At 38.8% G+C, this 144,179-nt stretch overlaps 1 protein-coding gene and 1 non-coding gene across 4 annotated transcripts; both read left to right on the top strand.

Moving 5' to 3' along the window:
- The first annotated feature begins 26,325 nt into the window (after nt 1-26,325).
- Nucleotides 26,326-140,928, top strand: SLC36A4 (solute carrier family 36 member 4). Of its 3 annotated transcripts, XR_011091916.1 has the most exons (12): nt 26,326-26,791; nt 39,607-39,730; nt 40,467-40,557; nt 41,738-41,826; nt 42,760-42,855; nt 45,216-45,300; nt 52,499-52,726; nt 53,890-53,988; nt 65,616-65,785; nt 71,255-71,424; nt 104,237-107,673; nt 140,456-140,928. XR_011091916.1 is itself a non-coding variant. In XM_068669155.1 (11 exons), exons 1-11 carry the CDS (start codon nt 26,698-26,700, stop codon nt 104,536-104,538), a joined length of 1,548 nt encoding a protein of 515 aa, XP_068525256.1. In that variant the 5' UTR covers nt 26,326-26,697; the 3' UTR covers nt 104,539-108,781. The 3 variants fall into 3 exon arrangements, 2 of the variants coding, with proteins under 2 accessions (XP_068525256.1, XP_068525270.1); XM_068669155.1 differs by lacking the exon at nt 140,456-140,928 and having other exon boundaries at nt 104,237-108,781; XM_068669169.1 differs by lacking the exons at nt 26,326-26,791; nt 39,607-39,730; nt 140,456-140,928 and having other exon boundaries at nt 40,492-40,557; nt 41,738-41,797; nt 104,237-108,781.
- Nucleotides 66,894-66,983, top strand: TRNAY-GUA (transfer RNA tyrosine (anticodon GUA)). Its single transcript is given in 2 exon segments — nt 66,894-66,930; nt 66,948-66,983. It is a non-coding gene; the product is annotated as a tRNA-Tyr (tRNA).
- Nucleotides 140,929-144,179: the final 3,251 nt, after the last annotated feature.

The following is a 144,179-nucleotide window of genomic DNA, read 5'->3' as shown; positions in this document are numbered from 1 at the left end:
ATGATTTTTTAATGCTGCTGGCTCTACTGAAGTGTTCCTCTCACATGAATATCTCTTGCTAATTGGTGAATACCATCCTATTGTTATAAGTTTAATTATGCGTTAAGGCATTTAAGAGTTTTTCCTGGGAATAATCTGACTGTTATTTAAATCAAAAGAATGATATATTAAAGCTTCCCTTTGTTATTTAGAACAGGGTGCTTTAAACATAATTATTTCTCCTTATATATTATTGCAGTCATTAATTTAATTAGACCCTTCTGTATCTTCATTCAGGCATTTATGTGATCTTTGGTATTATTTATAGAGTGGCAGCAGTCAGTAGCATGACTAGATTTTAGTTACTGTTACTCACAAAGATTTGAAATTCTGGCATGAATTGGAAATGCCAAGGCATTCAGGTTAGATGCTGCTCTTCTAATGACTAAAGAAAATCTTATATATATATTTTAAATAAACTCAAGACATCCACAACTTTTTTTCCACATTAAACACTCAGGTCTCTTAAACCTTGTATGGTGTTTTACGGTTTTCATATTTGCAAAAATATATCAAGAGGTTTTTTTTATTTGTTTGTTTTTCCCTAAATTCAGTAGAGGAATTTAAATTCAGCTCGGGAACTGGGAGAGGCTGCCCTGGATCTCTGGGTCCAAGTTCTCACAGCACAGGAAGCCATCAAGCATCATCCTGGTTGTACCTGGCAAAACAAAAGACTCATTTTCCTTTCCTTCCATTATTAATCCTAACTGTGGGTTTTTACAGCCTCCGATATTCTTTCAATCTGAAGACTAAAACTTATTCACAACCAGTTGCAGCTACACATCCTTTCTTTACCTTAAATATTTCTTCTGCTCTGCAGTTTAACTTCTAAGCCAGCCCTGTCTTATCTCATTGTGTTAATTAAGCAAGCTGAGGGCAAAACAAGTTCTCTTTCCCTCTGAGTGAACTGAACAGAAATAAGGAGTCTTGAGGAGTTGGAAGAAGAATATAGTGTATGAAAATGTGGCAATTTCAAACTATCAGTCAGACAATTCAGCTTTACTGCTAGAGCAACTCAAGAATAAAAGGGGAAGAGGCTCTCTACCTCCTCAGTTGCTCGATAGGACCTGTAAATGGGTGATAAATAGAGCAATACAAACACCACTGCCTAATGCAGACTGAAATCCAGACTGTATATCCCTGCTGTCTCAGGGAACAAGCAATGAAATGGGACAAGGCAAGATGAGAGTAGCTCTGCGTAATGGCAATAGTTCTTATCCAGGGCTTTGACAGGCTGTTTTCTCATAGATGGGCAAGATCTGGACCTCACTGTCTCACAAAATTATATACTTCATGGCTTTCAAAACATTACATATGACATTCAGCTTTTCAGAACCATTCAGCAAGGCAAGCCCTGTATTTTTTAAGTCTTTCTTTGCCAAGTAAGCAATTTTCTTGTCAGATGGGAGTCTTCTTCATACACACACACTTAGAAATCTCCTGCAGTGGAGTTACTTTCTGGAAAGAATTCTTGTTTTGTTTTCAGGAATAGCCTAAGTAGTCTAAACGCTTACTTTATGACTTACTTACTGTTATGTGGGAAGTATTGACCATCTACCAATTTCAGCATATAGGGCTGAAAAGATTTTGAGGTGGCTTTACAATGAATGACTGAGATATGAGAAACACCTAAGTTACGGCTAGGAAGTTTTTGAAACTAAATTTCTTTTATTTGACTGCTATAGGGTTTTTATGCTCAAAGCCAGTATTTAATAACTTCTTGGTAGATTAAATGTTGAAGCTACAATTAAACACAATATAAACTATTTTCTGCTGATGAAAAGTCCTTTGCAAAGTGACTCATCTTTATATTATTCTAACCAGAGAAACAGAAAGACTGCAAAGAATCCCTATATCAGCCTAATTTCTTATGGAAATTCTCAGCTGGATTCCTTCAGCTCAGGGTGCTCTATCTCTCCTCAGGCACACTTCTATTGATATTTTAAATGAAGCAGACAAACACTTATTTGTCCAACTTTTAAAAACAGACCATGTTAGTAGTTATAATAGCTTGGATACTATTTTCTTTCTGTCTTTCCCCTCTTTTGGCATTATATCCAATAGAATGAAACTTTACAAGTTTTCAGTTTTCTCTTTTGCACTTTTTATCTTCAAAGAAAATAGAAGGAAAACAAAACAAAACACCAAAGCTTGGCAAGAGGGAAAGAAAGTACTGTGTGCTCTTCCAAGTACAGAGATTATAAAGTTATATAAATGAAAAAGAGAAAAAGGAGAAAGAAAAACATTAAGAAATCCTGGGCAGCTTTATTTCACTGGATCTTTTGGCCAGAAAACCAAAAATCTTGTCTTTCCCCACCTTCCCATGAGTTAAAATGCTGGAAAAGAGACTAAGGAAAAAAAAAAGGCAGATAAATTTAAAAAATACTTGTTCAGAAACCAGATATCATAAATAAATATTATCTCTCCGTGAATAGCTAGATCTCACTTATGTCATTGGAAATCAGAAGGTGCTTAACTGAAGTCCTGTACACTGCCACAAATTTTTTGTAGCACAGTTAATCTTGAGATCAGAGATCATTCAGAGATATTTGTCCCATCGTCAGTGTCTGGATTTTCTGTTAGGACCTAGGCTTTGTCTGCTAGAAGTAAAAGCTGAAATTCTCAGCGTGCATCTCAGTCTTTTTTCTACCTGTTGTAACTTCCAGATTTTTGTTTCATACATAAAGGGTCTCCAATCAACACACAAGAAACAGGACTCAGAAGGAATCTCTGTCCTACTTTTAGTGAGAAAACAGGAACCCAGGGCTTGCAATGGTCTCAAACGTTCAAAACTGGGATATCCTTCTGACCTCCAGCTGCACTCATGAAGAGCAGGAGAGCCAGAGGATAAGATCCTTTGCCACTAGGTTAAAAAAGCTACACATGTCAAGAGATGCCCTGAGAAAATTATTCTCAGGCAATTCTAATTACCTACATTTTTAGATCATTATTAGCTTTTAAATCTTAATTGGTGCCTGATGTGTCCATCATGTTGCCTGTAATATCATCATGATGACAATTTAAAAGTAACATAATGGGGCATAAAAGCCTAAGATTAGAGAATACTTAATGGTACTTACTGTATTGATCTAAAAATAAGAAATCACAAGGAGGAAATAGTACTAGATGGGCTAGTTCATAAAAGACCTGTAGTATCCACCATGGATATGTCTAGCAAATTGCTGTACTTCTACAAATGGATGAAAGCAGCAGCTGGTGTACATTAGGACAGGTCCAATTACTGCAGTGCATTGAATGGAGCTTTCCAATGGTACAGAATCTGACCCTGGAAACTTCACCGAAAACAAAATGAGAGGTGATTGCTACTTAGCTTTATTCATAAATGATACATTAAATCAGTGAAAGAAAAGGGTGCTACTCTCAATGTTTTATTTAGTTTATGTAATGCTACTTTTGATCTTAGAGCCCTCTCTCCAAACATAACCAAAACAATCCTCTTTGCTCTAGAGAGCTCTACCACCTGAACAAGGAATAGGTTTGAAAATAAAAGCAGTTAAACAGTGCAGAACTCCAAAACTGAAGCTGCAACCTTAACTTGGCAGTTTTATCATGCTTTATGATTCAATTGTTGTAGATCTTGCTCCTGCATTTTTTTTTTCCAAGTACTAACTGGAGAGTACACATCAAAGATGTCCTCAGGCTGTGAATAAAGCTGAAGTCTCCAGACCTAAATCTTGATGCCATCCAGACTGAGTGGTGATGTCACATCTACGTGATTAGATGAGAGTGGGCCTTGACCTTGGGCCAAGTCCGCACAGCTTGAGGCAAATTCTCCATCTGCATCCACATTCCCATGCACTTGGGCATGGTCTCCTCTGAATGCTATTTGGTGCCCCTCCAGCCCTCCCTAGAGGTTGATTTTCTGCTTATACAGACACTTTGTGTCTGTAATGTAAGAGTTGTTTCTGAGCCCACTGGTGTGTGTTTTTTTACTCTTGGGAAGACACTTGGGAGGTGTTTGGTCATTCTGCAATAGTGCTGGGCAAAGGCAGAACTGGTGTAGTCTCACCCATGCTGTGTTTTGGGAGCTGCCCTGTGGGTGAGCTCTTCCCCAGAACAGACTCGAGTCTTGCATTGGAGAGAGCTAGCTGAGATTTTTCTGAATGTTTTTGGCAGCCCAGAATTAGCTCCATAATCAGAGAAATAACACTTACAGCTTTGAGCTGCTTTCCTGACATGAAAATAAACAGAAAGTTTCAAAAAACCTCTGCACTTGAGATGCACCCAAAAATACCTGAATATGTATTTTGAGCTTAAAGGGAAATTAAGTTATTTTGAAAGTCTGGTCTTGTGTGCTAGATAATGTGTAAGTTTTGTGTGCTGGTCTTGTGTACTAGATACTACACAAAACAAAAACCGTTGGGTATTCACACTTAGAGTGACCACTATGACGTTAAAATATATGTTTTTTGGAAACTCCAAACCTCTCATACTCAAACCGTCTTCTTATCTATTTACTTGCTCTGCCTTTTGTTATTCCAGGCACTGGTGACTGAAAACCAGAAAATTGTTATTGATCCTGGGAGAGTTAGGTCCCATCATATTCTAATGGGAACTGATTTTAAAATTGCCATTAATTGTATTTACTAATTGGGTGACTTCAGTTAAAAGTGAAATTGATATTTCTAATTGTATTGGTTCCAGTCTTAAAATGAAGTTTCTTAAACAGTTTTGTTAGGATAATAAATGAGCAGAAGAGAACTGCAATAATTAAAAAGACACTCACTATGTAGCAGATGAGTCTCATTATCACTCTTAGTATGAACTTGACCACATATTTGCATCTGGAAATATTGCAGCTATCTTCATTGCATTTCTCTTCTGATAATCAGCAAGATAACCCTTTTCCAGAACTAATATTGGAAGAGTTTTAACCAAAAAAGAAATATTAAAACCAGGTTATTTGTCAAGGTAATTAGGTGCTAGTGGCTGTCCACTCTGGGATGATGCTCTGTGGAAACAGCAGCAGTAGACCCATCTAGCCAAACCCAGGTGAAAAAATAAACTATAACAAATTTGCCTTTGATATTTGTGCTATGCAGTTTCACTGTTGCATAGCCTACAGTAATTCCAGGTTCAAATGGGCTTAACATGCCAGAAACCTAAATCTCGAAGCACATTTTCAGGTTCCTGAAAACAGAAGCAAATAACTATCGGGATCTTCAGCTGCTCTCAAATGCCTTATGCCTCTTTATTGACATGATAGCTGCAAATAGCTAGATGATATGTAGATGTATCTGTACCATATGGAATATTTAGTGTAGTGCAAAGTATACATTATATAGTATATATAATGTAGATATACTATACAGTATATAATGCATATACAGTATGTATTATACACATGCAAATACATGCTACGTATGTATATATAAAAATATAGAATCATAGAGTGGTTTGGGTTGGAAGGGACCTTAAAGATCATCTAATTCCACCCTCCTGCCATAGGCAGGGACACCTTCCACTAGATCAGGTGGAAATATATACGTATATAATCTAAACTGTTATATGATCTATATATGTATATATACACAAATCTCTCTATATTATAAAAGTAAGAGAATGGTTGCTAAGACAAGTAGAAATTCACTTGCATTTGAGCATGGAAAATTGACGCTGAAGTTAAAAAGAAGTATTTTGCTGGTGAGGAGGGTGAAGCACTGGGTGGGCTGGCAAATTGCCTTTACTCAAAGCCTGTAAGAACGAGACAGGTGAGCCCCAGGACCATCTTCCAACTGCATGATTCTGTGTTACTATAAATGGATGCTTTTGAGTTTGATTTTATGATACTAAATTACATACAAATCATTTTTGATCGATTTACTCTAAAATATACTGCTAAAGTACAAATGTATTGAAATAGAAATTTTGCCAAAAATGTTCACATAAGAGAAACCAATCTTTAAAATAACCCAACAGTTTCTGACTCAAAGTTAAATTTGCTGTGCTGTGAGAATTTTTGAATCCATTTTTTATTGTTTATTACTGAGGGAATATGTTATTTATGCCCTTCATTTTTGTGGATGGGTTTTCAACATCATATGGTGAATAATAACATAACTATTAATTGCAATAGGAATATTATATATATTTTTGTTTCTTTTTGGCACGTGTATAGCATGGTTAACCATAGGCAAGGTTGGATTATTCTTAGATTTATTAAGATAAGTACAATTTTTGTCTTTTTAACAAGTCTAAATCTGACCAGGATAGTCATATTGGTGCTTTTCCTCAATGTAATTCTTTCTTTGCTAAAGATGATCTCTTGCATCTCTTTCTATGTTATTGCATACATTTTTTAGTATTATTTATTGACTTACAGAAGTGTTTGTAAGCAAACAAACATGCTGTGCTGAAGAGGGTGGGACTGTGAGACAGAAGTGAATAAAAGGCGCTCTGGAAAGAAGTACAGCTGCGAGTGGGGAGGGTAAGCAGCTCCTGCTGCCTACAGACACGAAATCTCACCCAGCTGACATTTTTATAGCTGTGCTAGGCAGGCTAACATAGTTTCTGGCAATCGTTTATTGTGTAGGAGGCCACGTGCTAAAAAGGGCTGTGACGTTTAGAGGATCTGAACAAAACAACTGACATCGATGTTCAGGCGAGGCAAGGGACTTCTGCTGATGGATGTTGGTTCTGCCATGAGAAACTGAGCTCGCTTAATGGATGGGCTGGGAACTGATTACAGTTATGGCTCTGCAAGCCATCAGGAACCACTGCCTGCAGCTGACACAAAGAGCAGAAGGCATCACGCTGACTGTGGAGTGCCCGTTGGTACAGGCTGTACCTGTGTCACAGCGCCTGGGAAATGCCAGGTATCTCAGAGGGCTTTCCAGGCCCTCCCTTGCGGGCAGTCTTCCACAAAATGCCTGCTAGCTTTTTGTTTGTGCAGTGATTTGCGGTAAGAACAATTTGCAGCCTCTCGCAGTGCTCTGGGGTGCTGCAGGCAGCCCCAGGTCATCTGGGGTGAAATGCACAGGACCCCGCGAAGTTGGGGCTCAGCCTTCCCACTCTTGACTCTGACACCAAGAGCCTTTATTGTCGGCCAATTTCTGCCATTCATCCGCACTGGCCAGGTATTGGCTTTGGTCAATCAGACTATTTTTGTACAGCTTTTTATTACAGAATAGATATTGGAATTCTTTACGGCCTGTTAGGCTATTATGAGATATACTTAGAAACACAATTAGTGATCCTAATTCTCCATTCCTCTATCCCCAGGGAAACGCCATTGAAATTGTTTCAGGTTTAAGCCTGTGCAGCAAAATAATATGTCTTATCATAAGAGAAAAACATTTTGTGAAAATAAACAGAAATTTAAATATTTTCAGTTAAAATTGCATTCTTCTTGGGTACAGAGAGATATAATTATGTGGCAGGTGTTGTAATAAATACATTGTTCTTCATAAATAAGGCAAGAACAGAACAGAGTTAAGCTACATGAGTACTTGTTTCCCATTCCACATAACTGAAAAATTATATTTTAAAAATAATTTCTGTCCAAATGGTCTTTCACCTAATTTCTAAGGAGTGTTTTGACTACTTCTAACATATCAGTAGTTTTCAAACGTAATGCTGAGTGCTGAGTAGCACAGCACACCACTTCAGTCCTCTGTTATCACTAATCTCTCACTTGTCCCCTCTGCCCTCTTTAACTCCAAACTGAGTCACAGTACAGAGGCAAAAGCCTAGGTTATCATGACCTGTCTACTGCAGATCTGTTGGTGAACAACAAATTCTGCCATAAACCCAAGATTTATTTGTCCCATTTAATTTGGAATGACTGTTCCTGCTATTGAGAGTAGATTGGGGGAGTAGATTTCATTTTCTGTCTCTACAAAGTGTGTGAAAGACCCACCAGGGAAACATTTTTTCCAAAAGAATTTTTCTGTGTCAGATTTACCACAATTACAGTTCCTGGAAAGTTCTTTTGGAAACACAGAAGAGGTGGGATGAGCTCCATGAAGAAAGGCAGCACAGGAGCAACCTCTTCCCTCACGGCAGAGATGTTGGAGACATTTGTGATGCCTTAGGCTGGAGAGCTCAAGATGGAACTAGGGACCTCCACCTGTAAAAGTTCAGGAGCACTTGGGAACTGGAAGATTATAAGTGGTGGCATTTTTTCACAATTTTTTCATATTTTGAATGGTGTTGCATTGCTGCAAGGTTGCCAGGTAAGAGTAATATAAAACATTATCTCTGGAAAGCCAGCTGGGATTTGTCACCTATTACGAAGTCCCTTACACAGCAGTGGCATGTGAAAGCCAAGTATGTAAAAAGTCTAAAATTAGTTGATTAAAGTATCCAGCTAATATCCCAGTCATAAAGCTATGACTTGAACTGGTCATATGGGCTAGTGTATGTGTTATGCAAATTGCAAATTAATTGAATGTTTGAAGGATAGACAGTTCCTGTGGATCATTCCTCAACAATATTTAACTTACCTCTTGTGTTTGAAATTCAGCCGTGTAATAGCTGTTTCTTGATTACAAGAGCTAGCTGATCCTTACAGGACAGACTTTAAGCATCTCCACACGCAAACATACACACATCTTACATACACAAAATCTCTCACAGGACATACTGCCTGCAAACACAAATGTTAAAGTTGATAATTGATGAAAAGAACTGTTTTTAAACAACAGGGTTCTGTTTTTATTTTGTTTTGTTTTGTTTTTAATGACTACTTAAATCCACCCCTCAGCTGCTTTTCCCAGTCATCTGAGGACAACTATTTATAGTGAAGCTGACTCTGGATGTGAGGACATGAAAACTGTAGATTAATTGAAATCACATAAATGACTGAAACTAATTATTAAATGACTTAACATCCTCTCCTAGTGTGAGGATGTGCATGCCAGGAAAGCATTCGATGGAAAACTATCTTTGCCACAGAGAGTGCTGTGCCTGTCCAGGGTGGGCTAGGCTGGCCAGAGCACTGGGCAGGAACATATGTCAAACCACAACTAATATAAGTAAGAGTGAAGCAAACTGAGGAGGGCCCATAAGTTTTGAGATGTTATATGTTTGAGAAATTGAGGCTTTCTATTGAAAATTACTAATTAGCCATGTTTCTATTTAATGATCTGTTCCAGCAGGAAGGCAAGGATAAACAAAACTTCTGCTTAAAGGTTAGAAGGGAGAAAGGTGCTACATGAATGCAGAGGGATGAGATGAATTTGTATTTCTTGCTAGCTAAAAATACTAGATTAATGGTCCTGGCATTCCAAACATGAGCCACTCAGAAGTACTTTGCAGGCAGTAGTATACTTTGCAGTCTGAAGACAGGGAATAGTCTGTATAAATCCTTGCACTCTGCACCTGTGCATGTGGAAGGCACCCATGGAGATCCTGACATTACTGTGAGTATGTAAGATAAAAATGTGCAAAGTTAATGGAATTCTGAGTCAGGAAGAGTTCTTTCTAGTCTGCATGCTAAATATACCATCTTCACATTTATGGAGGAGATATTTTGATTTAAAAGTAGATTCTTCTACATTTTCATTAAAAACATGCACAAATGCTTTTCCTTAATGAAATAATATATATATATATATATATATACATATATATATATATATATATATATATATTCAGTACACTAAGTATGAAGCTGAAAAGATGTTATCTTACCGTGGGTAATCACAGAATCACAGAATCACAGAATTTCTAGGTTGGAAGAGACCTCAAGATCATCGAGTCCAATCTCTAACCTAACACTAACAGTCCCCACTAAACCATATCCCTAAGCTCTACATCTAAACGTCTTTTGAAGACTTCCAGGGATGGTGACTCCACCACCTCCCTGGGCAGCCTGTTCCAGTGCCTAACAACCCTTTCAGTAAAGAAATTCTTCCTAACATCTAACCTAAAACTCCCCTGGCGCAACTTTAGCCCATTCCCCCTCGTCCTGTCACCAGGCACGTGGGAGAACAGACCAACCCCCACCTCACTACAGCCTCCTTTAAGGTATCTGTAGAGAGCAATAAGGTCACCCCTGAGCCTCCTCTTCTCCAGGCTGAACAAGCCCAGCTCCTTCAGCCGCTCCTCGTAGGACTTGTTCTTCAGACCCCTCACCAGCTTCTTCGCCCTTCTTTCTCTATTTCTGCTGATTTCACTGATGTAAGAGATCAGTTCCTTTCATTGATTTAGTTGATTTTAGGGATCAGATCCTTGGAAAATTGAGGATCCTTTTAGACACTTTTAAGTAAAAATTCTGAAGTTGTGCAATGCTTCTATGCTCTCACACATGCAGTAAAATTTCCTTCATCACTGAAGTTTGGTAGAGCCTAGTGAAGCAATCCTCCCCTGTGACTAGGGATGAGAAGAAATCTAACCAGTTTATGACTGAAAATGATGATATTGGGAATGGCATTAAATGATAAGTTTGTCCCACGATTGCAGGCAGCCCAAATGTTCTGCTGGGTCCCCTGGTCTATTAATAAATAAATAAATAAATAAATAAATAAATAAATAAATAAATAATCTAGGATCAGGAAAAAAAATGCATCTTCTATTGACTGGGGTAAGTTTCATTATGTTTTGCCACCTGCATCCCGTTAGCACTTCAGAATAAACTTGCGTGTACACTGATGATACCACTGCAATTACGTTGGCTGGCTGACAAGGGAATGGGGCCCTCAGTAACTCAGTTTAGTGCTGTCACCAAATGTTATCGCAGAGCAATGCTGTTAGCAGCTGTTTTCCTCCACATGAGATGTTTGCCATTGTGCTCTAATTTGTACAGTTTAACTCCTGCAATGGGAGCAATTACAGTATTACATTAGTAGTACTCCTTAACAATCAACTCCTCCAGGAGCAGAAGATTACCAAGCAGCCATAGCTAAGATCATAAAGTCCTACCTACTGTTTGGCTGTATCTTCTTTGTACAGAGAATAAACCCATCAGGGTATCACTGGAGAAACTGGCCTAGCCATGAGTGAATCATCATAGAATCATAGAATATCCTGAGTTGGAAGGGACCCTTAAGGATCATCAAGTCCAACTCTTGACACCGCACAGGTCTACCCAAAAGTTCAGACCATGTGACTAAGTGCACAGTCCAATCTCTTCTTAAATTCAGACAGGCTCGGTGCAGTGACCACTTCCCTGGGGAGCCTGTTCCAGTGTGCAACCACTCTCTCTGTGAAGAACCCCCTCCTGATGTCAAGCCTAAATTTCCCCTGCCTCAGCTTAACCCCGTTCCCGCGGGTCCTGTCACTGGTGTTAATGGAGAAAAGGTCTCCTGCCTCTCGACACCCCCTTACGAGGAAGTTGTAGACTGCGATGAGTGAACATTAATACAAACCATGAGGAACTACAGAATAAATCTTTACCTTTGAATAAATGCAAACTTGTTTTTATTTAAGCAAATACCATCAGAACCTCTAATTAATTTTCTTCCAAAAAAGTATCCAAACACAGGCTTTGGAATCGCTGTTGGCTTATATTAAAATGTGTGCTGTTACTATCCTGCCCCATTATATCTCAGCAGTATTTGGGCTCTACCTAGGAGTACTTAAGCTTTTTTTTTTTTCTCTCTGTTTAGAAATGACCTCCATATTCTGTGCCCAGCAATTCTCTGCGATAGATAAAGACATAATGGGATTTTTATTGTTTATTAAATGGTAAGCCAACCATGTCTCACAAGCCCGAGAGTGTCTGTAACATCTCTGTGAGGTGTGAGCTGGCATAATTACTTCTAATACTGAGAACTAGCTGCTCAATGGAAACTAATTCCAAGAGTAGGTAAGGCCTGATTTTTTTGCTTATTCAAGGTGGAAGCTTATTATACGCTTGCTTATTCAAGGTGGAGCCTAAACCCATGAAAGCCTACGAGCATCTCAATATTTATGCCAGAGAAACACGGTAGTCTCCTGTGCCAACAATGCCAGTGACTCCCAGGAATGCAATGTGAATTAATTGACAAAAGGAATCAAAAAGTCTTTTGAACTAATTGCTTAGAGGTTGCTAGAAAGGATAGCAGTATAACATAGTGATATATTTCCTCTTTCTCAGTGGGAATAGCATTGCTTATCTATATTTACACTGCAGTGCACATCAGCACAAAACCATTATCGTCACTGGAAAATCAAGGACCATTCAGACAGGCATCAACACATAACAGATTGTGTGAGTTGGAGAGAAACTCAGTGGGCTTGATGTAAAATAAGCCTGATAGGTGCATGCTAGCCTTGTGTAGACATCACGGTAAAGACACTATTTTGCTGAAAACTGCAAGGATTTTGTATTTTCAATTCATTCTGAACACAAAACCACTGCCAGGGACAATGGGACAGCTGGGGCTTAGCAGCCAATAATGCTTCAAACTGTATCTTGTCACAGCATTGATCACACCATGGCCACCACTGTAGCACGTTGTCTAGAAGAACTCATTTTCTAGGAGAACAGGTGGTTTCAGTGCAGAAAGGAAAGTTTACCACAGCCATTTGTAACAGGCTGTTGAAATTTCTTCCAAGCACCATCTTTTCCTCACACCTAGATCTGGCTTTGGATTACTACACAGATTACCGACTTATTTTTATTCGTGGAAACCTGATTCAAGAGTCTCTGGGCTCTAAGGACATTTTATTTAGGGGACTCTTCATGGAGTATCATTTATTAAACAAATCTGGTTGGCATGTATTATAGCGGTATGCTGTTTCCCCAAACTTGCCTGATTACACGTCTGTCTTGGATCAGCGATGATGATATTTATTCCAACAGGATCTCATTAGTTGCAATGCAGGAAATTATTGCTAAATTAAATGGCTCAAAATATTACTTCAGTACATATTTACTCCTAGAGCTATTTTAAAAAATTGGTGGGCTCAATAAGTATAAAATTCTTCCTGAATTAAGTGATGCACCCATATTAGTAGCTCAGTCTTTTGGGTCTTCCACTATTTAGGGCCCAACACTCAATTTATTAAAGGTGTAGGAAAGTTCCCGTTATCTTAGATGAGCTTTGGATCAGACTGCTGATGATCCTTTAGATAATGTTATACGTAAAAGAGAATATGGGCTGTAAGAGATTAAGGGTTAGCTTTATCCATTTACAAAGCTGCCATTGAGCACTGAAAGCAGAAATAGATCATGCAAGATTTGCAGAATGAAAAAAATGGCTGATTTTGGAATAAAATTTAACTAGGTAACTTCTTACAGAGTTTTAGAAATTTCAAAACAGCATTTTCAGCACTTTTGGTTCTTTTCTAGCCAACTCTACTTCAGATGGTATTTTTAAAAGGATACTTGGTGCATTGAAGTGCAAATAAATAGACGACTTTGAAAATTTCCAACTCTTCTTATGTTCATTTATAATTGTCCGTTATTACTTATTTATACATCTATGACACAACATTCACTGCTGCAATTCTCTGGGCAATAAGCCTGTTATTTTTACTGTGTATGGTCTTTATTAGGTATATAGCCTTTGTTATTTGAATTATTTTCTGCAGAAGGACTGGTTAAATATGTTGGACACATTCTCAGAGTTATTATTTAAACATCTTTGGAATTAAATTAACTGAATTGAACTGAACTGTTGGCCTTATAAAAGAAATACATCCCCATATCCAGAACAGGGCTCCTTACTGCAGAGTACTCGCTGCCAAGGGATTTCTTGTCTTTTTTGTAAAGAATATCAATACAAATAAGAAATTAAATCTAAATTTAAATTTAACTATTTCCTTACATTCTCAGGAAAGAGGAGGACATTTACATGCAACAGCTCCAAATGTTGGTACCAATTTTGGACTCTGTGGGCAGCTTGTTTCAGCAAAAAATTCAAATTTTTGCAATCCATGATGAGAAGAAGCTCTCCAAACTCTGCATTCATGTATGTAAAATGATATTATTTAATTTTTCAGTCTGCGTCTTTTATGTCCCAGCAGTATGGATGTAGCCAAGGGCAATGTCTGCAGTACCACTTTAAATGCATCCTCCTGCACTGGGGCCAACTTCCAAACTCTTTTTCCCTCCCAAATCGAGTGACTGTTTAATTGAGAATGGTGCATGGCCTGTGCCAAGTCCTAAATTATGTCTGGGAGTTGTTTAGGAAACTTTGAGCATAAAAATACCCCAGGCACTACCCTAACAATTAAGTAGGATGAACTATAATTTGTTAGTGCCCTGGCATTGTTTAATTTACTGTTCTTGCTCATAGTGGGACATACTGGTGATACAAAGTACTTCAGATGATATCAATTCTGAGCCATGCTTAGATGCTGAATATAATTCAGCAGTGGATTAGGTCCTACATTGGAATAAACCCCAAAGGAGTTATTTCCTATTTAAGAATGAGAAACAGTTATTTATTAGCTATCATATTCTCACATGGGATAATTCCCTGCTTTGCATTCTGCATGCTACACTCCTCAAGAGGGCGAATGCTTACTCTTTATAGATGTCTGATGAAAGTTGCATTCATTTGGGTCGTTATCCCAAACAGATGAGCGCCCAGATGAAGTCTGGCAGCCAGGTCCCTGTATGCATGCAGCTACTTTCCAGGAGCATCCTTCCTGTGACATCCTCATCCTGAGTCTGTGGATATGGACTCAGGTCGGGCCTCAGCCATGGCACTTACGTGTTCAGATGCTGTAGCTGCATCTCTCTCCTTGGGACAGAGCTTGTGACTGCCAGTGTTGGAGGGAAGGATGCAAAGTTGAGAATTTTTGTGCACTTAAGCTTTAACTGTACGTGTTTTAATCCCTTAGGTATTTCTTACACCCTTCTGGAGTGAATTTTCTTGACAAGATTTCAACTTTGCATCTTAAGATTAAAAGCAAGCTATCTTTTTCAATGGTATCAATGCAGAGTTTGTGAACACAGCTTGCTTAGAAGGCTCAAAATCCTGGAAGCAACAGAAGAAATCTACATTTATAATATATGTATGTATATATATTTAAATCTCCTCACTTTCCCTCTCCTGCAAAGATGTATGGAAGAAACAACAGTATCTGAATAATTGGGTTTATTGACACATAGCAAAGTTCTTTATAAAATTCTGAGAAATGAGGCTATTACACTGCCCACTGAAGTTATCCTATTTCATTTAGATATTCATTGCATGCTCATTTAGTTATAGAAAAACAATCTAATTGTCACTTCTGCTTAAAATCACTTGGCCTACAGACAAAGTACTTGTTCAGCAAATTAATTAAAAAAAAAAAATCATCAGAGTGAAATATTTAGTGCGTGAATGTAGCCACTAGATGGGAGGCAAGAGCTGGTTAGGAACTGGGAGCATCAGCTTGGATGCGCTTCGGGAGCTCTCATCAGCTGCCACCGCCAGCTGCAACACGCCACACTAATACATCTGGGACCACTTCTGTAAGTGTACACAAGTTGCTTATTCACTGAACTGGAAAGCTTATTTATTTATTTATTTATTATTATTATTATTATTATTTAAATGAATTGGCAGTGGTGGTGATGCATTGTTGAGACAGTAAGGTATTTCAGAAATAACTGTGATAATTCTTTGCCTCCAAATGCCTTTGCCGTAGGAAATTCTCCACTTTCCATCAGCCATGCTGATGGAAAGGAACATCCTTCACATTATCTCATCTGCATGATGACTATTAAAGATACATCTGCCAAAAGCTTTTACGGAGCAAGAGTGGCATTAGTCTATGTGTTAAGAAAGGAGTTCAAGTCCCTACAGCATCACAGATTTCAGTGTAGCATCAGGCAAGCTGCTTTTTTCATTTTCTTCCTCTGTATTTCAGTTCTTCCTATGCTTCTCTTTCTATTATTTTTCCACTATCTTTTTAAGTGGCATATAAATGAATTTTCTTTCTTCCCCAGTGGAGATAAATACTTTAGAGATTGCACTTTCATAATGCTGTAAAACACAGAAATGTCTTTGAGTAATTCATGGATGTATTCTTAATAAGAAAACATCTGATTATTTATATATTTATTTGGTGTTGTGTGGCACCTTATGCCACACACTAACTTTAACCAGGATAAAATAAATTTGGCCCAGGCTGTTGCAGCAGATTAAAAGGCAGATTTAGTCCAAACCCGTTGCTGAAGTTTTAAATATACAGAGACAGACAGAAAGCAGTGTAATCTCTGACAAATGACTTCTGTAGAGTCCTGATAGGACCTTGAAACACATTGAGTGTGCATTCACAGTCCCAATTTTGGGAATAACAGTAGTATCACGGAGACAGAAAGAGGGAATAGAAGGATCCCTCAAACCCCCCTTTGCCAAATTTGGCAGTGTCTTGACATTGGACTGGAAAGATTGAAATTTCACAGATCTTGGATTCCTGCTGTTGGAGTTATTTAAATACGATACATGGGCGAGAAGGGTTGTACCTTGGAGAAGCAGGAGCGTGTTTCTGGAAGACCAGAAACAAACCTGGGCTTCTAAAATTCAGTCCCCCATGATGACACAGTCTTTGGACAAGCAGTTTCCCATTTGCTTTGGCTCTAGCCTCTGTAACAGACAATGAAACATAATGCTGTAGGTTTGTTGCAGAGATTGACTACAAGCTGGTTTTTAGCATGATGTTCTAGTTGTGTAATGTGTTAGCTGTACTGCAACCACCAGGTAGGTCAACCAAATCTGAACCGGAAGGTTGGCAACCTCAAAGACATGAACTTTATTCCAAAAGAGGAGGCATTGATAACATTGTCTGTGTTTTCAAAGCTTATCTTCTGCATCATACCGAGAGTTAGAGGCTTGCCAGCTCTGGTGTAGCAGACGGACACAGAAACAGAGGTCAGAGTTTCCTGCATCCAGTTCTCCCTGCCCAGTAACAGTGGCTGTAATGCCTCCTTTTTTTTTTTGGTAATAGCTTGTTCCACGGCACCTGACTTGGCAGTAGCCAGACCAATGGCAGTCACTGGTGAAAATAGGTCACGGTTATTTTTATGTTGGCCTGTTCAGACAAATTAAGGTGGTATGGGAACAAAAATATTGGCAGCAGACACTTATCAGCTGCTGGTTCTGGTAGCACAGCAGTGGGAGGCTCTGAGGAAAGCACGGATGTGATTCCTGCCGATTTCATCCAATCTGGGTCAATCTCTCCACCCCTACAGAGTTATAATTACCAGCCGTTCAATAGCATTTCACAAATGAAAGTGTTTAGCAATTTTCTCCCCTATTCAGCACAGAACTTTTGCTCTTAAGGGACAATCCCAGCCACAAAACGACCTGAGGCTTCATGAAGAAAGACTGTCACTCCTTGGGGAACAGAGGGGGGAGAACCAAAGAAGCAAGGTCTCATTTGTATATCTGTATTCTAGGTATGCAGTAGTTTGTGGCATTTTGGCCTGAAGCCAATAAAAGGCTGATAACATGGGACAGGGAGGGCAGAATCAGAGGAGACAAAATATGGCTAAGAGATGGTGTTGGACAGATCATTCCTATAGGGTGTAATGAGGCTGGTTTACAAACCAGAAGGAGAAACAAAAGGGTATCTTCCTTCCTAGTAGCAGTATATGAGGGGTTTACATGGTATTTAGTCCTCCATGAACACTTTGAATGAATCTCTGTACTGATAAGAGCGCACGAAAGGGTTTTCAGTGTGGGTAAGGCTTCTGTGTTAGCAGCACAGTGGTCACATAACAGAAGTGACTACCTCCTCTCTGGATTTCACAGGCTCTGCAGGGGACATCAGCTCCTTTGGGACATTTCTGTATCCCATTGACCCAGCTACATGGGAGAGGAGGTGGTCACCGCATTGATAAAGGCAATGCCATGCAATGTCAGTATTCCAGAAAACAACAATTGCTGTTAGTGCATTCTTCTGCTCCTCTGAAGGCTTTGCTTATGGGGTTTGGGACACACAGTTTTATGCAACTGATATCCAGAAGCAAGCATTACACCGAGAATTAGAGCTTTAGGGTCAAAAACATCTGTGACAGGACGTAGGAAGATTTATTTCTAATTGCAGTGCAGCACTACTTTGTGAATAGAAGACACCACTTCATTGTGTTTACACCAAAAGCTGAGATGATGGCAGCTCACCTGTAACACTGGCATTTCGTGAATCAAATGGGATCGCTATAACATGAAAAGTGTGTGAATTTTCTACTGCTCTCCTTCTCCCTGTCTCTTGTGCACTTCCATTCATCCTGCTCTGGCTACCAGTATTTCTTACATACCTTGGATGTCTTTTGATTAATATTTTTTATAATGTTTGCTTCAGTGCAGCTTTATTGATTCCGTGAGGTTTACCTTCATCTCATGAAGGTAATGAGTGAATGTAGGTGGACACATCAAACTGGTCAGCATGCCAGTGAGAGAGGCTTCTACAAGCAGCTTCAATTTCTGAAAACATGATCAATACATGAGTAAAATCTTGGATTAAGTTCAGAATAAGGGAAAGGGATTGACTTGGTTGGCAGTTGCAGGAACTAAGTTAGAAGAGTAAAAGACATTAACAAATTTCCATAGCCTATTCTCCCTTCCTACCTCCACAGAACCACAGAATGGTTGAGGTTGGGAGGGACCTCTGGGTCCATTTGGTCCAACCCCTGCTCAAGCAGGGACACCCAGCAGGTTGTCCAGGACCATGTCCAGGCATCTTTTGAAGGTTTCCAAGGAGAGAAGACTCCACAACCTCTCTGGACAACCTGTGCCAGCGCCCTGTCAGAGCACTTCTTCAGGCATTCTCGTTTGAGTGGTGCATAATGTGAAAATTTCTGAGCACACCAGGTGTGTGGACTCAGCTACATGATGTGAAGCAGAACAGCCCAAAACCTGACCTCCAGAGGTTCCTTCCAACAGGAATGAAAAAGGAACGGAACCTGAATCAGTGCTTATGCACTGACAAACAGGAGTGTGCATGCAAGGAGAAGTGGTGGCTATTCTTGATTATATTGCAGTGGTACAGATGGCCTATTGCTTGCTCGCAGATTTAATGCATTATGCAGGCAGAAACAGGTCATCAATCATTTTCTGAATTACTCACACTGGGTCTGGCTATAAAGACAATGTGTGTGATTGATTTTTACCCTGTTTAATAGAAAAGAAATTTAATAGAAATTCTGTGGATAGAAGTACAGCTTCTAAATGCTTCCTGATGTGTTGCTGAAGCTGAATTTCTAAAATAAATGCCAAACGGTAGATTTCTTAGTTTTCAATGAACATTAAATAAATCTAAGAGCAGATAAAAAAAGAGTTGGATCACCATGTTCACTGAACAAACCAGTGCTACTGCAAGTCTTGTACATACAGACCAATTTCAGACCAGGGAATGCTGATCCTGGAAAAATTCTATAGATGTGCTCAGTGCAGTGCTCAGTGTCTGATTGCAGATTTCCTAGGATTTTCCTGGCTCTTTCCAGGATGCACTAAATAGTTGTTTGATTGTTTTGTTGTTTGATTGGATTAATTTCTTCCTCTGAATTAAATGGAAATGATTTACGTAGCCTTTTTTTTTTTGAATTTCTATTATTTACATTTCCTGCAGCTTTAAAAATATTTCCAGTAACATCTTTTAATCACTAACAGGCTATGATTTTATGGTGTCCTCCAACTATTTTTTCTCCAGGAAGCTCAATAAGGCAGATAATCCCCTCTCCCTTCACACTCCACTTTGAACACTACTTCAGAGGAATACAAGGGCCATGAAAGCTGAAGGGAGAATTCCCACAAGATGCATGAAAGGAGTCCCCGCAGTGCACGTGGCGGTGTGGATTTTCAGTTGCTTTGAGCTGTGGTTCTCTGGAGGTTTTCTAAAATTAGAGCAGACTCTGAGAGTAATGCTCCGTGCCATAGGCTATGCTAGTTCTCAAAGCAGACGCGAATCATAGGAGCACGAGGGTGGCTGACAGCCACCCTGGGGCTCTGCTGCTGGACCACGTCTTCTTGTGATATCACAGCTGGCGCCTACAAAAGAGTTCTGGGCTTATGTATTGTCTGGCTCTGAAAACTAGGAATAGTGGAATTCCCTTTTAAAAAGGGAGAGATTTGTCATACAACACCGTGATTCCTCTTCTTCCTTCTGCCATCTATTTTCCATTTTTGTATATGTATTAAATGCTCAGGGAACTTTGCATGAAGATGTGTTTTAAGGTACAAAGGCTGCTGGAGTAGTGTTGGGGGACTGTGGAAATGGGGATTATTGCCCACAGTGCTTTTTGGGAGCAGGCTAGGAGAGAACTGTGCCTTGAAGAGTGCCTGGACATAGTCTTGCAGAAATCTGGTTAGAGGTCCAGAACAGGGCCACAAAATAAGACCTTCCTGACCACTTTTATTAAGGAGCATTGATGCTCCCAAGGTTAGAGTAGCACAAGACACAACCTACCGTAAGTTGGAGACCGGTGTCAAGGCCTAAAGTGTCTCTGGCTATATGCAAGATTTTAGACGCTTATGTAATTTCTCAAGCGTTAAGGTAGGTCCATACAGATGTTCAGACTAAACGGTGTTATACTTCCAGGACATCTGCAGAGTTCAAGCACTGCTCTTCAGATCATAACAAAGGTAAAGTTAGCAGGATAGTGTGGAAAAGCATTACAAATCTGAGAAACTACCCCAAATTATCATATGATGTCCTTTAATGTGACTTAGTAAGTTTGTCATGCACTATATCTGGTTATCTTTATTTAAAGTATTTAAGATGAATGATATAAGAACTTACAAAGATTCACAAGCATCTAAACGTCTGTGGTATTTTCCCAAGTGATCTACTTTCTCCTCAGAAAGAGCAGTCAGGCGTTGGGATGGGTTGCACAGGGAGGTGGTGGAGTTACCGTCCCTGGGGGTGTTCAAGGAAAGGTTGGACCTGGTGCTTGGGGTTTAGTGGGTGACACTGGTGGTAGGGGGATGGTTGGACCTGATGATCTTGGAGGTCTTTTCCAACCCTAATGATTCTGTGATTCTATGATATTTATTGAAGTGATGCTGCACTTTGAGCAGTACGGAAAGGAAATTGACAGTAGCAGCCCATTAAGTTAAACAAGAAAAGAGAACCTTGATGCTGGCAATGCTTGACTGATAAGTCCCAGTATATACAGATCCATATGCAAATATAGATTTTTTATTTTCATTAAGTGACAGAAAAATATGTTACTTAGGCCACATGATGATGATTCACATTGGGATAAATCCTGGTGGCTTTCTCATATGTTCCTGATATTTGAACTGTGCTGAGAATTTCTATTTGAAGCGTGAACCACCAACAGCACTTTTGACAGCTGCAGCATCTTCTGTAATCATATTTATTCTTCATCAAAGCTCAAAGAGAATCAACACACACCAGGCTTTTAACATTTTGTTAATCAACAGCTGTATTTTACAGATTCCAGTGGGCTTCATCTAAAATGTTGTGTTCATCTCAGCTGTAGCAATCAAATATGAACAGCAGTTTGGGAGTTTTAAGCATAGCTGTTGACCACAGTGGTCCTTTTAAGATTTGTGTTCTTAATTGGTGACATTGACATGACTGCAATCTGCAGCTACAAAGTACTTCTCGTACTGCTCCTCAGTACAAGAGAGACTTGGATATGATGGAGAGAATCCGTCAGAGGGCAACCAAGATGATGCCTGGAGCACCTCTGCTGTGAGGAGAGGCTGAGGGAGCTGGGGCTGTTCAGCCTGGAGAAGAGGAGGCTTGGGGGGATCTCATCGGTGTCTGTAAAAACCTGCAGGAGGGTGGAAAGAGGATGGAGCCAAGCTCTTGTCAGTGGTGGTCTTTGCCAGGACAAGAGGTAGTGGGCACCAACTGAAGCACAAGAGGTTCTGTCTGAACATCAGGACACTTTTTTACTGTGAGGGTGACCAAGCACTGGCACAGGCCCAGAGAGGTTGTGGAGTCTCCCTCCTAGGACATACTCAAACACAGTCTAGATGCAGTCCTGGGCAATTGGCTCCAAGTGGCCCTGCTTGTGCAGGGTGGTTGGACCAGATGACCCCAGAGGTCCCTTCCCACCTCAACCACCTTGTGATTCCATGAATCTATTAAATGCAATGGAAAATCAACCTCCAGACTTTCTTTCAAAAACGTTTTCACGTTGAAGAAAGGCAAGCTGCTCCATGCACAGCATGAAACTTCATAGCAAGAAGGTGTAACAAAGCAGTCCTTGAGGCAATACACATCAAATTAACTCTCCCTAAAATCTTTAGTCTGCTATCTATTACTTTTTTTTGAGTAATACTGACCTTTAAGATGCTGACATTTTCAGACAGTTTAGGATTTTCAGTGCTTGATATTTGTACTGAGAAAAAGCCAAAGTAGGAATCCTTGGAAATGGGCCTTTACAGACCAGAACACAGAAAGTAAGGAATTTATATGAAAGGAAGCTCATGTTTGTGAGCAGGGAATTTGGAGGAGGTATGTATATATATATAATATATATATGTATATATAATAAATATATATAAAGGAGGTATGTATATATATAAAATATATATATATATATATATATTTTTTTTTTTTTCAGGTCAGTGATAAAATGACCAGAGATACTGATTTTTGATACATGGGTAAGCAATAGGCTATTTGGGATCTGATGAAATGGGGATACAGTATTCGTATTCAAGGTGATTTCACAGTGTGCTCTTAAATATGAAACAGTGATATGAACCTTGGAGCAATGCCAACCATTTGCCAGTCAGACAGGATTATAGTCGACTGGCAAACAGATGGCAACATAATAGAAGGCCACCAATGGCTCATTAAAACATCATGCAAAGTAATCACCTTGTAAGCTAGCACCTGAGCAAAAGTTAAAATGTGAACCGTCATAAAAAGAAGTAAGAAACAGTCAGGTGCAGGTGGAAAGCTTTTCAGTCTGTTTGTATGTCTGCACTTTTGACGTTCCCAAATGAAAATGAACACAGAAGATCTAGAAAAGACAGAAGAAAGGGACAAGAATAATCAAAACCACTGAATGGCTTTGTGAGAGATTAAGTACACTAGGAGTCTGTCTGAAAAAGAGATAGGAGAAAGTACATGATAGTGATCTGTAAAACCAAGAATGACTTGAAGATAAACAAATAATTATTTTTTATATTACAAAACTACAGGTGGGCAGTTAAATATCAGGTAGCAGGTTACCTGATATTTATGGGAGAAAAGTCCAAGACTAAAGAAGTCCCTAACCTAAAGCTAGTTGACATCTGTGTGATGGGATTGCATACAAAAATAATACATTTCTGTCTATTTGTTCTGTTCTTATATTTTTTCCCCTAAAAAATTTGGAAGTTCAGCCAAAAATTAAATGTGGGTTTAGATAGACCTAGCAGAGCAACTATCCTAATAAAGAGCATTTTGTAGCCAAAATTTTTCCTGAAAAGAGACTTTGAGGATTTCAGGGTTAACTTTGAATAAAAATAAATAAAAATAAATTAAACGCCAAGAAGCTGCATATCCTACTCCACCCAGCCTTGTTCTGAACCAACAAAAATGACATGAATGGAATCCGTGATTTCTAATAGGCAAGTTTTATAAGCTAGGGTAAATAAGCATTTGGTGGCTGCAATATTCACATCATGAAGTAAATTTGCACTGATGGATGAATTACTAGAAATAAACCAGATGTTTGCATTAAAGCAAATCTTCCTATCCTTTCTAAAGTGGAACAAGACAAATATTATAAATTCACGAATATCCATCACAGCATAGACTCGTGAATTTTCTGAATGTTTATTGATCACCACTGGCTACTCAGGTACTTGATGCATTTATTGGAGCATACTACAGAAATCTCCCTAAACAGATTACAAACCTTTTCCCTGAGGAGTGATCTCTGATGCAAATAGTGGCAAGTAGTAGAAACAAATGGTTTTCCACTGGATAGGATGTGAAATAATGATGTATTGTGTCCTTAAATCTTTTCAACGCATATGAAGGATTTATTGTGTTCCAAGTCCTGAAATGCAATGACAAAGTAGAAGGAATGAAAACTCTTAGCTGAATACACATTTTTAATATAGATTAATGATTGGATACACTTTTCTGCAGGCAACAAACTTTGGTGGTGTTAGAAACAGCAGAGAATATAGAATATCCATGAATATAAACAAAAAATATATACTAAGTAAGTGATTGACTCAAATATTGTAATTAGCAAGCCAGTTCCTTAAATCAATAACGTGCAGTCACAGACTGCCTACGGAGACCCCTTTTCCAAAATAAATTTGAGGAAGCCAATAGCTCACATGCACAGCCCATTTTTGTAATGAAACTTTGGAGAAGCATGATACTATGAAATAAACGTAAAACTGAAAAAAAGGAAAGTCAATATTTTCCCTACTGGAAGGTATACTTTGTAGATAATTGAATTAATGATGCTTTTATGAAGATATTTGAAGCTTCCAAGAAGCTTCAGAAGATTCTTGCATTTCTCCTAGGTAGGAAAGAAAAAAGACTAATTATTTCGTTCTACACTCCCATTGCAAAAATAGTGCTTTGTTTTAGGAAACCAACAGCTGGAAACTATTACTTAAATCATATCAGGCATAGATACAGGCAGAACTTTAGAAGTTGTGATGAAAAAAATACCGATGGGTTATTCTGGGAGCAACTGGCATGAAGATGCTAGTTAAAGTATGGGAGCCAGGTTAGTGGGAGATCAGTCTCCAAGTGTTGAAAAGTAGCAATAGAGTAAGCTTGGCTGGAGAAAGTTTTATCAAAGGCTGTTCCTTTTAGTCTAGACAGTATAATTTCAGCTGAAAATTGTTTGGAGTTTTATATATATATATATATTTTTTTTAAGATAAAACACCATACCTTCCTTTCCCTTCTTCTCTTACCTCTATATCCTCAAACAGCATTATATTAAGGCCTGCAAACCATGGAAATAAAAATTAATTTCAGAGTAAAGGATCAGGGAGCAAGGATTATGAATAGTACTTCAGAGTGACCTGGAGTTCTGATTATATCTTTGATTACAGACTGGTTGAAATCTGTTTTAAAACCTTGAAAAACTTGTTTTCCAAAGATTAGGAAAAAATAAAAAAAAAGAAAAAGAAAAAAAAAGCTATTTTGTTTGGACAATAATGAATATTACAGAAAATACTGTTTTCTTCTAATATGGTTAGAAACATTTAATGTTTTCCTAAAGTACGCTGCTTCAAATTGTTTCACGCTCTACGTTTTCCTGCAGTTTACTTTACTTATTGGTAAAGCTGTTAGGAAATCATACTCTTATCTACAAGAGTGCACAGAGAACATGTACTATTCATGTATTCAAGAAACAATTGCTTTTAAATAACACATCATATCAGAAACTCTTTCCTTGTTCCAACTGTTGATGCATAATTAACAATGATTATTCCAAATGTCCTTCTTTGGAATAATTTCTTGTTTTCATATAGGGAAAACTATTTGAAATTGTTGGAGCGGGTGTGCTTTCAGGAAGCCAGATCACAAATTACCGACAGATCTGTTAAGCATTACTGAGTTCTTGACTCCCACCTTGTGTTCAGTCTTTGCTTATTAATTTCATCTGGGTCATGACAGTGCCTTGTCTGAAACTGGGCTCCCCCGCCTCACAGAGAGTGGCAGATGTCACCATCCCTGGGGAAGTTCAAGGAAAGGCTGGATGTGGTGCTTAGGGACACGGTTCAGTGGGTGACACTGGTGGTGGGGGAATGGTTGGACCTGATGATCTTGCAGGTCTTTTCCAACCCTAATGATTTTATGTTTCTGTGCCAGCAGGATGCCACCAGACCTGGGACTGGGGCAGACACAAGAACCATCAGGCAGCCTGTGCTGGCCTAAGAACAGCTAACTCCTTAAAGACTATGAAGGAGATTAAAATGGATGCAAGCTAATTTTGAAGCATTGGAAGGGAAAGCAGTGCTTTTTAAGTGTACAAGACATTGTGTACACAAGGGGCGAGCTTTGCCTCAGGCCGTGCCGCCCTGAGGGCTGATTACAAGGTGGAGACTGGAGTGTGGGGACTGAGAGGCCAGGGAGGCTGAGGGAAAGGCTGGGCCAGCTCTGAGGGCCATGCGGGGAGGACTACAGCAGCAGTGACCCCTGCTGCAGCTCACCTGAAGCCCAGCCCACACAGGGACAAGCCCCGCTTGTGCAGATTGAAGAAACTCGGGTATTTTAAAGGGCAGGAGTTTAGCAGGGCACTCAGGGCAGGACTGGTGTGCTGGGGAGGGAACAGAGACAAGCACAGGGCGGGTGCTTAGCAGGGCACGCGGTGGTAGGACCTCATCAATGTGTATAAATATCTGGGGGAAGGGTGTTGAGAGGATGGGGTCAGTCTCTTTTCAGCTGTATCCAGTGACAGGATGAGAAGCAACAAGCACAACCTGAAACCCAGGAGGTTCCGGCTGAATATGAGGGGGCACTTCTGTACTGTAAAGTGACAGATCACTGGGACAGGCTGCCCAGAGAGGCTGTGGGGTCTCCTTCTCTGGAGATATCCCAAACCCGCCTGGCTGCCATCCTGCACAACGTGCTCTAGGTGATCCTGCTCGGCAGGGGTTGGACTGGGTGATCTCCAGAGGTCCCTTCCAACCCCGGCCATGCTGTGACTGTGTGACTGATGTCGTGTTGGGGCACAGTGACAAGTGCAGGTGCTTAGCCGGGCACTCTGTGGCAGCCGTAGCGCTGTGTTTAGCCACAGCCACAAGCTTGACGGCTGAGGAGGCGCCATCCCCGCTCTCCCCCCCTCAGCTCTCGCCCTTCCGCGGCTCGCCCCCGCCACCCAGGCGCATGCGTAGCGGCTGTGGGCGCCGGCCGGCTCCACCGTGGCGGAAGGAGAGGAGAACCGGCACCGAGATGGACGCCGCCGGCAAGGAGGAGCTGGGTGAGCCGTGCCGCGCCGCCCGCCGCTGGGACTGGCCTCGGGGCAGCGGGGCGGCAGCGGGCGGCGGGACGGAGCGGGGAGGGCTTCGAGGAGCCGCCGGCCGCTTTCCACCGCGTACCCCCCGGAGGCGAAATGGTTCGGCCCGCGGGGGGCTGCGCTCGGCGCGGCGGGGCGGGCGGGTCGAACCATCCCACCCGCGGCGGGGGGGGGGGGCGGGGGCGGGAAGGGGCTGAGGGGAGCGGAGCGGGGCTGGGGGGGCTGGGGGGTGTTTGGGGACTCGGGGGGCTTTGGGGGCTCGGTTCCCGCAGCCAGCAGCCGGGCTGAGCCGGTGGGAAGGAGCCTGTGGGGGTGTTAGGGGAGCAGGCGAAGGGGTTGGGAGCCACTGAAGGGGTGGGAAGACCCCAGAGCCTCCTATCCCCTAAAAAAACCTTCCCCAAAGCCTTCCCCCTCCCCAAAGTCTGCCCTCCAAAGCCGGCTTCCCCCTCAAAGCCCGACTCCCCCCAAGCCTCCCCCAGCTGGTTTTGTAGTTCTTTGAGAGGTTATGATCTCGGCTAAAAGTTTAGGGGAACCCTTTCCGTTCACTGCTTTAATTTTTTCATGAAAAATTGTTGTGTCTCGCGTGTCCGTGTGTGGGTATTTTAGCTGTGTGCCTTGCAGGTTGCTCCCCAGACCCACTCTCAGTGTGTGTGGGTACCTGTACCTTCACCTTTTTACTTCTGTATTCATAGATGGAGCTGGTTTAGTGCCTGGTATTGCTGAATTTCGGCTGGAGTGGGCATGCTGGGGGTCTCACCTCAAGTGTTTCACTGTAATCCGGAGAGTGCCTGGAGGCTGACCACATTTTATGTGCCCTCAGGCTGATCCGTCTTGCAGCGAGGGATTGCTGCCTAGGGACTGAAGCGAAAGGAGGAAATTTTAGCTTCCCTGCCAGCTGCTCAGGTTCACAGACCCACCGGAGGTCGTGGAATACCTAGAAGTAGATTATTTTTATTTTACAGGAGTACCTGTTTAAAAAATGGAGATAAACACTGATAAGAGTTCAGAAGCTTTTTATATGGTTCCGTCTTATTGATGGCTTAATAGAATTTAAGTTCCTGCTGATAAACTATCAGTGAACACACTCCCATCAGACTGCCAGTTATCAGTTGGCAGTGTGTTAATCATGTAGAAACGTGTAGTTTGGTCTGGGCAGGACAGTGGATTATTTAAGACTAGGCTTTTTCCAAATAAATGATCCACTGTAGATGTGTTTCTCTAAGAGAGGAGAGAGCATAATAAGCTATGAAGGCCTTTGGCTTTATAATTCAAGTGTCTTTTTCTAGTCTTCTGGATTTTGGGGGTTATGATGCAAAAGCAGACAGTTCTTCCTGCCTACTGAGTGACATTATTGACTTCTCAACATTTATTGATGTTGATAACTTTTAGTCACAAACAAATGCTATCATAAAGTTGGATAAATTGACTTTATTACATTGCAGTCTGCCATAATAAAACATTGCAATAGCTTTAGAGTTTATGGCAAACAAAGCTAAGGAAAGGTAATGTGAAACGTTATTCTGGAAAATGTGTGAAACGTTATTCTGGAAAATGTATCTAGTGGTACTTTTATTGCAATTAAAAAAAATGTTTATTTTAACACAGATGAGATTTCCTTTTTAATTTTCATTCTGGAAAATGCCTTTTTTTAAAAAAAAAAAAAAAAAAGGAAAAAAAATAAGAGGGAGATGATTTGTGTGGTTGAATGGGATTATCTGTTAGCTGCCCCTTGAGCTAGAAATAGACCCAAAATACTTCCGATCCAGGCAGTCATGCCCCTGGCACTGCCGTTCACCGTCACTTCATGTTGATCAGGAGTTTCTGTGTCTGTTGTGGGAGCACATGACTGAGTAACTGGGTACATCCCATGGGAGTCCAGTGTTTGGGGAGTACTTCACAGCTTGGCTTCTGCAAGAAGTGTTGTGAAGGTCCTTCATAGGTTGAAGTTTGGGGAGTGGAGGAAAGTATTTGTGGTTAAAGGATTAACTGAGGGTTGTATTGTGAGTTGCTTACTGAACCAACTGCAGTTTCTGGAAATAATGGATGTTTGTAACTAAATCTTGAGAGCCTTGGTTCAGACTGCTGAAAATTGAAGAGCTCTTCCACAGCTTTAAGACAATGAATTTACCATCTATAAACTGAATGGAGTTGCTGAGCAAGCCAAGTGCCTAATCTTTTCACAATGGTGGCTGTTCCCTGATGTTGATCTGTTTTCTGTGTTACAGACCAGGGGAGCTCACTGCAGGGCATCAGCTGCTCAGAGACTTGGTCATGAATCTTACCCTGTAGGAGAAGCCTGCAGGTTTGGTTAGGTGACAGCACCTCTAGGCATGCATGTAAGTTATGAGTATGGCACTCTATGCTACGAGAAAATACCAGCATAAAGCCCTATTGGAGCTAGTATAGGGCTTAAGTGGCTCTGATTTTCACTTCTGTGCAGCAGTCAAGGCAACAGCAAATTAAATTGGGTCTATATCCCTCTTAGAGAGGTAATAAGCCTTTAGTAGGACTGAATCTTCTGCCGTGTTTCTGGCCGTGTTAGCATGTTCTCGTGTAGAAGCTGTGACTAACTGAATTATCTACCAGCCCCCCTTTGATTAATGCTGTAGCGAAGCATTTTGCACATTCAAAGTGCTGCTCCAGCAAGATCTGTCTTCCTTCTCCCTTAAACGAAGCAAAACCAGCTGGTGTAAGTGATGATGAGCTGTATCCTGTCCCTCAAGCACTTTATACTTATATGTCAAATCCAGTTCTTTGTAAAATTGTACTGACTTCAAAAGCCCTCAAGGAAAAAAAAAAAAAAGAAAACAAATTGCTAAATTGGATTTGGAAACCAGGTTTTAGACAGGAATTTGCCTAGGAGGTGACCTTCTCAGAAGGAACAATGGCAGATTGTATTTGACTGGTTTTAGTATTTCCTTTGTCTTTAACTTGTGAGGCAGCGGTGGCAAACTGCTTCATCCTTTCATTTCAGCCCAAAATGACCGAACCTAGTTTTTTCCCTTGTGGTGATAATAGGTTCAGATAACTTTTGAAGTGCTAATTGCTTGAGCAGTACAGAAAAAACGAAGTTCTCAGTGAAAATTAATTTGCTTGCAGAGCTTTCCAACCAAAGGGTTACTTGAGTATGCTATAGCCAGCTTTAGAAGTAAGTACGTTTAGTTACAGTTCAACAATTTCTTTGTCACTATGTCCATAAAAAGGTTGGCAAGGTGCTGTCAAATTCTAGGGGGCAGGGAAGTATACTTGAAGATAGAAGACTGGAAATATTGGTCAGAACAACTTAAACATTATAGCTTAATCTCCAACTATATAACTAGTGATTGACTCATGACTGAACTTCCACAAGATGTCCTTGAGTGTTGTGTGGGTTGTAGTGTGACACGTATTTGTAATGGATCAGTGATTCCTCCAGCGTGTTTAGGTGTCAGTGTAACATTGCAGTGCTAATTCGTGGAGAAGTTGATACGCATTTTGTGTTGCCTCGCTGATAGTAGTGGTACTCGGAGGGGTTTTTTTTAGCATCCTTCTTAGGTGGGTGTTTGCAGAAGAAAGCAGAAACAATGACAGATAATCAAATAACTGGTAAGGACAATCTGGATGGATGATTTTGTCTGAAAAGAATCTTGTGGTAGCACAAGGAGAAAATAGATTTGCATGGGGTGAATGAAAGATGGGGTTGAAAATTGCTTCGTGCTTTGGCTAAGTAAAAACAAAAGTATGCATGCATGTGAATTGCCTCATTCTGAATTGTGGTGAATCATGAAAAATGATGCAGATCATGAAATCATAAAATGGCTTGGGTTGAAAGGGACATTAAAGATCATTTATTTCCACTGCCGTGGGCAGGGACACCTCCCACCAGACCAGGTTACCCAAAGCCTCATCCTGCCTAGCCTTGAACACTTCCAGGGGTGATCCACAGCTTTTCTGGGCAAAATTTTCAGTGAATACCGTAAGTGGACTGGATCTTTTAATAGTGCTATTTGTATACATTTGGGACAGCTTGGTGTGGAGCATAGACCTAAAGTAGGCTAAGGTGTGTGCTTTGTGAGACAACAGCCAGCTTCACCTCCGATTCAGGTATGGCATGCTTGTGCTGCTCTTGTGGCTGGAGTGTAATAACCTATTTATGCATACTGGACCTTTCTAGGAAGAAACCTAAGTGAATGTGTGTATTCCATGCTGATTTTCTGGCTGTGGACTTCTCGTAACAGAAAGTTTCAGGCTAGATCCAAGGATGCAAAGCACTTGCTCTTCTCCTTTGTGGGTACATACCTCCTTTATGGGGCAGAGAAGCCTTAAGCTTTCTTAGCTGGCATGCTCTGGACCACAAGGTTGAATTCATTAAATCTGGATGTTACACAACTCTGGATGTGAGTGGGAGTACAGATTGTGCAGCTGGGACACAGCTGCAGTATCCCAACAGTTGAAATCTAAGCAAATGAAACCCATGCTTAGAAGTTGCATGATTCCAAATTTATATAATGTCCCACCACTGTTAACTGGTTCACTTATTTAGGTCCAGGGTATACGCTAGTCATGGGATAAAGGACTAGTGATGGGGAGAAGAGGTAATTCAGGAATACTTACATTGTCTAGAACAGTGGCCAAATATTGTTGGAGTGCTTTATGTGACATAATATTTGAGAGAAACCTGTAATAGGTGTTGTCACCACAATGTGAGTTGGTATCTATTGCTGTTACCTGGGTTTTAAATCTCCTCTAGTGGAATTTATCCTCAGAGGGGTTATTATATTAGAATAGGACATGAACTGTCAGCCTGGGTGTACAGATCAGAAACAGATGTTGTGAGTTCTCAATTTAGCTATTTCTGAGAAGGTGGATGAATAATTGACTTGATCTTCTGCAGTTCCCTCAATATCTGCTGCCCAGTACTATGCTAAGGGATGTTTGAAGACACTTCAGTATACTGTTATCATGGTTATGAATGGGTCCCACAGGACAAAAAATGTACATAATTAAATGTACACAAAGATGTAGATTTGAAAGTGCTAATTCTTCTGTTGAGTTTTACAGATGGTGTTTTAGTTGGTGCTCTCTCTAAAATCTGATTCTTCTACTCTAGGTTATATTTTCAGAGGCTAACCTTTATGTTCTGGATTTTTACTGTTCTTTTCCTCTCCATGTAGATGTATGTGAGAGATTTCTGTAGCTGTACACAATTTCTCAAGACTTCCTATGAGCTATATCAGAGGTTGGACTCGATAATCTTGAGGTCTCTTCCAACCTAGAAATTCTGTGATTCTGTAACTCTAAAGCCTGTTGTATGGGAAAGGCCATTTAATGATAGTAACATTTTTCTTGGTTGTCTACATTGCCAATGTCAAATTTGTTGCATTTAACTTCTTTTTAAGAAAAGATTCTCTGTTTCCAGGATTGTGCTCAGGCTAATAAATGTCTGGATAATAACTGGGTTAAAATATCTTGCCTCTGGTAAAGGAAGGCCAGTCATAGAAGATAATTAGTTAAAGCCTCCTACTGTGCTCCAGTTGTGTGCAGTCTTCTTGTGACCAGACACCAGCTGATGGCAGTGGCTGTGGAACTTTGAAAAGCTTAGTTTTATTTTTGAGATGCATTAGATGAACTTCTTCTTTTTAGGATTACCAGTTTAATCAGCATTTAAGAAGCTTTGTTTAGTTTTCCACACTGTGGTACTAATATCCAAATTAGTTGCAGAATACAAATAGTATGAAGTGAATATCAGCAGATATTATCTGCAGGAAAGAAACATATACAGATGTTTGTTTGAATTTAATAAAGCTTTACATTTTTTTAGTGGGACATTAGGAGATTATCGTTGTCTTTCTGTGGTCAACTAAACTGATTTTCAATGTTCAAGGTGAAATCTCTTCCTTTCTCTAGAACAGCTGGTGTTATATTCTTCAGATAAAGAAAACCTCTATAAGAATACTGCTTTGACACTTATCAGCTTGGAACGTGAATGTTGGCCGGCTTCTGGTGTTGGGATGTGTTTGGAAGAAGCACATTTAACAAAATATTTATCATCCCATCATTCTATTAGCTTCTGTTGACATTCAAGCCTTCCTTCATATCATCTTCTAGGCTGGTGACGATGGACAGGTTAGCATGAGGAGCACTGGAGGCAGAATGTAGGCAATGTATTATGTAGCAGGATGTGCTACGTGTGCAGAAGAGGATTTTTTTTTTTTTTTTTGGTCATCTTGTGACTGTAGAAGAGCAACCACTCCTTGCAAACAAGGTTCTGTGCTATTGGGACTCAAGTTTTATGTGAAACTCGTTGCACTGTACTTCAAGACACTTTCCCAATAAAACTTTAATGTGTTTTTCAAGGTAAATATTTTTTTATGATGCATTTCTTTCCTGTTATCAGCAATAGTTCACAGCCTTCAGTTGAGAATGCGACGGACTATGAAATTGGGGTGTTCTGTTGCGTAAATGACATGAATAAAATAGCACAATAATGTGGGAGAACAGGTTCTAAAAAAAGCTGCTGTTTATACCTCTCTAGGATTTGGAAATAAATAGTGAAGTCACTGTGATAACCGTATTTACACATGTTTACACACCACGTTTTCCCTGAAAGGATGGTCACGTTCTTTCCCCAGGTAGTTAAAATCTGGGGGCTGTACAGTACAAATACAGTACAAATTCAGGGAAGGAATATTGTTCAGAAAAATAGCGCTTCTGAAGCTGAGGAGAAATACAGGGGCTTGGAGGCAAGTGTACAAAGGTGAAAACAGTCCAGGGACTGGCGTGGAGCTGGGACAGGGGAGGGTCAGGCTGGGGGTTAGGGAAAGGTTCTGCACCCAGAGGGTGGTCGGGCACTGGGACGGGCACTGGGACAGGCACTGAGCCTGACAGAGTTCATGAAGCATTTGGACAATGCTCTCAGCCATGGGGTCTGATTTTTTTTTTTTTTTTTTTTGGGTGGTGCTGTGTGGAGCCAGGAGTTGGACTCAATGATTCTTGTGGATCTCTTTCAAGTTGGGATATTGTATGATCCTGTGAATCAAACCTGAAGTATTTGTGTTATTTTGACTTGGAGATAACTTAATGGATACAGAAGAGAATGCAAGAGAAAAAGAACATGGTGTAAAAGTTGTCCATGCTTGAAGATTAATAATATGGAAAATCTTTTAATGAAAAGATTAAGAAATAGCACAATGAGAAAATAATCCATAGCAAGAATTCAGCCCCAGAAGCTCTCTGCTGTACCATCCTCAAGACAAAGGCTGTACAGCCACATCTCTCCTTTTTGGACAGCACGATGCCTCCACCTCGCCTGCCCTGCCTGTCCCTCCTGAACAGCACTCCAGTCGTGGATCTCATCCCACCAAGTCCCACTGATAGCAATGGTATCGTAGCTCTGGGAAAGGATCAAAGCTTCCCATTTGTTCCTCATACTATGTGTGTTGGTATATGAGCATTTTGGATGTGCTCCTGAACCTTCAGCCCTCCCTGGAGCATCATAAATGCTCCTGTTAGCCTTGCCACCCTCAGGCAGTGCTGCACCAGCCCTTGGCTTAACCTCAGTGTTCCTGGTGGTGTCCCCTTCCCCATCTATCCTAGTTTCAAGCTCTCTCAATCAGTCTTGCCAGGTTATGAGCCAAGATACCTTTCCCTATCAAGACAGGCCCCAGCAGACATCATGTCTTGAAGACTCATCCATGATTATGAAACCCCAAATTCTGGTGGAGACACGAGTCTTGGAGCCAGGCATTGACGACCTGGGCTCACCTGTTTATTTCCCCATTGCTGGAAGGGTTGAGGAAAACGCTCTTCTGGATCCTTTAGTCATCTTCCCAGGGCTCCAAAATCTCTTGATAGGCCTCAGGCTTCCTGAAGCTGCATCCTTGGTACCGACATGAAAAAGGAGGAGAAATGGGTAATACCCCAAAGGATGTTTTGTGCTCACATTTTTCCTGGTAACATCCTGATCCGAGCCCCAGGGAGGCAGCAAACTTCTCTGTAAAGAGGCCAAACCTGCACGTGGGAGCCTCCGTTCCCTCCAGGAGGGAGTCCCCTATGGCTACAACTGTGCATCCTGGAAAGCACAATGGTTTCCAACCTTCCAAATGGCAAAGGTTTTTTTTTTTTCCTCTAAGAACTACTGTATTGAGGGTGGTGGTGCATGAACAGACTTAAACATGGAAATAAGTGAGGGCAGTGTGAATGGTGTGAAGGATGGAGAGGCAGGAACAGGATCGCCAGCTGGGAGAGGCTGATGTTTTGGAGTGGGTCATCAGTGTGAACTTCAAAGTGTGGGCTTTCTCCCTGCCTCTTTTGGAATACTTACCTTCTCATTACTGCCATAGGACCAGTCCTGAATGGAGGTGAGGTAAGTCAGACAAAGAAAAGATGAATTAATCTGCAAAATGGAGGTGCTGTCTCTCCAGAATATCTGACATCCTGTTCTTCTGGGGCTTCCATGACAAATACAGTGAATTTAAATAAAAGGAGAAGATATATTTTGTATGACCTGCATGTATCTTCCTTCTATTCCATTAATTTTTACATCTAAAAAGCTTTGCTTTTTGTCAATATCAGTCAACTGTGGCGTGGGACAAATGGGTTTGTGAGCAAACCTGGGGCATAGGAAGGTGGCTGGGACACAGGAGCTTAGGGCTCAAGAGGTTGACCAGGGGAACAGAAGGGCTGGTGACTGCTACAAAGCACCAAGTGAGGAAGAAGAGGTGGATGAAGCTGTCTTTAAACAGCTGGAAGAAGCCTTCCGCTCGTAGGTCCTGGTCATCATGGGGGCCTTAACCACCTAATACCTCCTGGGGAGGCGATGTGGCAGGGCCCAAGGCACTGAGGATTTATCTGCTTGTTGATAGAGATTTTGATACTGAAATCTTACTCTGCAGTACTTTAAAAATGTTTTAAGATGTTTCTGGTATGAATTAGATTACCAGTTGTCGCAAATATGTGTATCTTGCCCTGGGCTTATTTTGTGTGATATTTCCTATGTTTTTGTGGAAAGTACTGAAATAATCATGACTTTTTTTTTTTTTTTACATAGATGATGAAATAAAGTGTAAAAAATACTCAAGGATTTTTTTTCTTTATTTTTGGAGCATCCTTCAGTAAGGATAACTGCATCACACACGCAGTTAATGATGGTTAAGAAAAAATCCTAGCTAGACTGGAATTAATTAGATTCTAAACTCTTTAAGGCAAAGGCTTTTTTCTTTGTGTTTCTTCCCAGCGGTTGCTGGCCCGCAGTTAGCAGTCAGTTAAGCAATTATCAGGGCTTTGATAGCGATAACATCGACTCTGAGATTGCTTTAGGCAGGGACAAATGAATTTTCAAGGGAAAAGCTTGTTTTAGAAACATTCTCATTTAAGAAATGAGGGGAACACTGGAGTATGTCTAAATCTGTTCTTAATAACCGTGTTTGCAACCAGGAAAAAAAAAAAAAGAAAAGAAAAAAAAAAAGAAAGTTGGGAGAAAAGTGAAATGGGATGTTTATAAAATTTGCAGTCATGTGGGAGGGATCAGGTCCTAGTGAAAGTTATGTGGTGAACTCTGTGCGTTCATCTCTGAAGTTTCAGTGTTGGACTGGAATGGAAGAAGAGAAATTCACTTTCTTCCCTTGACCGACCAGTTACTGACATTCACCTGCGCTGTCGGTCCTAAAAGTCGTGCTGGCATCTGGAAGGTAAAGAGGCAGAGCTGCTTACACCAAGGGCATGAAAGATGCTTGACTATCCCTGAGCATAAGAAATATATTGATATTTTCATTGGCATACAATACAGGCTGTGGCCAAAGGTTAAAAATACAACTATAATTCATGCAGATCGAAGTGTTCCTAGCTGCAAGGGGATATCCAAGAGCTTTGTGTTGTCTCAACACCAAGATTAAAACATTGCTTTGTGCTCTTCTGCCTTACTCATGGGGAATCCCTTTATCACCGTGTGGCAGGCACAGAGGATGGAAATGAGCTTTTGGATGCCAGAGGTGTTTCTTTCAGGATTACTGCGAAGGAGTGGGCTTCTGAAAGTACAAAAATACTGTTAATTAATTACAAGTCAGGTGAGCTTTCTATCAACTAGAAGTGTTTTCTCAAGAAGGGTGGTTGTGGCAGCATTGTTCCTGAGAAAATACGCATTAATGGAAGCCTCCAGTTCTGGAGGGCTCCCTGTTGAATACTCACCTATTTCCCACCAGTGGACCTTCGTCCTGGTCAGCCAGAGAGGGGAGCAGGGTGAGACTGGTGCTTTTTGTATTTCTGCCTGTGCAGTCAGCCATGTGCACGTGACTGTGTGTACAGTCTCCATTTTTCCACACCGCAGGTTGTGGAATCACATCCTCGGCATTGCCACGTCCTCCAGGAAACGTGAAACTTGCACCAAAGCTACCAAACTCCAGGTATCACTAGAAGTCAATAGCAGCAGCGTTCCCCATCAGTAGTTTTGGTGGATTTCCTCCAGGCACCTGCTTTAATTGCATTGTGTAGGAGCACGCCACATGCTGTTAGGCTACATCCTTGGAAGTGGTGTAGCAGGGCAGCACTGGGGGGCTGCTGTTTGCCTTCTCCCTTGCTGCAGTGCTTGGAGGAGCAGTCCCAAGGGAAGCTACCCCCAAAACGAGCAGGCAGTGGAGGGGGAGAGGCAAAAGAGACGTGGTGAGACGACAGCATTGCAGCAGAGGCTTCTTGATGAAAGCAGGTATTCAGCTGGGCCAAAGATGATCAAAAGCAAGAAATTCTTGGAGGAGACCCCAGGGGCGATGATAGAGTTTGATGCCATCTGGAGCTGCTAGAAAGAAAGTGAAAAAAAGGCTTTACAAACACTTTTACCATTTTTTGGTTTTATCCATCTGATTCTTAGTTATATCTCTTTTAAGAAGCAAGGTAGTGAAGCGTTCTCATGATCTGGCTTGTGAGTTTAAGAAGTCTTCCTTGTATTTCTGGGGTGATTGATTTAAAGAAAATTAAAGCAATTCTATCTCAGCACTGTTGTGTCCATCCTAGATAGAAACCTTACCTGTTGCACAAGCTGTCACTGTTGCTTAACTTTGCAAACACTGCTACGAAATGGAAAAGTAAAATTAATTAATGCTGATTTCTTCTATATGTTGTTGAACATCATGTGATCACAGACTTTGCACGCTTTTAGTTTGTTCTGTTCCACGTCAAAACATTTAATCTACCTCAATTTGTGTAATTGGAATATTGCTGAGAGGAAACTTGATTCATGCTGGACTTTCCAGCTGGGTCTCTGACCTCTGATGTTGTATTCCACTGGGCACCTCTTGCTTCTGTCAAGGGCTTTCAGCTTTATCGAAACGTAATTCAGATGACCTGTTCCTGTGTTTAGAATAGTCTTATCTGTCTTCTGGATAAGCCTTCTTCTGTTTAGGATATAGGATATATAACACTTGTTTTGAAGTTCCTATTGCTTATGCCCTGTTGCTCAGTGTCATGCTGTTGCTTAGACATTGTTAAGGTTTCATAAAGACCTTAAGGATTTGTTGAACACCCAATTTTCAGTGTGTCCTGTGTTTCTGATCAGGTTTCGTGCACATATCTTGTTTCCTCAATAAGTAGTAACTTTATTAGATTGAGCATAAAAAGTCCCCAAATAAGCATTGTGTCTGCTTCTTGTTTTTAAATGCTTCTGCAGTCTCATTGGTGTTACAAATTTCACACCTGGGAAGTGAGCATCCCTATTTTTCTTATGAAATGGATAGGCTTAGCATGACTAAGGTATTTAAAGTTCACTCAAACTGTTTTTTTTTTCTTTCTTAAGTGAAGCATGTTTTAATACAATTAATGCTTATTTAATGTTTTCAGAGTTCTGTAATAATTAATGTGATAAATCAGTAAGATGTGCTGTGCTGTTGTATTCTTAGAAATTCTCAGTAATTTTTAAAAATAGGTAGAAAAAGTTAGAAAGGCAGCATAAAATCATGTAAAAATAGGATTTTCTTGTGTGTGTGAAGACCACAGAGGTTGAGATTTATTCACTTGATTTTATGAATGGGTACTGCAGAAGGCAGGTAATCTTTTTGGTTTTGGCAGGATTTGTTTTCCTCAACTGTAGTCATTTAAAAATGCTTATAATTTAATCAACATTAAACTGCAAAAGCTGCTAGCTTTGCCTGAAAGCCAGTTTTGTTCACTGCTGGCTGTTGCTTAGCTCTCTTATTTAGCTGGATAGCAAGGCTGCATTTGTTGACAGTAGAGGCAGTTTATGCGACTTTAAAAAGTTCATGAAATTGCAGCTCAAGCATGTAGCATAAATCAGTTGTCTTGGTTTTCTCGCCAGTAATGGGAGACATCTTCTGTTGTAGCTCTCTGTAGTTTTAGGATGGGATGGCTCTGGGGGGTGCCCTTGCTCTCCACTGGTAATAGACTAAGTGCTCAGCATTGAAACAGCTAATGGCATCTAAGATGAATCTAATCCTTTCCTAACACTGGATGACTTTTCTGTTTGACATTGTATTAGCTTGCAAAATGGTCTAAACCATCAACATTTTGATGTTTTTTTCCTTAGTTGTTTTTTTCCTGAGTTGTTTTCCTTAATGAAAAGCTTTAGGGTTTGACCATAAACCAGTCTGGTTTGAATACTGTGAATGTGTGCCCCCAGAAAGCGAGGCAGAATTTCTTGTGCAGGCTTCTGCTGTAACTATCTGTGTGTTTAAATCAGCTTTCTATTTAGTAACACACATGAATCTCATGAAATGGCAAATTAATTCAAAATCACCTTTTACTTCTAAACTGTACGTTTGTTTCTAACACTAAGTTGTTTTAACTCTCTTGTTTAGATTTGGAAGTAATGAAGCCTTTGATTGATGAACAGAATTCAGAAGACGTCTTAGATGAGGAGCATGAAAATGACATCCTGCGAGTTGAGAAACATTACCAACTTGAAAATGAAGAAGGCATTACGTATGTATTACTCTTAAGTATCAGCTTGTTAAAATTCCTCACCTCCAATTTGTTTTTCATGAGTAGTTTACTGAACTCTTAGGGGGTTACATGCAACCACGGTATGGTTTTATAGGGCTTTGCGTAGTTCTAATTTAGGGCTTTGCATACTTCTACCAAAAACCAGCACATTTTGAGTAGGTTCTTTGGTTTTTGGAAGCTAACAATATCCTGGCTGTAAAATATTCCAAGGTGACCATTTATAAAGTGATCGTATCACTCAGAATCCAGGCATTGTTTACAAAGAGGTTTGATTATTTTGTATTTTTTAATAAAGGAACTTAAGAAGACTTTAGAAATAGATTATTTGTTACAGTTGTACTTGAAAGAGTTGTTTGTTTTTTTTTTTTTTTGGGGGGGGGGGGTTAAAGCTTTAGCTGCCAGCATTGTGTTTTGTAATTGGTAATTGTTTTGAATTTTATTGATTCTAAAATAGCATTGATGAAACTTTGACATTTTCTGAGGCCAAAAGACGATAACATTGCACAGCAAGTAGCCTTTCACAAGCGGGGAAAAGATGAAGATCAATCAGACCTGTATGTTCCATCTGATGGAAATCATATCTAGAGGTTAATAAGAATGTCCTGTAAATGTGCGGGACCACTTCAAAGTTGTTACTGCTCACAAATTGTTCCTGTGTGTTAGTGAATTATAGAGGGTATGCTTTTAATGGGACTTCTCCTGTTTTTATCGTCAGGTTTATACAAACACTTACCCACCTCCTCAAAGGAAACATTGGAACTGGGCTTCTTGGTCTTCCACTTGCAATAAAAAATGCTGGCATTGTGGTAAGAATGCCATTATTTTTCTTAGTTTAGACAAGTTACCTGGAAAGATATACAGATATGTGACTGAACCTGAAAAACTAAAATCTTGATACCTGCTGGTTTTACCTACCTACCTTGAATTGTGTTCTATTTTTTCTTTTCAGCCTGGTAAAGTTATTGCTGAAGGTTGAGACAAATTAAAAAAAAACACAACCAAATCTTTTTTTATTTTTAACTATGTCATTCTGAAGACTTTATAGCAAGTTTTGTATTTTTGCTTAGCCAGAACATTTTTCTGTGAAAAACATTTTTTTTTTTCTGAAAACAGAAAGATTTTGATTCTGTCAGACTCCTATGATGGCTCATGGGATTCTTTTGTGGGTTTATTTTATCTTTGTCCAGACTTCACTATAGCTGGATCATGTCATAGGATGCACTGTCATCTTCTTAAATCAGTCTTTTGTTTCTGGGGGAAAAGAGTATAGCAGTCTAGTTTATACCAGGTAATAAACAAAACGTTTCCTAAGGCAATGTAATTTTTATTAACCGAACTTTAAATTTAAAAACTAAATAAATTTAGTTCTTTATTACAGGATGTTTAATTTAAGGATGAAAGTGACAATGTAAAAAGCAAGTACTTTCTGTGAAAAACTTTTGGTTAAACTTCTGTTCTAAAACAAATGATTTAATTTGAAGGTTATCTGTTAACTTGTGAAAAATAGAGTAATGATTATTTTTTTATTTTTTAATTTTTTTTACTATACTGAACATCATCAAGTATTCTAATGTAATGGAAAGAAGCCTCTAAAATGACAGTGTTGATGACAACAAAGTGGTCCAAACCGTTGCTTAGAAATGTGTGGTCTTCTCTCAAGACCACATTTTTTGACAAATACCTTAACGAAAATGTTCGAGAGTGAAATTATTCATGCCCACTTGCTATTTATTGCTTGATCACCCTTGAGAAACCTTCAATCGAGCAATCAATTAGAAGTAAGGAATGCAGCAGAAATCTGCAGCAAATCTTCCTCCCAGGGGAAGAAAAAGTTTCATAAAATTTTAATTCCTATAATTTATGTATGCGCTAAAATATGAAATTTTTGTGTGTAAAGATTTTTCCCCAGCATGTTTTCATGAAAAAAAATGTTTACATGACTTCAGTTGCTTATCTCCTTTGTTCTCCCTTTTTTCTCCACACCAGATTGGACCAATCAGCCTTGTGTTCATAGGAATTATATCTGTCCATTGTATGCACATCTTGGTACGTTGCAGCCACTGTCTATGTCAGAGGTAAATGTGGAACTACTCATTTTGTTGCTGAGATTTTTTTTCTGAGTTTTGGCCTACAGAATGACACAGTGCTGTAGCAGTTGGTTCAGGTCAGAATCTCGTACTTCAAAGAAGGAATACATGTTCTTATGGTGCAGCTGGAAATGATAGCTGTGCTTTGAGTAACGGTATGTTAATACAATGAAAAAATATTTCTTCTCTGGTCCTACAGAAAAATAAGTTAGTTTAACTTGTGTTGTCCAATATACCATTCCCTGTTGTAACTGAGAAATAATCAGGTCTTTCTCGCTGCAGTTTTGGTTGTTTATCTTTGATCCTTAAGTACTTCTATATCTTCATAGCTTCTGAATCTTCATAGCTTTGAAAAGCATTCAGTTTATAAATTGCCAGTTTGTAAGTACTTTATAGGGCTACAGAAACAACCAAGAATTGTTGTTAATGTCTTTTGTGATTGTCTCTTTGGATTGTGACAACTTGATTCTTAAAAATTGCGGTGCTAAGGAATGTGGTAAGATGATAATAGTGAGCAGATTAATGCTAGATAGTGTTTCAAGTGAGATGTACAATAAAAGTGCAATAAAAGTTCTTTAAAAGTGCAGTAAAGTTTCTGAACTGAACAGTAACATGAAGCTGTTAGTGTCCCTGTAGCTGGAAAAAACTATTATTAAAAACAAAACCAAAATGAGACCTGATTTAGTACTGTTGAATTAGTGAGCAGCAATTGTGGTTTACATGCTTATAGAGTGCTGAATATCCCTTCCTCCAAGAAAGAAGCCCAAGAAGCCTAAACTGTACCTCTAAAATTTAGCAGCTGTGGAATGGTTTCACAGATGATTCCTTATAAGCCTGTGAAGCCAGCAGCATTTTCAGGATAGAGATGTAGGCTCTGATAGTTTCTAGTAACTCCATTCTTTCTTCACTCTTTGATTTCAGGTTGAAAAAATCCTCACTGGGTTATAGTGATACAGTTAGTTATGCCATGGAAGTGGGGCCTCTGACTGCTCTTCAAAAAAGATCTTCCTGGGGAAGGTAAGTCTGCAGTCTAGTTTCACAGTTCATTATTAAAAATTATGTCTACACTTGGAATGGTTAGGACATTTACTTTTTAGTAAGACATTACTAGTTTTCAGAGGATATTCTCTGTGCTTGACATAACAAGTAGCACCACATAAAAATATTTCCTGGGGTCAACTAGTGACGCTGGGGAGGACTGGGGACTGTGTGTCTCGGTCAGGAATATCAATTTTCAGGTCTACAGGAGCTGTGAAGAAAAGAATTCTCTTCTATAATATAGAAAGAGATGTTGTATAACCAGAAGTGCAGTCTGTATTGTGTAATATAAGTTTTTGTCAGCTTTTACCACAAACACATTTCACTGCATCAGAGTGTAATAAATGGCTCAGTCTTCAAAATAGGACTATAATCAAAGTTTACAATTTATTAAAGGAATAGAGGTAAGCAAACAGCGCTGGGTGCACCAGGAGTCTCTGCTCCACCAAGACGCACACCAGTTACATCAAGCAGCTGATTTTTATGCTCCTAGGCTGATACATATTCATTACTACTTCTAAAAAAAAAACAGGGTTATTATAATTAGTTTCTGGAATCCAAACCCTCCTACTGGAGCATGCGCATCAGTCTCCGGTGGTCCCTCTGGGGGTCTCTTGTGCTGAAGGCTCATAGTCTTCCTCCCTCTTGTCCTTCTCCTTTGTCCAACTTGGCTGTATGTCAAAGACTTGTGCTACATCCCCTGCAAGCTTTGTCTTTTAGTTGTTCTTCAGCTTTCCCCGTCTCCTTAATCTCCTGGCCAGATATTAGAGACTTGCATAGTGTCCCATGCAATAGTCATAATAGTTAGCAGTTATTCTGAAACCCCCCAAATATCGGAGACTTCAAGGAAAAACCTACAAATACATGTCCCTTGAAGCTCTCTATTGACATGAATTGCTGAAACATTCCTTTGCAAGATACGAGAATTATATACATTAACCACTGTTTTTCTTAGACTTGTGGTTATACAAGGGTATGTAAGACAGAAGGTCACATTCATCATACCATGCGGCCCTAGCATTGTTCCATACTGACACAAATCAGATGAACATATCTCACAAGAGTTCACTCTCTAAGCAGACTGATACTGCAAACATAAATGATTTTATTTTTTTTTTCTGAAAGGAAGCAAAGCATTTTTTGATTTGTTGAAATATCAAGTACAGATCATGGAGAAATACTTACTAGATTTTTGCAATAATGACCTGCAGATATTAATAGCTTGTTGTAGCTCTTAAGTGCTTTATCCATCTTTTAAAAAAGACTATTATGTATTTTTTGCCATATGTTGCTGTATAGCGTTTCTGGAGCTTACAGTATGACTGAATAGTGATGAAACTGAAAACCTGAGATGTTGTTCAATGTTAACTTTATTTTTTTTTTTTCCTCTCTTGAGGAAGAGAGTATTTTTGCCCTGTTATTTTCAAGGATACAGCATCTTGTGTCATTTGTTTGTGGCTATCATTTGGTTTCAGATAAGAAAAAGATGAGCTAGTATTTTAAGATATTTTCTGATGACTGTGTAGGAATGGACTGGTGCTGTATTAGAGCAAAATTTTTTTGTTTGTAGGAAAGTAGAATTAAAATACTGTAATGCACCAAAGAGTTATAAGCCATAAACAGCAATTCTATTTCCTGAGGCATTGTGCTGCAGCAAGATTGTTCTCTGGGGCAGTTCTCTGCTGAATGTTGGACTAGCGAGAGGGTTTCATTATGATGCATCTTCAGGTCACCATCATGTGTATTATTTATCAAAAACAATATGAACCATACTTCAGATCTTTTTTTTTTTTTTCAAGAGATACAGTGTCTGAATGTGTATTTGGATACATTCACATAGAGCCAGTTAGCTGTGAAAATGTTTTTTGTCTTGAATTGCTGGAACTTAACTTAAACTGTGTGAGACATTTCATCTCTGGTCTCAGTGGAAAATAGCTATGCTAAAGTGCTAAATTATTGCAGCAGAAGTTATTTGCACATTGAGTATATATGTCTGTTGTTTATAGTTGTTCCACATTGCTGTCTTTGAATTTCATTTTATGCGACTTTAAATGTGATATACCTTTTTTTTTGGAGAAACATTCATACCTATATACTGTTACCTTAAAACAACACCACTACCACCACCACTACCAAAAAAAAAACCACCCACCCACAAAAGACATAAAATTATTTTGACAGATGAGCAACTTTCATTCCAGTGTTCATGAGATTAATGTGATATTTGAATCTAACATTATGACTAGTATGAAAAGGAGTTTTGATTGTTTTTAGGTAGAAGTGGATTAATCGTTTGTATCCTAAGTATAATGTATGTTTGCTTATTTTTTCTTCCTCAGGTATATTGTGGACTTTTTCCTAGTGATAACACAGCTGGGATTTTGTAGCGTTTATGTTGTGTTCTTGGCAGAAAATGTCAAACAAGTGAGTATAGATACTGTATGGAAACAATTACAGTTTTAGATTTGTTTTTCCTTACTTTTTTGTTTCCTTGTAAAGTGCCAAAGAACTTGTAGAACATGAAGTTGAGAGATGCACAGCATAGGTTCTGCCATGGTTTACACAATAGAGCTCTTGGAAAAAGGAGCAATATGCAAGGTGATCTAAACTCACATCTTGAAGAAGTGCTTATAGCTTCATTGCCTTCTCATTTGTTCGTTGAACTTAAAAATTAATTGCAGAAATTATAGGAAACAAGGTTGAAACTGGTCTGGGATCCAGTTGTCAGTGAACATTGTTTTTTGCCAGGACTTGCTGCTGACTTTTTTATTCCCTGACCTTCTGAGAATATTTTACCCTTTTTGTGTCACAGGAAGTCTTTCTTTTGAATCTGTTCTTGTTTAGCCTCTTCCATTTTTCAGAATTGTCTCACAGTTACTCATCAGTGATGGGTCTCTGGGACCCCCAGAGTACTGTGTGCAGTTTTGGATGCCACAGAATAAAAAGGATGTAAAACCACTAGAGAGTGTCCAAAGGAGGGCTACGAAGATGATGAAGAGTCTGGAGGGGGAGATGCGTGAGGAGCAGCTGAGGTCCCCTGGTTGGCTCAGCCCAGAGCAGAGCAGGCTGAGGGGAGGCCTCATGGCGGCCTGCAGCTCCCTCACGAGGGGAGCGGAGGGGCAGGCGCTGAGCTCTGCTCTCTGGGGACAGCGACAGGACCCGAGGGAACGGCATGGAGCTGGGACAGGGGAGGGTCAGGCTGGGGGTTAGGGAAAGGTTCTGCACCCAGAGGGTGCTCAGGCACTGGGACAGGCTCCCCAGGGTCATAGCACTGTACCTGTCAGTGTTCAAGAAGGTTTTGGACAACTCACAAACATATGGTCTGATTTCTGTGTGGTCCTTTGGGGACCCAGGAGTTGGACTTGATGATCCTTGTGGGTCCCTTCTGACTAAAGATAATCTTTGCTGTTCCGTTTAGTTTTGATGATGAATGTGGACCTCTGTCTGAAAATGTGTTTCTGTAATTAGTGAGACAGGTGAGGAATAAGGTATGGCATGTTACCAAGCATTAATCATCCATGTGGACTTCTACCCAAAAGGTAGAATAAAGGTGTCTTTGAATAGCTTAATTTATGTTATTGAGGAAGAAATGTCCCCATGGACAGTCAATATGTAGTAGGCATTTTTTTTTCTCCCTGTGAGGTGAGTATTTGTATTATGTTTAAAAATATTCCGGGTTACAAAAATGTCAAAGTGAGAAGAAACTGTGTATAGAGAAGCTGGATACTCTGTAATTTGTATACTGGGAGGTTATGACAGTCCCACTGTCTATCTCAGTACCTGAAAATCCTATTTTATATACAATGTCCTTTTGCTGGCCTTCCGAAGCAGGAATTTTTATGGCATCCTTTGTAATAAAAGTTTGAATCAAAACCTTTCCAACTGAACAAATATATGACCAACTAGTTATTATATATATGTTTTTGACCTTAAGAAAAAGCAAAGACTTGTTTGCCTTGGCTTTTATAAATTTCAAAAAAAGTGAAACCTATTCAGAAAACCCACTGCTGCTTTCTTGAAGAATTGAAAGCTGGGAGCAGACTTATAGAGAAAACAACCTCTACAAAAGCAGTAGCTGCAGAGACCCATGGCATGTACTCTGTGAATGAATTGAAGTCATTAGCAATTCAGAAGAGAAGTCCTATTTGCAAGTGTATTTGATTTACATTGCCCTGTGCACTTCGCTCTGGGAGGGAGGTTGTTTCCATCTGGGCAACCTTATATTGCAGAAATCTGTCCCGTAGAGGGCACCAAAGAACACAAGTTGGTACAGCTTTAAATCTGTTTTGGGTAGTGGAAGGATGAGGCATATGAACAGAGGGAATGAGGGAATGGAGAACTAAGATAAAGGAAAGTCATGAAGTCATGGTAATAATATTAGTAAGCTTTTCCAAAGGAATACTTTCCTGGCTCACCAAAGAAACTCAGGTTTGTGTAGTTCTGGATATTGGGTCTTATTTTTATATATGTATATATATACACATATATACATATACATATATGTGTGTATATATATATATATACATATGTATAAAAGGGGTTTTACAGGTAAAAAAGACTAGAATTGGAGAAGAATGATGAAACTGCAACAAAGATCTGCAGTTTGGCTGCAACAAGTGGGACAGACAATCAAATCTGCCCAGAAGATGGTCCCCTTTCTTGTCATAATTACTTCACTTTTCTCGCCTGAGGAGTAGAAGATCTTAAGTCAGGAGTCCTGGCAGCTATCTATTTGTTCATGAATATTTGCTGAGTTCTCTGAAAATGTGTCCTTTTCTCTTTGTTTGCTGATAAAGCTAAAATATGAAAACATACTCTTGCTGTGTTGCACTTTATTAGATCTTTGACACTTTGAATGACCCATCAGCAGGATGAGCCATAGTGGATATAATGGAATTTTTATTTTTATATTTTTTGGAAAAAGAGAGGGGGAAACACCTCTAGAAAAAAACCCTAGCCCACCACTTACGCAGTTGTACTCAGACACTGAGTAATGTTGTATTGTAGTACTGAGTAATATTGAAATACCAGAAATAAACTAATGAAACATATTTTTGGCCTTTTCTTTATAAATTACAGGATTACAGTATAGTCACATACACACAGTTTTGGTGCTCGATTGGTCCCTGTGTATTGTATTGTATGTTGCTCTGAGTTGAATAAGGAAGGAATTACAGGAGCTGATCAGCTCAAGGACTGCTATTTTGATTCTACTAGATAAAAAGTTTGCAGACTGACAGAAAGAGTAGAGTTTGCGGTGTAGGCGAGTGGTCTTAGTTAAAGAGACTAAGGAAACTATTCCTTATTGCTTCTGATGCATTTCTTAAATGAAACACGTTCATCCATTAAACAATTTTCTGGGTGCCTGATACCAGGAATCTAATAACCAGATTTACACAAATGTGTGATCTTCATGGATACAGCTGAAGGTGGTGGATGCTGTGCTTGGGGTAAGTAAATGAGGCACTGAGTGAAGCTCTCCTGTAAAGGAAGCAGTTTCAGACATCACACCATCATGTGAATTAGTGCTTGAATAACGAAAATGACTTCTGCTGAAGTCACTCTGTGAATTCACTAGTCTTTGTAGTCAATATGCAAGTAGTAGTCACTACTTGCTTTCTAAAACTGTAGTGATTTTTCCTTGTGGTTTGGGGAAATATTTGTGGAACTCCCAGCTACAGTCATGGTAGGCTCAGAAAAAAATGCATATAGTGTATTTAGATTAGAAGCTCACACAGAAAGAACAAAATACTGTGTAGCAGCTCATGGAGTCCTGCACAGACTTTATTACATCTCGTCTTTTGTAGTCAGAGTGAGTACAGGCATAGTAAAATTTAATGACTGTTCTCTACAAATCAGAATTACTTTTATAGGAAGACATTCTCCGTTATGGGTAAGAGAGGAAGCCGTGATTCTTAAATGGCAAATGTACATTTCCATGTCTCAGATCTTTAGTGGGAGGATCTGAATTATGATTGTTTATAGAATGCGTTTTTCAAGCACAGATGTATTGATTGAGTAAGTGAAAACATTTGTCTAAGTTATCTGATATTCAGATAGTATTTCAGACTGCTTTGCTTTCTTTAGAGGAGAGAGAAACAGCATGAGAAACAGCTTTTTATTTTTTATTTTTAAAGACACTTCTGCTGCTTTACATTGTTACTTGTTAGAATGGTTTTCAACCTGTTTACTAGGTTTTTTAAACCTAGTAAAATACTTCAAAAGTGATAGCAATGTTAGCTTGCATCTGAACAAATGAGTGTAATTTCATCTTCATTAGATTTTTCCTTTGGTACTCTTTAACATCAATCCTCACACAGCCAATTGATCTATCACAGGCAGAATTGTAATTTTGGGGGGTTAATTTTTGTATTTTACTTTCAGACTTAGTTTTCTTCCACTCACCGGTCTCTCTTGCCTGTTATTTAGCTCTCCCATAAGATTACTGTATCTTGTTTGATGTGCCTCTTCTGAGCCAATGTACAGAATCACTCTCCTGTCATGCCACAAAATCCACTTGTGTGGTGTAGAAGTTCCCCGTGGCCTTGCTCAAACCCTTAAGTGGTGCTTGACACGGTGGTTAGATTGTTAACCAGTCTAATGTGGATGCTGCTTTCTTGAAAGAATTGATTTATAGGTGTATACATATCCAGAAAAGGGAATAAACTGTCTTTCTGTGTTTTTATATCTGTAAAACTGTATCCATTATATCAATTACATGGTGTGTATATGTACATGTATATGTAAAATTCACCCCCAAACACAGTGTTTGATAATGCAGAAACCTGTGCATAATGAACATAATAAAAATGGCTTGGCAGTCAACAGTTGAACTAAAATGTTCAAAAATTTTTTTTTTATTTTTTTTGTCTCCCCCCATAAAATCATAGAACAGCTTGGGTTGGAAGCGACCTTAAAGATCATCTAGTTCCAACCCCCAATTATATTTTTCTTAAATAACACAGCAGTTTCAGACCTGAGACAAAGCAAAACTTTAGGACAGTCGAGTATTGGAACAGGTTGCCCATAGAGGATATGCAGTCCCCATTCTTAGAGGTTTTCAGGAGAAACAGCCTCATTTGACCTCATATTGATGGAGCTTTGAGTAAGCTGTTGAGTAAGTCATGAGGTCGCTTCTAACCTGAATTATTCTATGGTTCAGTGAATCCAAACCTCCATTTTTGGATAATGTAATGGAGAATATATCAGGAATATAATGTTTCTCTTAGATAAGAGATGACAAGGTAAAGTGACTCAAATGAGAAATGGTGTGGAAGAGGAGCTTTTGAGTTAAAAATGTACCAGAAATAGGTGCTTTTTGTAACTGGGACTGAGACAGCTGTGACTGCAAATCTGTTTACTCAAAATATAAATCTGAGTGGAGCAGGTTCAGAATTGCTTTTTTTTTTTTTCTTTTTTTTTGTCCTTCCAGCTGGAGTCTTTTTGCCCTGGCTTCTGTGTTTCAACTGTATTTCACAAAACAGGATCTGATGAGACTCTTATGAGTAATAACATTTTAGAGGATCCATTTAGCCTCTGTTTCCTTCCCCTGGTGAATACTGGGGCAGGGAAGAGTGTGGCAAGAAAGGGTACCATATTCGCTGTGTTGTAAAGTGGCCTACAGTGTTGTAGTTTGTTACAGAAATACAATTCGTGTTTGAAGATGCAAGTGGGAATTGAGAACCCAGGGTAGGGGAGTCATATTTTGATAATTTTAGCTGACTGCTTTTTACAGATGTCTGTCACCTGATGCTGGTTGTGAAGAGTTTGTGAGCAGTCATAGTATGTTCATTCTCAGTGCCTTTCTTAGTATTTTTGTGAAAATAAAACAGAATTTTAAAGGCTGCGTATGACCACTCTTTACTTAATGCAACCCAGAGGTGTGATGTGGTCATCGTGGCAGGTGTAGAAATCACAGTAGATCTGAACTTGAACAGAATTGTGTCCACAGAATCTTTTTAATAACTCCCTCTACCTCCTGGAAGTCTCAGTCCAAGTGATCCCTTGATTGCCTACTGTATCTCCAACTTGTCCCCTTCTCTTGTTCCTCAAGCTGGAAAATTAATACCCTAAGTTATGGTGATATATCAAATGAAACAGATGTTGTAAGGTATTGTAATTGTGCTGTTTGCTCAGGACTCTTGTGTCTACATTTAAACTTGTATGTAATAGTAGTACTTGGCCTTTTTATTGAAGCAGCTTCATGTGTTTGACTTTTAAAAAGAGGATCTATGATCTTGTTATTTTCACTTGCACAGATAACTGGACATTCTAGAGAGCAAACCACATTGAAATAATTGCCTATAAATTAATCAGTGTCAGTATTAGGGTCTGAATATCATCTTAAGTTGTTTTGATATATATTGATTTCCCATTTTTATTTAACCTCTTTATACTGTAAGGAAGCATTGTTTATTTCCACTGTCTAGGTATCTTTTCTCATCAAGCCAAAGGCTTTCTGTAGTGTGAATGAATTAAACAGTCATACACTAAGATGACAAATACAATCAAAGAGGAAAAGAGAGTATACCTTCCTAGGGAAAAGGTGTAAGATTTATAACAAGTGGGTCTGAACTGTTCTCATTTTGTAGCAAGCAGTATAACTACTAACTCTTCATGTGTTGGTTGTGGTGTACGCACAGCACAGAATATATTTGCATAAAACAGATTTTGGCAGTTATCATAGAATCATAGAATATCCTGAGTTGCAAGGGGACCGACAAAGATCATCAAATTCAACTCCTGGGTCTCCAAAGGGCCACCCAAATAAACAGACCACATGTCTGAGGGCGTTGTCCAAACACTTCTTGAACTCCAGCAGGCTCAGTGCTGTGACCACTGTCCTGGGGACCCTGTACCAGTGCCCGACCAATTTTAACCACATGAACGTTTTTCCAAAAGATGTAGTGGGAGTTGTGAATAGTCCCAAGCTCAGTCTTCTGAATTGCACCATGGGCAATTATGATAATATTATATACAAGATATTTAATACTTTTATACATTGTATGCTACTATTTATCTACCAGTATGAATTTATATTTAATTAATGGATAGCTCTATGCAAACTCTCTTTAGAGCTTATGGTTTTAAAGTTGAGTTAAAGTTGATTAATGGAAAAGCGACGTTAAGAATAAAATCATTTGAATTAAAATAAAGACAGGTTCTTATTTTACCACCATTTCTGTGTTTATGTTGACATGACGTGGATTGCAAAGGTGTAAGGTTATTAGGCACTGAACCTTCAGAGAATAGTACTTGGTCATCTGAACCCATTCCTTACTTTTAGGAAAATTCACACTCCAGCGTTTAGGCCTACATGCATCTTGCCCACATTTGTTTGATTGAATGCTTGCTTTATAAAAGGCAGGCATCTAATCTAAACTGATCATGGGGATTTCCTCCTTGGTGGATTACAGACAATGTCTTTTAGGGCCCAATTTCATCATTTCACAAGGAACACTTGCCCTGTGCCTTGTCTTCCTCTCTGCGTTGAGACCATAGATAAACCAAAATGCCTGACATTCAGCAGGTCAAGTGAAGAGGTAAATTCCACCCTAGAGAAACAGCAGTGTGACCATATCCAGACACTCAGTGCTACCAGTATTTATTTATTTTTCTACAGGTCCATGAAGGATTCTTGGGAATCAAGTCTGCTTCTATAAATGTCAGTGCCGCCAGCAATTCTTCTGAGAAAAGGAGTATGGATTTACGAGTGTACATGCTGTGTTTCCTGCCGTTTATGATCCTCCTGGTCTTTATTCGTAACCTTAAGAGCCTGTCCGTGCTTTCACTGCTTGCCAATCTGTCCATGGCTATCAGCCTTGTGATCATTTACCAGTATATTGTTAGAGTGAGTATAGCAAGTTTATAATTTGTTTTAATCTGACATCTTAGTGGTTGCTTGGGGTAGTTTTGGGGTCTCTGAAACATACTGATTGACAATTGCTGAAAGTCAGAATTATCTTGTAATGTGAGGTAAGGAGATGTCTTAATACTTAAGACATGCTTTAAAGAGATCTCTATGGTATTTTTTGAAAAAAATGGCAATATTACTGCACTTAAGATACAGAGCATACAAATTTTGAAGTCTCTGAATCCTTGAGTGAGTAGAAGTTGCACCCAGAAGTTCAAAGGCTTCATCCGTGACCAGCCATTTCATTGCAACAGAAGAACAGTTTCAACAACGTTTGTTTATAGCATTTTTCCAGTACAATCAGGGAAAAAAAAAAAAAAAAGATTTATCTTACGTATTTAAGAATAGATCTTGCATACTTCTGTCTCCTGAGAAGTTGAATAGTTTTTACGTTTTCTGGGTTGCTGCTGTTTTTAACAGTTGGAGGCATTTCAGAACAGAACAAATTGAACTGAACGCTGGAAAAAAACCACACATACAGAAACTTTTACATTTTTTCATTCTTACAATTTTTGAAAAGAATAAATGGCAAACTCTGTTGTGTGCACAGTATCTAGATACATGGTCAGTACCGATGTTACTGATATTATTTAGAGGTATTGGCTATGGGAGGAGGAAGGTGTTACACAAAAGACATTGTGGGAGTTGAAGAGCAATTGTTCAGCAGGAATTCTGCTTGTGTTAAAAATACTTTGTTGTTGTTGTTTAACTATCCCTTATGGTTATGAAGAATACTTATAAAGTATGAAGAATAAGATGTTCTCAGGAGAGCCTAATTTTTAGAAGGCTACGCTTGAGTTTTCCCTTTCATTTTAATTGATGCTCACTTATATATGCCAGAGTAACACTTTAAATATGAAAATTTCTAATGTCAGTAACGAGAACCTAGAATAAATACATTCGCAAGTGTCTGAGTGAGTGGGAAGGAAGCTATAATTGTGTGTGAGGGACTATAAGCTTGTGGGGAAAACCATGAAGTGTAACTAGCAGTGTATACTCCGTTGTCAACACCTACAGATTTTTCTTTCCTAGACAGCAATTAAAACTGAAAGAACAGCTGACATTCTTTATATAGCACTGTTTTGCTTTGATTTCTTTAGGATATAGCAGATCCTCAAAAACTGCCTCGTGTGGTTGGCTGGAAGAAATATCCCCTGTTTTTTGGGACAGCAATATTTGCTTTTGAAGGAATCGGTGTGGTAAGTCTTTATCATTGACTCTTCAGAATACCTGGGTTTGTGACAGATGATGAAATGTAGGCAGTTTTAAGTTTGTTGGTATTTACTTTTTTCTTGGTGAAGCACTAATCTCCCAGTCATGAAATGTGTTACTTCGTCTAAGGCAAAAGTTGAGGACAGAACATCCTTGTCAAAGGGTATTCTAGTGAATACTGATTGCTACTTGAACACTTAGCACCTTCCCTATTACAAGGATGTCTGTAGTTCATCGAAACAGATTAAAAATAGTTTTAAAATAGATTAAAATCATAATTCACTATTCAGCTAATAATATGATGATTCTGTAATTATGATGATTCAGCAGCTCAGTTTGAAGTGATTAGTGAAGAAAAAAAGAAACGTATTCAGCATCTTTCTTTTCCTTTGGGATCACAGAGGACAGAAATGATTTATCAAAAAAGTATTGTTCTTCCTGCCTCAGACTTTTCTATAGAGATGGCTTCATAGCAATGGTGATAAGAAAAAGGCTTGAAATTCCAGAATATTGTTTTGATTCATAGATTTCAGATAATGAACTTCCTTTCCTCATTGTTTCCTGAAATAAGTCAGTTATTTATTGCTTGTAAAATGTTTTTTTTTTTTTAAGTGAATCTTTTTTTAATCTCTTATATTCATATCCTACTCCATCTAAGGGTTTTCTGATTGCATCTCATAGTAGCAAAGTTTGCAAGTTAGTTAACACTTTTGTTTCACATTACAATTTTAAAAACAGCCAAAGAAGGATCTGGGAATGGTAGGTCATAATGTCTTTAAACTGTTGGGAAATTACTATATACATTTTATTTTTTACTAATATAACCACATACTTCAGCAGGTGTTATGTGCTTAAAACTAAAGCAAAAGAAACACAACAAAAACAAATAAACCAAAACAAACCAACCCTTCCCCTGCCTACCAAAATGCAAGATCCCCAAACCAGTGTGCACTTCATCTAAAGTAATTATTGTCTTTCATTGACATAACATGTTTTGAGATTTCAAATATCTTTTCATTTCTGGAACTGTCAGCTCTGAATCAAGGCAGTGTATTTGGTCCAGCTGCTGTATTACCACTGACAGAAGTGCTGAAAAGCAAAAATCCTAACTCCTAGTATTTTACAAAACTGTTTTCACAGACAGGATGTGTGGGTCTAGTGTCAGTGAATCTCCATTTCTCAAATTGTTTTCAGTGGTTTCTCAGACTGTGAACTGAGTGATGATTAGTGTTTAAGTTACCATATATTTGGTAGTCATCTGGAAGTGTGTGTGTGTGTATATATATATATATATATATATATGTATGTATACGTATACATGGCAGCCTATTTGGTCATCATTTTCCTGTGAAATTCTTTCACAGGAAAATGGCATGGGCTGTTTGATGCCTGTAGTTCTTGGGCAAAAACAAAACAACCCGAACCATGCTCAGTGAATCTGACAGGTTGGGCTATGTTAAATTTGTTGCTCTTAAATTGTATGGTCTGTCTGTATACCCTGTTTCCCAGACTGCACATACTGTGTGTGGCTGAATGCAAGGCATATACAGTAGGTCTGATAAATTTATATCCTGGTTGTATTGAATCTGTTGTTGAAGATTTGTGTGGGATGTGGGTATTTAATTGTAGTCAGGAAATGTGTGAGTCCTTGCGAATCTCAGAAAAATGTGGAAGGCTTATTATTTGGTAGCTGTAGCTTACTGAATTACAGATAGCGAATTGATTTATGGTAATTATTTTTTTGCAAGTTAGATCCCACGTTTGTCAGCTCCTTAAATTGACATCAATAGTAATAACACTGATTACTAATGTAAACCTTTAAGGAATTTTAAGGAACGCCTGGAGCATTGCACTTGATTGAATCCCTGGTTGTTACCAATGACATTCTTAAGAACTGAAGACCTTTTTCCTTTGTTTATTCAAGAGCAGGATTCATTCTTACTGTGCTTCTAAAACATGAAAATATTGCTCAATATTATTAGATATTAGCATTGCATAGTTTTTGAGTATATTTCTGCATGACCTATCTCAATTAAATGATGATAATTTACTTTTCAAAGCAAACAGTGCATTTTAGTTCTTTCACTTTGCTACTGATATTTAGAAACTAATGTTTATGTTCATTATGGTTTGATATTCTGTGTGTGTACATCACACACAAGACCACTGAAAAAACATGCATGTGTTTACAAATTAGAATTAATGTCAAGGTCCCTCTGGATGGCAGCATGGCCTGCTGGTTCACCAAAGGGCCATGCTGCCTTCCAGAGGGACCTTGAGAGGCTGGAGAGGTGAGCTGAGAAGAATTTCTTGAAGTTCAGCAATGAGAAGTCCAAAGTCTGGCACCTGGGGAGGAACAACCCAGGCACCAGGGCATGCTGGAGAGCAGCTCTGCAGAAAAGAACCTAGAGGTCCTGGTGGATACCAAGTGGAAAACGAGTCAGCAATGTGCCCTTGCTGATAAGAAGACTACTTTTGTTTAAGAACCTGGATGTTTTAGGCCAAGTATCACCAGCAGGTCAAGAGAGGTTCCCCTCTGCTCAGCATCAGTGAAGCTGCACCTGGAGTCCTGTGTCTGGTTCTGAGCCACCCAATACAAGAGAGACCTGAACATACTGGAAAGAGTCCAATGGAAGGCTACCGAGATGACTGTGAGACTGGAGCACCCTCCTCTGAGGAAAGGCTGAGAGAGCTGGAACTGTTCAGCCCGGAGAAGAAAAGGCTCGGGGAGATCTCATCAATGTCTGTAAATACCTGAAGTGAGGCTGCAATGAAGACAGAGCTGGGCTTTTTTTCAGTGGTGCCCAGTGACAGGACAAGAGGCAGTTGGCGCAAACTGGAACACAAGAGGTTCTGTCTAAACACTTTACTGTGTGGGTGACAGAGCACTGGCACATGTTGTGGAGTCTTCTCCTTGGAGAACTTCAAAAACCACCTGGATGTGCTGATGGGTAACCTTCTCTGTCCCTGCCTGAGCAAGGGCTGGATCCAGATTACCTCTGGAGGTCCAATCCAACCTCACCCATTCTGTGGGTGTTTGGATGTAAATCTGAAAATCTAGAGGATAAGGTATTTATTTCTCATATGCAGAATGTTATTAATATGTCTGCGTTTCTCAGGGATATTTTGAATGTGCATAATGTGTACTGTACATTCCTATACTGTAGTTGCATGCACCATAGTGAAGATTTGAAAAAAAAAAAAAGATTTTATGTATGTGAACAGCTAGCACTTCATTTAGTGCTAGACAAGTTGTTTAAGCATAAAATATAAAAGATGAGGAAAGCAAATTGACCATTTCCACTTAACATAGTTAATATTTCATACAATTCTTGGTCATTGATTTAATTAGTAATTTGTTATTACAACTCAATAAGTCACCGTCAGAGATGAACTGTGATTTGTATGCATGTTTGTGACCTCTTGCATATGTGAAGTGAAAAATGTTAGTTTAAAATTCTTTCACTGAGATCTAAGCTAATGAATTTTGCTCCAGCTTGCAGTGGATTAAGAATATTCACATAGTCAGTTGCTGTAGTATAGTTGATGTGTGATAACCTGTTACTCTGTGTCTTAATTACTGGCCTTCTAATATTCATATCGTTGATTTTTTCTGTTAAGAAAAAAGCAAAAAACAGACCAAAACATTTATTAAATTGTCTCTTCTGATTGCAGGCAATCAAGATGCCTTAGTATTGGTTCTAATATGTCTCTTTATTTTAGAGACATATTAGATTTTATTCTGGAATGTCTTGCAAGTAATATTTACTTCTGTGAAATTACCTGAACATTGCATTATAAACAGAAGCCTTAATGTCCTAGTTTCATCAGATAAGTTTATTATGGTTGATTCCTGTTATGGAATAAATTAGCCTTAAACAGTTCTGAGGACATAACTGTTTTTTTCTTTTCCTTGGCTTGAAATATGCATAACGCTAATTTTCACTGTATTCATTGGAGAGCAGCCAGATTATTAATGTTATGAATATGGAAGCAAAATAAATTTATTTATTTATTTATTTATTTATTTGGCAAGTTCAGTCATCTTAAGTAGAACCTGACAGGAGAGGAAACATGCCCTCAGTGTGGTTTCTCTACCACTGTCGTTCTCTGTAGAATGGTCTTCCTTCTAGGAATACATAATGATAAACTTTAGAATAGAGGAATAAATAATCTATAAGGCTATAGCCAATAAAGTTAGGAGGATTTATTTTTAAAGACACTTAACTTATTCTGCTGTTAGTAGCAGGGAAGTGGCTAATGTAGAAAGAGAATAGTTGTAAATTCATAATGACAATACACAGTGTGGGAAGTTCTGTTTGTGTGGTTTCTTTGAAACAAGTAATAGACTGTAGGGGAAATATTCTAACACTGATTTGATTGAAATTGGGGTCACATCAACTGGGGACCAAGGAGTTGGACGCAGTGATCCTTGTGGGTCCCTTCCAGCTTGGGATATTCTATGGTTCTAACTCTCAGTGAACCTCTTTGCGGGCAGTGTCCTGCTGGGGATGGGAGAGCATGCTGATGCTGCCTTCCATCTGTGCTTTAGCTTCTCTCAGGCTGTGGTTCCCTGTGCTGGATGAAGCTACCCAACAAGTCACAGGGTTGGTGCGCAGACCACAGAAGAGAAGAGAGTACTAACCATACATACTAAATAATGGGCCTGCAGGTGATGCATACAATGCATGTGTTCAAAGAATGTGTAAAGCTGTTTTTAAAGAATCGTGTTTGAGAGCCTCTTTCATATTCCACTGGTGAATAGGTCTGTTTTTATAAAGAATGTGAGATTTTTGTGACTGAATTAAAAAGTAGCTTCAGACTGTGCTGCTGAGTGGGCCTATCATGCAGTTAAAACTTTAGGACAAACTTTTCAGAAGAGTATAAAACTGGAGGCTTCAGGCTTGGATATGTCTGTAGCATTACTGTGTATAGGTGATTACTTTGCATAATGTTTTATCTATTCAATCACAGTTATAATTAATAATTATTTTTCTATGAAATTCTATTTGACTTTCTTATTCGAGGTATAAAAATCAGATCCAAAAGTGGAAGTGATATTTTAATACAAGCTTTGGGGGAAGGAGGATAAATTAGATACATCAGGTTTTAAGAAGGTGTATAATTTGTCTTCTGTATTGCATATAAACTTGCTCAGTTAAGTAAAATCATAGGATTCAGTACATTCATTTTTCCTGTTGAGTGCTGCAGACTGATTAGGCTAGCAGAGAGAAAATGTTACTTAACATTAACTTAACATTAACATAACTTAACAATTACTTAACATTAATTTCAGGTTTGTAATGTAAGGCTTCTGATATTTTAGCCTTTTTCTTGAAGACATCTATTAAAACCACTTTTAAACTTGGATATCAGAGCTTTGCAGTAGGAGGTAGGGTTGTGTTTGTATACCAAAAGACAGGCTCTAGAATCCCATTAGGCAGCATCTAACCAATTCCAGGAGATTTGAAGTGAGAAAACTAAGTGGATTATCATTTTAAAAATGTCGCTATTTGGACTTTGAATGTGATGCAGAGGAGCTTGTTAGGCCTGTGGCTTTGAGATAAAAGCATCTCATTGTCAAAAATTCTTTTTCCAGATTATTATTCTTTTAAAAAGTTAATGAAATCTAATGATACTGTTCTGTGGTCATTAAGACCAGGATGCTTTTGACAGAAACAGACATTTAATGGGTAACATGACATCATCTAAATCTACTTGGGGCATCTCTAGATTGGGGTGCATAAATTTAATTGCTGTTCTTTTGAGACATTTGAGATGCAAAGGCTGTATCATCAGAGGATGTTTTTACATTTGGGCACCCAAATGTAGGCAACTGGATTTGTTGACTGTGAAAATGACCTACTTGTAAATTTACACGGTAATTCTGGTCTTTAAATGTCAGTGAGAGGTATGTATGCCTCCTGCTCCTGCGTGGGCTCCTCTCCACGGGCTGCAGCTCCGGCCCGGGGCCTGCTCCTGCGGGGGCTCTCCATGGGCTGCAGCCTCCTCCGGGCCACATCCACCTGCTCCACTGGGGGCTCCTCCATGGGCTGCAGGGTGGAGATCTGCTCTGTACATATAACAATAAATAAAAATGAAGTTAAAAACAACAGTTAAAAAAAAAAAAAGTATGTGATTTTACTATATGGCTCATAACATGCGGTTTTGTCAAAGTATTTCTAAATTCAGTGATCTTCTTGAATGTTCACTGAAGAATAGAGCCCTAATCATCCACTGTTGAACACTGTCATGCTTTGGCATTGGCTCTCTAATAAACTTTATGCCTTAAAAGTTACATACTGGGAGAGGAGATTTGTCAGGAGCAGTAGAAGAAAATTGTAAGGGAAATAGGGGATGTGGAAAAGAAAAGTGTCATAGGGCCGAAGGCATTTGAAAATTATACTAGAAAGTTGAGTGTTGTATATTCCTAAACTTGTATTTGAGCTGTTTCAATGCTTCACAGAAAAAAACAGCTAAGTAGTTTAGATGTCAAGGTGCTGTGCCATCATTTCAAGTGGAGGCGTATGATGCTCTCTGTTCTTCTGAGAAAAAAAAAAAAAAAAGGGTCGGTGTCTTCTCTTCCTTCTCCTATTTCAGGTGGATTGATTTTTCAGAATAGGATCATTACTCCTTTTGATGATTATCATGTTAAAATGTCAGGTGTGATTCACAAAAACGTTTATATTGCTAGGGCTTCTGTGCTGGGGTCCTGTCAGTTTTTAACTGTCTCAATCCTGGAGCCTGCACAGCTGTTTTTCATGCTCATTATCCCTTTTTACCTGAAATACTTATTCAAAAAATATAAAGGAGGAGGATTGCTTCATTCTTGTCATTTTAGTGGCAATTTGTGAATGAAGGGAAGATGAGCATATATATTTAAACATTGAGCACATCTGTTACTGAGTTATCCATTAAAAGATTAGTTTTCAGCTGCAGTGACAATTCAATCAATCTGCTTATCTGCAGGCTGAATTATCTTGTGCTTGTAATTTTGGGTCTGGCAATAAAAAATGTATAGTAGATATTTCTAATTAGAATTTAACAGTCCCCTGGAGTTTACGTCTAAAAAGCAGTCTAATTGTAACCAGGATATTCAAGGCAAGTAATGAGGAGACAGCGTTGTTACTGGGGGGTGGTCCCAGGTACTGCAAGCAGCTTGAAATGAAAGGGGTGGTACTTTAAATGATTTGTGATGGCAGAGAAGCCAGGTTATTTCAAAGATTAGACTATGCTGCTTTGCCAGTGAATTACGGGTAGTTTTGAGTGGATTAAGGGGAGATGGATTTCTTCTAAACTTACTTTCTGTTAAATTCAGAAACCAAAGGTTGATGGTAACTGAAGGAATCAAGTATTAAGGTCTAAGGAAGGTGATAGTAGCAGCATGTGCCCATGTCTCAGAAATGATAGGAATATCTCACTGAAACAGGTGACAGAAAAAGATGGAAAATTTATCAGCTGAGGAGAGAGAAAAATGATGGAAAAAAAAGAATTTTTGAAAATGATCAGGTTTTGGTTTAAAAACTAATTTCATAGGTGTTCAGAGCTATGACAGAGAACTAGTGTGGACTGGGGGAGAAAGAGCGTGAAGGAAGCAGACAGAGCGTGGAAATCATAAGCAGAGAAAAATCCGCTCAAAATAAATCCCCCAAACTCTGAAACTTAACTCTTCTTCTGGACCTCACAGTTCTGTGTTGTGCCTCTGGTGACCTTGCTTGGGAGAGAACATTATTCACCGCAGTGATCCCTCAACGTAATATTTCACATCACTAGGTTGTGCAGTGGTTATATATTTGGTGATTTTTTATAGGTCTGAAGAGTGGAAGGCATTGCACTAGGCTAATGATGCTGCCTGATAGAGCTGAGGTGGTTGTTTGAATGAGCAAAGAGCAGCATCGAAATCTTGGTGTGAGATACTGGATTAATGCAACATCTCTCTTGAGAGAATATGTTCCAATGCCAGTCTTGGACAGAATTTTGGAGGTGTGTTTGTGTTCTTTCAAAGACATTCAATCATCTAATTAGGCTTTTAGCTCATTAAGAAAATATTTTAAAATAATTCAAGAATTAGATTAATTTCTGGCTCCAGAAAAAAAGGACAAGAAAAGTGTTCAGCTTTGGTGGTCCAAAAAGAAAGCAAAAAAAAACCTGGAAAGCATTTACAAACAGAGCCATACCTCTACTGCTGTTAGTTAAAAGGTTAGGCTACATGAAGTCATTGCAACTGGGGCTATACAGGTACTGAAAGGAAATTTGGAATGAAAAATCTCTCCAGCAGCTGCCCAACAGTGGCGTAGAAAGAACAAGCCCTAGCTCATGTCACACCTCCTTCAGCTTCTGCCTGCTTTGGAATCACTTCATGCACCTTCCTCACGCTCTTTTCTCTGGACAGGGAATGGAAGATATTCTACAATTTAATGTCAAGTACTATATATGTGTGAAATGTTATTACTGATGATAGTTATTAAAATCTGTTGTCTTGGACTGCTCAGTCGTATAAACGTCTTTTTTCTTTTAATGTTCTTCATAATGGCCATAGCCAGCGATTGCCATAAACATACAGAATCACAGAATTTCTAGGTTGGAAGAGACCTCAAGATCATCGAGTCCAACCTCTGACCTAACACTAACAGTCCCCACTAAACCATATCCCTAAGCTCTACATCTAAACGTCTTTTAAAGACTTCAGGGATGGTGACTCCACCACTTCCCTGGGCAGCCTGTTCCAGTGCCTAACAACCCTTTCAGTAAAGAAATTCTTCCTAAGATCCAACCTAAAACTCCCCTGGTGCAACTTAAGCCCATTCCCCCTCGTCCTGTCACCAGGCACGTGGGAGAACAGGCCAACCCCCACCTCGCTACAGCCTCCTTTAATGTACTTATACAGAGCAATAAGGTCACCCCTGAGCCTCCTCTTCTCTAGGCTGAACAAGCCCAGCTCCTTCAGCCGCTCCTCATAGGACTTGTTCTCCAGGCCCCTCACCAGCTTCAATATTATGGTATTGAATTGAAGGTGTAGCCAAAAAGTAAGAAGTTTCTTTCTCTCCTATATTTTTCTTATGAGTAGTCTGCCAAAAAATCAGCATGGCTTTTTTTTTTTTTTTTTGGTCTAAAGGAAGGCATCATAATGAACACTCCAGTGGTGCCAGTAAAAGGTCTTTGATTTGAGCTCCCTCTGACAGTGAAGCCACAGGATTTTTTTTTTCCCCCCATTAGTGGTCTCCTACAGATTGCTTTTGCTGCCCTTCCTGCCAGCAGTCCTGGTGGGAAACCACCAGGTTTTTCATGCCTGGCATATGTATGGGAGTTCAGTGCCCTCCTGCCAGGAACATAGGAAACGAATGCTGAAGCCCCTGGAAATTAAATCTCAGGGCCTGAGAACTTATTAAGAGTCTCCTCATATCTGTAAGCTGGGCAAGGATTTACCATTAAAGCCCTTCAGGGATGATGTAGCTTGGAATAAAGTCTGACTGTAACAATTTATGCTATTGGGACTTCTGGAAGCTGTAGGACATGGCAGAACTTAGGCAGAAAATATTTATAAATTGCATTTATAACCACCAGAGAATTAACAGGTATGCACCAAACGAGATTTTTTACTACTTGTTCAGGCCCAATGCTGCCTGTTGATTCTTTGTTTCAGAATGTTTTGTAGCAAGTCAAGAACGCGAAATTTCCAAATTTAGGGGAAATTTCCTGTAATTTAAATTCTTCAAAGTTCTTAATAAGGTGATATGCTAGAACAATCTAATCCCAACTGAGGACAAAAGAACTTGTCTGTCCTACCTGGCAGTAAATTTAATACTTATAGCCACATCTCCTTTTGTGTTTTTCCTGCTGCACACCACTGTAATTTACAGTGCAAGCACATCCTGCTTACTGGAGGAGAAACTTCAGCAGTGGAAGCTCTGAATTATAAAGAAGATTCTCAGTTAAGGTGTTTTAATTAAGTGAGGATGAACAGAAAATTTGGAAATGCCTCCAAATGGGCATCTTTTTAGAGATGTGTTTGTTCCTGAATAAAATGACTTCTTCAGTTTATGACTTCGAGTTTATGAGAAATATAGGATGAGAACATATAGGATGGAAAAGCAGTGGTGATACTCAGTGATCGGTCAGGAAGCGTCAATGGGTGAACATGAGGAATGGATTGCCCTGGAGCAATATGGGGGTAATTCAAATATATATATATATATTATATTATATATAATATATTATATATAATATAATATAATATATATATATCATTATATATATATATATATAATATTATATATATTATAATTATATTATTTATATATATATAAATATATATATATATATATAATTTGTTTTTTAATTAGTGGATGAAACTTGCTATTTTTTAAATTATTTATTAAATTGGAAACAGTAAAGATTCAGTCATTTCAAAAGCAGTTTGGGGTGAAATGGAGAGTAGTATTTATAGGGCAGCCCTGTTGCACTGAAACTGTTTTGTCTGTATTAAATCTCACTTCAGTGGAAGCCAGAGGTGAAAAGCTAGTTTCATTACAGTGCCATACTGTTCACAGGATATAAGCTATATGTCTACTTAAAGATAAGCTGAACTGCAGTCTTAATTTCACTGCCTATACCAACTAGATCTTCATTACCAAGCTTTATTACAGAAGCTTAGATGTTTTACTCACATGCAGACGTAGAGGATTAGGTGTTGTATTCTGGGACTGTATCCCATATTAACTGGTTGAGATGAGTGTATGGTTCTGAATGACATGGGGAAGGTGTGCTTGTCTAGGAAGGTCTGCATACCTTCGGTCTGCATCTTCATTAAGACATTAAAGCCTCCGTTACATTGATGAAACTCAAGGTGAGAGCAGCAGCACTATTTGCTTCTTATTGTGGCCTTGCTGCTTGGATTTCCTGCCCTGTCTTGAAATTCTGTGTTGGTGGCTACAAGGTTATGTTGGAGCTTACTACACACATTTTTCTATGCCCTTTATAATACATGTAAAAGGAATTTCTCCAACAAGAGGCACACAGAAATGGTTGCAGTGCCTATTTCTTCGCTTTGAAGAAGATGGCTTGATGGTCTTGCTTGATGGCAAGAGCACTAAGAGCACAGTTCCATATTCTAGGAGCTCATGCACTCAAGCTTCTCCTCCAGGGAGAGCTAACTGCTCAGCATCAGCTTGTGTGTTAACCACCTGCATGATAGGTTTGTGATGGAGACTGACAGCACAGACCTTCCTAATAAAAACTGGGGAATTACTCTGGGATCCTGAGCATAATCCATTACAAAAACTTAATGGTACTCATATTGTGTATGTGTTTTCATCCAGGCACCATAAGTTTCTCTTGTTAGTTTTCCTAACCCATAAATACGGCTTCATATCTTCAAAACGATGCTGTTTTCCCACCATTTCTTGGTTGGTGCTCTTCAGTAATTGACTGAGCATTTCTATATGGCTTATAAAACACGGTGATCTTCCAGGCTGTAAAACATTATTGTAGAGTAATCTTATTTATTAATAACAACCCCTTAAAATTCAGAAATTAACTTTGAAAGGAAGAAGAAAAATATTCTTGTTCTGTACCATGAGGACATAAAATGTGACTGCTCTCCCTCTGTTTCCAGGTACTGCCATTGGAGAACAGAATGAAGGACACCACGCGGTTCCCACAGGCACTGAACATCGGCATGGGGATAGTTATGACCTTGTATATCTCACTAGCCACTCTGGGGTATCTGCGCTTTGGGGATGAAATCAAAGGCAGCATCACTTTAAACCTGCCACAAGATAAGTGGTAAGCGAGAATGTGACTTTCAAATCCTTAATCTAGAAGGCAAAATGAAAAATAATAAAAAAAAAAATTGCATGTGGTGAAGGGTTTATTCAATGCATCTCTGCTGCCCTGCTTAGCACTGATAGGTGCTTAGAGTTTTAAAATTACACTGTGTGTACTATCTCTGTGCCTTCCAAGGCTTAGCAGCGATCCTAGTCAGCAATTGCTCGCACATTAGAAGGAATTGAGAATGATCAGGTCAACGATCGTTGTAGCAGAGGATTCCATCTCCAGCAGGAGCTAGTTCCCAGGGTACAGAAGGATGATGCATACAGTTTGTATATACAGTATATTATATTTCTGAAACCAGCTAGTTTTAAAGTGGATATCCTTTTTTTAGAGGAATGACTGAGTTTAGAAGGCAAACAACTGGAATAGAAGACATCAAAACTGAACAGCTTCATAGTTTAGACACGAATTTGTGTATAAAGTATTAAAACAGCTTCCTATAAGGAAAATGAAGCTTATACTTGTCAGTGTCTTGGGGTTATAATTTTTATTTACCTTTTTTAAAAATGCTATGGGAGTTCTACATGTCACATGCTGAAGTGCTAAAGACTTCCATCTGCTTAGCATTTTTTGTTCTGTATCCATCTACAGATGCATGCGTATGGTAGGTATTAAAGTCACTGTGCTATTTTAGTATTTTTCAAAAGTTTTGTTCAATTGCCTGATTCCAGTAATAAATACGTGAAATGATAAGAAAATGTGTCTTGAAAGGTTTTTTTTTTTCAGTTTGCTAGGATTCCCATTAATAGTTTGTTTTGTGTTTGTTTGTTTGGGTTTTTGCTTTGTTTTGCTTGAGTTCTGTTTTTTTGAGGCATATTGCTTATAATACATATTTAATTGTGACCTTTCATTCAACATACATGCACATTAAAAAAAAAAAACACAGAAGTCTTCAAACACTTACTGCATCCCTTTATGTCTATGTGATGCATCTGAAAGGGAAAATACTTCCATTTATGATGTTACATGGTATTGCTCATTATTGATAAAATTAGTGAAAAGTTTGTTTTAAATGGTAGCTGTGGGTTCCTGTGTCACAGCCCGAGGCAGCAGGCAGGTCCCTTCGATAGCTCAGCTGGTAGAGCGGAGGACTGTAGAGGCACCGCCTGTGGGAATCCTTAGGTCGCTGGTTCGATTCCGGCTCGAAGGAGACATCATAATTTTAAAGGTTTGGACCTGGTGCTTAGGGACACGGTTTAGTGGGTGACATTGGTGGTAGGGGGATGGTTGGACCTGATGATCTTGGAGGTCATTTCCAACCCTAATGATTTGATGCTGCTAAAAGAGAAGAGGAATGCAGAATAAAGTTGCTCACCATCTTTCTCAGCTGCATTTTGTTGAGCTCATGCAAGCAGGGTGAGGTTTATTAGCTGCTGTGTAAATTCAAATATGAATTTTCAAAGAGCTGTTGGCTACAGTGCAGATGTGATGATAGGATGGCATTTATCCCGATGCCTTTATAGACCTAATGCAAAGAAAGGGATAATAAAAGAGATGGAAACTGGTGCTCTATAAGGTGGGGAATTGGCATTATAAGTTAATAACCTCAGAGCAGTTGCTCAGCACACATATGTAGAGATAACAAATAGTCTGTTTTCCTCTCGCTCTGGATGGGACCCCAGAGCCCCACCCAGAATTAGGAGCAGCAGCTCAGTGGTACACCCGTGGGTTATGCTGCACGATGCCATCTACAGCTTTGTGGTACTGAGGGTCTACTTGAAACAGTATTGCTGAGCAAATGTGTGCAATTAGCTGTGCTATCAAAACAAATTTCCAGTCAACTGTGTGTCAGTATTTTGTTGTTTGTTCCTCACATAAAAAGCCAGTAAATGGCAGGATTGGATTAAAGAAATGCAAGGAGCAGACAAGTTTTCATAGGAAAGTGATTGTGCAAGAGAGCCTGGGATGTAGCTGAGCAATGAAATTTGGCTTCTGTGTTTAATTCCAGATGGACAATCCCTGTTTTACTAATAAGTCTTTCCTGATAAAGAAAAATAAAATTCTGCTGCTGTGCTTTTTTTTTCTGCTTTTTTTTTTTTTTTTTCCATAAAAGAATTGATCAGAAGGCATGTACAGGCCCTGGACCAGTTAAGTCCTTAAGTTTCATTTAAATAGAGGACTGCTCCTCCTGCAAAAATAATAAAGTCAGAGCCTTGGGATAAGAGATTTGCTCCAGTTCTAATTTAGAAAGTGTTTTGCTGAACAAACTGTTGGTTAGCATAATATCTTAATTAGAATATGTTGAAAATTGGCTTTATGAAAAGAGAGTAGTTTTCAACTCTTTTTTTTTTTTTCTCCTCATCTTTAACAACAATGACTTTATCAATGCATTCTATTTTACTACATCAAATATTTTTTCTTTCTTGCATCCAGTTATTTATCTGGTTTGTAACATATTTTTAATAGTTTTGCATATCCTTATAATTATGCAGAGGACCTAGTTTCCAATTTTCATGTTACGAGGTTCAACAAAATCTAAAATGTAGACTTAGGAGGAGAGGACCTTTTTTTTTTTAACTTCTTCTAGCACATATAAATGATTTAAAAATTGTAAAGGAGCTATCTTTTCCTGATTGGAATATAATAGCAAATTATCAGGGAGGTCAATTTAATAATGTAAACAAAGATTTCTTAATTTGAGCCTTAATTTGAATCTTTGTAGAGCTAAAAAATTAGTGTCATGGAATCACTTGCTTTGAACTACAGTGTTTTAAAGCTTTGAATCCTGTATTTGAATTTCTATCGTTATTATTATTATTATTGTAAAGTTTTGGGGTGATGTGAAGCCTGAAGATTAAAGGCTAGTTGTTTATTTTTTATTGTTAACTGGCCAATATTCATCCAAGCTTATGGAATCTGGACAGTGAGGCAGAGCTGATAGAAAAGTGCCTCTGTTTTGTCCTTTAAATTACTTAGAGCTGCTGAGCAACCAAAAAGAAGTGAATTACAAAAGCAGTGGCTCCTAAATTATCTATATTGCTTTATATGGGAACTTAATGGTGCAATAGTTTTTTCAATCCATTTTGAATATACCTTTGGGACTTTATGGAGCTGTGTACAGTGATGGTCAAATTTTTGGTACAAATAGTGCAGGACCTGTTAGTCAAGATAATGTGTATTTTTCTTCTTTCCTTTATTTTTTTTAATTAATATTTTTCCTCTTTTAATTGCTTCTCTATTTTTGTTCAGCTAATTTAAAAAGAACCTTTTATTTTTTTTTATTTTTTTTTCTTGTTAGAAGTCTTTTGGTATTGTCAAAAATCAAACGAAAACTAGACCTCTCCTGTAGGTGTGAGGGGAGAAGCACAGAGATTGGGGCTGTCAGAGCTATTAAAGCTCATCAGCTGCATTCCTTGCTCAAAACCATGCCAGTGTACCAAAAGCATTCCTGTGTTTAGCACATACGTTAAAATGCTGAATGATGGAGACTGTAACCCTGCAGGTAGTCATCTGTGACAGCATTTCGCTGTTCTCTTTGAAGGCCATTTCCAATACTGAACTAAGCCTCACTTGCTGCTATTTAATCCTGCTATTATTTCTTTTGTTTGGACATGGAGGACAGTGTGCCAACCTTGTAAAACAATCTTTTAAGTATCTGAAGATCTTTGTTATAACTTCCCTCAGTGTCACCTTTTCTAGACTAAACACTCCTCATCTACAAACTTTCCCAATAGGTCATGTTCTCTAAACCTTTGCTTAGTCTCATTATTGTTCTCAAATACTCTACATATTTTTAAGTGAGTTTTTATCAAACCAGGACTTTCTAAGTGCTGAACATTTCACATGTATTTTGGGTATTATTCCTTACAAACATTATGAGATATTGTGAATAAGGTGAATATAACAGCAGCATTGTTTGTTATCCACCCACCTTTTCTGAAGGTTTCATTTCAATTTAAGTATAAAGACTTACACATCTCCTTGTGGCATCAATCTTTTTTTTTTTTCTTCAGACTTTTTCTCCGATTTTTGAAGGTCATTCTGAATTTGAAGCCCATCTGTTCATAGGTGTGCTGACAGCTGTGTATGGTTACTACCCAGAGATGTGTGATACATACTCTTTATTATGAGTTTCATTAATAAAAAAGTTGATTAGTAACAACTGCAATGCAGATCTGGGAGGAGAAACTTTGCAGTTTTCCACTTCTGATACTGAACCTCATATTATAGCTTAGAACAAGCTCTAATTACATCAAAGAGATGCAGTTACCTTGCATAGGGCTCACTGTATACGTATAAGGTGTTGGTTGCCAGTCCCAGTAAAGTTAATTTTATTAATGCTTGCAAGGTTCCTGATTAGTTATTGGGTTTGCAGACAGGTTAGAATACAAATCTCTAGGTCACAAGGTACCTTGGGAGATTTTATTTTATTTTATTTATTTATTTATTTATTATTTTTTATTTTTTTATTTTTAAAATTTTTTATTTTATTTTATTTTATTTTATTTATTTTTTATTTTTTTAATTTTATTTTTATTTTTTTATTTTATTTTATTTTTTATTTTTTATTTATTTTTTATTAAAAAAATAAAACACTTAATTTGATCAAACTAATTTTCATTTCCATAGTAACATATACTGTCAATCCACTACTGGCATAGGTTTGGCACAGCTTGGAGCAGTAGAACTTGGTACTCCTTTGTGTTGCTATAAACCCTATGAAATCCTGTAACAGATGATACTCTGATACAGAACTGTTTTTTTTCCTACATTATTGACTCTCAGTATCAGGGCCATTTCTTACACTTGCACCAACTCATAATATATGACACAATACTAAGCCAAACTTCCTCAGTGTTATTTCTCTTTTCTTCCATGGCACGATAATTTAATAGTGTTCTGTATCTACTGTGTTTGAAGAGGAGGTTGTAGACAACAAGAAAATTACATTTACAGATATTTTCCAGCTTTAGAAGGTACTTCTTCAAATCTTAATAAGTAACATTTCCTGAGATGTCCTCTCTCCAGTGTGAAAAGTCTTTTTAGAAACAATCTGTCTACAACTTCCATCTGTTTGGAGGGGGTTGTTTTATTTGTCGTGTATTTTTTTGATATATACTTTGAGAAAAAAGCTACCATCATTAGTCAAGAATAGCCCTGGGGAAGTAAATTATAGTCACTTTACCTGTGCTTTTAGTTAACAACTTAACAACTGTGGAGACTTTTTTTGTAAAACTTACAGAGAAGAGAAAAAAAATCATTGAGTGCATTTTGTTAGGCCTTAAAGCTTGTTAAATATACGGAACTTAGATATGAGATAAAGAATCTGGATGTAATTGAAAATATGAGGGTTTACTTACTTAACTATTAATGAATTCTCAAATTCATATGTTAGAAAATTACCTAAAAGAAAAAAAAAAGTGAGATATTTTTAATGAAGAATTTTCAACTTACCTGAATGTGTGTAAATGTTTTGAACAGGTTGTATCAGTCTGTAAAAATTCTGTACTCCTTCGGGATTTTTGTGACCTATTCGATCCAGTACTACGTTCCTGCAGAGATCCTCATTCCAACCATCACCTCCAAAGTGGAACAGAAGTGGAAGTTACCCTGTGAACTTGCGGTGAGAACACTATTAGTCTGCTCAACCTGTAAGTATGTACAGAACACCCCTAAAAAGCTTGCTATTGTGTGTTGCTGAGGCCTGCTTGTTTTTTACATGTTTTGCTGGAGGCTAGCATACATGATTTTTTTTTAATGATTCAGTATGTTTTGATTTTCATGAACTTGTGAATCTAATGGTGTATTATATTTTAAGCACATTTTTCTTAGTAGGTGTGACATATCTTCCATCAATAATACTCTGCCAATAATTGTTGCCAGTAGGAAAATATTTGGTTCCTTAGACAACAGAATTATTCAATGCTGCCCAGTATGTTAACCACTGCTTAGTGTTCACCAAAAGAACTGAATGAAAATCTGTATTTGCCTTTTCCATCAATATTTTCTCCCCTGAAAAAAAATGATTTAGCATTTTTTGCTTAACTGTAGCTTTTGATTCTTTTTGAAACAAGCATCTGGTTTTAGTAAAAATGGTTGAGTCATGAACTTTTACTGCAAACAATTTTTTATAACACTTCTGAGAAAAGCTTCAAATGTTATTCAGCACTTTTGATGAGGGCTGTAGAGAACTAACTTCCTCCTCAGTTCATCATCTTCAGGAAGGTTGACATGAATGAGACCGTGCTCACCATTCATGCTCACCATGGCTACTGCTGTCTCCAGTGTTTAGACTAGGTGTGAGAGAAGCCCAGGTGCATCAGGAGGGATGGGAAGAAGTAGAAAGAAGTAACAGACACTGAGGGCAGAGATGCAAAACTACTTTAGAGCACTGTCATTGAAAGTAACTGGCCCTCCATGAACTCTGATCAAATATCTGTACTTGCCTGTGCTAGTTTATGGGCACAGGGCAGCACACCACAGGCTTAATCCTGAGGCTGACAAAACAGAAAAAGGTTTTCTTTGTGAGCAGCACATACAAAATCACATAAAGAAATGTTGACATGAAATAGCAATATGAATTTCTTTGAAATGTTATTCTAAAGAAATATTTTCCAAGTTAATTATTGAGCTCTGTTATTAATGCATAATCTGGGAAGGCAAAACTGGGGAACAATCTTAAAGAAAAGGAAGTAAAAAAAGAAAATGAATTCACTTTAAAATCTGGAAGAGGACTCTGTGAAAGGTGAGAAGAAATAGAAGCAAATAAGCATGGGGTAAACTTATGAGCTAGACTTGAAAATTGAGTGGTTGCCTTTGGTTATAATTAACTACAGTTGGGTGAATCGTGACAGGAAGAATCCAATAAAGCATGGATTGTGGTGGGTCCCTTTCTCCCAGAAGTATGTAGGTATCTATTCTTTTTCTCTTCTTATTTTTATTTTCAGATAATTGTCCATTGTGATTTTTTCAGGTACTTGATTGTTTCATTACAAGGCAGCAGCTAATAGTCTTTCTTTTTTGAGATCAAAATGAATACTTTAAAATGATTTAATATAATGTGGGTGCTATATCTTTATTTCTTTAAAAAAAAAAAAAAAGTATGCAAAATTGGACCCAATTTGTGTAATTGAAACTTACCTGTGATGCCATTCTGTAAAATGGACCTGCTACAGATGTTACTGGGATATCTGAAAGTATTGAATTGTTTACTGCAAGGCACAGAAATGTACAACTGAAAGCTTACTCTTACACGTTTAATATTTACCAGGCTGTTGTAGGGTCTGTTGTGTTTATCCTAGCTGGCATTTCATTTTTTGCCAAGTGGTTTATACAGATTCTACTATTCTGTTTCCCCCAACAACATTGTGTGTAAGCTCTCGTGCTTACACTCCCCTTCTGCTTCCCATTTCTTTCTGAATTTCATTTTCATTGAATTCTGGTTATAAACCAAAACTGATTTAAATAATGCTTCACTTTCACTAAATGCAGAACATGGTTCCTAATAAGGTTCAGGAAGTGTTTCTTTATTTAAAAAGCAAACAAACAAAAACCTCTTTGAAATTGAATTTTAGAAGAGATACATCAATTTCATATAGGTGACAGAAGATGTTGTAATGTCTGGACCATTCAGAGGTCGTGCACTGATGAAAGGGACTCTGCCTGCTGAAAATATACAAATATATTTCTAAATAGAGAAACTGTAGCTGCATTACTAATAACACACTAGCCTATAAAGAGAAGATTTGAAAAATCAGTTGATATTTATTGCTAATTTTTTTTTTGAGGGGGGCTGCATTTTTCAAATAAAAATCAGTGAGGTCATGGTTTTATTATTGCAGTATGTCATAACATTTTCTAGGAAAAATCATACTCTGAAGGTTTTTTTCTTTGTTCTGGTAAGGTTTATTAGAAAGAAAGGACTTGACAAATTGCTAGAGAGGCAGTGTGCATCCAAAAATTTTCCTTTTGCTTATGGTTTTCCATTATTTAGTTGATCACTTCTTGACACCTAGTACTGCAGGAGGATGGTCACAAACATGCTTTGTCTTTTTAGGTTTGTTCATTGTATTTCCTCTGCTCGTGCTTCAAAAAAGAGACCTTATCTGAAGTGTGCAACATACACTTTACCCCTAATGTGGCCCATCTGAACCAAACCTTCAAGCTTGGGACAGGGGAAGAATGCACCCAGCTGCTGGGAAGTGCCTGGCTGGGTTGGATGTCGGTCACTCTGGGAGCAGGTCAGCCTTGCTCTTTGCAAACTGAGCAGCTCCTGATGAACAGTGAGATCACCTTGACAATCTTTCTAGACAGAATTGGTAATTAAAGCTGTTTAATAAAAGTCTTTTTTTTTTTTTTTCCGTTTCAGAAAGGAAGTTATAAATAGATTTAAAAACAATACTAACTGTAGCTATCTGAAATTTCAGATCTGTTCTTAGCAGCATTTTTGAGACTGACACTATTATTCAAGATAAAAGCAAATACTAAGGAGTATTTTTCCTGGAAGAGTGTCAAAGGCATACTTTTCCTTTGGTTAAAATCCCTTATTTTGCTTTTTGAATGATGACACAGTGAGTGCAAGCGACTTGACAGACCTTGTTCTCTACTGCTTTTGTCCTTTCTTCCAACTTAGTTTAGTGTGAAAATAGTATCTTTAGAATTGCATGGGTAAAAATGCAAGTCAGATACTTTTGAATTTAAATAATTTAAAGATTTCCACTTCATTTGATATTGAACCTTCTCTCCATTTCATTTGCAAGAGACGTACATCTCCTCCTTCACCGTGTATGCTGTCACAAGTTGAAGGATCACACCACGCTTCATAAATCATAATGCTAAGGTGCTCTTTTACAAACTCAAATGAGCACCTTGTGCATTGGCAGGCTCTGGAGGGATGAGCTAGACTTCAGGTGAAAGTCCTGAGTGGAGATGGAAACTAGATTTGGTCGCTGTTGAAAGCAGGTGAGAGCTGGGCGTGTGGATAGGTAAGCAGAAATATGACTGAAAGCTGGGCTATGCATCACTGCAGTGGGGTGAAGTTAGAAGTAAAGAACAAATACAAACAGAGGCAGTGGGATGAGAGCCCACACAGGACTGGAAAGCACTGAGAGCAAACAGGGGGGCACAGTGTTGTGTGGATTGTCCTCACCTCATGCCTGGTAGGTCATCATGTGCCTGAGGATCTCCAAAAGCTGCCTGCATTGCAGCCCCTGCCTGGAGACTGGCCAGCTGTTGTCCTTTGGTGAGTCAGTTCAGCTCATCCCTGATAGTTCAGGGACACTTCTTGTAAGACATAAAAGGACAGAAAATCTATCTGATCATGTTCGGATTGTACAACTGCACCCATCTAGTTTCAGGAGGTTCTGTTGCTGTTTCATTTGTATTTTTATTTGAAGTGTAAATGCTTTTTATTCATTTTTCTCTTTGAAATATTTGCTGGAATGGAACTTTTATAACATGAAAGTGCTCCTGGTGATTTTACATCTTTAAAATGCATCACGAAGATAGCTTGGGTCTGTGTTTGCTGTATCTGCTTGGATGAAAGTTGGGCTCCCTGCCCAAATCTTGCCATGGTTTGGCTGAGCTTCTTGTGTGATGGGATTGCTGCTACTGGACATTGGGATTGATTGTATGAGTGTGAAGCCTTTCCGTTTGTTTCTGAAAAATCTGGACTATCCTGGCTGAATTTTAAAAAGCTCTATAATTCCTTTTAGTATCTTTACATAGAGTTGTAAAAGTTTTGAGAGACCAGTTTGTCTGGAAGAACAAGACAAAAACCTTTTACCCAAATGAGTCCTGTGTAGAGAATGGCTTGAAATGAGTTGCTGTTATATCATGAAAGTATTTAACTCTTCCATTCTTACCTGGCGCTAAAATCATGGTAATTTTGGCAGGTGGGAAGTTTGGAGAAGTTTTGTGGAACCTTACCAGGAACCTTACGTTTCTCTTGTATTAATAACTAGAAAATAAGCTGAGCTCAGAGATGGGAGACCTTGAGATCATCTGCTTCAATTGCTAAGCATTAGGCAATATTGATGATAAGAGCATCAAACTTATTGATTTTAAAGACTTTTTTTGATACCGTCAAGACTTTTATTGATAACCTCTCTGTTGAAATTGTGATTAATAAATTTAGGATTGAGCAAACATATACTTTTTTGATGAATATAAATGTAAATTTGTTGCCTAATGTCTAGCAAAGTCTTAATTCTGTGTTACCTGGGAAGGGTATTAAAGATTAAACTGTGCTTGCTGGAGGTGCTGGAAGAATTGCAAAAAAATGAAGTATTGAGAAAATAGTTTTCATCTGGATCATAGTATTACAGAATATCCTGAGTTGGAAGAGACCCACAAGGATCATGGAGTCCAACTCCTGGCTCTACACAGCACCACCTGAAAATCAGACCATTTGCTCAGAACATTGTCCAAATGCTTCTTGAACTCCATCAGGCTCTGTGCAGTGACCACTGCCCTGCGGAGCCTGTCCCAGTGCCTGGCCACCCTCTTGGTTAAGAACCTTTTCCTAACATCCAGCCTGGCCCTCCCTTGTTGTAGTTTCATGTTGGTCCCTTGGTCAGTGGTGGCAGCAAATCCATGAAGAAGTGAAGGAATAAAATAGAGAAGAACAATTTAAGTAGTACTTAGTTTTTAAAGAATAAGTTGCTCTTGATTTATTTCTAGATAGTAGTGATATATATATATATATATTGTGATTTGATAAAAGCTGCTGAAAAGCATCACCAAATACAATGGATAAAGCTGGAATTGAGAGGTAATAATATCTCTCTTTCACAGAAAAAATAAAGATACTTCTTGTATGTCTGGCTTAATTTAGGGCTATATTCCAGAAGCCACGGTGCTCCTGTAAAAATGAAGAAATACTGCATGTGAATATGGACGTGGAGATATCGGTGAAATTGTCAGCTGTTTTGATTGTTAGCTTGAAATGAAACAAATTTGAATGGCTGATCCAGCTGAGCATGAACTGAGCTGTTAGAGAGCTTTTTCCATTAAAAAAATTAGCCTGAGCTTGCTGTGTAATTTTAATAGGAATATAAGTCAATTATTCATTTGAATTTATCAGTTGTGCCTGTCTAAATATTTCCCAATTTTAACTCCACTTGGTTTTAGAAAAGAGCAGTTCTAGATGCAAAACAGCTAGGCACAAGATAACGTGATGGTTACCAGATCTGTTCCACTGTTTAATGGCATGGTGCCAATAAAATATTTAGAGTAGCTGAAGCATAAGTAAAATGGAAGAATTTTAAGATCTCTATATGCATATTAATTTAAAATATTTTTAGGTACTTATGCTGCAGTAACACTTAGTGTGAAGTGCTGGTTGAAGATCCTTAATGCCATTTACAACATAAAACTAAGTGATGGTCTGTGCTCTAAAGTTTTTAGGTGATACATGGCTTAAGGTGCAAGGCGCTACATGAGTTGAGTTTTTTTTTTAACATAAAATAATAAAATGGTCTGGCTTGCAAGGGATCCTTAAAGATAATCTTGTTCCAGCCCCACTGCCACAGGCAGGGACATTGTTCAGTAGCTCAGGTTGCCCAAAGCCCCATCCAGCCTGGCCTTGAGCACCTCCAGGGATGGGGCATCCACAGCTTCTCTGGGCAGCCTGTGCCAGTGCCTCACATCTGTTCTCTAGACCTCTGCACCTGAAATGGTCATCCTAGCTAGACTCCTTATAAGCAAGGAAGGGCACAATTCATTTGATCTATTTTAGATATTTCCTCTTGGATGAGTTGAATTGGGCCAAAGGAGTGCTTCTTTCTTTCTTTCATTGGTTTGTTGAAAGATGAGAAATATATCTAGCATTTGTTGTGATGAATCTTTCTCAGGATGACAGAGGAACAATGCCAAATATCATGCTCAATTACTGGCAGTTCAATCCCGTTTTCCCTATCTAGCGATAATTTTAAAACGCATCAAGCCTGCTTTTGTCTTTTGTTCCACTTCATCATTTCCCACGTGTATGTTTACAAATAAAATGAAATGGTGATATGTCCTAATAACAAATACACATACATAAAAGTTCTTTAGCAGGAGCTGTGGATCAAAACTCAACTTTTTTAAAGTATTCATTACTTTGTTATTTTGGCCCGTCCTATTAATATGCATAGTATGATTCAGAAGGGAATTTAATTTGTGAGGTGCCTTCTTCAACAGGAGCCAATGATTTTCTGTCATGTTCATTGAGTGGAGTGGCTATTTCTCCATGTATTCCTTGCCTGTTTCACATCTGTCCAGCAGGCCACAGATTTGAAATCTCCGTAAGATACAATTCCTCAGGGTGAAAACAGGGAAAAGGCAGGTGGAAAAGCACCCCTTTCCTAGCACTCAGTTCAGAGGCAATAGGTAATGGTGCTTGACGTTGTTAAAAATCTCCCCATTATTTTCAGGAAAGTGACATATGTTTTTCTTCCCACCTTTTGATATACAACAACACACAGTTGACAAGGTGTATTTTGTTAATCGGAACACCAAAATGTTCCACAGCGTAGACACTGTGATAACAAGCCACATTTAAGTACAGTTTAAGAGCTGTATTACAAGTGATACCCCATTTACTTTTTAATCCTTCTGTTTTCAAAATGATGTTCAAGGATTCATCTGTTTGATGTTCTTTCCTGTTGCTGTGCATCAAAAAAAAATCTGAATAATCCCTAATGTAGGAGTATAAAGCTGCAGAGTTTGGGAGACGCTTGAACATGGAACAAATGTAATGAATAATTTTGAGTCATTGCTTTATCCTTACTGTTAATTGCTTATGGCTTTGAGGCAGTACGTACATCTGCAATGACATGAAGCAGACTTGAAGGGTTGTGAACTTACTTGCTCACAGAGCTGAACTTGTGAATCAGTAGGAAAACTTAACGCCCATGAAGCTGCTGACTGACGAGTTACTCCCTTAACTGCAAGTGCACTGTATGGATTCCTTCCCGCTTGTACCTATAGTTGGCATATCCATTGGCAGTGTTGTTGCTTTGCTGGCATAACTGCTCATGGATCATGCTGTGAAATAGTTAAGGGAACTGATCTGGCCTAAAAGGATCCTCATTTTTTTTCCCCTTTCTCTGCATTTTTTTCTTTTTAATCTGGAACTTTTCCTACACGTGATGTGCATTGTGGCACTCAGACCTTTATGCAGGTACAATCAGAGGAGCAGTATTTTATGGTGCAGGAGATGGAGGGAAGAACAGGAATATCCTTATAGTATGATATTTTATGATACATGAATCAAATTAACAGCTGACTACTTACAAACACAGGGTATCGTACTCTTTTCTCCATCCTACTGTGGCATGAAGTGCTTCCATCTTCCTTGTGCTGGCTCTGGCATTTCATCAGAAAAGAGCAGATTGGATTCACTGATCAGCACAAAACCACACATTTTGTATTTAAATATTTTGCATATTTTGTGTTTCAGCAATTGATGGAATGTATTGTGTTTTGACTTGCAGTAATTACTGATCCTAGCTATTCTGCAACACATCAAAATATAAATTCTGTGTCTTGTTCTGCAGAGTTAAATTACTTTGCATGTTATGTAGGCTTTTCTGGTAAGGTTATCGAGGCTGTATGTCTTAGTGAAGTGAAAAATACATTGACTCACGTTACTGTTGTGTAAACTGGTAACTCATTAGCAAGTCATTTCTCTGGTAGAATAAAGTGTGCATAGGCAATGATTAACCCATAATTATACAACATTAGGCAGTCCATTCTTAATTGTATGCTTGAAAATTGCAACAGGCTCCTTTTGAAGTTTAGTATATTCCACAGTGTTTCAGCTGAACATCCTACCTACTGATACCCCATCTTTATCAGAGGGCAGTTTTGATGAAATGTCTGAGGACAGAGCACCTGCAGATTGGATGTCTGAAGCACTAGAGGATTCCAAAATTTGCTTTTCTGTAAATTTCTGCTTTGATTCTGCATTTGAGGTTCAGGTGCCTTAAATTTTGCACCATTTTGGCTGATTTTGGGGGTAACGTTTCACAGAGACTCTGTTAATGGAGCTTAAATGAAAACCACATCAGAAGGGGATGGTGCTCTATGCAGTGGAGGGGCTGGACTATACAGAGCCTGCAGTTGGCAGTGACATGGTTGAGAGCCTCTGGGTAAGGATTAAGGGACAAGCAAATAAAGAGAATATCATTGTGGGAGACTACTAAAGGCCGCCCAGACAGCATGACAACACCGATGAATTATTCTTTAAGGAACTAAGAGATAACCTCTAGATCAGCTGTCCTGGTCCTTATGGTCACCTTTTGGTGACTGATAGTGACCATCTTGGCCACAGAGACCATGAAGTAGTCAAGTTTAAAATCTTTGGTGACAGAAGGAAAATTTGGCCCCTGGATATGGTGAGAGCAGACTTAAAGCTGCTCAGGGAACTAGTTAGGAAGGTCCCCCTGGAAAACTACTTTTGAAGGTCTTGGGGTCCATCAGTGCTTTTTAAGTACCACCTCTTAAAAACACGGGAATGGTCAATTCCAAAATACTGGAATTCAAGCAGGTGGGGCAGAAGGTTGGCTTGGCTGAGCAGGGATCTTTTAGTAGAGCTCAGGTGGAAAAGAAATGTGTATGGATGTTGGAAGCAAGGCACAGGAGGACTACAGAGATGTTGTTTACCACTGTAGGGAGAAAGTTAATGTGGCCAAAGCTCAATTAGAGTTGAAATTGGCCAATACCATGGGGGATGACAAAAAGGGCTTTTTAAAGTGTGTTAGCAGTAAAAGGAGGACCAGAGGAGACAACTTGATCAAGTTGGTCAGCTTACAAACAGGAACATTAAGTAGACACATTTAAGGCCTTCATTGCCTCTGTCTTTTAATGCCAGTGATGGGCCCTGGGACCCCTGGAGCCCTGAGTTGGAGGACTGTGACTGTGGGAACGATAAACTCCCAGCCAGTTCCAAACGTGTGCAGGATTTGCTGCTCCAGCTGGATGCACATAAGTCTATTGGGCCTGATGGAATTCATCTCAGGGTGCTCAGAGAGCTGGCTGATGTCATTACAAGACCTCTCTCAATTATTTTCAATGGCCTTGGGAATCTGGAGAGGTCCCAGTAGGCTGGAAGTTGACAGATGCTGTTCCAATTTTCCAGAAGGCTGAGAAAGAAGACTGGGGTAGTTACAGGGCTGTCAGTCTCACTTCAATGCCTGGTAAAATTGTGGAGATTATTCTGGGAGTTACTGAAAAACACTTGAAAGACAATGCAGTCGTTGGTCACAGCCAATTTGGGTTCACAAGGCAAAAATCATGTTTAGAAAACTTAATTTACTTTCAGGACAAGGCCACCCACCTAGTTGACCAAGGAAGACAGTTGATGTAATCTTTTTGGATTTCAACAAAACTTTTGATATTGCCTCTCACGGTGTCCTTCTGAACAAAATGCCCAACATACATGTCCAAAACATGATACAGTGGGTGAACAATTGGCTGATACGTTGGGCTCAAAGGGTTATGAGTTTTAAGAACCTCTTCCATCTGAATCAATATAGATGTAATGGTAATGTTTTTTAAGGAATTTTAAGGAATAATCAATTACAACCGAAGAAGTGAAAGTTCCATATAAAATAAACTTTATTTATTGCATATAATCCAATACCCGCATAAAAAAGTGTGCTGTACATATTACTTCTCTTGAATTATTTCAGCTATCTGCTGTCCTTTTCAGTTGCATGTACACATGTGCGTTATTGTACCACTGCAATACAATTAATAGATTAATTGGTATACTTGTACAAATACTCTCTTTCTGGATGATAAAATCTTTCATTACAATGCTATGCTCTGAAAATAAGAGAAATTATGTGTGGATTACCATGATTCCATGAAGTATTTATTGGCATTACCCACTTGGAATTTTTGAAATAAAATTGGAGACATTTAGTTTCAAAATATCTTTTACGAATTTTGTAGGTGTCACCTGGTTTCTTTTGTATGACTGTGGAGTGGCTTTTTAGAAACACTACACAATTGCTGTGTATCAGCTTATTACTTTTTTTGACATGCTATAAAGAAGAAAATTCAACTTGTTCAGGGATAGAAAAGGAAACATACTTGGAAGAATTATAGAATCTCATAGAATATCCCGAGTTGGAAGGGACCCACAAGGATCATCGAGTCCAACTCCTGGCTCCACACAGGTCTACCCAAAAATGACAATTCAGACTGTATGATGGATTTTTTGTTTGGTTTCATGATTTTGTGGAACTTTACAACCAGTTAAGATATTTACAGTAACATGACAATTGTGGGATATAAAAGATTGACAGGAGTTGTATGTCTAGATCTTTAAATACTTGTGCTTAAGTTTTGAGAGGGTGACCAGCTTTTTTAGAGTTAGAATCAATATCTTAAGTTTTCTTATTAAACTAACTCTTCCATTTATCTTCTTTTTTTTTTTTTTTTTCTTGAATTCTGAACTTTGTTATCTTGTAAATGGAAACGATTTGCAGAGGTGATGACTTCCTGCCAGTTGCATTTAACTTAAAGTGTCAGATATTAAGTTCCTGCTTATTAGAAGCTTATAAAAATAATGGGAGAAGTAGAAGGATGTATTAAATGCCAAAGTTGTTTTGTACTGTAAAGAAGAATCCAGGACAGATAAACTGTTAAGCAATTATTTGTGGTAGAATCACTTGCCTCAATTCTAATGAGCTATTTCTATTTTAGTTTGCTTTACTCTGTGAAACAATTTATTAAAAAATAATCTTTTTTTTTGCCATTTTTCAAGGAGAATATGTCAAATAAGATTTAGCTATAGGTATGGACTAATTAGTTTGAGACATAATTTCACACTGTTGAAGACTAGTGGGTGTAAAGGTAGGTTTCCTAAGGAATTAAGTGCATAAAATTGTTCCACCTGTGTACCCCCTGTAAGCAGCATTTAAAATCACAGATTAATAGATAAAATTAAGGTTAGAAGGGACCACAGAAAGTCACATAGTTCAGCCTTGTGCTCAAAGTTAGACTAACTTCAAAGTTTTCAGCCACTTCTGAAAAAAGGATGCTGGTCTGAATAATGAATAAATTAATGCAAATTTTTCATAAAATTTGTCTTAAGGCCGGAGAAGTGTGTGCTTCCAGTGCAGGAAAGAGGTGGAATTTGATGCTGTGTGCTCTGTTCAGCATTAGCAATGCTTATTTTTGTAGCTTATTTTTGCTTTTTAAGCTTATTTTTTGCTTTTTTAGCTAATTTTTGTGATACTGTATTCTGAATCAGGGTATCTCAACAGACAGGGGTGGTGCCTCATTAGCAGGGAGGTATTGCATATAGGCCGCTTACTGCAGCTGCCATTTCTGAGATCAGGGAAGAGCAGGATCTTCGTGCATTTTTTTGCCCTTTTAACACTTCTGTGAGTGTGGCAGGTCAGGAGCACTGGTAAATCTACAGAGCTATCTCATTACCTATTTGGTTACTCTTCCACCTCTATAATCTGTTGACAGCTGCTTGTAGTAGGAGTGCATCTTGTGCAGCTGGGACTTTTTCAAACAGTTACAGCCTAGGGAGTGTGTGTGTATTTATATATACATAAATATATATATACACACACATACATAATGTATATGTAATGCATATATTTATGTGTTATATATAAAAATACATATTAAAAATATAATATAGCCATTCACAGAATGAAAGCGATGCTCTGCAATATCATAACTAGCACATATATATATATTATATTGTATTATATGCATTGTGGTATGTATTCAGATTTTTGTTCTTCCTTTGCCAATTTGCAGCCCCTTGTTTTGTATAGATGTGATTTTAGATATATCACAAAAAGTCTGATTGCCCTCTTGTTAAGAATAAATCTTTTTTTTTTTTTTTTTTTTTATTATGACCTCATACTGACAGCTCTTCCAGCTCTTCTTCCTCAGTTCCCAATGATGCTTCTCTTGCAGTAGGTTAGGAGAAATCTTGTCTTCTTGTCATGCTTCTTCCTTTGTAGCCTCTGCTAGATCCATCTGTCTTTGCAGGTTTAGGTTCAGAGGCTACATTTTTGTTCTTCCGCATATCTCAGCAGTATTTCTGTGACCTACTGCTTTTTCACTCTTCTGGTACTGCTTCTGGTCTTTTTCGTAGCATCCTCCTTGAGCTTTCAGGTCTCTGCCTACATTTTTTGCAACTTGTTGGAAAAGCCACTCCATCTATTCTGTGTTAATCTACTGCTCATAGAGTACCTGGAATCCTTTTGTAACTTTCCAGGGTTTAACTTATTTTTTCGTCTTTATTCTTATGCCTTTTCCTTTATGCTTGTATGTACTTTAATTGGATGTCATAATTCATTGCAATATCAGACAAGAGGCCAGGGGATTATTAGTTTAAATGCATGGAACGAGCCATTATTATTATTATGTGACATGTAGGCAGCTTGACAGAATATATTACACATCTGAAGTCGAAGTGGCTTGTCTAAGAGCGCTACAGTTATGTGGTTTGTGTTTCCTTTAATTATCCCTACTTGATAGTTGCAAAATATATTTCTTATTGGAATATGGAGGCAAAATGATTGCAAATACTTGCTGCAAGTGCACCACTGAGACTATGGTAACAGTTTAATTTCAGGACATGGTGCTTAGATATATAAGCTAGGCTAAAAGAATTTACTGTTCAGTTAAATGTAAAACGATAACTGTATTTGAGGTCTGAGTTAAAATTTTGATCTTCTTTCTAGGTTGTCACCTAGAAGTTGGATATTCTCTGGACATGTCCAGTGGAATGAATATGCTGCTTAGAGACCTGAATGAGTTTTGATTGCATAAGTACATATTCCAGATTTGTTACTCTTAGTAACAAATGTTAGTCATTTTTTAAACAAATTAAATCTGAAATAATAGTTACTGGGCTAAAATTGGCCGGCAGCTAACTGAGGTTAAGGAGAAGTTAAAGTGTTATGAATGAAAACTAAAATAATTCAGTTTTGTGACTTTGTTGAGCTGGATGTCTTAGATCTAATTCTTACTCAATTTTGTGCTGGATTATCTATGGATAATAATTATCTACTGATAAATAACCTGCCTCCCGGGGGTAGAGCAGCCTGATGTGGCAGTATTGGAAACTGAATTGCTTGGCAATGTTAACAGTTGTTCAGCAGAGAAAAGGTGACCAGGATTCTTCGTGTTTTGGCTGTTGTGCGCATTTTGATGAGTCAATAAGTATTTTAGAAAGGCCTTTTTTTCTTTATAGCTCTTTCAGTATTATCGATAGAAGGAGCCAACATCCTGTGTAACTCTGGTCTGTTTCAGTGCAGGGAAGAAGGGTTGAAGTGTCAAGCATATCAATCTCAACTAAAAAGATAATTCTAGTGGCTTATTACCCTTACTGTTTTGTTTGTATATTTACAATTTTTTTCTTTGCTTGTGTTGCATTTATTGAGATTCTACTTTTAGTCACTGTGTCTGTTTATCTTTTATCTGCTAGACTTAAGCATCCTTTTTTAATGTTTTTTTTTTTTTTTTTTTTTTTTTTTTTACCCACTTATTAATGGGAGCAGACTACAATTTATACTTTTTGGTAAAGTAAATAGGCTGATTGTAGGAAGCATTTTCCCGTCCTTGTTTAAGAGGCTCCTTTTTGTGCAGGCTATAGGAGAATTCTTTCTTAACACTCAACACAATCTCTTTCGCATCTGCCAGATCAGGAACAATTTTCAGTACAGTGCAATAACCTCCCTATTTTAATAATGTTCTCCCATGTTTACGGCCACATTATCACTTTGGGTTGTAATATTGGCCTCACGTTCACCTGTGTAGCTGCCCAGGTTCTCAAGGCAGTAAAGCAAATTCATTCGTTCCAGCCCCACTTAGCTAGTTTATGGGTAGTAAGTCCAGCAACAACTTGTACTTCTAACCCATAAATGCATGTTTGTCAGGAGTACTGACCTGATACATGTCTCACAGAAATGCGGGTAAGAATTGTGCATCTCTCACCATATTTTGTCCTGAGAATAAATTTTCTTATGCATTCCAGATATATTCTCAAATAATGCCCACTGTCAATGTTTCTTAATTAATCAGTGGCATAAATAATCATTACCAAACATCTATTGGTGACAATTACTTAAGAGTATCAGGTGTGGTTACTTATTTATAGTGTGACAAAGAATTACTGGTGAGTTCAGATGTGTTACTGCTTTCCAGAAATTTCATCCTATCAGTCGAACTTAATGACAACTCTAATTTACTCTGACTGTTGCTGTGCTGTATCATTGTGTTTAAGACTCACGTCAAGTCTGTTTTGTCCTGTCAGATGTTCCGAACTGGTTTTATGCTGCCCCCAGGAAAATGTAAATTATTAGATGTGGCTTCTCAGCTCCGACATCTGCTAATACATTTATAAATTTAATTCTTGCACAGAGGCCTATCTTTACAGCTCAGTTTTATGAGGTGCTAGGGCAGAATAATAAGAATAATCCTATTGTGTTTTTAAAAATGGTATTTTTATTCCTATTTTATTCTTTTTGTTTATGATGCATTTAATAATACATACTGCAGAATATGGATAAGATAATGTACTGCTTGCCTGTCTTGCAACTATAGCTGTTGCCTTTAGCTTCCAATAAGCGAGTTAGTAAAAGCCATGCCCTTTGCCAGACTTCTGTGGTCTTTCTGGTAAGCAGACCTGGGTAAACATTTTACTTCTGTTGCGTGGGTAGACTCAGTCATCTCTGATTCTGCATAGGTACCTTTAACAGCTACTTTTAACTTCCTTTCATCACTCTTGGAATTTTGACATCAGAGTTTTCCACAGAATATTTCCTTCTTCTGGGGAATAATGTGGATGGAGCTTTATTAACAAGCTGCAAATCCATTTCACATTAAAATGTAGTCTGGAAACTAAACATTTTCAAGGTCTTTCTATTTACATTAGTTTTTAAATACATTGTGGTGTGTATTCAGAATTTAGTATAGGGAAAGTGAATGATGGGAGTTAAAGTAGAAAACCATATTCTGTGGTTGTAAGTGCCTAATTTTAAACATGTAAAATACGATTTTTCAGAATACTTAGCATTGTATTGTGTAATAGAGTTCCTCATGTAGGTTCAAAGCAGATTCCATTGGCATCAACTGCATCAGAAGCCGCTCTGAACTTGTGTGATCTCCCCCCTTTTCTCTTGAAGTGCTTTGTTGTTTGGCAAGTTCTCATGGGCAGTGTCTGTATCATCTTCTGCATGGGTGCAACACTTAAGCTCCGTCTTAATTCATAAGAGACTAAAGTCACAAGGGGAGGATCATATATAACGATATATATTACAATGGCACCCTGAGTAGCAAGTAGAAGCATTATCTGTCCCGTTTGCCTAAGGATGGCATTGTTAAGTTCCATATCCCAGCAAGTAAGAATGGCAATACTCAGCATTGTGAATTGATTTGAACTCACTCCATGAATGTTATTAGTTTCATGGCTTTCAGATACAAGAACCTGCAATAGTCTGCTGCACCAAGAGCCACATGGCCCATCATAGTTGGTTTTTTTTTTTTTGCAAAAACATATCACCCTATGTTTTATTATATTCAGCCCTTTGTTACAAATAACATGAAGATTGATAATCTTTAGTGAATGTAAAATGCTACTCTGCACTTTGGTAACCAAATCAGTAGCAATGTTGCTTTATTTTGCTATCAAGCACTTCGTTCATATTTAATCACAGCAATTATTTCTATTGTGCTTACCCCCTGTTATTTTATATTATATAGGATGACAGTTATTTGCACTAAAACAATTGCTCAAAATATTTTCTGTGTTTATTCTTATTGTGATTACTGTCATTCTGTCTCTCTCACTGCAAGAGCAAAGCATTCAAAAGTATTCATGTACAGACCATCTAATAGCTAAGCTGTACTTTTCCTTGGGATTCAACCATCTACATAAGAAAAAACAAAAACACACTGCGCAAAAAATGAAAAAGCAAATGAAAATGAGTTTTCTTATCCCTCTCCTACTTGCCAATAAAAATTATAATAGGACCTTGAAAAATGTTGCTATATTCTCCATATCTCCATATTCTTTATTTTTCCTTGGAAGTATCAGACTTTTTTTTTTTTTTTTTTTTTTGCCAAGGAATGTCTTTTAAAGTAAGATATATTTGCCAGCATGTATTAATAAGAAACTTAACATCACAGAGCTGAACCTGGGCTGAAATCTCCTCTTTTCTGTACTGTCTCTCACTCCAGAACATTCTTCTCAAAATATAGAGACCAGAAATGCACCAGAAATTAAAGTGTGGGGAAATGAGTTTTATGTGACAGCAAAATGATGCCTTGTTTTCTGACATTTTAATTGGCCTTCTTGTTGCCAGTACCCCAGTTTTTGTTGCCAGTATGGTTTCAGAAGCCTGTTGACAATGTCTCCAAGATGCCTTCTCATGTTTTAAGGGGTACTTTGAAGTCCAGCACTATGAAGTGCTACTGAATTATCTTCCCCATGATGCATTACCTAATGTTTATCTAAAATGCATTCAATCTGCCAACTATTTGCCAGCTTCTCATCTTAGTAAGGTACTTCTACCATTCCCCACCAGTGACATGGCATTCAATTACCCTCAAGGTCTGATTTCTATCTTCATCCCTACTAGACCCTTTCTATACATGTAAGTTGTATTGACAGCTGGCCAGACCAAAGACACACAAGCAGTTTGGCACTAGTTTACACACACAATGAAATGGTTTTGCATTTTAGCACTAAGTTTCCTCAGGATTATTGGGTGAATAGAGTTAATGGGGAAAGACAGGTCTACAGAAAGAAGCTAGTTCACCTCATCCCATAGAGTAAACCTTAGGTAAATGCCTTTAATAAGAATTGTACCATTCTTACCAAAATCCGGATGCCTAAAAACAAGCTAGTTGTGTAGACTCCATTATATAAGGCAAAGATCTAGTCAACATTGTAAATTAAGTTTTGGGCTTAATTCAGCTAATCAAATACGGAATTCATCTTCAGAAAGCAAGACACAATTCCCTCATACTCCACTGACAGGATATTTTCACAGTTTTTGATTGCCACCGTCCTGCAACTGCTACATCACACATTGCATTCCTCATGGTTAAGACATAACTAAGCAGGCTTAACATGTTGATTACACCTTGTCAAGCATTTCAGGCTGCTCCTCTATACTTAACTAAAGTAGATGTTTTCTAGAAGTATGGGTCTCCAGCAACAGCACTGAATTTCGGACTGTGTTAGGTTTTATTTCATAACATCTTTGACGGTAGTATTATACAGGAAAAGATTTTCTTTAAGTTGATTTTTGCTTGCTTGGATGGAGAAATGTAATTGTTTTGGATCCTTTTCAATGTCATCTCTCAAAGGTTTCATTTTTAATGTACAATTTTATGGGCAGCTGAATAATAATGTAGAATAGACTGCCTTTTTACTTCTGGCACTATAATGCAAGTCTAACAAAATGTAAAAATGCTTAGCATTAAAGCAGGCAGTTATTTTTGTCCTGATGTGCTACTACGGCATTTTATTTTACCTACATATGTTTGGTTATAAAAGATTCTCCATCGATTTTATCCAATGATAACATTAATAATGCAATTGGCTCCTTCTTGTAGTCGTCCCATGTTTCTCAGATATCTATTTAGAAGCAAATTGTTCTGAAGTCAAAAGGGAGATTCTCATTCACCTCAAGGCACAAGATATTTGCTGAAAGGAAATAGTCTGTATGAAATAAAATCAATTGTGTTTTTGTCTGGCACTTAGCAGAGCAAGCTCCTGCCATAGTTAATATTACAGACGTCCAAATATTAATCATCACAGTGACTTACCTTACTATTGCATTCATTATTACTCTGATATTTCCTTTCCCTGAGAATCATTACTTTTTCTTTTGTTTCACCTCTATCCATCTCCATTTCTTTTACTGAAGCTAATTCAGAAAAGCTGCATTAGAGCCAAGTACCAGAATCAGTCAGCACGCTGTTGTTTTCAACTACTCATAGTGATATAGCTTTGTATCTCTTTGATTTAGAACATTGAACTGAGAGTGAGAAGTTTGTAAGTATTAAAAGTTGTGTCAATTCAGATGAAAAAGTGAAATAATGTCTCTCTACTAGCACTGAGGAAAATTTGAGCAGAAAGCTATTTAAACTGCAATAGAGCTGTGTGATTCAGTGCTCGACTGGCTCTCTGGGTGCATCATCTTTCTGCCTCTGTAACTCCCCTCAGATGTTTTCTCCTTGCATCTTCTTTTGATTGCATATTGCCTAGGGAGGACGTTCAACCATGGCTTTTATCACATTCCCTTAAATTTTCTTCAGAGAATTTAAGCGGGCCTCTCAAAGACATATTGTTGCCCACCTGTAGCTTAAGTGGATGTGCTTGGTTTTGGAAATTTGGCTGCTGTGTTAGAAGCCTAGTGCAACTTTTGTGGCCTATTTAAAGATTTAAGTTGTCAGTGATTTAGTCTGTAAGAACTCTTTTATCTGCATTTCCAATTGAAAAGTTGTAATTTTGTTTGCAGTGTGACAACTAAGAATAAGATGTTCAGTCACGTTGAATAAGTATCTGACAGATTCTATTGAGGTTCCTGCTTGAGACCCATCCCTGTTTATTAAGAACCTCTGAACTCTTCCCATGACATAGCTTTTGAGTAATTATGTAACTCATTATTTCCTTTATTAAAGCCTGGGCCAGTAGGTCACAGTTTGTGTCACCTGTATGTACTTCTCAGGGTCACTGCTCTCCTTCACTGTGTCTATTCTTTTATAGGTGTTCTGGGTTTTGCAGTTGAATATTTGAGCTTATCTAGGAACGGAAAGTAATAGGTTTAAAAAAAAACAAAACAAAAACACAACCAACAACAACAACAAAGCATGGAAAAAACATATAGGATTTGTAGTTTTTTTGTTTGTTTGTTTGTTTGTTTTGTTTTTTTTTTTGTTTATGTTTGTTAGTTTAAGTCTACCAGAGTTATAAGTTGGTAGCAAGCCATTGTTAAAGCCATTCCGGGGCAAAAACTTGCTCTGTCATGTTTAGCAGAGCTAAAGCACATGGCTCAAGGGGAAGTTGTGCTGAACTGTTTGGTGTGGGCATTAACGATGAAAATGAAAGACTTTAGTTTTCTAATGCAGAGGTTTTGAAGATATGCTAACATTTGGAGAAAATTAAACTATCATTAATAAGGATAAAAATACCATAATATTGGAAACAAAAAGCCAATGAAAGAAGTGCAATCTGAATATGAAGATATCATTGTGGTAATATGTCTTACATAGTAACATCTTACTTTTAGTATTTGAGCAGCAGCCAGCTAAACCGATAGCTTGTCCATGAGAGAAGTCCTTTAAACTTTGTTTTGTTTTGCTTTGTTACCCATTCCCAATTGCTCCATTATTCTTTCAGTGGAAGTTTACATTTCGGAAATTCTTAAAAATTCATTTGCCTTTGACTGAAAATAGATTTTCACGGAATGTGCCCATTTCTTTGTAGAAGCCAGTTTATAACAAATGACCAAATGAGCCTGTTGCCTATGAGGTGACTTCTCTGTTTTAGAGCTGTAAATGAAATAAGGCTGCTTTTTTAAAAGGTGTCTTGTTAAAGAAAACATACTTTTTTATTATTATTAATTCTCTGCATAGCAGAAAAGTTTAACGAGTTAGTTTCCCAAAGTTCCAGTAATTTTAGGGATAAATACCCTGCCAGGGGCTGGTTTATCTCATATATCTTTACTCTTTCTGACTTGTGCTGCTGAGTTGAGCTGTGGTTCATGCAGAATCCCCTTACAAGCTTGGCTTAAGAAAAGGGAAACACAACTTTTATGTCGTTCCCTCGTTCCATTGGGATTTATCATATTTTCTTCCCTTAATTATGAAGTTACATTTGCATCCTGAATAGCATCCAGTCAGTCTGCTGAAAAATATTCAGCAAAACCAGCCACCCAGTATTTGCTCAAATAAATTCCTCTGACTAATTGACAATGAAGTTTAGCAAGACTCAGCAGGGAGTCTTAAGATGTTATTTAATATACTTTTGAAGGTCACTTAGGTACAATTCCAAGTTGTTTCCTGATACATGTTATAAATAAGACCTAGTAAGCATGCTGCTAAGCAAAGGAAGTAATATGACTGGGGAGCAAAGTAATTCTATGTGGAAAAGAAACTGAAACGTACTATCAAAAACATGGAAAGTATTTATGTTTCCCCTCAGGAATCTATAAAATGTGGGGCAAAATGCTAGGAGATACCATTGCTACCAGTCTTTGCACTTATATATAAAAAAAAAAACATTTCTGCTTTGGAGTAGTGCTACTTCAAACAAGGAAAAAAGAGGAAAACGGACGGGTAAAGCACTTCTTGTCTATGGGGTTTCATTTCTCTTTGGATGTGCTGTCCTCACAATAGGCTTGTGGAAGAAAATGAACAGTAGAGTGAGATGCTTCAAGATATGATGTGCAGCACGTGGAACAAATTTACTGCAAGGCAAGAAAAAGCTGACTCTACTCAATATAGCTAGGTCCATCTTTGGTTTACAGATTATTGACAGTTTGTTTTAGCTTTCTAGTGGCACTTATCTTTACAACCTGTGAGAAGACCAGCAAGATACTCAGCAGCAGTTCCAGTAGGGGCAGTGTGGTCCGGTGAATCCCCTGCTATGGACTCTACGCAGAGCTTACTGAAGAACTGACATTCATCTATGCATACAAGCATGTGGCATTCTGGATATCACTCAAATGACAGCATTTAAGTAAAATCTTATTCAAATGGAAGAGTGGCAGGGAGCAGCAGTACTTGGTACATAGCAAGCACATTCCCAATCAGCATCTTAAATTGATTGCAGTCTTGTGTGAGTTCATGTAAAAATGAGTGAAAACTCTTCTTCTCCATCAGTATTGCTAGGTTAACAAGAGAGAGCATTTAAAAAGCAAAATAGCACATCTAATAAATATATATATATATATAAATAAATTTATTGTCAGTCATTTAAAATGAGCCCCAGCATGGTATCTGTTGCTAAGAATGGGGTGGTTTTAGCAAGACAGTTGCAACTAGCAGGAGGTCCTGAATGCAGATTTCTAATTAGAAAAGCCCTTTATTTTCAAAATAATTTCCTAATTTAGAGATAAGGAAAAAGCATTTGTATACACCGGTTTAGAGAGCCAAAAGTGAGGAGTTTTTCTTTCAAAGTGTTAGAAATTATAGGCAGATAGGAGGTAAGCCTTTGAAGACTGTAAAAGATAAAGGCAGCAGCAGTGTATCTTGAAAATATTTGAGAGCTTTTTTACTTTATACTGAAAACAATTGGCAATAAAGAAAATACTCAAGGCCACCAAACTATGGCTTTTCTGCCATTTAATGTACTGGCATCCTAGTGCTGCTTTTTATTTTCAATAGAAGTGAAACATTGCTTTGAATTCTTTGCTTTTAAATTCTTTCTTAATTTTTTTTTCATAGCTGGAATTAGTCACTCCAGGCATTTTCTTTGCTGGTGCTTCAAATAAGCATAAGAGCTAAAATATTAATGATGCCTCAATGTTATTCATGATTAGTGGCTTGATAAGCTGATCCTCACAACAGGCTTTCAAATGTCTTTCTAATGTTTTATAAAGGTTTGGAGAGGAAATGGCTTGGTGGTGGTAGTTTGTTGTTTCTTCTGAACTGCTTTAGGTCAAAATTAGCAGTTTTCTAAGTTTTATTTGTTTCATTTCCTCTGCCCCCATTGTGTACAATGAGAAGCAAAATTGACTTTGAGTCTTGAGATCTGTATGGAACTGTATGAGAATGAAGTCCTACATGACTTAATTACAATGTCCTCAGTAGCCCGCAGGAGATTTAGGACTTTGAAGATCTGTTTTCATAATGAAGTTGTGTTGCTTTAACACATCAGAGTAACCAGCGTGAAACTACCGTTTGTTAATGAAATTATGAAAAAATGTATAGCATGTTTTAATCTGCTACATCCCTGTGATGTTACTTTTTCAGATGAAAGTTTTATTTTCATTTTACATGATTTTTCTTTCTCTGCCATATTTAAATTTTTTGAAGTATTCCTGAAAAGGAAAATGCTCACGAGTGACTGTATCATCTGCTCAGGTGGATGTGCTTGATAAATTCACGCTATAAATGGAAGGGATGGATAAGACTTTGTCATTTAATTAACTGGTGGAAGCTGTGCTCCAAGTACTGTGCCATAATTGAGGAAAGGACATAGTCATCATGCTTTCCAGGCAGAGGAAATCAGCCACGTTCATCTTAATAACAATATACAATATAAAAAAATGATGAAAAATATCTTTGATAGAAGGAGAATTATGAAGTTCAGTGTGTTATCTGTAGTGAATAGTTAGGGGACTTCTGCTATGGTTAGAGCTTTGATCATCAAAAACAGATACCAAGTGTTACTTGTCTTTAAGCTGAAATCACACTAATTCGTATTAGAATATTGGAAAATGCAAATTTTCATTGATGAGGGTAATTGAGCTGGCTCACCTGTGGAGGCAGCACATCCTCTCAGCAGGTGTAGCATTCAGCACTGTATGAGCCTCTTAAGTTCTTGCTGAATCAGGTATCGGTGCTCTCACACACAGTTTTGCGTGAATGAGTGTGCGGAGTAATTCCATTTGTGCTGCATCTGCCAGTGCCAGGTCAGCATCCAACATGCAGCCTCGGACATCAGGGGACTCACCTGGAAAGTCACTTTGTATTTTGTATTTTCATGATACGTATAAGAAGAAGGACGATGATATTTCTTTCTCAGCCTGGCCTGATGCTTGGCAGTCTCCTAGGGAAAGGGAGCTGGCAAGCTTGACTTCTCTGAGACGTGGATATTGTGCTGCACTCAGCAATATAGGAAAATGTTAAGCACCATCAAAATAAATCTTTCCTTCAGAGTCTCAACAGGGCACAAACATGGAGATGACTGAATTCAGAATCCTAAATCCCCTTGAGAAACCAGATTGTAAGTGCTCAGGTCAGTTACACTTGTGGCTGTGTGTGGCAGAAAAACACCTCCTCTTTTGGGATTTTGTCCCAGCTGACCAGGATTTCACGCTGAGCGATGCTGTCCCTTGGTATCACCATCACAGAGCTTTTGGGTAACAGTACTTTATGCGATGAAAAACGATTGTCTTTAATTGTCTGTTTATTTCTTTATTATGCAACTAAGTAAAAACGTGCTACCTGATTTAAAACTTATTTAATTATTTTATCTGAAATTGCCTCCCTTTGATGCCTATTTTTTGAGAATGAAAGGAAGATTGACTGGTTGACCCACCAGTAATAGGTGGGGAAAAATAAGAATAAGAGCTTTTTTTTTTCTTTTTTTTTTTCTTCTTTTTTTTTTTTCCCCCATGTGGGAAGTTAGATAATAATTAGACATCAGTACCATGCTTAACTCTCATCTTGGATAAGCTATAACTGGAGGCATGCTTGCTAGACTTGCCAGGTTTTCATATCTTTATTTGGAAGGCTACCAGCAGGCACCATTTCTGCTTTGTGTAACCGATACTTCCAAGGACGATGGCAGCAGAGATTGCAATACCTGCAGATTAAAAGATGGTGTTGTAATACAGTAATATCTTAGTATTGCCTTTTATCCTGTGGGAGTCTGTACTGCTTTACAAAGTGTATTTACTCACAGCTGTTTCATTGTCCACATTAAAGCATTACAAGAGCATTATGGTAGAGTTTGGAAAATGCAATCCCTAAAATTGAATGCAAAGCATCTGAGGATAGCCAAGGAAGGTGTCTGATTCATGTAACAGGAGCTCAGTTCCTTATAAACCATGTAGGCACATGGACAAATAGGAGTAATTCTCTTTGATATTAGAGTTCCAGGGGAAGCATTAAAGCTCTAATAGCTACTGCAATGATATTAAAGTTCATTACTTTCATATTGTTTTTTATCTGTCACTGTCAGGGTGCCTCACAAAGGAGCTCGCTATCCTTACTGCCATCTTGCAGATAAGAAAGCCAAGGGGTATGCCCAAAGCTACTAAACAGACCTGTGCAAGTGAAATATGCTGAAAACAGGTTTACTAAGCACAGATTTAAAGCTTTATTTCTAGGGCTACAGTGCCTTCCCTTTGCTTATGGAGCCACAAAATTCCAGGAGGTACAATCCTGAGCCATGGGGGATTTAGAAGCTGTTTGAGAGATTATGTTCTGGTACTTTTATAGTGTTGAAAATCACTTTCATTGACTGTTTCTTTAGACCAGTTGCATTCCTTGTCTCCTCAGAGACTAAGAGAATATACATTTTCCTGTCTAGGGGCTTTCTGGTTCTTTGCTGTCTTTTCAGATAACAGAGCACCAAACAAGCCCTTATTTCTGAACAACCTGACCATATCTTACACAGATCTGTCACATCACTGGCTCTTACAAGGACCTTCTTCAGGAAAGATATTTAACTCATCTCCAAACAATTTATGGCAGAAGTAACAGTGAGAAAACTAAGGATGGTTTAAATTTTAAACTTAAAAAAGGCCTCATTTAAACAATCTTTTTTTTTTTTTGACAAACATGATACTGTTTTTGAAACCTGCTCTATTTATACAAGAATAAATGGTAAAGGAACAGTTACCTTGAATACTGTTACATAGCTTAGGACCAAGACTAACACAATATAAAGTCTCTAAAATTTGTCATTAAAAATTGGATTTTTGTTTCATTAGCCTTAGTGAATTTATATTTTATATTTTATTATACTTAACAGCACCTATGTTTTTCGTAAGAAATGATGGAAGTTGCCATAAAGAGAATCACAGAATCTCTAGGTTGGAAGAGACCTCAAGATCATCGAGTCCAACCTCTAACCTAACACTAACAGTCCCCACTAAACCATATCCCTAAGTTCTACATCTAAACGTCTTTTGAAGACTTCCAGGGATGGTGACTCCACCACCTCCCTGGGCAGCCCGTTCCAGTGCCTAACAACCCTTTCAGTAAAGAAATTCTTCCTAACATCTAACCTAAAACTCCCCTGGCGTAACTTTAGCCCATTCCCCCTCGTCCTGTCACCAGACACATGGGAGAACAGGCCAACCCCCACCTTGCTACAGCCTCCTTTAATGAACTTATACAGAGCGATAAGGTCACCCCTGAGCCTCCTCTTCTCTAGGCTGAACAGGCCCAGCTCCTTCAGCCGCTCCTCATAGGACTTGCTCTCCAGGCCCCTCACCAGCTTCGTCGCCCTTCTTTGGACCCGCTCAAGCACCTCGATGTCCTTCTTGTAGCGAGGGGCCCAAAACTGAACACAGTACTCGAGGTGCGGCCTCACCAGAGCCGAGTACAGGGGGACGATCACCTCCCTAGCCCTGCTGGTCACAGTGTTTCTGATACAAGCCAGGATGCCGTTGGCCTTCTTGGCCACCAGAGCACACTGCTGGCTCATATTCAGCTGACTGTCCACCATCACTCCCAGGTCCTTCTCTGCCTGGCAGCTCTCCAACCATTCCTCTCCCAGCCTGTAGTTCTGCTTGGGGTTATTGCGCCCCAGGTGCAGGACCCGGCACTTGGCCTTGTTGAACTTCATGCAGTTGACCTCAGCCCATCGGTGCAGCCTATCCAGATCCTCCTGCAGAGCCTTCCTACCCTCGAGCAGATCGACACATGCACCTAGCTTGGTGTCATCTGCAAACTTACTGAGGGTGCACTCAATGCCGTCATCCAGATCATTGATGAAGATGTTAAAGAGGACCGGGCCCAGCACCGAGCCCTGGGGGACGCCACTAGTGACTGGCCTCCAACTGGACTTGGCTCCATTTACCACAACTCTTTGGGCCCGGCTATCCAGCCAGTTTCTAACCCAACGAAGCGTGCGCCAGTCCAAGCCAAGAGCAGCCAGTTTCTTGAGGAGAATGCTGTGGGAGACGGTGTCAAAAGCCTTGCTGAAGTCAAGGTAGACCACATCCACAGCCTTTCCCTCGTCCACCCAGTGCGTCACTTTGTCATAGAAGGAGATCAGGTTCGTCAAGCAGGACCTGCCTTCCATAAACCCATGCTGACTGGGCCTGATCGCCTGCTTGCCCTTCAAGTGCTGCATGATGACTCCCAAGAGGATCTGCTCCATGAGAGAGAAAGAATTCAGGATTAAAATGTGTTGATGCATTCAATTCACTTTCATGAAATACAAGGAAAATATATATATCTTTAAATATAGATAATGAGAACATTATGCTTCAGTGACCTTGCTGCTTGTTTGTTTCCAAGTGTAAATGAAGTTGGCCAGTTACAGAATAGGTGTATATATTTAAGGTGCATTTGAGTAGTATAATTGTGTATTTTCAGCGTAACCCCTTAGATTTTTTTTAATTAAATGAAATATTAGAATTCACCTTCATGCAAATAATTAAGTGAATATAGACTTCAAAAGAAATTACCTAAAATAAGATGACATACCAATGATGTTGTACCTGGTAGCTGTTTGTCACATGATAGGTCACTGGCATTGTCAGCTTAGTAGGCATTTTCTTCTTAAACACTGATTATACTGGAAAAATGGAGGAGTCTCTTTGCCTGGCTTTTGAAGTAAGTAAGAAGAGATAATTTTGTGAGAAAGATAGTAACTACTAAAGCACAATGTTGATAATTAATATATTCAAGGATTTATATTTATGATTATCTTTTATTTCATAGGATACATTCTATCTTTTTGTATTCTTCTGTTTTAATGCTAGAATTCCTATCTGTGAAATTTTGAAATGGGGAGATGCAAGTACCTGAAATGTCAGTAGTCCTGAATTAGACACTGATTATTAAAAAGCAAATAAACCACAAAACAAAACAGCAAAGCAAACACACGAAGAACACATGGAAACTCTGTTTGTTTGTTCTCTGTTCTGATGATGATAACTGGAATATGCTGAAGCTAGGGGAGAGGAGGGAGGAATCATAAAAAAAAAATGCAAAAGAAACACCAAATCTCAGGTTATAAGTGCTGATAGGTTGCTCTGATGCCAGTCCATTTCTTAAGGGTCGTATGTCCAAAGCTTCTGAGGTCTGTGAAGAGTAACGTTTGCATTTCCATGGAGAAAAGAATAACTATATTCCTAAATGCTTATGATTTTTTTTTGTTAATACTTATTGTGATTTTATAGTCAAGTCCTAACAGATGATACGATTTTCTTTAAGAAATTTCTAACTGATAGTAAATATGAGTCACTTCAGGCAGCTATCTGGAAATTTATTGTAAAACAGAAATGAAGCTTACCTCTCTTTACATCACAAAACTACAGAGCTTTGCACAGCCTGTGTGTTGGAAGGGCACAGTCTGGGAACAGCAAACTCCCTTTGTCTTTCCAAGATCAGGAAACTGTGGTGGTTCCTTGTGCAGTCCCTTATCTGTTGGAGGTTTGAATATATGAATTAGCTGCATGTGCAGTGAGAGGAGATGTATTGCAAGGCCCTCAACATGCAGGTGTACCGCTCTGGCCATGCCTGTGCAGGGATTGTTTGATTCAGAGGTGTCTGCTCAAACACAGCGCTGCCTCTACCTTTGGCCAGTTTTACAAGGGGTGGGTGATCAGAGTGGAAGGTGATGATAATTTTGATTTTTCTTTGAATCACCATTGTATTATTATTGAAAATCCTACTGCGAACTCCAAATCAAATGAGACCATAAAGGTGAAATTCATCTCACCAAACCTCAACCATCTGAAATTCAGGTACCAGATCCAAATACCTTCAAGCACCTGGTCATCTATCTTCAACTCTGGAGGAGGACAGAGCTGCAGGCACACGGTGTCTGTGTTTTGGTGTGCGGGCAGCCACGCATTTGGCAGCCAGGTTTCTCCACATGATGAAGCAAGCCGTTCTCTGAACTTCACCTTGTGAGGTGAAATGCCAACAAATTAGGATTAAAAACATCTGTAGACGACTGCATTATGGCCTGCAAGGTGTAATTTAGTACTTCATCTGCCTAAGCCTGTGATCACAGAGAGCTGAACCTGCACGTGGTTCTCCCTGTGAGGCCAGGGCACTTGGCAGCTCGGTCTTTCTGTATCATCAATCTACACAGCAGGCTGTAACTGGCTTGTGCCTGTGACACCAGCTGTTGCAAAGCGTTGTTTTAGAAATACGTTGGTTGATGGTTGTCTTTTCATGGCCATAATTCTTGAATTTAGTTTTAATATGCAGTGGTGAATTCACAAGCTATTTATGTGCGTGTCAGTAATAATGCAGTGCACTCATGCACAGTGGATACTGATACAAAAAAATCTCAGTTTTCATAACCCCAAAATAAGCAGGCAAATTTGGATACTTGAAAACAACATGAAAATCCAATCATTTGCTTCATTACTGCAGCACCGCTGATGTCCACACTGCTAGGTGAACACATCTTCTTCCCTGTGGAAATGAGCTGGTGTTGTAACAATTCCACAGAAGCTCTACGTGAGGAAGGACAGCCATGTCCGTGCCCATGATGACATTCCCAAATCCTACTCAGTGTCAGAGGTTACCACAAAGAACTGTATTTCGTTAAAGTTTTAAGGGTTTGGTCTAGAAATTTAGTCTGTACTGGAATGAAACAGATACCTCTGAACCTGGGGGGGGAGGAGAAAGAAAAATCAGGAGAGTGAACACTTTCTGCCTCAGAACATCTCTGTGATGATCCCTTTTGCCATCCTCAGTATGAATTTCTCACTCAGCCTTTCTGGCATCTGATGTGTTTGGTCTCACATGTGTCCTGTTACCATACACTGAAAACTGGGTTCTGAAGACAGCTATCAGAAACTTGAAAGCAAATACCAGCTTTTGCTCAGTTCATGCAGTAATTGGAAGGTATATAATAAAATTTTTATTTTCAAGGGTGAAGGCAAGAAAAGCTGCTTTTTATACAAAATGCTTTTAACTTATTACCTCCCAGGTCTTGTTTTTGGCATAGATGGCAAAGTAGCCATGTGTCACAGCCCACCTGTGGGGAGAGGGGGAGTGACCCTGATTCACAAATCCCCTTGATATATACGTAGTGCAGCCAAGAAAAGACTGAGGAATACAGAGTGATGGCAGTGAGGGGAGGGAAATATAATTTTCCAGCACCACTGGAAGCAGCATGACTGATTCTTCAAGGCTTTGCTGCTGCTTCCAACTCACTTCTTTACCTCTGCTTCCCATGACAAAAACATGTCTTGTCCTTGAATGAGCAACATTCATTTTTGCTTGCACTGTTGGGAGCCCTTCAGCTGTCTCAGAGTAACAATTTATTTTAAGAGACTGAAGTAGAGGGGACAGTTTAATAGCAAATTTATTTGTAGTGGATCTGTAGGATCAGATGCCTGAAAGAGACTGATCGGCAGTAAGAGCAGCGTCAGTACTGTAATTGTATCAGATCATCCATTTGGAGCTCAATATTAGTATTCTGCTGCATGCTTTACACTCATTTGTTGAATCTAGCTGCACATTATACTTGTTTAAATCGTTGTGCTAAAGTGCATCTGAAGAGATTTGTAAGTAGCAGTAGCAAAGCTGAACTAAATTTACTGCAGAGACAAATAAATGCAGCATCTCAAATCTCACAGTCAGGTGTCGTTTGTGAGCCCACGGGTTGTTCTTTGCTGAACATTGAAATACTTTTGCAGGTAATTCAGTGGGCTGTGGCAAGCACCTGTGCACGCTGGCTTTGGGAAGGCCACTTGGTGTTGCTATTCCGTGCAAATTGCAGCATGAGGGATTTGTAGGGCCTCACAGCCTGGTTTGCTTTCCATGCTGGCATCCAAAAGGGGTGCGTAGTGAAAACATGAATTCTGAAGATCTGATGAGAGGCAGATATTACCCCCGCATGAATGGGGTGAGGAGGCTGAGAAATGCATTTACTACTACTTTGGCATTTTACTAGGTGTGAGCAAGTTGCTCTGTGTGGTCCTAAGGAAGTGAGCTGGGGGAAGAATTGCCTTATAGACACATTACTGCCACTCCTCCCCGGCCCCTGTAAATCTATGCTTCCTCCTGCATGTGCTTGTGACACTGAATTTTGCTTAAAATTGCTTGCAGATCCTGGAAACTGCAGTTATCTCCGATATCATTCGTTAAGCTTCTTTATGCATAATGAATAAAGAGAATATAAATTATTATTAAGCTCTTGTAAACACCTTTGAAACTTGTGCTGCAAAGTGCTCTAAAAGATGAATTCCACACCTTTGAGATACGGATGTGGAGGGCTGGGGGAAGGAATGGAGCCCCTGCACTGAGCAGGTTGTTGGGGCTCTACTCTTTGCCAGGGCAGTGTCCTTTATTACCTCTCATTGTGAAGGGCACGATTATTCAGCCCATCCTCTCTTGAATGACTCTAGGCTTTCCAAGTAGCATAAGTAAAGCAATCATAAACAGGGAGTTGTAGTGAGAGGGCAAAAGGAAGGTTAGATGAGGAGGACCTTCTCATAGTGATAATGATCGTGTTTTTCACTCTAAAGGGACCAAAGCCCAACCACACGATGTATGTGATTCTCCTGCATGCGAGCTGCCTCTTTTTTTCTCCAGTGTGAAAATAGAATTTGACGCTTTGTAGTACAACTACAGTTTATTTTCTCCTTTGTTTTGTTTGATTTTGGTTTTGAGATTGAACTGTTGTTTAGAACCATGCATTTAAAGAACTTGTGTTAAGCAAATTACTTTTTTTTTGTGAAAATGCAATCAATGCTTAAAAAAAATCATTTTCTGTATGTCTCACAGTCTTCTAATGTCTCAAAGAACAGCTAAGACAAAGAGCACCTCAAACTCTGTGTTAATTAACTTTTTTTTACCCAGAAAAAAATAATTTTCTAATTCATGATTATGTAATAGCAGGATCTTTATCTAAATCCTTTTTTCTTAAACTTCACCCACCAATGTGTACATTTTTGCTAACTGTGTGCAAAGCCCTGAAAATTATTCACAAAAGCTTTAATTATTTGCATTAGACAGTTTCTCTTCAGATTAATAACAGGTTTCTACTTGGTTTTGTTTTCCTTTGTATATACGTATCAAAACAGTTTCATTTCCATTGTGGAGCTCTCGAGGAAGGCATTCTTTGTATGAGGGGGGAGCACAGGCTGGGATACTAAAATAGCAAGGAGGATTCAGGCTGGTAGTTTACAGTGTCTTTTTGCCTCCAGACATAATTCTTTGGCAGACATTTAATTGTAGGCATTTTTTTTCCTCCTGGAAGGGACTCATTCCTTGACATATCATAGGTTCCTGTCTTGTTAAAAAACACAGTTTTGTTTTATGTTTTTAGGGCAATTTATTTTTGGACAATTGTCCTGAAAATGTATGTCAAGCACCCATTTCTAATACATCAATTCTCTTGGAAAAGCAGTAGTAAAGAGGTGGTGAAACTTTTTATTCCCCACAGAGATCACACTGAAATTAGTTCAGCATGCAAGTCTGGCTAGTAGTATACTGATTCTGTAATGGAAATCAGTAAAAGAAGAAGCACTATAAAATGAACAGAATAAAATTAATGCTATCTTTCCACCGGCTTGATATGTCCCTTAAGAAAATAGAAACATTCTGCTATATTTTCCGTGGGCCCCCCAAAGCCCCAGCTGACACAAATGTGTTACTACATGATAGAGACAGGCTAGAGAATTTATTAATACTAGTTTTTGTGAAACTAGGAGAGTTTAAAGTAGAAGTAATGTGTTACAGTCCTTTATATCTCTGTGAGATGCTGTGTTCGTATGGCTCTTGCTCTTTCATTAGAGCTTTCTTTCGTTCAACATTTTAACTGTTGGCCAAAACCCAACTCTGACATTAATATTGCAGGGCTTCTGTTTTCAGTTGGCATTCCCAGGGCTTCCAAACCAGAAAGTTTCATGACTATTGATAAATGTTCAGAATTTCTTCTTGACTTGGTATTTTGAAACCTATGTATGGCTGGGAAAATCAGGCTCTGTGCCTGTCGAAGTGCCCCTTGTATACTTCTCCTGGAAAACGGGAGAAGAAACTGTCCCCATTCTTAACTGTTGAGGGCATTGTTGGTAGATAATAAATAGGGCTTGCATTTCCCTTGGATTGTTAAGAGAATACATAAGATGGTAATACACAGAGAAAATAATACATAAGACCTTGAAAAAGGTTTCCAAACTTCCTCCAACAGCAATACCCGGATTCATACAAATACACATAAGCCAAACGTTTGACAAGATCCAAACCAATACACATTTTGCTTTCCATAATCCGAAGAAATTCTAAACTGTGGTTTTTCTCTTTTTCCAATTAAAAAGTATGAAAAATATTCACGTTATTTGTAATAAAGCAGAACGTTTCAAAGCAAACAACTATAAATTAATCAATACCTTCTAAATTCTGGACAGATGTAGACTTGATGTCAGTTACAAAAATCTGGACAGATGTAGACTTGTAGGTCTATTACAAAAGTTGAAAATCTATGTTTGATGGATACCAGCAACTCAAACTTTTTTAAAAGCATGAGTCCCTAGGTTATGTGTTTGTCACAGTTTTATTTTTCATAAGGATGTTGAATCTGCAGCCAGTATTGCTCTTCTTGTGTTTTAGGTGCTGTAGCAGTTCTGATCCCTCACCTGGACCTGGTGATTTCTTTCATTGGAGCAGTCAGCAGCAGCACTCTGGCACTGATTCTGCCCCCTCTGGTTGAAATCCTCACTTTCTACAAGGAAAACTTAAGTTTGTGGACGATATTCAAAGACGTTTTCATAGCTGTCATTGGAGTCGTTGGCTTTTTAACAGGGACGTATGTGACGGTTGAAGAAATCATTTACCCTGCATCCACGGCTCTAACTAACACATCGGAGAGCATCCCTGCTGATTTAAATGCTACAAACTTGGTGGTTGGCTAAAAGCAATGACCAGATGCCATGAACTATTTTGTTCCTTAACGAGAATCCAGGATGGATGGCAGACCTGCACATGGGACAAATTCCAGTGGATTTTAAATGAATTCTTGAAAAAATGCATGCAGCCCTTTCTCACTCTGTTGTTTGTTCATTCTCTCATTACTTCAGATCTGCTACCTGAATTAACCTCTTTGCTCTCAATCTTCTGTGCTCATCTAGTGAAAAACTGAATTGGTGTCAGGATTTAAAATACATAGAATGATACAGGAAGGTAATGTGATCTTAGATTATTTGCAAAACAGAAGAAGGGTTTTCCTAAGGAAGTCAAGATGCTTTCCTCCTCAGAAAAGGTGTAAGTCAGTCCATCCATCAGATCTCTACACAAAGTCTAGGCACTACTGTTTTCCCTCCAGCTCTGTTTTAAGGGCTTGTGTGGGAGTTCAGTGATGCACAGACCTTCTCTTGGCTGACTCTAGTGGGTTGCACCCCAGTGAGCCAGAGACACTAGTTATAGAAATGAAGACCTTTGTTTATTTCCATTCTGGGGACTTTGATGTTTGCCTTGGCAATACTTTTGGGTGATTACAGTTGTGTAGCTCTGGTCCCTGGGAGCTGGTTTGGCTGGAATCACGGTTCATCGTGCAGAATGACACCCACTCTTGCTCAGTCTTTCCACATTGGCTCCAAGGGGAGCTCTTCAAGCAACTGGAAGCACCAAGCCCTCCTAATGCAGTTTGGTATAGCAGACTGTGGTTGGTGGGTTACATGACAGTGAGCATAAAGGCACTTTTTCATGCTGACAGTCTGACTATTTAAGCTGAAAAATATACAAGACTGATAGAGGGACGAGGCTTAAAGACTAGATCCTTTATTAGAGCAAAAGCGAGCCAGGTAGGAGTGCTTTTGACATCTTGCATGGCCTGTTACTATCTGTTTCTGTACCATGAGCTGCTCAGCATGGCCAGACCCTTGCTCCAGGGAAATGGCATCCATGGAGCTCTGCAGAGCCATGGGGGTAGGGCTATCCCAAGCAGCTTCAGGTTTCTTGATGGTAACTTTGTTTTGAGAAAGAAAAGGACGAAACGCTACTTTCTAGAATGGAGCTTATGCCATGCTTTCATGCATATAAGCTGTGGGTTATCTGTGAAGGAACTTGGAATTCACAGCACTGTGAATTGCAGGGGGGCCCAGAGGGTGTCCGCTTTGAAGCCTATTTTCCCCAGAGTGCCCCACCTGCCTGCAGGCTACCTGAAGGTGTGGGTTGTCTCAGGACTTGCTTTCGACTACTGGTACTGTGTAGAGACGTACAGCTTATATGAGATACAGGGCATACATGTGAAAACTAAATATTTTTTTAGCAAGTAATTATTTATCTCCTTTGGATTTTGAAGGAAATGTTACAAAATGTTGTTTATTAGAGCAATATTACTTTCTTCAATGAAGCAAAAAAACACTTAACACCACAAAAGATAAGCAGTTTATTTTTGTACATTTTGGTAGCTGCTGCCCTAACCCACTTTTACACTATTACTTTATTCTTAATTTCAACTGTACAAATGTATAAAATGGTATTTTTTCCTTTACATATTGCTATGTACATATTGCTAATTCTGTAGACTAACTATATTTCTACTGGAGCATATAATAATTATTTTTGCATGCTTATGTTCTGCCTTAAGTAGGATCTAACATGCCCTTTACTAATTTTTGCTGCTTTTGTCCATTTTGCAAGGAAAAAAGAACATGTTGATAAGTTTGTAATTGGGTAGAAACGAGTTCTGTTCAGCAAGCCTGCGTGCTGAGTCCCCAGCCAGAGTCCTGATTTTCAGGGCTCATATTTGACTTTTTGGCTCACACTGCAAAGATGACTTTCACTCCAAATGCCAAAGCTATATTTTTGGTCTCATTTCCTAAAAACACTCTATATTTTGTAAAATAATAGAACTCTGTTTATCATAGTCCTTTCTGTTATGAAGAAATTCCTTTTTCTAAGGAATATATTTAATTATAATGTTCCTCCAAGACATAAAGGTATGCCAAAACCTCTTTATTATATTCATACAAATGAAGATAAGAATATATGTAGTATTTTGGTTGCTTTCTGTATATTCCTCAGAAATTTACCCTTTGGCAATCTATCATTTTGCATTACAGTGCTAAAATAATATAGAGATAGAAGTTATCTGCATTTATATTTTCTCTTCAGAATATTTCTCCAGTCATCTGCAGTGTGGTGACCGCATATGAGCACTTTCATCTCCACTGAAGGCATTTCTGATAGGGATTTGTTACAGCATGCAGTTTGAACTGTGTGTCCTTGTTCAAGCAATAGTTCTGAGCAACGTTCTTATTTTTATTTTAGTGTGGACGAAATTAAATACTTCACAGGCACTTTGAAGGGCTGAGTCTCAGCCGGTTTAATGCTATGGTATTAACCTGTTGTATGAAAGTGCCACTGAGGAGCAAACACAGGTAATTATTGGAGAGGCAAAAGGTAACTTCAGCTTTTTGTCTTCAAGGCTTTTCAGTCTTTAAGCCGTTTTGAAACACATTAAAGATAAATGTTTCAGTCTGCTTGGTAATACACCTGCTGTGTACCTAAACCATACTCTACACACTGATAGACAGCGTTTCTACGCAGCATATTTTACATGATACTAAATATTTCTACATGGAACATTTTAGTGGGACCAATAGGATTTAAATTAAAGCTCTTTTTCCCGATTTGCATCTGTCCAAACGTGTGTTTGGAAAATAAGGGATGGTCAAATCCATTCATATCGTCTGTTCTTCAGTGATTGTGTCCTAGTGAACACCTCTGAGAAAGTCCTTCTGCCTGGGTGCAGAAGAAGTTGGCCAGCTCGGAGTTTGGTGGTAATTTTTGACAGGTGCAAGTGAATACTGACATGAAGATTTGCTGAGATGGGTCCCTATAGCACAGGTGAATGCAGCAGCTTTTTGAAATTCAGGCCACCTGTTTAGAAGCTTGATAGGTTTGAGGAATCTAATCTGAGCCATCAAACTTTGGATAAGCTGGCCTGAATACAAAGCCTTACAGATCTTACTACCATGTCTGACTATGGAACAACCTGTCAAGGGGCAGATTTTCAGACAGATGCATTGCCATTGATTGACCAGGTATGAAGTAGTGTTTTTATGCAGTGGGTCACTGTTGCCATATCTAATGGTGTATCTTTTGCATCTTTAAAATGTTTATTAATATATTTTATACAATGTTGATTTTCTCCTACAATGTAGGATTTTCATTATTTTAACACTCATACAGGGCTTTGTGTGGCCTGCTCTTTCAAATGGAAAGAGTGAGGAATCAGAATATCTTGCTCTGGATGCAACTAAAATGTCACTAATAGAACTAGAAAAGAACTACTACGTCTGAATAATAAGAGTGTTCCTGTGAAACATTGCCAAAGATTTAAAAGATGGAAAATCTGACAGAAACCTCTTCTGAATAATAAAGAGTGTTCATTCAGCTTTTAAAGTACTGTAATATAAAGTTCGAGTTAAGATGCAAGGAGTGAAACTCCAGATTTAATGGGTATGGTTTACATTAATATATATTTAAGAAGGAAATGTACTTTAGCACAAGGTAAATTAAACTGAAGAATGTGATTGGCTTATGTTCTTGACAAGGAACAGAAAGCTATTGTATTTATATACTGAACATGCACTTACATTTTACAGCATGATATTGTTAACCATTTTAATGTAATCATTAGCTGCACTGTAAGTAATTGGATCATTTCTTGTCTGTAACTGTTCATCTTCAAATAGCGGACGAGGAAGAGGGTGGCTTCACCTAATGTTCTGTAACTTAAATCTTCTGTATCAATAAAGAAAACAATAATAATCCTCTGCTAACTTACTCTTTTCTGTGATATTGCCACATTACATCACTACAAGAAATAGCTGCCTTAATGCAGAATTTACCTTTGTTTTTATTTTGAAGTTATCCAAGGAAAGGCAGGCAATTGACATGGAACTGCCAGACATGCTCAAGAGGTGAAGGTTTATTGTTAATAAATCTCACTTCTAAGTAATATGGGTGCTCCTTAGAAATCCCACTTCTGCACCAAGGTTGTTCATGAGACAACACTTAAAGTTAGGTTTCTGCATCTTTTCAGAAGTGATTTAGTAAATGAGATAATTCCTAACTGGAGAAAGGCAGACAGGAGTTTCCACTGAAATTCCAGTTCACTTCTGAAAACTGCAAAGAAAAAACCTTTTTTTTTTTTTTTAAAAAAAAAAAAAAAAGAGGCTGAACCCTTATCACAGTTGGGTATGTACTTGGCCTTAACTGCGGTATTAGCCTTGCTTATGTATTGAGTTTTGGATAATTGGGTATGGAAGAAATCAATCTGAAAGTTTTGTACTTTCTAGATAAAATTGAAATTGCTAGTTGGAAACAAAAACAAAGTATAAGCTTTCATGTGCTCTCCAATTGTCAGATTCAAATCTGGAGATCTGATTTTGCAAATATACTTATGTTCCCCATTATAATACAAGGCATTTCAAAGGTGTGCTCAGTTAGGCATCCAGAGTCATTCAACCTATTACTGACTTGCCTGAATAAACACAATTTAGACAGAAACTGTGTACAAATGTCCCTGGGAGTCATCCACCAAAAAGAAACAAATTGTTTTGTGAGAAAGACATCTGGAATATTCTGAAGCTCCCTTCACACCAGCAGAGAGACTGGAAAGACAGATTTCAAACTCCCTGCAGTGAGGAAGAATTTGAATCCCTGTCTCCCTAAAGGATAAGCAAAAATTCTCTCCTGGGTCTAGCTGTTAGTGATGTGTATTTCTAGAAGTTGACTTTCAGCAACATTCCTATCTCTGAGAGTCCAGAATTTTTAGTGCAGGACTAGTCAGGACTTTAGCCTGAGTTTTCAGTTAAGTTTTATAGGCACTTGCAATAATTATGTCTGTTTATTTCTTAAAAATATTGGTCCTAGATGAGTAGTTATTGAGAACACGAAATTCCTTTATTCTCCTCTGAGATGTGGAGAACAAGCAATTCCAAAGAAATGCACTTTATAGCCATCAACTCACATTTTAGATTGTTTTGTATACCTCAGATATTTGAGACAAAACTGCTTCGTCACAAGTGTAAAACATGAAGTGAATCCAAGAATGCAGATTTCCTTTTTCAAGAGTTATTTATTAAGATGAAAATCAATATATACTAACTTCACTATGTGGGAGGAAAATTAATTTCCAAGATATGAAAGTCCTCTGAGTTTATTTATTTATTTTTTGCATGTGACTGAAGCAAAATCGATGGACTTGATGATCTTGAGGTCTCTTCCAACCTAGACAATTCTGTGATTCTGTGAAAATCCAAAAGGAATAAAATCATTTAATAATTTTCCTCTCTCTCCAGTTTGAAGCCCTAATCTTGCAATGAGCTTGATGCATTTCACAAAGTAGTGAAAAATTGTTGAACAGGACTTAAGAAGTATCAATACAAATATTCAAACATAGGATCTTTTGCCCACACATGGCACGGCCCATTTTTTCCAGGACAGATGCCAGTAGTGAATCTCCTCTAATGTTCACACCGGAGTAGTGCCATGGTACTGCACACATACCTGTTGCACTCAGCAAGGAGAGCAAGCACGATCTTTTACTCCTGGTTTGATTAATCTGTTTATGAGGGCATGAATTCAAATTACTGAAGCCAATTAACTCCTTTCCGCTCAGTTATAGCACATGCACACAGAAACAGTGTCATTTTGGGAACACCCCTATATGTATTTGTCTTTTTTAATGCTTGATGCACAGATGCTTAGGGAAAATTGAGTGTTCTGCATCCTAGCAGCTTTCCAAAATGGTATTGCAAGCACCTCAAAGTTCAAATAAAACATATTTTAAAAGTATCTTTTCCGCTGAATGTTGGCATAAAAACACATTGGAATGTTCAGAGTTTATTGATCCTTTTACCACTTTCATATCTAATATATTTGCTTTGCAGAACAGAACTGTTTGTTTTTGTTGTTGTTTCTTCCAATTGCCAGACCTGAGAAATCAGAGTCCTGGGAAGCCAAGGGCAGTTCTCTGCTTTTCAAACTTCATCATGGTTAATAAACTTGTTGCAAGGATTAGGTAGTCTCTTAGCATTGTTTGTGCTACACCATCTTCTTCAAAGCCCATGACACTATTGCTGTTAATGAGTTCATGTTGATGCAAATTAGTGGAGCGACTCTCTTGGTTCATGAGGGAAAGGATCAGCCCGTTCCCATAACTGGGCAGGCTCTGGAGGATGTCAGCCTGGCCTCAGCAGACTTATTGTCACTGAAGTGATTAAATATGATGCAGCTGTATGTAGGGAATAAGTCTGCCAAGGAAGAGCTCGACCTCCTTCATATCATCAGTCTTACAAACCACACTTGAAAGGGTACCTGGTATGTGGGTTTTCCTGTGTATGCTTTAGGTTTTACCACACAGGCACTACTTTACTTTCATCTCTATAACTTCTATCAGACTTCTCAAAATATGGATATATTTTAAAATATATATTATAAAATATGGATATATATGGATAGTTGGATCAGGTTCAGGTACTTGCTTTTCTCTCTCACTTTACAGCTCTTTGCTGTCCCAAGCTTCTATCAGAGCAGGTGGTGCATAAGCTATCACTGCAGGGTTATTGCATAAGAGCGCTTGCAGTCCTGAGTCCCATGAGTCCACAGATACTTTTGTAATTTCCCATCACAGTGCTTCAACTGTCAATTAGCTATCTCTTATTTCACTAATTTTTAGCTTGAATTCTCTGCTTTTCAAAGTTCCATATTTCTATTGTTATTGCTGAACTCCTGTTGGCTCGCATGAAAGGTTAAGCCAACATGGGTTCACTAGGGGAAAGTCCTGTTTAAAGAACTTAATTTGATTTTATGACAAGGCCACTCACCTAGTTGACCAAGGAAGCCAGTTAATGTAATCTTTTTGGATTTCAGCAAAGCTTTTAATACTGTTTCTCAAAGTATCCTTCTGGACAAAATGTCCAACATACTGCTAGACAGTTGCAAAATATGATGGGTGAACAAGTGGCTAATGGGTCGGGCTGAAAGGGCTATGGTAAATGGGGTCACATCAAGCTGTCAGCCCATCACTGGTGCAGCTCCTCGGGGGTCCATTTTAGGTCCAGTTCTTTTTAATGATTTCATAAATGACCTGGATGCAGGACTCGAAGGTTTACAAAGTTTGCAGACAGTGCTAAATTAGGAGGAGCTGTTGACTCTGCCAAGGGTAGAGAGGCCTTGCAAAGAGATCTCGATGAGTTAGAAAGCTGGAAAATCACCAATATCATGAAGCTGAAAAAGAGCAACTGCCAGATTATGTACCTGGCATGGGGCAATGCTGTTTGTATGTACAGATTGGGGCACAAGAGGTTGGAGAACAGCCCCACAGAAAGGGAGCTGGAGGTTCTGGACAATGGCAAGTTGAAAATGAGTCAACGTTTTGCCCCGGCAGCCAGGAGGACCAAGGGAAGGAACTGTCCTGCTCTGCTCCGCACTGCTGCAACCTCACCTCAAGCACTCTATGTAGTTTTGGGTATCACAATGTAAGAAAGACATAAAACTATTAAAGAGTGTCCAAAGAAGGGCTATGAAGATGGTGAAGGGTCTGGAGGGCAAGACATATGAGGAGCAGCTGAGGTCCCTTGGTTTCTTCAGCCCAGAGCAGAGCAGGCTGAGTGGAGGCCTCATGGCGGCCTGCAGCTCCCTCACGAGGGGAGCGGAGGGGCAGGCGCTGAGCTCTGCTCTCTGGGGACAGTGACAGGACCCGAGGGAATGGCATGGAGCTGGGACAGGGGAGGGTCAGGCTGGGGGTTAGGGAAAGGTTCTGCACCCAGAGGGTGGTCGGGCACTGGGACAGGCTGCCCAGGGTCATGGCACTGAGCCTGTCAGTGTTCAAGAAGGTTTTGGACAACGCTCTCAGACATAGGGTATGTTTTTTTGGGTGGTGCTGTGTGGAGACAGGAGTTGACTTGATGATCCTTGTGGCTCCCTTCCAACTTGGGATATTCTCTGGTTCTATGAGTTTAATTTATATATGTTTATATATATGTGTGTGTGTGTATGTATATCTTTCATATGTATTAAATTTCTACATTTTCTTCCTGTCAAAGCAATTTTCTTGCAAGTCACTGCTATGTCTGCATCCATTGCTATTTCCTGATTTAAAATGCAAGGCTTGCTCTGTCCCTGGCTCTCAATTTTAAACTGTCACGCTGCTTGTCATCCTGCTGTGTGCTGTTATTTATGCTCTGCTTTGTTCATTCAAAACACCTATATATCATAAGTCCATATCAGAATTAAATGTCTTGCAGAATCTCCAATTTCTGTGTATTTTGTTGAACTCAGTTAGCACAGCTGATTTTAGAAGATGAGAATCAGAGGAAGTTTGGCAGTGATGCTAATAGGAAAATGTGCTCACATTTGGTGGAGCTATCTAAGAAACAGGGTGTGTTCAATTGTTGCTGTGATCCTGAACCACACGTACCCTTTCAGTTACAGTGGTGCCAAAGATTACACTAGCAATGGTGTTGCAAAAATCATGAGAAGAGCATCTCGTTGGTCAGTGCTCACAGTCTCAGGCATTAATGGCTGAGGTCCCCAGGCATTCCCCAATGTTTGTCTCCTTGCATTTACTCCATCTTCAGGATTTTCCCCACTTTCAGGATCATATCTCCTGCCTGGGTCTTCACCTTCTTCTGTAATCTTATCTGTTATTAAGATTTACATCCAGCCAACTTGCAGCAATCATGTTGCAGGCTTCTGCTTCAGAGCTCAGAAGCTCAGTTTTGCATAACCCTCCACTCCCCCCCCCCCCCAACACACTTAGATACATGCCTAATTATCCTAATTATCTTCTCCCTGTATTCACAACTAAGCTACTAAATGTCCTACCAAGTCCTAAGGTGTTGCACAAGGCGCTGGACAGGAAAGATAACATCCTGGCATGCCCTGAAATAGCCTGAACTGAGCCACTAATAGAAAGTTTGGCTTGGACAGCCTGGAGCTCTTCACCATTCTTTTGATGCAGTTAAAATGCATGGTGACAGTGCATAGAGACTGTACATTGCAAGACCTGATTTGCTGCTGAGAATACCCTACAGCAATAAGGAGGTGCCCCAGCTCTTCCTGAAAGTGTTTACAAGCTGTTTTTGGACTCAGCTGTCTTTCCCACCTATTTTTTTTTTTTTTCCAGTCTCAGAATACACAGTTTTGCTGCTGCAAACTCATTTTCCCTTTTTGTTAAGCATTTTGGATCTTGCTTCATCCACAAAAATCTGTACTGAGCAGTTAAGCTCTTGTTCTTCCTGCAACTTCCTTCCCTATCTATTCAGTGCACATCTTATGTTTTCATCAGTTTTAGCCAGTTCGTCTGATTATCTTTTCTCTTTATAAATGTATTTCTGCCATGTTACATTTTATTTATGCAACATGCCTTGCCTTAGACTATCGCATGCAATGCCAGATGATATCTACAGCCTCTATGCTTTTGTCCTATAAATGTTGGCATTTGCTTGTTTTGGATGAAATATTGTAGTTAGTAAGAAGCTTGTCAAACATTTTATTAGAGTCCTGGACCTTTACGTTGGAGATGTTTTATTCATAATATGGAACCGTTTTCTATTGTTAAATTGTAAGTGCTACATTTCTTAATTAAAATACAGCAGGGTGACCTTTCTCAATGTCCTGAATTAAAATGCTCATCATTTCTTTGTACAGAACAGAGGTATGAATTTTGGAACTGCTGGAGACAGCCATGTTGTCCAACTCAATAAGAAATGAACCCTCACAGACATCGCAATGCCAGCAGAAGTTGTTGATATTTGTACCTCTTCTAAAGTCTTGACTATTCTCATCTATAAACAGCTTTAGTTCCCTGTGAATTATCTTGAAATCTCTGTAAAATGAATGTCCAGGATGCTGTTATTGCGGGATTCAGATTTGTAGTTGCTTCAGTGAGGGTTTGGCTTACTGTGGCAGTTCAATAGTTAAGAATAACCAATATCTTTCCCCTTCCTTCCCTTCTCTGCTGCTGAAGGAAGATGCTTAGGAATAATAATACAATATATTCCTTTCAGAAGATCAAGGGTAAAGGGCAGTTACCCAGAACTGTCTGAAACAGAGTCTCTTTTTTGCAAAATCTCAAGGCAGGCACCCAAGCAAGATCCTCAAGTCCTCTAGTTACTTTTGAAAATTTTTGTCTCATACTGACACAGTTTTAGTTTGGAAGGGATAGTCCAGCACATAATTATGGCAGATGTTCAGTGCTCTACATACATAGATGCAGATATGTGTGGCTCACTTCACGCAATCTTTGCCGTAAACTGCAGGTATTTATTAGCTTTTCCTTTCCTTACACAACAAAATTTCCCAGTAAAAGTTAACATGAGCATTAACTGGGCTTGCTGTCTACTTAACTCAAGAATAATCAGTGCTCTCTTCAGCCATATGAAGAGCTCTGGCTTAATTATAGATTTTGAAATGTGTAGGAATGCTTCAACTTGTGCTGCAAAAATATATTGCAATGAACAGAGGTAATGCAAGATGGGCACTGTATCTTTCTAACTTACAGGTGCTTGGGTAAGTAGGTGCTTTGTTTATAACAGTTGTGCTTTAAAACATTTTAAATCAAGAAAGCTCTCCTGCAGCATATTGTCGGACACTCCACACCATGAAGTATTGGTCAAATGCTGGAAGAATGAAAAATCTAGTCTACATAATATGTCATTTCTTGGCTATGTGGGCTTTCTGTTCTGGGGAGACATGGAGAGAAGACTCTGGAATTGAAAGGTAATATCTGAAGGGTAGAAAAGTGTAACAGTCACAAGCAGTTAGTTATATTGCTCATTATCCATTACTGCCAAAGAACAAATTACAAATTTTGCTTTTTTCTCTTTTCTATTTTTCTTTCTCCTTTCTCATAAATATGTATGGCCTCCTAAGCTATTAATTTTGAGCTAAGTAAATTTATTACCTATGGGTGAGTTAAATTTTCTTTTATTTTGCAATTATCTATGAGTAATAGCTGTTTAGATGCATTCACTGGGTTCTCAAATACTGTCTTTCCATGCGGCTATTCCTGGCCTTGTTTGGCAAGAAGTCTACACCTTTGTGGTTTATTCAACTGTTAAGGATACGGCTGCTTCAGAACTGTAGTATTTTCAGCATAATCTCTACATAGGATATTACATAATCCTTAGCAGAAAGATGGCTCCATGATGCATTTTTTTGCCTTATGTTCCTAGCAAGAAGTAGTTCCTGTGTGAAAAAAATATGGTGTAAATATAGGAGAAAGAAATTACAGAGGAAGAAATGGGGTACCCAAGAAGCAGTTTCTGGGCCTGGATTGTGCAAGCAAAAATTAGGTGCAGACACAGGTGTCCGATAATGTCATTAGTATGCTGCCCTCCACCTGTGCTATGAGCTCTGCAGGGGTTTTGTGTTCTGTTTTCTCCACCTAGGTAGGATTTCTTCTTGTTTCAGATCCAATGCAAAGCCTGCACATTAAATTAAATCTTATTTTTAGGGCTTAATTCTTAGCAAGATCACAGGTTATTTGGGGACACTGCATTGTGTTTTGGCAACCAAACACCTTTCTTTACTTCACCACAGAGAGATCTTTTCTGTTTAGTGTGGTCATTTTTCTGGACTCTGCTGTCACCTTGGAGACATTTGAAGGCTTTTGTGGAGCTTTTTCCTGCCCCAGCTGAAGAAAGTATTGGGCATAAGCTTATGAACCTATGCAATCCCATGTTTTCAACATGATCTATTAATCTCTGCTCCTGAGATGCTGTTTTTAACTCCTCAGATCTCCTTTTTTCCTGTTTTCACCAAATGAACTAGTAATGTCATATGTGTATCCAAATATTGTTTGAAAGAAGAAAGAGAAGGAACATAAGGCATCTAGCTTAACCGTGCCAGCAGTTAAATGTTGCTTGTATTTACCCCCACTTTGATTATTTTAGTATTAGATATCTGGAAGCTGAAAGTTTGGAAGCTCTTATTCAGTTCTATACATTTTTCTGTCAGCTGCTCCTGATTAGGGTTGGTTGAGTTGATCATTGGGAATATATTCTGCTTTTGAGTTAAACCTTTTTCCACCTCCCTGATTGTGAATCTCCCAGCACCTCACTGAGCACTGCTGCTATCATCTGCCTTGTAAATCATGTCTTTAATTGGAGCCTGAGAAAGAGGAATGCATTCAGATTCCCCAGTAATAACAGTATTACCTTCAGCTTGCAAATGTAAGCTTTTTTTTTTTAATTAATATTTTATTTTAAATGGTTCTGTTAAGGCTATTTTGATTGGTATCACAATACCTTTACATACAAATACCTGCAAGAAATAATGCCATTCAGGATAATGACATGCTGCTGTAAAGCCTCCCAGGCAATATAAAAACAAACAAACAGCAACAACAAATTGTGAAATATATTTGCGAAAATGCTGTATAAATATACAAAATAAACTTCTGTTTACTTGATTTCACTTCATACTTTATAGACTTTAACTGGTATGTGAAAAAAAATATGGAAAAGTGCATACCCAGGAGTAGAATTAAGGAACTAAGCCCACTCCTTTTGTTCATTACTGGAGAACTTGACTTGCAGCAGAAATAGATGTATTAATAGATTTATTAATAGAATATTAATGAAATAAGCACTGCTCATAGTAAGGCTAGGCAAAAGGTTTTGGATTTTTCAGTTTGGCTAGAGACTGAAACAAGAAAAGGAACGGCTACAAAAGTGTAAAGGCAACAATATTCACATATTCATAGAGCTGAGAGATGAAAAATGGATCAGATCAGCATACCTGAGGCTCATGCATTACAGAGTGTTTCTTGACATCCAGTAACCTCAGCCCTTAAATAAAAAGGCATCAGTCATTATGTGAGAACATCAAAAGGATGAAAATTCAATATTTCCTGTGGCATTATGTTCAAGAGTTTAGTCTCCCTCACTGCTAGGATTTTGGCAGTAGCTTCATATTTTTGTTTGTCTCTTTTGTGCTTCCAGGCATCTTTTTGTTGTTTTGTTTTTCCTTTCTCATTCCCTTCTCTACTAAAGAGCCATTCAGGACTTAAGACATTGTATTTTCTCCTGAAGTAGTATTACTACATTTGAATCAAATGGTTTATTGATTATTTTTGAAAACAGATTGAACTCTTAAGTCTCTCAATGAACCTTTTGTGATCTTTTATTTATGCAGCTTTTCACAACAGATCTGCAGTGTGTGCTCCCCTGTCCTCTCTAACCCTCACAGATTGTACTGTTTCCCCTTGGTGCATCACTGCATTTCCTTTTCTCAGACATACGAGTTTGCAGTTACCTCACAGAGTCACAGAATGGCTGAGGTTGGAAGGCACCTCTGGAGGAGGCCTTCTGACCTAACAACCTGATAAAGCAGGGACACCCAGAGCAGATTGCCCAGCACAATGTCCAGGTGGCTTTTCATTTAACGAAATCACCTCCCCAACACCAGCTTGCTCTAAGTGATGCCCTTTCTCCACTACTATTTTTCACATTTTTTTCCCCCACCATCAGCTTCATGAAAATTATCTGCAGTGATTTGATATTTACTTTTAGATCATTGTTGAAAATGTTGAATAGTGTCAGGTCTAATATTCATCCCCAGTTGTCACAGCTAAAGCACTTTTATGCTGACAAGGCAGCGAGAAGCTCTGGATTGTTTGCAATAAAGCCCCAGTCAGGAGATTTTGGGGTATGTATGAAGAAGCCAGTGAGAAGCAGCCTTGGGGCAGTGTTACAGGATGATACTGCTGCCAAAAACCAGGGAGTATTGCTGCATGGACATTAAGGTCTTTGGTGCTCTCCCAGAGCCACCATTACAGATAGAAGGTCTAAGGGATTTCCAGCAATATCCTACCAGAAAAGGAGTCCAGAGAATGTGATTAATTCTCAAATCCAATACTGATCTGTTGGGGAACTTTGGATAAATTTCCTATATCCCTCGTTCCTTAGGTTCCTTGCAGGAAAAAAAAAAAGAGGATATCCACACAGATACTCAAAGTGCTTTGAGTTCATAGTCAGAGTGCCTTTGACTATGGCCACCACAGGAGAATTTTGAACCACTGTAAGGTCAAAGTAGGGTAAAGTGTTGGCACCATTTTAAGCCTTGGATGTTTACATGGACAAGTGCAATGACACAGAATCCCTTGTGAATATGAGCTCTTTGAGAGAAATAATTTATTATTATTTTTTTGTATTTCTAGATGTGAAGGCCAAAATACAGCCTTACTACAGTCAAAATGACATTGAGCATAACATGGAAGGTCATGCATACCCAGTAATTCCCACAGCTGGCCCTGGGAACAGTAATGATTCTTGGTTTAAAGCTGTGTTAGAGAGCTGCCTTCTCAGCACTGCATCTGCTCTGAGTGCTATGTCAATTGCTGTTTTTAAGCTATTTCTCACTGCTTAAAAGCTGCATTTTATTTCCAACATAATAATCCTTGCTTCAGGCCATAACCTTTGTGTCTTGCTACAGTGTTCATCAGTCACAGAGAGAATGCTTTGCGTCCATTCCTCAAGGAGGTGTGAAATAATCATGTCTGGATCATCACTTAATTTTCTTTGATACATAAATATGTAAAGTTTCTGTTCTCTCTCTGTAGATTATATACAGACTTCACTATTTTCTCTCTGGTGAAATTTTCATCTGCAAATTTTGAGATTTTTAGTCTGTTATGCCAAGACAATGACTTACACAGTTGCACACGTGGATATTTGCTTGCCTTATCACTTTTGACTAACCTTGACACCTTCTGGCTAATTCACCAGTCTGGCAGAGGGCATAGCCATCACTAGTTTGACAGTCTAAATTGTTGTCAAAACTGTGACTCTGGGAAGGGGACTGAAATGAATCCTGTGTGGGCATGATCATCATCTACTCTGACAAACCCACTTCCCCACGAAGTGTGATGGTCCAATGGCTCTGCTCCCAAACCTTGTAAGTAGTTACAGCCTAAGGCATCTTTTGCTTCTTCAGTTTTGGGAGATGAATGGGGAATTTTGCTAAAGAAAAAAGGAAGCAAGAGGCCATGAGTGTCATTAAGCACAGACCTGAGTGATATCAGGCTTCCTTAGATTTGGTCTCCATGAAGAAACCTGCTCACATGGCAAACACCAGCTGTGATCAACTAAGGGGATGAGGTGGATTGTTAGTTTACTGATTAGTTTAGTTGGTGGTTTTTTTATTGTTGTCACATCTCACTCCAGAGTTCATCTGCATTTATAGTCTTTCATCTGAAAAGAGGGAACAGCTATTCTATAAAATAGAAAAGTGTTTTTTCAGAGAAAAAAAAATAGGCCTGGAAAAACATGAAGGCACCTCATTATTCTTAAACTGGTTTTGAAAATAAAAGGAATACTGATGTTGGTAATGTCAGGGCTTTGATCTTATTACCAAAAAAAAACAGAAGAGAAATGTGGAGAAATTTGTCAGTGGGCTGCAGCTGTTGAAGTAAAAATGACTGGTTTGTGCCATTAGTTTCATACATGCAGAACAAATTGTCGGTGGTCTTTCCTCTATTGGCTGATAAAGTCTATAAAGTCTTCTGCAAGTCTAGTGATGTTTGCAGCACAAAGTGCTGGAATGCCTTTGGAATGTTGCTCTTAATGGGAAGGCCAGAGGCTGGCAAGTCTTGTAGGCTTGCCATTAGTTCATTGAGGAGCAGGCTTCATGTTAATTGATTGTTTTTCTATGAATTACAGTTATTTTTCAAATGACATATGGGAATAAGGCATATTCCACAATGTGACTTGATGGCAAGAAGTATCAACTCATAAATGTAAACTCCATGGCATAAACTTTAAAATTTACGGAGAGACAAAATTAAACTTAAAAAATATATATATATATTTAGTGTATTTTTTAGCAGCTTAAAAGTCATATACTTGATTTAGTTTATGGCTGTGTGTATCATCACTTTCCCTTGCTCTTCTGGATAAAAACTCTCCTCTCAGAAGGGGCTGGGAAGGTACAGAGTAGTTTCCTCTTCCTGAGCTGAGGTCATCTGTCCAGTCACCTTTTGAAGTATTTATGCAAATATCAGGTGAAGAAGAGAGCTTTTGTTCTGAGATTAATGTACAGCTCCCAAAAGGTGTGTTTTGCATCAGAGCAATTATAGCTTAATTTACTGAAACACATCTAGTCTGGATTTGATTCAAGTTTGGAAGATTTCTTTGTATTTTTGGAGTCCAAGGGTAATTGGCAATTTGAAGACAAGGATTTATAAAACTTGTAATGGCTGGTTAAAATGGAAGAAAAAGCACCAGGAAAAAACACACAAACTTCTTATCCTATCAAGTATAAACTAAAAATCACAACTGTTACAGTGTGTGTATTTTGCAGTCATACATGACCTACATGGCACAAAGGGGTAGATTGTATTTTGAGTAAGGCTTGTATTGCCTAAATATTATCTTTCTCATGTTTTTTATTTCAGTGATTTATTCTGGGATAATAGCCCATCCTGAGTCTGTGAAGGACAAAATATAGAATGATGAAAAGTGGCATTTCATGTGTTAACAACAGTAATATAACCACAGCTGAAGTATAATAATTTTCAATAGGGTAATAGAAGGGAGGAAGAAATAAATTATGTCTATGAGGCTGTTTACTCGTATGTTCTTCACTAGCACTTTATCTGAGAGTTTAATGTTCAGTAACGTATTTTTTCTCATAATATACCTTAATGATAGCGAAGCTGTTGGGTATTTCAGGACAGTGAGTTTACACAGGAAAGAGGAAAGTTTGTGTTTTAAAAAAATTGTTAGTGCTTCTATGTATCTAACACAAGTGTCAATATTCTTGCAAAAGAGATCCAAGATGTATCAAAATGTGTAGCCAAACTCCAAAACAAGGAAATGTCAATATGGAAAATAATGGAAAAAAATGGTTAAGGTCATATAAAGAATCTTTGACACAGCTGAATATTGTATCTGGAATTTCTTGGCTACAAAGAAGAAACTCTGATAAAATTTCTCATGCAAAGTTGGCACAGTGTAATTTACTTTGATGGAAGTATTCCAGCCAAATAGAGGAATAGGTAACTAGCCTAATAGAGAAAATGTTTTGGTCTCCAGAAGAATGAGGATGAAACTGAATATGTTTATAAAAAATAAATCTTGCTGGATTATTTTTTCCCCCACAGGATTTCTATAATAATAATTGAAAACAAAGCAGTTGATCTAGTTTATTACACTATTGAGTTATGTCAAATCATTTCATTAAACACTAAGCATGAAATACAGTGTCTCAAAATCCCACGCTCAAAAAGAATTCAGATAAACCTGAATGTGAGCACTCTTGGGATTGAAAATGAAATGAGGAACATAAAAGGTTAGGACTAAGGGTGATAGTTTAAGCAGAGCAAGATGATAAGCCAATTTCTGTTGTAAGTAATGTCTTCCTTAATGATGCAGAAGGAAAAGAATGTGTGTTAATGTGATTGAACATCCTAAACTGAGAGGAGCTGGGTGAAGACAGAGGTGCTGAAGATGGAGGTCAGCGTGACAGAGCAGAAGAAAAAGTTATTATGGACACATTGTGGGGGAGGAGGAAATGGAGAAAATTATTATATTGGAAATAAAACCTGCTGAAGGCTAACGATTCAGTCTGAGGTGGTTTGAAGCAGTTTGAGGCTGACAGACTATGTGTCAGGGCACCAGTAACCATTGTGAGAAGTTAGGCAATGAAAAGATGGTCCCTGCCTTCTGAATCCAGCTGCTGAAATACTCAGAAAATACAAAGAATGGACCCAAGGAAGATACATGCATCTAATGATGAGCTGGTGGGGAAGAAGACCAGCCTGTCTGAACAGAGAGGTTTTGCTACAGCTCGGAAAGAAAAAGAGAGTTCATGACCTTTGGATCGATGGGTCAAGGCCCACGGTATGAGGTTCAAGAAGGCCAAGTGTCAGGTCCTGCACTTGGGGCACAACAACCCCAAGCAGAGCTACAGGATGGGAGATGGGTGGCTGGAAAGCTGTCTGGCAGAAAGGTACCTGGGGGTATTGGTCAACAGCTGTCTGAATATGAGCCAGAAGTGTGCCCAGGTGGCCAAGAAGGCCAACAGCATCTTGGCTTGTATCAGAAGTAGTGTGGCCAGCAGGGCTAGGGAGGTGATCTTCCCTCTGTTCTCTTCCACAAGCTGAACACAGGGAGAAAGAAATGGGTGTCACAATTTGTGGACCAGCCACATCAAGTTCCAAAGGGGAAACACGAAATATCCGCCTCCCCAAAACTGCAGAGTGCTTCATAAAGGGATGAAATATTTTACCAGAATTGAGTGTGTAACTTGGAACAGTAGTCATGTTTTATCTTTTTACAATCTTCATATGAGTTGCTAACAACTAACCAACCAACCAACAACAACAAACAACATGAATAATAAATAAACCAGGACAGTTGACTTTGCTCCACTCCTTGTGTGTGTGAGCAGCCTGGAAGGAGCATTTTCTTCCATTATTACATTTATAGTCAATGTTAAGAGGATAGTGTACAAATCAGAAGATGGAGACCTTTGACAGACAGCTAGAACATATAACCATGTGAGGCCTCTTTCAAGTTTATATTTTTTTCTCTCTTTTGGTATTGGGGTGTTGTCCAAATGCTTCTTGAACTCTGGCAGGCTCAGTGCCATGACCACGGCCCTGGGGAACCTGTCCCAGTGCCCGACCACCCTCTGGGTGCAGAACCTTTCCCTAACCCCCAGCCTGACCCTCCCCTGTCCCAGCTCCATGCCGTTCCCTCGGGTCCTGTCGCTGTCCCCAGAGAGCAGAGCTCAGCACCTGCCCCTCTGCTCCCCTCGTGAGGGAGCTGCAGGCCGCCATGAGGCCTCCCCTTGGCCTATTCTTCTGCAGGCACACATATACATCCCTCCTAAGGTGCCCCATTCTCATACTCTGACCAGAGTGCTCATAAAATCTCCCCAAAATGTTGTTGCAAACATTTCTCCATTCCTCCCTTCTTCCTACATTTTTTCCCTTTCTTTTTATCTTGTCCCTTAAATATTTGAGGTTTATCACTTTCTGAATTTTCTCTTAAGTTCAAAGCATCCCCAAATTCTTTTAAAAAGGAACAGTTGTAAAATCCTTGCTTAGAGGGATGTTTGAGAAAGCACTCCTAATATTCTTGCTTTATCTGAATCTGACTTTTATACCAGCGTCTCTGAAACAAGGGAGAGAATGATCATTCTACATTTGCATAGAGCTGTGACCCTGTTGTTTGCAATGAATTTTGATTTGAAGTCTTTGAGAAATATAACCCAGATTTGGATCCTGCTGTTCTGTTGCAGCAGAAACCTGAATCCAGCTGTTTAAGAAATATAGATAGAGCTAGATTTTGGAATAATTACTAGTTAGTGAAAGAAAAAAAAAAAAAAAAAAAAAAAAGCCCTACTTTAGCTCTGGAAAAACAACATAAAGTATACACATCACCTTCCAAAATCAGATCTAAGATGTGTTTGGACCATTCTAAATTCAGTCCTTGTGGTTTCTTGGCAGAACAGTTCTTTCAGCAGTGATGTGCTCCAATAAAGAACATTTCCTAAGCTTTTCTGGCATCTTCTTTTGGAATATTGCTTTCACTGGACTCTCATTGAGGTACCGTATAGATATAGTTACTCATTAGCTAAAAAATGTTAATTCTTTATTGCATGGGCCCAGAAAGACAGACTAGCTGAAGGCTTATGGCCAAGTAATACTGTTTTTTTTCAATATTCATTGCAGCAGGGAGAAGCAAAAATAGGTGATCAGACCAGCTCCTCCCTGTACTGCCTACACCTTTCCCACACAGAAACTGAGCTCTAAGCCTCTTTTTCTGACACACTTCCAACACTGTGCATCACCTCATGTCCTGCAAGCCAAGGGCTCTGTGGCTGTTTGCTCAGCTGATGCAAAGTTGCTTATCTCTGCTGTAGCTACATGGGCTCAATGGGTGGAATCACCTGAGATCCACATATTTTTTTAAAATCACATCTCAGACGGAAGCATTTTCTTTTTGTCATTTCAAAGGTACAGTGCACAAAATATCTTAGGTGTTACCCTGCGAGTACTGTGTATTTGTGTACTAACATCTCAGTAAACCTCTGAAGGCCCTTTAGAAGATGGGAAGTGCAATAAGGTTTGTGTGATGCTTTCAAGGGACAGCTTCTGGTAAAACCTCTCAAATCACAGAATGGTTGACGTTGGAAGGGACATCCAACCTCATATAGTCTAACCCTCCTTCTGAATGGCAGCACAGCCCTCTGGGTTATCAGCGCCTCCTCCCAGTTTTGCATCATCTGCAAAGCTGCTGAGGGTGCACTCTCTTGCATCATCCAAGTCACTGATTAATAAGTTGAACAGAACTGGACCCTGTACTGACCCCTGGGGGACACCACTAGCTAGACGCCTCCGTCTAGACTGTGCCACTGAGCACAACCCCCATGAGCTCAGCCATTCAGCCAGTTCTCAATCCACCTCACTGTCCTTTCATCCAGGATGCACTTCCTGAGGTTGTCTATGAGGGTGTTATGGGAATGGGAGACAGTGTCAAAAGCCTTGCTGTAGTCAAGGTAGACAACATCCACTGCTCACCCCTCATCTGCCCAGCCAGTCATCCCATTATAGGAATCTATCAGCTTGGTTAAGCATGATTTCCCTTCAGTGAATCTATGCTGACTACTCCTTCACCTGAGCCTCCACGTGCTTGGAGATTACCTCCAGGACAAGCTGTTCAATCACCTTTCTAGGGATGAAAGTGAAACTGATGGACCTGTAGTTGCCTGGATCCTCCTTCTTGTCCTTTTTGAAGACTGGAGTGACATTGACCTATTCTCCAAATAATTTGCTCTCTCCCTGTTGTGTTCACTTATGGTTGGTGTTAGAAAATTGGACTATGCAGCACTAGCAGCATGTAGAGTTTGGCTCCGGTTGTGCAACTGCACAATAACTGGCTGCCAGTCAGAATTAGGTGCAAAGATGTTAAAGAGTTCCCTCCTGAAAAAAAAAAAAAAGAAAAAAAGAGAAAAAAAAAAGAAAGAGAAGTAGTGGGAGTCATTCTCTTTCTCCAAAAATTGCTGCCATTCAGTTTGTCTGAAATATTCCCTCCTACACCATGTATTATGTCCAACCAAGTAGGATTTAATAGTATTTCACTGATACAAGGTATTCAAGTAATTCTTATTGGTGATGACACAGCACACTCAAGAAACTTTGCTACCACTTTCATTTTTTCCTATTTTTCCAACGTGATTCACCCTCCTACATCTTTTTTCTTTCTTTCTTTTTTTTTTTTTTTTCATTGTCTTGAATAAATTCACTTCAAATGCCTCAACAAAATGTAATGCTGTATAAAAGCTGGAAACTGCTGCTTTTGTATTGTAGTTACTATTAATAAGACTGGTGCGAGCAGTTCTCTGATCAATGCAACCTAATTTTTCCCTTGTGAAGTGTAATGTTCAGTTTGTAAAAATTGGACAAGATACAGATCATTCATTAACAGTTTCTCATAACTTGAGCAGGGTCTCAGATATTCCCTCTGCTCTAGTCTGTCATTAGTATAAGTAGGTTCCACATGAATACCCTTTTTGAGGTAAATATCATTCCTGCTCTGCAGTGATATTGTCAGCCACGTAGTAGAAGCAGTATGAGAAGGTACAACAATCCACATGGCATTATGTTTTCTCCCCAGTCTGGGCAATGGAATGGATACTCCTTGGAACAAGAAGATGCAGCAGCCTGGGATCATTACAAAGACAAGTTAGTCAAGTTATGTTCAACAAAGTCTAGCAATGTCCCAGCAGTGATATAGAAAAGGGAAGCCACTTATGGGCTCATTTATTTCAGCTTGTTTAATGGCAGCCATCTGAAAATAAATCACTAGTCTCCCTTTGCTATCAGCAGAGACAAGGGCACCTTAAAAAGCCATTAATGACACCCCTAGGTGAGACAACCCTGTGGAGGTGTCTGTTTCTCTCAGTTCAGTGTAGGAAAGAGAGACAACTGTGAGGAGATGCACAAAATGCAAGAGAAATTCTACTCTGCATTGTACAAAACTGAGAAACGTCAATGGGAATTTCTGGACCCTCAAATCTTACAAAGGGAAGAGCTAATCTGGTATCCAGTTTAAATAAATGCTGTACCATTGCTGGAATAACTGAATGAGGTTTTGAACTCCAACAGCTTAGAGGGGAATACTATTACCATGATTTTTCCCTTTTAACCAATACTGAGTGAAGAAAGGGAGACCTAACCGATGTACACAGCTTGTAATACAGAAAAATCTACATAATAGCCAAATGCCTAGGATGCTGTAATTTTGATCAAATGTATAGGACCAAAACAGAACAAAGGCCTTCAATGATGGGAAGGAACATTTAATTATTCAATGTAAAAATGACTAAATAAATACATTTACATTTATGATTCCAAGGATTTTGTACTGAGAGAACAGAGTAAGAGGTCAAGTCAGAAGAGTAGTCAACAGCTGCCATTCCCTGTTACTGCTGCACCCTCATACTGAGTCATTCTTGCAAGGCACTGAACAATTGCTATGCGTTATGAGTTATCCTACTACTGCCATAGTTCCTAGCTAGGAACTTTTCCACCTAGTTGAAAATAACCATTATGTTTGAGCGGGATGCCCAGACCCCTTGTACAGCCAATGGTGAGAGAAAAAATCATCAGAGATGAAGGATTCATCTCACCTCTCCTACTGCCAACTCTTAGAATATAAAGAGATGCCCTCCGAAAGGCTTTTCACAGTTGTTCTCTCTGTTTGCCATGAAGAGTGGGAAAAGAGGTGCTATGTGCCTCTTTTAAATTCTTTTGACTGACTTGAAGATGACTGTCTTCAAAAGCAACCCCTGTTGCCTCTCTGGAGGAAAGGACTAGTCTAAGAGGGGAAGCAGCAGTCTGAAAAAAGCCAGCTGTTTTTGTACCAGTAAGAGAAGTACTCAGTGTTGTACATTGCATGGGCAGGAAAAAAGCATAGCTCCAGCACGCTCGTCAGGTCCTTTGCAGAGAATTAGCAATGACAATGTTGTTGCTGTAATGCCCTTGGAAACAAAAACTAAATTGCATTGCAGAAGGTAATTTCCATGGCATTGAAAATAAATGCAACAAAAAGACTATAATTGTATGTCATAATAACAGTTGTAAATGTCAGGCTGGTGGAATGGGTTATTTGGAGGAATGCAACAACTTCATAAGCCTTAGATTTTTCTGCTTTGGACTTAACAGTGTTACTGAAACAACTTCAGAGATATTGAAGGTTCATCAATAAATTGTTACGCTGTGGAAAAGCCATCTGCTGCTGGAAAATGCAGATTGTCCTTCCAAAGCTACAAGGAAAAATATTTTTATTTATTGCTCTGGACAGTTTTCAAAAGAAGTGAGCCTGTGTCTCCCAGACTAGATATGGGATGTATGAAATGACCACTGTGACAGAATGCTACTTCTGCTACTTATTTTATCCTCTGATTTCTTTTAATTTTAGTCTATTGAAGTCATGGTGACATTCCTAACCTTTAAAAATGAATCTAACAAAAGCTACATAGACATGGAATTCCTAATTTAATTCCTTCTGATGAGCAAAGATTTCTTACTGTGAGTAACCACTTCCCCTCTTAGAAAGACAGCAGCCCGTTTTTACCTTGAGAAGGGTATGCACATGCAATCTACTTTTACTGTTTGTCTCAGCTTTTTACATCACATCTATCTTTTGGGGAATCTGGACATCTCAGTGCTATATTAGCACTGGTGATGCAACATTTTGATGTGAAACCCTAAAATATCTGAATCTACTATTTTAATATAAAGCAGTCTTTTCCATCAGAATACTGAAGTCATTCAGGTACTGAAAGATAGATTTTTAATTTCTCTTTCCATGCATATATCTCGTTGTGCTTTAAAGACTTGTTGCAAATCAACAGCAGAGTTAACCTTAAGAACTTGACCTGGATGGAGGTGTTAGTGAATGGCATTAGCTCCAATGAGGATGCTAATACAGATGGAGTGCCTGATTGGTGATGAGAGATTAAATGTCAAGTGGCACTGTAATAAACAGCTAATGCTGCTGTCACTCAGATTTAGTCATCACTTCTCTAATCAAAACAAGGCAAATTCAAACTTAGACTGACAGGATGGGTCAGAAGCAGAAGCAAGAGTCATAGAGTCTCACCAGCTTTAAGTAGATGCACAAATGTGAAAAATTACGATGGAGTTTGAAACCTTCAAGACCTAGTTTGCTTCAGTTTTCATAAAAAAATTAATTGTGACTAGATCCATAATGTGGTATCAACAAAACAAAGACTAGAACCTAAACTAGCAAAAGAGCAGGCTGAAGGGTAATGAGACAGGTTAAACATACCAAAGTTGTCAGTGAAATGTGTTAGACAAATCAATCTGGTGAAATTTGTTGTTTGCTGATTGCTGAAGCAATCTCAGAATTTCTACTAATTAGTTTGGAGAAGTTCTGGAGGGCAAATGGAGCCAAGAAAAAAGAGAAAGTGAAAAGGTCTTGGGGAATAAATTTGAGTAGCCTCATTTCAAATCCAGAAAGATATGAGTACAATAATGAAATTATAAATTTATCAATCTTGGAAGCGAGAAGGGAAGTAAGAGAGAGACATCACAGTTTTGTCAATGACAATTTGAGCCAAACCAAGCTAATTTCTGTCCTTCCATGTAGCTGGCCTAGTGGACAGGAAGGAAGTCATCGTAATTAAATCTTCTGGTTTTGGAAACAATGTTGGCACACCCCAGTTACAGAAGACAATACAGCCTACCTTATCTTATTATAGGGTGGATAAACTGTAGTTGGCATTAACAAGAGTCCACAAACTTGAAAGACTTTTAGGTAAGGCTCCCCCATGATTTTAATCATCTTTTTCAATGGCCTAAGGAGTTAATTTGAATTTGCTTATGACACTTGCCCAGGAATGACTGCAGAAACTATTGGAAACTGGGTTAGAATTCCTCGGTCTTTTTGTAAGAAAAATAGCCTGAAATCACCTGAAATCAATGATACAAAATGAAATTAAACAAAACAAAACAAAACAACAACAACAAAACACAACCAACCAAACAAAAAGAGAGACTGCTTAGGGAAGTGAAAGGACAAATAGAAAATATAATGCACAGAAAAGAATTGGGAAAATAGTGAAGCACTAAGCCAGAAGAAAAGGATCTGGGGCAGCATGAGACAAGTTATCACAAGCAGCTGGTGTGACAGCTGTACAGAGATACGCTCTCCCAGACACCATATGCAAGGTCTGGCAGCCGAGCAGTCTTTTCTTTTTATTCTTCTTATCTTCATCCATGCCGGTTTGGCCTCAGGCAGTGTGGTCTACTTTGACATCATGTTTTCAATGTACAGATGTGCATTTTTAGAAAGAAACACATAGCATTGAAAGCCAATACGACAATGATAACAATGATGAGAGATGTAGAAAGCAGAAGTGAAGGCTAAGCAGTTTGCCTTGCTGATTCCAGGAAAGCAAAGACATGACAATTGCATTTGATTAAGGTTTTTATAAGGAAGGCTGTCTCAGCAATATTGTTAGTGGAAGGCATTTTGCATTACTTCTACACCTTGTGCTGGATTCAAGGCTGTCAGAGTGAACTCAGAGCTTCTAAGGAAATTCACTGGTTAAAATTTGATACAGATTTTTAAGATTGCATTCAATTTAGGTGCCTACCTACATTTTAGCATGGGTTTAAAAGAAGTGCCTCCTCAATACTTTGGACCAGACTGATTTCTGATATTCAAATACCCAGTGTGCAGAAAGCACAGGATTCCAGTTAAAATTTGGGCAGTGTCTTACAAATAAATACATAGGAGATGCTGGTCAGCAGGAAAGTGGTTTCTTTTGCTTTTGCACAGCTGCTCAAATGGGTAGTGGGGTGAAGTGGGGCTCCAGGGCTGTGTTGAAGTTAGATGTGAGATTTATGAGCAAGCCTTCCTCCTGCCAGCTCCCTGCCTTGATACTGGGAAGCTGCATGAAATGAAGATTGCCATACTGGAGGGATGGTGATGTTAGGTAGGATGTCTCGGGAAGGTGTGCATGGAGAACACCCATAAGAAAAGGTGAAGAGGCTCCCTGAGATAAGAGGGCTTAACAGTGTCTGGGATTGGGTGAGAGCTTGGGCTGTTGGTGTTAATTTGTTATTGTTGTTGTTATTATTATTATTTTATTTTTAGTTTATTTTATTTCATGCCCATGTACTAACAATGAGCTGCAGGAGGGTGCAGGCAGCAGCAGGACAAGGCAGTTGCTGCAAGAGGGTTTAGTCAGGACCTCAGTTCTGGACACAGGCACTTGAGTGCTCTTCTATATCAGGCTCCAAGTGCATAAATGCAGAGATGATAATAAAGCCCTCCATCTTCTTTAGCAGTGATCTAAGAGTACTCTTGACATACTGTTTTATCATTTTAGAAAATGCTTGAGCCCATTTTTGACAGAGATATAGCTGCTGGAAAAACAGGAGGTTCTTTGTTCTTCTCATATCAATGCCATCAATGGGCCACAACTTAAGGCCATATTTGCTACCTCATAGTGCGGCTCCCTGGTTAGGGAGAGATGAGGTGGTGCCAAGTGAGCTAGGGTACCTTCATGGCAAAACAGCGTCTGCACGTGTGCCAGAAGCAGCAGAGCTCTCCTGAATCCTGCGTGCACCTTTCTGAAGTGAGCCTGGGGATCTTCCACAGTCTGTGGGGTGGAGATCTCCCCACAGGCCCTGTGTCCAAGTCTCTACCTTTAATTAGTCAGGAACAATCTTGTCCTGCATTCTGTACTTCATACACAAAGCTAATAATTGTTTATAAACCCACCAGTTTATAAACCGAGACCACATCTCGGTCCGTGAGCTTTTATCTTTTTTTCCTGATTTTTTCCCCTACCCCACTGTGGGGCTGGGGGGAATGAGTGAATGGCTGCATGGTGCTGATCCACCTACCAGGTTAAAACACACAGCACTGCTTTAACTGGAGAGAAACTAAAGAAGGTGGGTTTGATTTCTAAGAGCTTTGAGTTGCTGAGCTGAGCTGTATCACCAAAATAAATAAATAAATAAATAAACAAACAAATAAATAAATAAATAAAGGGAAGTGTGACTATGAATGAAGAAATAAAAGTTAAGTGATAAAGTATTAAGGAACGATCATTTATTTTCCCTTCGGGGTGTGTGCTTTTCAGAAAGGTTTTACCTTTCTGTGTGAGATGGTCTGAATGCGAAGGATTTTCTGCTGTAAGTTTATGTGTTGTCTATTATTCTGTTTATAAGGGAAATGCATATTGACACATTTAGTAGGTGATTTACAGAAGAAGAGGAATAAATCTGATTTTTCTATTCCAAGGCTCTTGGAAAAGTATGGGTTTAAGGCATGGATAAAAAGATGGATAGTTGATAAAAACAATAAATAATGAGATTATATGAAAGCAATAAGAAAATGGGGAGAGAAAACATGATCTCAATGAAAATATGTCTCTGAAAAAGGTAAAGAGAAACAAAGAGAATGAGGAGGCAAATAAATTGAAATTAAAAAAAGAAAAAAAGAAAATTGAAACTTCAGGACAAATATAATATGTCAATAAGAACAGTGAATTTGATACAACTATGAGTGCAATAGGGAGAGAACATCTAGCAAGAGGGCCTGGGTCTCATGGCCCAGTGTTCAAGGACACTGCTCATCTCAGGTGTGAAATGCTGCAGTGCAATGTGTCTTTTTCACGACTGAAGTCTCCAAAACTAGTTAACCCTATCAGAGCAAAATGTTAACCTCTCATTCAGAGTCTGCTAAGTCAATACAAAGACTGAGGGCCAGACATAGATACCCACATCTGACAGGTCATGTGAGGCTGCCTCTGTAGGCCCTAGAGAGAAATGGGCCCTGATGCACCTCATAGTAAAGCAGTTGACTGAAATTGGCCAGAGGAACCCCGAACTGAAATGGTGTTTCACTCCACAGGTTAAAAGTGCTGGCTGAAAATCTAGATTTAGGTAAAACAGATTTAGTGGGACAGATTAACTGGCATAGTGTGGTGGCGAAGTACAGTTTGTTAACTTCAGCACAGCACAGGGATTACTCTCATCTGATCTATGCCCTGCTCTGCTCTGGATTTTCATAGCTGTGTGTACCTGTGGTCTTGCTAGCTCGTGTCTTTCCTTGGTTCCACTCTATCACTCACTTCAGAGGGGGAACAAAGCCCTCAACTGTGACTGGGGAAAGCCATCACAGTCCTGTCCCATCATGTTGGGTGGGCAATCCATTTTGTATATGAAGTTGTGTCTCTAATATGGGAGGCCTAATTTCCATGACAGAACTAGAGACATGTAGCAGAAACTATTGAAAGTAAAAATGAATGGTATTTATTTGGATAAGGAGCACTGTGCCATCACAAAGCAAGTGGTATTTTCAGCTCTGCCTCTGCAGCTCTCAGGCTGCTGACTGCTGTCAAAGCAGCAACAGTGAGGAAGCCAGCAGTGACTCCAGGTTTACAGAGTGGGCAATTAGCAAGCAGTTTTAGACCATCTTCTGATGCAATCAATAGTGCTTGATGGTCATTGATTTTTGTAAAGCCAGCAGAAGGCATGTTGTCGCTATTTGCAGTGATCTCCTAGCATTTAATTTAAAATGTGACAGAAACTAGGGCCATGCCAAAGCAGTCATTGATGGCTTCTACAAGGGCTGCTGAATCCTTGTCCTTCTGGGAGCCAGGCTGTCCCAAGCACAGGTGGCAAACACCATTTTCAGGTAGAAAATAGGCAAGGCTCAAAGAAAAACAGCCTAAACTAGTCTAAAATAAGAGTGTTTAGCCCATGCTCTCTTATGTTGTATTGCTTCCTACCCTCACAGAAAAGTAAGTTTGAAACTTTTCCTCCAGGCAATCACTACCTAAGTTTGTGACTTCTCTTGCATATTAAAGAGCTTAGACTATTAAAGAATTATGTACTGGGTTTGTAGCACAGAGGTTAAATAGACCCTTATTTTTTGTGGTTATAGCACTACAAAGGTCCTTAGTGGGGTTCTGTTAAGAAGATGAGAAGAAAGCACAAGAACTGCGTTTCAAGTAGTTGTGAGTCTGTAAGAAGCCAAAAGTGACTCCAACTTAGTGTCTTCACAGATCTAGTTTGGTACTTCTAAAGTGATGAGGACTCTGGCTGTTTTGCAGGCTTTCTCTATAACCTTGAGTGACTTCTCCCAGCCAGACCTGCAGAGAGCGACCCGAGGTGCTCCTGCATCACTGAGCATCCCTGTCCCTGGGAGAAATTCACAGAGTGGAGGGAGGTGTAACACAGAGGAGAAAAATGTGCTTTCGATCCCAGTTATACCCTGATGACTTGTTTTCTTTTAGAATGTTTCACTGCATCTCAGGAAGACTGCATGTATCCTTTATTGTCTTGGGATCTAGGCACCTATCATCCTTTTAATTACAGATATTTTACCCTCTTCTTTTCAAGAAAGTAAGGGCAGCATTTATACTACCCAGCTTTTATGTAACAGCTTAGTCAGTAAAACACTTATTCAGACATAAGGGATTTTTACATAATAACATGGGTCCTGGCAAAGTCCCATGTTATGATGAAAAAACTATTCACTGGAGAAAAAGAAAGAAAAATAAAAAGGAATAAAATTCAAATTAGATATAGTATCTGAACAAAATTGCTTATTTATTTATTTATTTATTTATTTTTATTTTTATTTTTTGCATTAGTCTGCCTAATTTTCTCATCAGAGTTCCACAGATTTTTTTAGGCAGGATAGGTTTTGTTCCAGATCTTATCTCACATTTATTTGCAGATATCATATTAGTGCATTAAGGAAATCATTTGGTTATATGCTCATAGGTTAAAAAAGAATATTTAACAGAGTTGTAATTTTCTCTATGGCCTTTTATAATGAGAAACACTTCAGGAATAGGCAAATTTAAAAACCATGATGTGTTTCTCCCTCTAGCCAAAAGCCTGCAGTCACTGATGTAAGGGCCTTTCTGCTCTGCAGCGCTAATGGAGAGGCAGCAGAGTTCACATCTCCATCTAACCAGGCGGGGGGCTATCAATTCATGCCAAATATTCTGGTACTCTTTCTTTACCCGCAGGGGACAGGAACAGCTGCAACAGAACAACCACTTTTTCCCTCCCTGAAGGTCAGAACTCCTTCTCTTGGTGGGAATGGCATTGCAGTCTGTGAGCCAGATGCTGGGGCCAGTCCTAAGCAATTTATCCCTACCCTATCCCAGCCCTAAGCAATTTATCTATGGCAATGGGAACCATTTGCTGGAGAGATCCCCCTGTTACAGGGGAACAAGAGTTATCAACCCTTATTCACTCTGCAACAGAGAAGTGGTACTTTTGCTTTGTTATATTACGTTATTAGGTCATGTTACTTCACGTTGCTTTGAGGTCATAAGGGGATAAGGGAAGAAAACATTGCAAATGGTCACAGAGTTTTTTTTTGTTGTCATATTGAGTAAAGGCCCAGACATGAATCAATCATTCTCCTGAAAAGAGATGTCAATAAAGGCTTCCAAAAGCCTTCCCAGCCTTCTGCTACCGCTCTGAGATGGAGCCCTAGTGGCAATTGTTGTGAATAACAATTTTTATTGTTTTGTTTTGTTTTTGGTGTGAATAAGTGTACAGGAACCTGTTTTTTGCCTAAAAAGTGGTGCTGCATCCTTTCCCTTATTATCAGTCTTTCTGATCTATCACAAACCCACTGCATTAACATTTCAGACTCTCTGTTAAACCCTCTTCTCTCTTTCAATTTTGCAGTCCAGTGGAATAGGTTGTCTTACTTAAATCTCTTGGCACGGTACTGCAACCTTTTTTTTTCTGAAATTTGCATCACTTTGAGCAATGTTCAGTTGCCAGCCTGTTGTCTTCTTTCTCTGACCCAATTAATTTAGTCGTGGTCCATTTCATCCTTGGATAGTTTGCAGATGATTGCATTGTTGCATATTGTGTACATCTTTCCCTGGAAGTTTCTCTGTTGGTGATACCAGCTGCCTGTCAGCCCATGTTGCACATTCAGAGGTACCATTCTTCCACAGAGCTCATGCCAGCATCTCAGGCAGAAAATAAGGGTGCTCTTCATTCATGCAAACCTAAGCCAGAGTTACACTCAGCCTCTCCCGCAGGACTGACATAAGACTTGCATGATGCCAAAGCAACTGCTTTTGCTCTGTGTAAAAAATAAAAATAAAAATTGTTTACAGAATAATTTTAATTTTAAATATTTTAAAAAATATTTTAAAATAATTTTGTAAAGACATTGCCTTTATATGGGATTAAATCTTGCATGAATAGATCACACTGAATGCAGTGTGTGGCTGAACGTGAGGTGGTATAAAAGATGTCTTTTCTTTCCTGCACAGGATCAGAAACTCTTTCTTGCTATGCAAATACAAGTTCAGAAGGCCCATCCTTAGCTGCTGCACACAAGCCACGTCTGCCTTTTGTAGCAGAAATATGCAATGCTTTCTGTGTCTGGATGGATGATTTATTCTGCACCTTCACAGATATGATGAGGAGATGTTATTTGTACTTTTCTGCAGCACTTGTGTGGAATTTTGAGTAGGTCTAGACCTGGGCTTTCTACATGTCTATTTGTTTGCCTGAATCATTTTGGAGGGTGGAGGAAAAGAGCCAAGATGATCTTTTTCTTGAGTCATTTTAAAAATTGTGAGGCATTTCATCAAGGAAAGTTAGTGACCTTCTGTAATCTACAGCAGTGCTTATGAAGGTATGAACCTGCTGTCAGTAGGAAAATGAATAGCATTTTCCAGATTAACATTTCAAAAGGAGTTTTAAAGAAATTGTTCCAGAGCTAGAAGCTTAACAGAAGAAAAGGAAAAGAGCCGTAGAGCAAAAAGCAAGCAGTAGCAGGAGGCTCAGTAGCAGGTAGTACTGAGGGTAGCATTTAAAATGGTGACATCTACATGGCACTGCCATATAAAAGCTGCAGTCATAGGAAACGTCCCTTTAGCCCCTTTAGAATATGCTTACAGTGAGGTAGGTGATGAGAAGAAAGCAATGAGGGACACATGGAGCAGTGGAAAGCTGATTTTGACGTGCTGTCTTGTTATAGCCAACCCAACCTTGACATTCCCATGATTTCTATGGAGGTGTAAAGTGTTGAACAAAAACAGTGTTCCCACAACAGTGCTAGCATTTTAGTAGCAGAATGGGTATTTGAAGGGTTACTGCAAACTCTGTCCTATGCTTGGATCCCATCCTTTAAAATCCTGTCCATTCACAAAGCCATGTAAGTTGGAAGGGACTTCCAGAGATTGGGTAGTGCTCAAAGCAGGGCCAGTTCAGGCAGGTTACCTTGATGGGATGAGTTTTGAGTATCTCTGGGGATAAAGACTCCTCAGCCTATTCCAGTGTTTGGCCACCCTCATGGGGAAGGCATTCTTTTTTTTTTTTTTTTTTTTTTTTTCCTTCGTTTAGCTATGTAGATTTTTCTCATGCTCCAATTTGTCAGTTACTTCTTGTTTTATCTCTGTGAATCTCCGGAAGAGCGTGGATGTGTCTTCTCTGTATCTCTTATTGGATAGTCTGGACAGAAGTATCCTGTCCCCATGTTAGATTTCTCTTTTTAAGGACAATTAAACCCAGTTTTCTTGGTGTCTCATTTCATAACATGTCCTCCTGTCCACTAACCACTGTTGTGGCCTCGGTTGGACACAACCCTGTATGTCAAAGACTTTTTAGCATAAAGAAGCCAAAACCTGGAAGTGAAATTCCAGATCTATGGTAACAATTACTTTTTACAGAGATTGTTTATTAATCCCACAGCCAAAGGAAGAACATTTATTGAGACTTTATTCCTTGTGAGAATAAAAGAAAAGTTTTTTTTTTCTTTTTTTTTCTTTTTTTTTTCTTTTTTTTTTTTTTTTTCCTAGAGGTCCAAGAGAAAATTTATTGACAGGAAACTGTTTAAACAAATGGGAAAGTCTATAGATTGGAGTTAAGCACAGCATAAGTGCTTAAACCCAGTGACATATTTATCATGCTTTTTCCCTTTTGTTTAGAGTCCTACATGTTAGGAGGTAGAACTGATAATGAAAACAAATATTTAATCACTTCAACCTCATTTATTAGCCAAGAGCATTCATGCCTCTGTCTCCCAGAATATTCAAGTTTTAAACAAAGGAAAACCTTTTCTTACAGTCCCAATGGTCTTTTCAGGTAGATTTTCCCAAAGAGTTTTCTGTCTTCTTCATTTTCATTTCATTTTCAGCTGTTAATCTCCCTCACTTCTACGTTTACTCTGAGTAAACCAAAACTGCTGTATTCACTGGCTGCAGTAAAAATTTAACACAGCTTATATTATTATTTACCACCTGTGTTGATCTTAAGCCTAATAACTCAAAGCCTTGGCCCGATACAATAATGGACAGTGGACAAATGTTCAACACAGTTCTTTCATCCTAATAGAGACAAGGAACAAAAACGTCCTCTAATCTGAAGAGACATGTCACTTATAATGTGGGATCAAAAGAGTTATAAAAGATGATGGACTAGAGTGCAGATATTAATAGCAGGATTTTCAGAAGATTGTGAATTATCTCTCAGGGACCTGAACAAAATGGCAGGTCTACTTAAAACTGCAGAAGATTGATGGCCTCTAAAATAAAGTTTTAAGAGGCATACTAGCGTCAAGCCAAAAAATCAGTAGTAAGGAACTGAATTCAGATTTTCTGACTCCAAGGTAAGCACCTGTCTAGAAACTCTACGGGTAGAATTGCAGTCTTTGGCAAAACCCCGATTACCTTCAATAGGAAGGATTTCATTCTCAGTTTTTCTGTGTCTATCATACAATACTTCACAAATATCCCATCTATAATATATAAATGAAAAGAAAAAGAATCACCCTTGCAAGGTGGTAAACAACTCACATTCATCTTAATGCAATGTTAACTTTAAAGCTGCTCTCTGCCTCCCTGTCGGTGTTTCTTCCTCCTGTGGGTCCATCAGGAAGCCCTGGTGAGCACACAGGTAGCATTCTCAACAAAAGCAATATACCAACCCGTGTTTAATCTTATAGCTTTTGCTTACCTCCATTGTGGAATGCATTTTTTTTTTTCTCTATAGTAGAGTAGCTTTCTCATCTGTCAAAAAGCTGAAAAATTTCTTTTGATGGAGAATAAAATTGATCTGCTGGCAAAAAGCAATATTATTTCTCCAGCCCAGAAAACTGCAGAATGTCATATTTTGCTGAGAGAAGAAAAACATGAGAAACTGGAAAACTGAATAGAAAACAAATATAGGATGTCTTTGTCTTGAAGATTAGGAAGAAAAAGAAGAACTGGCCTTAAAGAGAAACCAGGGAAACATCTGCCTTCCCAACAGGTATCAGACATTCAGAAAAAAATGAAAGAAGCAGCACAGAGCCCAAGAACATGGAAATTCTGCCTGGTGGACTTACACAGATGGAGGAAAGAGCTGCCACCTGTGCTGGGGGTTCAGCGGGACTTACGATGGGTCAGCCCAGGCTGCTACTTTTGCAAATATTATGGGTGTTGCTGTCATGAGCAAAAAATACCTCTAAGAGGTTCAGTAAGAATTCATGCATTTATAAAAGTAACCCAAGGCATGTGTCCTGCAGCAAAGTTATGGGTCATGGCTTTTGGTATCAGGCTGAAAGTTCATTGAAGGGGATGGGGAGGGCTTTGCAAACAGCTGTAGAGGGGGAAACAGAAGGTAAATTCGCTGTGGATCCCCCTTGCTTAATCATTGTTTTCAAGGCTGCCAATGATGGGAGGTGGATGGCATCAGTGACTCTGTCCTCCCTGGTGCTGTGGGGACAAGCAATGCAATGATTGCCCCTGGCTGAAGGCTCATAGGCAAAATATCAAGTGACATATGGCTGCAGCCTGGAGATGAGAGGCTCAGAGGAATAAAAAAAAATTGGTATAGCTAGTGTGGTGAGCAGATTCAGAACAAAAACAGCTTTGTGATTCTTCTGCATAATTTAAAACAAAACAAAACAAAACTTTCTTTAATAGAAAAAACAGACAAACAAACAAAACTTCCTTACTGACAAATAAGACTCTTTTAATCAAAACTTTAGTAGAATTGCACATCCTATAATTAGCTTAAAAAAAAGTGTTGCATGCCTTTCCATCCTAGGTTAAGAGTTATGTGAGCCCCAAATGACCTCTCTTTCTTTTTGTCTTAAGACATTTTAAAAACTCTTCCTTAAATTACCATTGCTGTCAAAATTAATTTTGATTTCATATAGAGAGATCAGATAAGCATGAAGTGTGATTCTCAAACACTGTGGATGGGTATGATTTAGTGATGTCAGTGTACTGATACAAACTCACTGTCTCTAAAATTTTAGCCTTCAATGTGACAAGTTTTCTTCCCAGTAAAAGCATTCTGTGACAGCCAACACAGACTTTGTTGCCACTCCAGTCAGTAATAAGAAATACTTGAACACTATTATTTCATTTGTCTTCGGTGACCTGTATTTTATTCGTGAGGGTTTATTGATGTCTTTAAGTTGCAGTCATGTCTCTTAAAAAATTCATGCTTTTAAATCAAATGGCACTTTACTCTTGGCAAAGTGATAACCCTAACACTATTTTCATTCATCTTTGGACATGAAATCTTGCAGCTATGATCATTTTCTGTTAGAGTCTAATGAATCTCCTTCTGATAAATTATTCTTATTTTTCAAATTAGTTAATCCACAATAAAGAATAACTAAGATGGCTAAAATTGAAAATAAGGAAACATTAAAGAGGGAATTTTTAAAAAAACGACCAATTTAACTGTGCTCAACCATCATAATATGAGCTGCTCTCTCTCTTGAGATATCTTAGATCTGACTTGTGCATCATCTGAGATTTTTCTGTTTTTAGCTAAACATCTGAAGCTAACAGAAGGGAGGCAGAATTGTGACCTGGAAGAAAGAAGCTTGCACTACTGTCTTTTTGGGAGCTTGTACAAATGAGCTGCACTGATGTCCTTCCAATCTGATTAGCTGAAAAGGGGGCCTGGAGAACCTACAATGCCCCTGGCATCCTCAGGCTGGCCTTCTGGCAGGGTCCAAGGTCGCTGGTAGAGAAGAAGAACCAGTGGAAATGAGGCACACTTGTGTACCATGAACTAGGACTTGCAGGAAGTGGTTGAGTGCCTTTCTGCTGACTTTTTTAGCAGCAAAGACCTGTTTTTGGAGGACATTTGGAATAGTAGGTTTTGCCAGTGGAGGAACTGACGTTGTAGTTTCCAATCTGACAAGCACTGGTGTCCCAAGATGCCGAAACCCCGTGGTTTCAGCAAGGTGGAACATGTTGTTTTGCGGCTGGACAGCAGCACACACCATGCTGACTGCTGTATTATTCCATCAGCTGTCTGCTATTTCTGCGGGTTTTCTCTGCTTGGCTGCCCCCTCTTTGTTCTGCTTCTTTTTTTCCCAGCAGGGCTTTTATTCAACTACCTCTGCAGAAGTTACCAAGAGACACTCAAGCACTAGAAACCTCAAGAGTCTGTAGTAATTTTTTATTGTCATACATGATATGCACATAATTATACATCATGATATAGATAAGGATTTAATTACATCTTATTAAATTGATTTGCCATATAAACCTGAGCTATAGTGTAATGAAAATTAAGCAGGAAAAATATTTGCTTTCGAATAATCTAAAGGGGATTTCAGGACAAACTGAAAGAAATTCAAGCACACAGAAGTATGCAATACACCTCACAGCTTCCCATATGGGCTGTGTGTATGTCTACACTGAAGCTAGCCACCTTGAGACCTCTTTTTAAATTGATATGTAAAAGATGTTTCAAAATCAAGGTTAATCTTTTCCAGTCTAGAGGTCTAATTTGAGAGGAATTGAAGTGTGTCATACTTATGCCCATGTCTCTTCACCAGCTACAAAGGGAACCTAAACATGGGCACTAGACTTTCAGGTTGCTCCCCAGTCTAAGTTTCTCAAGCCACCTGTAGGCACTAGAGACAAAATTTTCTTTGAAAATTTCTTTGAAATTTTTGACCATTTCATTAAAGATAAGAAGTATTTTGTCAGTATGTCCAGGACATTTTTTGTTGAAAATACTTTGACAGGAGATTTTTGATTGGGTTTGTGTCTAATCACTTGTCACTGAACTGAAGCCTCTGAAAAGTAGGAAAGGACATGTTTGCAGCAAAAAAAATATAAATATATATATATATATACATATATATATATATAATTTGTAAGTGAAAAGGAAGAGTTAGTCTGAGGTATTTTTGTGAATGTCTCTTATTTTCACAGATGTGGAGGAATGCTTGCGAGAAGTAAACTGTTTGACCTGCAAACAGGATGCAAGTATTTATGTTTAGTGGTGAATTGCATGAATCCATACACCTAGCCTGCTGCAGGACAGAAAGCCTGAGCGTTTGGAGTGTTTTAAAGCATGATCTTGATAATTTCATATGTTCCAGGAAACCTGCTGAAACCAAAAGAAATATCAAGAAATACACTGTCTACAGGTGTATTGACTAATGTAGCAAGGAACAAATCTAATGATTTCTGATTTTTTGGCCTCAAGACCACACACTCTGCTGGCTGCCTACTCCTGTGAGGCCTGAGCAGTATTTTTAGAAAAATAGTTCAGTGCAATGTATAGAACAACACTGTTTTATTTATTAATATACTCGTCATATAAAAGGATATAAATAGCCAAAGGAATAGAATATTCTCTAGGTTTGACCTGAAAAATCCAAATCAAAAGGAAAAAAAGTCCTCAAAATAAATTGAAAGGACGTAAAACATAAAACAAGAGCAGTAAAGTACTCTAGAGAATGTGTTCGTAGATCTATTACTTCCATTGCGATACATGCTTCAAGGCCTTAAAGGGAACAAGGCCTTGCTGATGTGCATAGAATAGCTAAAGAAAACATGCCCAGTTGTGTCTTATTGCTTAATTAAATGCTATATAAATTATTGATGTACCATGATGGCACACAAGAGAATATAAAAAAGAGTATTATAGGAAAACATCAGTTCAAACCAGCTGTCTTTTTCTACAGATTAGCTGATGTTTTCAGCACCTAAAAGGAAACTAAATGATGTATGAATGAGGGAAGGAGCAGACAGCCAAAAGCAATACAATTAGTAAACTGTCACTATGTTTTTAAAGCATAAAATTGCCGTAGATAGTACTGCCTGGGGGAAAAAAAAATATTTTCAAAGCTCAGCTTCAATGAGAGGATATTTTGTCGGTGACAGTGGTACTTTTCAGCTGAAGTTCTACAAATAGTAATAAAGATGAATGGGATCTCTCTGTTTAAGCCTTTAATAAGTCTCATTAACTCAGTTTAAATGAGTGTATAAGCAAAATGCTAATTCAGGATTTGGAAGAGATATATTTTTTACAATGAATTAAGAACTATGGAGTGGTTCCAGCAATAGCTGGTCCAAAATAATCTGAGTCAGAACTGAGCTGGCCAAGCAAAATAGAGACACTCCATTTAAGTCATTAAAAAAAAAAAAAAAAAAAGAGGCAACTGGTCTATAAATATATGACTGTCTTATCCACAAAAAAAATGAAAAATGTGTTAGAAGAACCATTAAGAACCACCAAAGTCCTCAGTTTCATTGTAATAATCAAAAGGTTACTGATTTGTTATGTTAATGTTGAATTTGAATTCTGAGCTTTCCAACACAAAGATTTACATCTACTTTGAGTTCTTATTGGTAAGACAGGTCTGAAATAAAATTTTTATCAAATGGAGAAGAATATGGAACAGGATTTTGAGCCATGAGTCAGATTAGAGCAGGGTGAAGCCTCAGTTCCCTTAAGAGGGTATTTTACTCTTTCATTCTTACACTGTCTTCTTTTTTTCTCTTGTCTATGGGACGAAGACTTCCTAATGTCGAGCTCCAGAAAAGCAGCAGGAATGAGGCTGGAAACAAAGCTCACTGTTGCAGTTATTAAAATGTAACCCGTCAAGGACACATTAGATGAGCAGAGTCCATAACTTTGTGTACCAAAAGGGAACACAACACAGCTTCCAGTTCTACTCCAGTTCAGATGCTTGACTTGAAGTTGCCTGTTAGACATTCCTGGATCCAAAAGCAAACCAAGGAGTCTTCTTCCTTGGGAAATCTCAGCCTCAGAAATGTCTCAGGTGCAATGGTCCTCACTTGACTTTAGCTTTCTTTTGTCATTCTGCTGAAAGTTACTTGACTTCTGAGAATGCAGGAGTGGGAAAGAATGAATACTTAGAGTCATTTGCACTCAGCTGTCATAAAGGATTTGCTAACCCATCTTGCTGCCTTATGCAGCACACAAACAGAATTATCCATCTGTGATACATCAACTCTGACATTAATAGTCAAGAGATTCAGATCAAAATATGTTTTATTTTGGCCTTAATTTTGTCATAGGATAGTTTAATTTTTTATATACTGTATATATATCTATTCATAAGAAAATAACAAAACATTTATTTTCAGATTGCTTTTAGCCAGATGGTTCTTCTAATGGCTAAATGAAATACATCAATGGAGTCGATATTTCTACATTCAGCTCTTTCTACAATCAGCTACAAGCACTTCAGTGCATTTCTCTGTAACACATTTCCTCTTG

This window comes from Anas acuta, chromosome 1 (genome assembly GCF_963932015.1).
Source record: "Anas acuta chromosome 1, bAnaAcu1.1, whole genome shotgun sequence".
In the NCBI taxonomy this organism is placed as follows: domain Eukaryota; kingdom Metazoa; phylum Chordata; class Aves; order Anseriformes; family Anatidae; genus Anas; species Anas acuta.
Note: the sequence above shows the minus strand (reverse complement) of the source record. Positions and strands in the feature narration are given on the sequence as shown.

What these genes read in the sequence shown, in the direction of transcription:
- SLC36A4 (XM_068669155.1), top strand. Translation starts at nt 26,698, where the DNA reads ATGCGTAGCGGCTGTGGGCGCCGGCCGGCTCCACCGTGGCGGAAGGAG. An exon ending in CGCCGGCAAGGAGGAGCTGG is followed by an intron (nt 26,792 to 39,606) that starts GTGAGCCGTGCC and finishes TCTCTTGTTTAG; the next exon opens with ATTTGGAAGTAATGAAGCCT. An exon ending in AACCTGCCACAAGATAAGTG is followed by an intron (nt 65,786 to 71,254) that starts GTAAGCGAGAAT and finishes TGTTTTGAACAG; the next exon opens with GTTGTATCAGTCTGTAAAAA.